Raw genomic sequence first — 133,644 nt, 5'->3', positions numbered from 1 at the left:
TTGTTGCGAAATAGGAAGCCAATTCTAGATTTAACTTTGGATTGGACATGTTTGATGTGAGTCTGGAAGGAGAGTTTACTGTCTAACCAGACAGACACCTAGGTATTTGTAGTTGTCCACATATTCTAAGTCAGAGCCATCCAGAGTAGTGATGTTGGACAGGCGGGCAGGTGCAGGCAGCTATGTACAGCATTTAAACATACTCTTTCAGTCTTCCAAGATTGGATGGTCACTTAAAAAGCTAATTTAATCCTTGTTCATTTGATCATTCCTGATAAATGTAATTTATCGCAGTGTAGAGATAACACACGACATATTTATATTGACCTGTTCATGATGGATAAGCCTAAACCAACTGGATGACAATATACATGATAGGCGCTATCTGCCGCTGAAACTGTCTGAATTGGCACAGTCCCTTTGACGTAACTACTGTACATTAGTAGCCTATAGATGGAACGATAAACTGAAAATTAGTCACTTATCACTGGCATTTTGTTGATATCATTCATTATAAGTAGCCTATGCTAGAGAAATGTGAAGTTTGAAATGAAACAGGTTTTCTAATATGGGTGATTATTAATGGGACAATTGATGGCTACAACAATCAAACTACTACTAGTAGTAGTAGTGTTGGTGGTGGTAGTAGTATTTTAAATTAAACTGTGGTGCACTTTCATGTTATAAACTTATCGTTGTATTTATCATTATCGCATCAATTCAGGCAATTTATCATGATATGGCATTTTGTCACAATGTAGCCTTTATGAACTATAGACCTGGGTCAAATACCTACAGCATGAGTCCCCAATTACATTCAGCCATGGGTCGATGGTCGGGGACGTCAAATAGTTATAAAGATTCCATGGCACTTATTGTATGAGTAGGGGTGTTACCCCGGTGTCCTGGCTAAATTCCCAATCTTGACCATCATGGCCACCTAATCATCCTCAGCTTCCACTTCGCCCATTCATCCCCCCTGTCACTCCACTGTAACTCTTCCCCAGGTCGTTGCTGTAAATGAGAATGTGTTCAGTCAACTTACCTGGTAAAATAAGGGTTAAAAAAAAATCTATTGTGCCGTCTGGTTTGCTTAATATAAGGATTTTTTAATTATTTGTACCTTTTTACTTTTGATACTTAAGTATATTTGAAATACTCAAGTAGTATTTTAGTGGGTGACTGACAGTGGAATTTCTAAATTCCTGTATGTTTTATAGCCAAATCAGATTCGCACTCGTTCTAGTTCATTAATGAGGTGTAAGTTAATTAATTATGCATGAAGTAGATTGAGACCAGTCTTAAAAGCCAAAGGTAACGGCGTTTATTTCAAGAGACTACTAAACGCATACACATATTTCCACAGGTTATAAACTGAAAATGACGTCAGCGTTTTCCAAACGTTCTATTTCACAAGTAGAGGGGCCCTCGCGCTCTCGATCCTTCGCGTTATCAGCACGAAGTCAAGGCCAGTCAGTATAAATCAACATTCTAGACAATCTGGAGATTTGTACAACTGAATGCACTAAGGAACAGACCTTCATTGTTACTAAACTCCTGACTACATTATATACAATTGGGAATGGGAGCAAGAGAGAATTCACATGTACAGTACATTATAGCATTTGGACTAGTCAGTTCTGATTGGAATGTATACATAGTCATTTCAACCATAATTTCCTCTAACAGTGACTTTCACTTGAGTCATTTTCTATGAAGGTGTTAGGAATCCCTTTGTCCCGGCAGTCTAGGGGGGTGGTATCGAGACCCGTAACATAACTCATGCAAAGCTTAGTGACAAAGTAACGGTGAGAACAAAATAACCACAGAACACTAATATAAAAAAAATATTTTTAAAAAAGGGGCTGAGCTGGACCCAAGGAAGAAACAAATATCCCAAAATACCCCTAAACTGGCCTACTTCCATAGGGCTAACTAACCAAAAATACAGTGGGTGGTCCGCCCAGTTCTAACTAGTGTTCTTAGACAAAGTAGTCCTACGGGTAGTGTATGCCCGGGGGCAACTTGTCTTGGTTCCCCCTTTTCCCACTGTCAAACACCATAACAAAAACAATACTCACAGGTGGGGAGTAAGTGATATGAGGTGCTCAATCCAGAGAGAGATATTGCAAGAGATCAAGCTACAGTGGAAACAACTGAATGGGTTTTTAAACCAAGGGAAAGGGGATGTGATTGGGTAATGTAAACAGGAGGAGGTGTGTCTTCTGATTAGCGACTGATTGATGACTGATTGGGGAATGATGATTGCCACCTGTGAGGAGGGGAGAAGGAGAGAAAATAAATACACACACACACACAGGATACACACACAGGATACCTGTATCTGTAACATAAGGTATCTTTACTTTTACTCAAGTATGACAATTGGGTACTTTTTTCTACCACTTCATGTGCGGTGGCATCACTCATAGGCAACGCTTAAGCTCTCGGGTACCCAAGGATGTTCATCACAATCCTAAATATGCAAAGCTGCAGATGCAGATGCAGAGCTCAGTCTACTTGCATTCTGTGACCACAATGTCTTTGTGTTAGTGTCACAGTGAGGCCATAGCCAGTGGTGACCTGTCATTCAGGGCAGGTCCCATGTTTTGAGCCCCACATTTTTTGCTAAAAAATACTTGTTTTCGCATTCATACGTGTCATATCCATGAGTTAATAAAACCGCACACAAACATGGTCTATTTTAATTTTTCTTGAGTAAGGCAGCTTGAAAATGCAGGTGATTCAGCCCAGTTCAGTGCTTTCTGTGGTGGTGGGGCAAGCCAGCAGAAAATATGGAGCATTGCGCTGTGATTGGCTCAGTGCTCTGTCACTCATGGGAAAACTACGTCACCGCGAAGTCTAAGGGGAGGCTTAAAAAATAAATTTGAGCCCTTTGGGTATTGACATAGAGATACATTAGAAGTGCCCATCCAAGAAGGCTCAAGGTCATTGGCCACAGATAAAATGACATCAAATCTCGTTATATCTACAGTAGCTTTGATTGGACTGATCATGTCAACATCATACTAAAATCTTAGCTAGCAGTCATCATCATGAATCAAGTCGACAATCTACTGGAAAATCCTTTTCAATCCTTGTCATATGAATATAAATAATGAAGAGAAATTATAGATAAAACGTGTCGGTGCCCATCGGCCATTGGACATTAATAACGTTACACAACAAGTTGGAAATCTCAAATTCAACAATGAGTGGTTTGGAAGGAAGATGGCACAACAAGGTGAGTCCAAAAATGTCTAATATGCTGCTGCATAAATGATGTAATATGCCAGGGAGATATGTTACTGTAGCTAAGAAAGTAATACCAAGTGTATGTTGTGTTGAATATTGAATATTGTAAGAGCTTTCATTTTCTTCTCATATCGCTCTGTTATTTATCCTACGGTTGATGGTCAATTATATGATGTGTACTGCACAGTGAGAGTTTTGATTTATACATGTTCACAATATAGCAAACCCTCTATTTAGCATGTAATAAATATTTACTAGTTACAAACCAACTGACATTTTGGTCAATACTACAGACATGACTGTTAGGTCTTTGTCAATTTACATAGAATGGTGTTTATGCCATACTAAATCAACAGCCTTTGAGACTACAGATTTGAGTTGATCAGCTATGCTAATTATGTCCCTCACTAAAAAAAACGAAATATGGAATAAGGTTTCCTTTTGTATCCATGGCCATTATCCTAACAGGAAACATCTTGATGATAATCTCAATATGTTTCATTTCAAATTGGTTACAAATTACACCATGCTTTCAAAATAAATGTGCCTTGTTTAGTGTGTATATAGATAGACATATTTTCATTATGTGTATACACACTACCGTTCAAAAGTTTGGGGTCATTTAGAAATGTCTTTGTTTTTTAAATAAATGTTTTGTCCTTTTAAAATAACATCAAATTGATCAGAAATACAGTGTAGACATTGTTAATGTTGTAAATGAATATTGTAGCTGGAGGAATTCTGCCTAGAAGGTCAGCATCCCGGAGTCGCCTCTTCACTGTTGACGTTAAGACTGGTGTTTTGCGGGTACTAATTAATAAAGCTGCCAGTTGAGGACTTGTGGAGGTGTCTATTTATCAAACTAGACACACTAATGTACTTGTCCTCTTGCTCAGTTGTGCACCGGGGCCTCCCACTCTTTCTATTCTGGTTAGTCAGTTTGCGCTGTACTGTGAAGGGAATAGTACACAGCGTTGTGCGAGATCTTCAGTTTCTTGGCAATTTCTCACATGGAATACCCTTCCTTTTTGAGAACAAGACTAGACTGACGAGTTTCAGAAGAAAGTTCTTTGTTTCTGACTATTTTGAGCCCGTCATCAAACCAACAAATGCCGATGCTCCAGATACTCAACTCGTCTAAAGAAGGACAGTTTTATTGCTTATTTGAATCAGCACAGTTTTCAGCTGTGCTAACATAATTGCAAAATGGTTTTCTAATGATCAATTAGCCTTTTAAAATGATAAATCTGGATTAGCTAACACGACGTGCCATTGGAACACAGGAGTGATGGTTGTTGATAACGGGCCTCTGTACGCCTATGTAGATATTCCATAAAAAATCTGCCTTTTCCAGCTACAATAGTCATTTACAACATTAACAATGTCTACACTGTATTTCTGATCAATTTGATGTTATTTTAAAGGACGAAAAAGTTTTTCTTTCAAAACAAGGACATTTTAAGTGACACCAAACTTTTGAACAGTACTGTACATATAATATTAGCAATTTGTAGGAACATTGTGTATTTCACAATATTTTTCTCTAAACAAGGCACATTTGTTTTGAAAGTGTGGTGTAACTTGTACCCAATTCCTTATAATGAATTAGTTGATTCTAAAGTTAACACGTGTAAATATCCATTTCGTTGCCATATTATTGTTTTAGAGTCTATAAAACAATCAAATGTCATTTTGATCTTGTCTCACATTCTTGTGCGACCTAATTCGTAGGAAAATACGCATTTGTGTGACTTCATTTATAGGGAAAATAAACTTTTTGGGAGGGGGGCAAACTTCAGAACAATCTTTTGAAAGTTATTGGAGCAATGCATTTTAGGCAAGGGTGTTCTACATTGGCTTTTTTTTGTCCCACATTTATTTACATTAAAACAATGTTAACAACCCAATATTATTAATCAACCAGGTTGTCACCGAAATACTTATAGTATTATAGTAGCCTTATTTTTTTTAAATTAATGCCAATGCTGTCTTCTATGCTTGTTTTTGCACATTTCTGCACATTTACAAACAACCTGTTTTTTAAAGTGGTGTTCTGTTGTTACGGAAGCTTGTATATCAAATAACCTGACAATGATCCGCATCATATCGGTAGACAAGTAATGTAAGTGTGTTACGCAGCAAAACACAACTATCCTTTTTTTAGGATGCAAACCAGTAACATGAATCACTGTTGATCCATCCTGTTCTGATCTAATGAGATGGATGTAAGATTTCCTAGGGCCTAGAATCAAGACCTTTCCCAGTCATGAAGGACAAAGCTAGGCCCCTCTTGGTTCTCATTGGCAAAGACTGAACTGAAGTTAGGGGTTATATGTCAGACTCTCTGATACCACTTTTCCCAACATGTTATACCCCAGAGGTTGTAAATAAACCTTTTCAAAGCTGATACAAGTTATATCATTATTATAGGGCTGTGAAACCCATACCTGAATGGCTTCAGACTGAGTATTTCTCACCATTTATTTACAGAGAGCAATTTCTGTTTTATACAGGTAGTGCCCATTTATTTACAGTAGTGTTGATTTAATTGTTGCTTTCTTCAGTGGAAATACAGGATATATATATATAAGTGCCAAATATACCAAAAGCTAAATCAGCAGACATTTCCGACTGTTTAATCATTACTGAAACTACAAATATTTAACCAGTTAAAGATAATAAATACTTGACGACAAATAATTCATACATAAGTCATGAGTACAATAAAGTGAGTGTGTGTAAGTGTATTATGGTGTGTGTTATAATGTCCCATAAAAAAATCATCATAACCATCAGAAAAATGTATCCCCCATTACCAATCCAAATACCTTCAATCTGGCAACCCTCATAAAATTCGAAGTAGCCTTGTACAAACTGCATTATGTAAGAAATTGTGTAATGCACACAAAAAAAGTGGAGCCTTGCATTAAATGCATTACGAAGAAAATTGTGTAATGTAGGCTCCATGAAATACCTTATGAAGAATATCATGTAGGCCTACTGTTGCCTACACGAAATAGGGCCTTTATGACTACAAGTGCACCAGTATCCCAAAGTATTAAGGGAAAACAAGCATAGAAATCAGTTTTGGCATTAATAAAATAAAGTCTACTATTGTATTATTTCGTGGACAACCTGGTTGATAAATAATATTGGGCTGTCAACATGTTTTATTTTTTTATATACAGTACCAGTCAACAGTTTGGACACAGCTACTCATTCAGGGGTTTTTCTTTATTTTTACTATTTTCTACATTGTATAATAATAGTGAAGACCTCAAGCTGTGAAATAACACATTCTGCAGTGATATGCCATCCCATCTGGTTTGCGCTTAGTGGGACAATCATTTGTTTTTCAACAGGACAATGACCCAACACACCTCCAGGCTGTGTAAGGGCTATTTGACCAAAAAGGAGAGTGATGGAGTGCTGCATCAGATGACCTGGCCTCCACAATCACCCAACCTCAACCCAATTGAGATGATTTGGGATGAGTTGGACCGCAGAGTGAAGGAAAAACAGCCAACAAGTGCTCAGCATATGTGGGAACTCCTTCATGACTGTTGGAAAAGCATTCCTCATGAAGCTGGTTGAGAGAATGCCAAGAATGTGCAAAAATCCTACAATGTGATTTTCTGGATTTTTTTCTCTCATTTTGTCTGTCATAGTTGAAGTGTACCTATGATGAAAATTACAGGCCTCTCTCATCTTTTTAAGTGGGAGAACTTGCACAATTGGTGGCTGACTAAATACTTTTTTGCCCCACTTTATATAGTCTTATTTTATTCAAACTAAAAAATAAATATTTAGTCAATTTTTTAACCAACGATGCAGTTCAAGAAATAGAGTTAAGAGCTTGTAAGTAACAGTTGTATTTGTCGCATGTGACATAACATTTGATTTGATGTACAATCGGCTATATTTAATTCCTTTGAATGGTCATTTCAATTAACAGTATATTTAGTGGTCTTTATCGGTACCACAGAACCACCAAGAAATGAAGAGTGACTCCACAGCTATCCTATTTAACTGCCCAGTTGTTTGACTAACTCCTATGGACTCGCAACTGGGTTTGGTTCATGTTCACCGCCCTGTGGGGTTCTGAGACTCTTCACTGTTATCATTCTCTGGTTGTCTACTGCTAACACTTGGTCCTCTAGTACTGACTGCTGGGTATGGAACAGGACTCGCTCTATCACAATGTTCCACCATGCTTGCCCCCTGCCCCATCACAGGTATAATACCTTGTGCACCTTTGACAGGAACCAATGGTAAAATGTAAATTGTTATCATCAACATCTGATATATCTTCTCTTTCATGTTCTGTAATCTCATTTGCAACATATTGTACAGAGTTCACCTTGCCTGAGAATATTCTAAAAGCAGTGGCAATTTTAGCATGTAAATCTTGGTGGGGTAAATTCCCCCCAAAATTTTGAGATACATGCCAGCAAAGCCACTACACCATACTAAACAATATATGAATTGCACTATAACTGTGACAAACGGTGCACCCATAGCTGATATGGCTAATTGCTTAAACAAATGTGGTTTCTACTGACAATTGAGATGTGCAAACTATGGCATAAGGGGACGATGAGTGGATAAGAAGCAATCCGTAATTTAGATTAAGACATTAATGAGCGAGCTAGGAAGGACGTAGTCAATGTAACTATTTGTTCAGTACTTTTGGAGTGTACAGCGACAGAATTCAGAACATGGGCCATTCTTAGTGTTCTCCCTGTACACCAAGTCAGAACTGTAGAATAAATAATGAAGGCTCTTACAATATTCGATGATGACATTTCTTTAAAACAGGTTATAGGATACATGTGCACCACCAAGTCAGAACAGTGGTCAAAATGAGAGGAAAAGATACCAAATTATTAGGGTGAGGCACATGCGCTAATAACAGCTTATTACACAGCATACACTTAGTATTATTTAGCTACAGTATACATGTCTCCCTGGCATATTACATAATTTATGCAGCAGCATACAAGACATTTGTGGAATCACCTTGTCAAATCAAATGTATTTGTCACATACACATGGTTAGCAGATGTTAAAGTGTAGCGAAAGTTCTGAGTTCCCAGTTGTCTTGTACTCACTGAAGTCTGAGATTTCCTAGTTCTGAGTTCCCAGTTGTTTTGAAATGATACAGAGGTCATGGTGGATTGACATCATGGCCAATATTGAATGGTTATCTTTTTAAGGTTGGAAAGGAGACCCTTAAACCCAGACTTGGACCACACATCCACTCCACTGAATAGCAGGCTTGGTTTGCAATGCTTGCAGTTAGCCACGGATTCCTTCCTTCCTTGAGCCTTCTTGGATGGGCACTTCTAATGTAAATCAATGACAGCACCCAAGGGGCTTGAAGTTTTGAGCTCTCTCTGTAGATTTTGTGGTGACATAGTGTTCCCAACATTGAGCCAATCATGGTGCAACTAGAGAACATTAGAAACACCTACGCTCCGTATTTTCCGCTGGCTGCTCCACCACCACAAAAAGCACTGAGCTAGGCTGAAACACCTGCTTTTTGGAACTGCCTTACTCACGAAATAAAAAAGGAGACCATGTTTAAATGCAGTTTTATTAACTCAATTATATATATGTTTCTTTACATTGTTTGCAAACTGATATGTGACATACAAAACAGTTTTTTTTTGCTAAACAGGTGGGACCCTCAACCTCAGGAGATGCCCTTCTGGAGGCATGCAGCCATAGTCATTATACCCTAATGTCAGCCTAGTTGCCAAATAAAGTGCAGAGCATATGTTAAATTCCAACATATTTTAGCATTCAAGTCATCCTTCATTCAGTTCAGTCAATATGTCATCCATTCAGTCATTTGTCTGAGTTGCAATAGAGAATAGAATAAATGAAAGAGAATAGAACAGTCTTATCCATTTGTTTATTGAAATCATGTGTGTATTCAAAATGATCTAAATGCTCAAGTTCTTTAGCCTATCACTTTAATAATTCAATGTTTAATTTAGGCCAATCCAAATACAAAATAGGCCTTCAATTTGTAGGCATTGCAATTTCGGCTATCATTTTGGGTACTGGTGTCTTGCGGACTCTAAATATATCCTCCAAATAAATGTTAAACAAAATAGTTGACGAAGCACATGCTGCGGCTGATAGGGAAACAGACCTGGCAGTAAGAATAGCCTATAGATAGTCTTGACCATTTGGGACCCCTTGGCTATTTCACTCAGGACAGGTTATAGCCATGACTTAATCAATATGTTGTGATGTCTCATATATTGATATAGCCTCTGCATGATGGGGTTGTGCAATGCAAATTGCTATAAGAGTGGAATTCACTAATACAACAGTCAAAATGAGTAATATAAGGCCTGCAGTCCGTGCTCTCAAATATTGGGAAAAAGTGTGATTCATTAGGTTACATGATGTGCAGAGTAGCCCCAAGCGGTTATAAAAATAAATTATGCGATTATAAGGCCATTAAATGATACACAACAGCATGGCATATTTGGATAGCGGAATATGCCTAGCCTAAATCAGATTTACTTTCTATTTTTCAGCTCAAGTGTTTATTCTAGACAAGGCTCTTCTGTGTCTTTGTGGTATCATTCTCACACAAGTCCTTTGCTGAAGGCCCAAGCCTATACTACGCCATCTACTGGTATAACATTGTTATTGAATGCCGTTCTGAAACAAGCTTTAGACTTTTATTTTGGAAATGAAACCGGAAGCTGCAAAACAACTCTAACGTCTGGGCTACATTTGCTTGATTGACTAGATAACTTTGGTTCATGCCCATTGCAGGTGCCACATTACTGACGAAAGTTTGTACATATGAAAAATACCTGTAACCGAGTAAAGGGAGACTAAAGTAAGAACGTAATGTGTAAATGTTCATTAATTTAACGTGTACGTTTCATGTTTCATGCATGGCTTTTCTTACGATCCTAACAATTTACATATGGATTTTCTTACGATCCTAACCTTCAACCTTTTTGGCAGCTATCTCGACCCATAAATATTTCTACAATGGGTTGGTCAAAGCAAGCATTGTGATTGGTTGAGACGCGTTCTAAGCCAAACTAAAAAGCATGTTTCGCATGGGTAAGCCTATGACTCAAAAATGGGAATCTTGTTTTCTGTTCCATCTGAGAAAACCCTGCTCATCCACTGCCCCATCAGCCCAGCCAGCCAATTCATTAACTTGATCTCCACTGTAAAAGGCATCTAGACATTATTTCCCCTTGCTTTTACCCTTCCATTTTGTTTATAACAATGGGGGTTTGTACACTGAACAAAAATATAAACACAACATGAAAAGTGTTGGTTTCATGAGCTGAAATATAAGATCCCAGAAATTCTCCAAATGCACAAAGAGCTAATTTCTCTCAAATCTTGTGCGCAAATTTGTTTACATCCCTGTTAGTGTGCATTTCTCCTTTGCCAAGATAAACAATCCACCTGACAGGTGTGGCATATCATGATCCTGATTAATCAGCATGATCATTACATCCCACACCTGGTGCTGGGGACAATAAAAGGCCACTGTTTTGAGGGAGTGTGAAATTGGCATGCTGACTGCAGGGATGTCCACCAGAGAATTTAATGTTCATTTCTCTACCACCGCCAACATAATTTTAGAGAATTTGGTCATGCATAAAACCGGCCTCACAACCCCAGGCCACGTGTATGGCATAGTGTGGGTGATCGGTTTGCTGGTGTTAACATTGTGAACGGTGTGCCCCATGGTGGGGGTTGGATTATGGTATGGGCAGGCCTAAGCTATGGATAATAAACACTAATTTTATCAATGGAAATTTTAATGCACAGAGATACCGCCATCACCTCATGTTTCTGCCTGATAATACATGGCCCCATGTCGCAAAGATCTGCACACAATACCTGGAAGCTGAAAATATCTCAGTACTTCCATGGCCTGCATGCTCTGCAGATATGTCACCCGTTGAGCATGTTTGAGATGCTCTGGATTGACGTGTATGACAGCGTGTTCCAGTTCCCGTTAATATCAAGCAATTTCGCAAAGCCATTGAAGAGGAGTGGGACAACATTCCACAGGCCACAATCAACAGGCTGATCAACTCTATGCGAAGGAGATGTGTTGCTCTGCATGAGGCAAGTGGTGGTAACTCCAGATACTGACTGGTTTTCTGATTATGCCCCTACTTTTAAAAAAAAGGTATATGTGACCAACAGATGCATATCTGTATTCTCAGCCATGAGAAATCCATAGATTAGTGCCTAATTCATTTCAATTGACTGATTTCCTTAACTGTAACTCAGTAAAATCTTTGAAATTGTTGCATGTTGCGTTTTATATTTTTGTTCAGTATACAAACGTTGCTGTCTGTTACTCGACATTTGCAACATACTTTCAATATTGAAATTCGATCTGGAAAAAACGTTTTGCCTGCGCTGCAGACGTCTATATCGGTCTGCTAATACAAGACTATTAAAGGCCCATGGCACTACTTTTGTGAATTTAACTGTGTAGTTAGCTAGCTCCTCTGAACAGTGTCCTGAAGAGAGAGCACGTTTTCTATGCCAGGCGAAATCGTGCATCATTAGCTCGTTATTGATGTTTTAAAAACAGCTTAAATGAATTCAAATGCCGCTACTTTGCCGATAATCTGGATGCACTGTAAATGAGCTGTAGTTGGCTAGCTCGAAAGCAAGGGATAAGAAAGTTGCCAGCCAGTATGACAATAGAACATTTCGAACGAACGACTGGGTCGTGTATCTGACAACCGAACGGCTTGAGTAGCAACCCTAGATTTGTGTCTGGACAATATCTCATGGAAGGATGAAATAATATGAATACATTTTAAAGAAGCTGGTAACCTGTTGTATGAAAGTGAATGCCCTCAATTGGTGTTTAGAGGATACTGTATATTGGCGCAGTTTGCTGGCCCGAGACGAACACCCATGCCAATATCCCCCTGACACTGATTTCTCAGTCATTATCATTTTATTAATAAGTTGCACTATGCGTCACTATTGTTTTTGAACATTCGTTTTAGGACTGATGCCCAACTGAGCGTTCTACTCATTGCATCCTCATTGTGCGGTGCTTTTGGTCTAAAGTGCATTACTGTGGCTTGAAAATACTATGAAATTTAGGAAAACCTTGTCATTTTGATTTTGCCACATTGACTTTAAGTACAGTATAACGTTAGCTACCTTAGCATTAGCAGTGCTAGATATTTGTTTTACCAACTTTGCAAGCTAATGCTGCGGAAATGTTGGTACCCTTCCCCAAATCTGTGCCTCGCCACAATCGACCTCGATTCCTCCGACCTCATGGCTTGTTTTTTTCTGACATGCACTGTCAACTGTGGGACCTTACATAGACCGATGTGTGCCATTCCAAATCCTGTCTAATCAATTGAATTTACCACAGGTGGACTTCAATCAAGTTGTAGAAACATCTCAAGGATGATCAATGGAAACAGGAAGCACCTGAGCTCAATTTCGAGTCTCATAGCGAGGGGTTTGAACACTTTCTGTTTTATTTTATTTTAATACATTTGCACACATTTCTAAACTTGTTTCCGCTTTGTCATTATGGGGTATTGTGTGTAGATTGCTGAGGATGTTTTAGATTTTTAAAAATCCATTTTAAAATTTTAGTTGAGTTTGAGGTAAAGTGGTGCTTTTAAAGGTTGACTTAACTTGTTTTTATATATCCACATGTGTAAACTACTGATTTTAAATGTGAATTATGTCCATAGCTTTCTCAGACAGAGATTTTACCCTCTGCTCCTTGTGTCTTTGTGTTTTCTTCATGTTGTCTGTGTGGACTGATTCCTTGTTATGTCAAAAATAAAGGTAATATACATTTCTTACAATTACAAGTCATGTGGATCGTCTTACCTAGACCATGTGCTTTTTAGGTCCAGCTTAAATAATATAATGTTAATGTAACTGTCCAGAGAAAGTCTCACGTTCTGTTAACTCATACCCAAATAATTTTGTTGACTCATCCTATACTTGTATTTGTGGCAAAGCATAAATTGCAGGGGAAAAAAACACACAAGTCTGAGGTATCTCAAACAGAACATTTAAAAAATACTTGCTATTTCCTCTTAGAGGATGATGCCATCAGCTGTATATAATAATCAGATGGTCTTGTCTTCGTCCTAACAATGGGAGTAATTGTCCCAAAGGACAATGAAAATAGTCTGGGTAGTCATTTGATTAGCTGTTCAGGAGTCTTATGGCTTGGAAGTAGAAGCCTCTTGGACCTAGACTTGGTGCTCAGGTACTGCTTGCCGTGCGTGCGGTAGCAGAGGGAGCAGTCTGACTAGGGTGGCTGGAGTCTTTGACAATTTTTAGGGCTTCCTCTGACAACGCCTGGTATTGAAGTCCTGGATGGTAGGAAGCTTGGCCCCGGTGATGTACTGGGCTGTACACACTACCCTCTGTAGTACCTTGCGGTCGAAGCCTGAGTAGTTGCCATACCAGGCAGTGATGCAACCTGTCAGGATGCTCTCGATGGTGCAGCTGTAAAACCTTTTGAGGATCTCAGGACCCATGCCAAATATTTTCAGTTTCCTGAGGGGGAATAGGTTTGTCGTGCCTTCTTCACTACTGTCTTGATGTGCTTGGACCATGTTAGTTTGTTGGTGATGTGGACGCCAAGGAACTTAAAGCTCTCAACCTGCTCCACTACAGCCCCATTGATGAGAATGGGGGCATGCTCGGTCCGGCTTTTCCCGTAGTCCACAATTATCTCCTTTGTCTTGATCACGTTGAGGGAGAGATTGTTGACTTTGCACCACACGGTCAGGTCTCTGACCTCCTCCCTAAAGGCTGTCTCATCGTTGTCAGTGATTAGGCCTACCACTGTGTCATCAGCAAACTTAATCATGGTGTTGGAGTTGAGCCTGGCCATGCAGTCATGAGTGAACAGGGAGTACAGGAGGGCACACACCCCTAAGAGGCTCCGTGTTGAGGATCAACGTGGCGGATGTGTTGTTACCTACCCTTACCACCTGGGGGGTGGCCCGTCAGGAAGTCCAGGATCCGGTTGCAGAGGGAGGTGTTTAGTCCCAGGGTCCTTAGCTTAGTGATGAGCTTTGAGGGCACTATGGTGTTGAACACTGAGCGGTAGTCAATGAAGAGCATTCTTACATATGTGTTCCTTTTGTCCAGGTGGGAAAGGGCAGTGTGGAGTGCAATAGAGATTGCATCATCTGTGGATCTGTTGGTGCGTAATGCAAATTGGAGTGGGTTTCTGGGATAATGCTGCTGATGTGAGCCATGACTTATTTTCCACCATTATTTGCAAATAAATTCATAAAAAATCCTACAATGTGATTTTCTGGATTTTTTTTTCTCATTTTGTCTGTCATAGTTGAAGTGTAACTATGATAAATTACAGGCCTCATCTTTTTAAGTGGGAGAACTTGCACAATTGGTGGCTGACTAATACTTTTTTGCCCCACTGTACACTAGGGAAGATCATGTGACAAAAACATGCAAAAGCACTTTTGTATGCATACTGCTGCAAGACATACAGCATTTCCCTTTGAATGCATGTCTTGTTTTCTGGTTTCTAGATGATTGCCGGTTCAATATCCAATTCTATAGAAACAATGACATGCCCAGAGGAAGGGCTGTTACTCTCTCTGACTGTGTCATCACCTTTTAAGCAAACTTATATGGTGTGCTGTAATAATTGGAACCAAAAAGGAGTTTCTGCCAAACCACTGGTCAGCGTATACATTTTGAAAACAGACATTTGCATTCATTTTGAAATTAACACTGCTTACATCTACGTTACATGTAATGTATGGCTTTATTGTCCAGCTGAACTTCCCATAAAGCAACAAACACACACTGAAATGTTTCTTTAGCCTTTGGGTTGACAACTGAGTTGGGTTCAGCAGTTCAAGAAAAAACATCTGTTTCCCTTATGAGACGACCATTTCACAGTTTCTCCCAATTGAACATGACCCAGGTGTGATAATTACGGTCCCTTCATACCAGCTGTTTGCACAAATACACTTCACACTGACAAGACAAAGGTAACCAAAAAACCCTTCCCTATTTTCTTCCAGCAGCAATCTTTGGCTGTTCACATGAGGCTGTGCTCTTCATGGAACTAATTCTTGGTAACTGCAGATTTCCGTCAGGTCGGGTCCATGCTACTTGAGCTTTGAGGTTGGACCAGATGCAGAGCTCATGAAGTTATAAACACTCAGTCCTCAGGGAGGTGCCTATGGATTTACAAAATCCTGGAATATGGTACTTTTGTTAAGCAACTGAACTCATCAGCAGTGCATAGAAAGTTATTTTTACAATGAGGGACCATGTGTTTAATGCTTAAATACCCATTTAATGAGTATAAACAGCTTATGATTGCTTAGTTTAACGATTACACTATCTGCAGTACTTTAAGTCGGTGTACACGTCGTTCTAATTACTAATAAGAAATGTTAATAATTCATCAGAATACTTCCACAGACAAACATGTTCTACATGTGTGTAGTTCACCATCCACTCAATACAGAAATCTGTAATCTTGTCAAATACAATCCATAATATCCACTTTATTCTGAGGTTTAAGGTGCATTCTTCCCAAAGCTAATTTTTGCGTAACAATCTGACCAAACGGATTGGTGACATGTATAAATCGAGACCTAATAAAAAGACAACAGTTGATTTTCCAAAGCCTTTTAAGCTTTCAGACATGTGTAGTAGTAGGACCAAGACCTTCATGTTTCTTTGCTGTTTAACCAGGACAACTTCTACTCGTTTCAGCGACACTCCCAACAGTACAAAATAAAACAATGCCATTTTGAACAAGTGCATGCACTCATGACTTAACTTCATATTTGATGCCAGCTGTACTTGACTTGTTGACGCTTAGCAACTGTTCATACATACAAATGATCAGATAAATGGAAAATTTAATTCCTGCCAACATAACATTTATACACTAAGCAAGAGTGATGCCAGGCACAGCTGTGTGGATATTGTCATTTGACTGACAAACAGTGTTGGTACAAGTGGAAGCGCAATGGTGTACAGATCAGTATGCCCACTTTTCTACATGCTCAACCTGGGATGTGCTCAGTGGGGTGAAATGTTTAGAACGTTGCAGTTAGAAATGTCATGAATAGAGCTGTGGTGTTGCCCAATTCTGCATGACAAACGTTCTACAAAATGCATAGCTATCTGAACATCACACCCCCTCTGAACAGACCCATAAAGTCCAGAACAGTATGGCTATGGGGTTTTAAATACTGCTAGTGGTCACACCCATTTGCTCTTGTCAATCAAATCAGACTAAATGTGTGGCACTAAGCTGACTGCAATGGTCTTCAAGGGCACTAGCTGGTATCTACAGACTGGTGACAGACACAACACATACCACAAATAAGAATGCAATGTCTACATAATCTCTTCTGGAATAAATTAATTTATTCCAGAAGAGATTTGCCATAGTAGATCTGACATTAAAGGACATATGTAACTCACTGGATACTTCCTCATAAGCATTACACAAAGTGTTTGGAATATAGCAGTTTGATAACAGGAGTAAACTCAGTGAGAGGAAGCTAGAAATGCATTGAATAAACCTGACAATTCCCTATTCTATCTACAAAATGCATTTCTATCGAAGCATTCTGTCAAATTGCACCCTCTAACAGGCCCCAGGTAGAAGTTAACCGTATAACATTTCACTCAACGGCAGCATACACTGTGTGTGCATGTTTGATTGGGGTCAGAAGGACAACTTATATTTAGTTTAGTCCACATCATAAATCAACAGGAGCAGATCATTAACAGGCCTGTTGAAGCACAACATAAACCTCAACATGAATTACAACACTTGTGAAATTATATATTTATAGAAATGTACATAATCCCTTGAATGTTTACAATCATACCAGAACAAGATGGCCGATGTCCCAGTGCCCACGCCCCCCCCATCCCAAACCTCAGTCCATTCATTTGCTCCATAATAGGGCCACCGCTTTACAAATGCCTACATCGTTGTAGTTGAAGTAGCAGAGACCGGCAAAGGTGACAGTCGACAACAGGAAGAGGCCTGCGTTGGCCATCTTGATCTTCGGTTCTCCATGAACATAGTCCGTTAAGACTTGCCCAATCCCCCTGGGGAGGGAAGACAATACAAGAAAATGTATGAGACTGCTTAGAACCACAATATTACTGAATAGCCAGTGATTTAGTGCTAAAAAAAGGCTAAGTAACACCCCCTATACAATTTTTGGTAAACAAGGGCAAAAATAAAGTGGCTAATCATTTAACCATTGTTCTCAAATGTTTTGGGGCACTGAACAAATTCCAGGTCTGACCGCAAACTTAAGTCTGTGCAACTTTCAGAACGCGTGTACTGTGAACACTGAGGCTGTACCCGCTTTAAAGTTACAGTTAAGTGGCCAAGTAGGCTACTTGATCATAATGTAGGCCTATCAGAGTTGCATAACATTGAAATATGTTCTACCATTCAGCCTACAGTAGCAGCCAATGTGTAGTTTGCAATGTGGGCTGACATTCCATGAGACTTTTGGTAAAAAAATAAAATACAAAAAAAACAGGGCTTGACATGAACCTGTTTATCCTCTTGTCCTTTTGATGAGGTGGCTTAAAATGTTGTTTGATGCAAGAAAAAAAACCTCCTAAAAACAGCTGTATTTGTTGACAGTCTCTCTCTAGTCATGGTTTTGAAGTCTCACAAGTAACAACTTTGAGATAGCTTTTTTTATTTTTAAGCCTGCTACGTTACTGCAGACGCGGTAATCTGATCCAGCCGATTGACCAGCGGTAGGGCTATAGTGCACTTGATTTGCTCTCCGAGCCAGTCGGAAAGGCAGAGTTTGTACCTTCAGACATGAAATGGTTCAAAATGGCAACATACCCTGCATGCTGGACAGCTGAATCGGGTGCACCTACCACCAACAGCCCGAGACCAAAAAAATAAAGGAACACAAGGCTTTACCGGTGCTTTTTAACAGAAATGTTTGGCAATCGAATAGGAATGCCTTGGAGATCGACCAGGCGATCACAATCAACCAGTTGGTGACCACTGCTCTACAAAGTTGAGTGAAGTTTAACCTCGTGCTTCGCTCTGGTGGAGCTGCACAGCTTAGAGGGAACATTGGCGTTAACTCTCCCACGCCACTTGTCATAGCCATCCTGACAGGACACAGTCCTGACTTCATTGGCTTCCCCAGGGTAATGTTTGGGAGAGGGAATTGGACAAATGCATCATTTGGATGGCTGAAGACCCACCAGAGAACACACCAACAGCTCAAGGCACCATCATGTGATCTTAGTTAGGTTATTGTTTGTTTAGGCTACAGGGTGGGGTGTCTGGTCCTGTTTATTTAGCCCATGTGAAATGGCTAGTTAGCAGTGCGCGCTAGTAGTGTTCAATCAATGACGTCGCTCTGAGACCTAGAAGTAGTCGTTTCCTTTGCTCTGCGGCTTTTGTGGAGCGACAGTTAACGAGGCTTTGTGGGTGACTGTTGTTGATGTGTTCGGAGGGTCCCTGGTTTGAGCTCAGGTTGGGATAAGGATAGGGACGGAAGCAATACAATTACATTGAGAACAAACAGAACTGTAAGCATTAAGGAATGGTGAAATCCTTGAATAGTGCCTAAAGAGATGTAAAAAACATTTAAAAACGAATGGCTTAGCAATGGTCTTGGAGGACAGAGCTTCGTAGGCGTGCTCAGTGTTCCTCAGTTAACTGGACAATGGTGGTATTTGATGACTCCAACTCAAATAGCAGCACACACAGCCTTAGCAAGTAAGGAGAAGTTAAATGGTACTGATCTCCTGGAACATATGTGGAGCGCGGTTTTAAAAATGGCTGCATACTTCACAAAAGTAGCACACATGACCAGCATTCTTAAGCGTCATCTTGATGTTCAAAAGAATATATATGAGCGTGCATTTCAACTCCTCAGTGACAAGTTTGACAATTAGCTGGTCTTCATTAGAGGGACATGCCTTGAGGATATCCAAGTACCCCAAACTAAAACCTAAGGGGTATTAACACCACACATGACTAGGATTTGTGCTTTAAACCTGCCACTTTCATTTAGTCAGTGGTCTAGCAATGGCATAGTGCCCCAGGGCGACATTAAGCCCACCTCTTCAAAAATCAAAAAGCTCTCGTATGAAAGCAAAATAAATGCTAAGAACAAAACAGTTTTGCATGAGCAGAAATGTAGTGGACATGGACTTGATTGGTTATCCCAACCACTTGCCTACTCTATTCAACATTGTCCTCCATAAAAGCTTCCGACTGTAGTCACAACACAAGTACATTTCAAGCTGAAAAACTATGGTCTGAGCTTATTCGGAACATGTGCAACAATTTTGTCCGGAAATGATCGCTTTAGTGGAAATATGAAAGGAAAAACATTTAACCAGAATAAGGAAGACAGCTGGTCAGTGCCCTTTAAACCAATGAACATTTTTAGAGGGGAAACTTGTCTTACCAGTGGCCATGCAGGGTGAGGGCGGCAGCCAGTGAGTAGTCAACAGCAGGTCCGGGGAAGTAGTAGGCAGCAGGCCCCAAGGCCAGCAGCAGTACGCTCACCACACGCTCTCCTGTCCAATGCAGGGAGGCAGCTTTGGACACCGAGCCGGCTGCAAAAGGACAAATAACAAAACATCCAATCATACATCCACATGCAGAACTAACCTCTTGTGGAGAGAGAGGGTCATCATTTAAACAGACTCATCATTGAGGGGCGACAGGTAGCCTAGTGGTTAGAGCATTGGGCCAGTAACCGAAAGGTTGCTGGATTGAATCCCCGAGCTGGCAACGTAAACATCTGGCTTTCTGCCGCTGAACAAGGCTGGTAAAGGCCTACTATAAATCTAACATGTTTTTAGCACATAGAAACAATTAGGTTTGTCTGTTAGCCTAAAGATGTTTTTGCATTTAACAATTGTCCCAGTCAGTTGAAGTTTATATCTTTCAGGTTCTATTATACACACCAGCGGATATTGCAGAGGGGAGGATGGCTCATAATAAATAGGCGGAACGGAGCAAATGGAATCAAACACCTGGAAACCATGTGATGTATTTGATACCATTCCGCTCCAGCCATTACCACGAGCCCGTCCTCCTCAATTAAGGTGCCACCAACCTCCTGTGACCAGCTGTTGCTTAGGTTCTCAAGCTTCACAGTTCAAACATCATGCAATGTAATGTGTTGGCTAACCTAAATAATGGATGTTATTGTACTAAAACACCATATAGTCCCCTCAAAACAGAGTGCCGTGAACAACTAACCTCTTTCACAGGTCATTGAACCTGTTAAATGTCACTGGCCTGCCACTTGGGGAACTAATTATGTACCAACTAGTGATGCACGATATAGCGGTGAACATATCGGAATCGGCCAATATTAGCTAAAAATGCCAACGTCGACATCAGCACGATGTCTCGTTTAACGCCAATGTGCAAAACTGACGTGGTACGTTACGTAATGACGCCATGGAAAGATTCTGCGCTACATAAATCAAACGTTGTCACATGCGCCGAATACAACAAGTGTAGTAGACCTTGCCATGAAATGTTTACTTACAAGCCCTTAATCAACAGTGCAGTTCAAGAAGAGTTAAGAAAATATGAACCAAATAACCTAAAGTATATAGAGGGGGTACCGGTGTCAGTGTGCGCGGGTACATGTTAGTTGTGGTAATGTGTACTAGAGGTCGACCGATTAATCATCCTACTTCGCCAAACGGGTGATGATTTAACAAAAGCGCAATCTTTGCACAAATGTACCTAACCATAAACATCAATACCTTTCTTATAAAATATATACTTCTGTATATTGATTTTAAACCTGCATATTTAGTTAAAAGAAATTCATGTTAGCAGGCAATATTAACAAGGGAATTTGTCACTTCTCTTGCTTTCAGTGCAAGCAGAGTCAGGGTATATGCAGCAAGTCTATGATTTGATATAGCAGTCTGACTGAGCAGTAGTAAGCAGGAGCAGGCTCGTAAGCATTCATTCAAACAGCACTTTACTGTGTTTGCCAGCAGCTCTTAACAATGCTTAAAGCACAGTGCTGTTTGACTTCATGTCTATCAACTCCCGAGGCTGGCAATACTAAAGTGCCTATTAGAACATCCAATAGTCAAAGGTATATGAATTATAAATGGTATAGAGAGAAAGTCGATGCCTCAATTCCTATAATAACTACAACCTAAAACTTCTTAACTGGGAATATTGAACCACCAGCTTTCATATGTTCTCATGTTCTGAGGAACTTAAACGTTTAAAAAAAAACTTCTCCAACACTGTTGTTGCATTGTTTAAACCAAATATTGAACATGTTTCACTATTTATTTGAGACTAAATAGATTTTATTTATGTATTAAATTAAAATAAGTGTTCATTCAGTAGTTATAATTGTCATTATTATAAAAAAAACGTCTGATTTATCAGCATCTGCTTTTTTTTAGTCCTCCAATAAATTGGTATCGGTGTTAAAATCATAAATCGGTCGACCTCTAATTTGTACATGTAGGTAGGGGTGAAGTGACTATGTATAGATAAACAGTGAGTAGCAGCAGTGTAGAAAACAAATGGAGGGGGGGGGGGGGTCAATGAAATAATCCGGTGGCCATTTGATCAATTGTTCAGTCTTATGGCTTGGGGGGGTAGAAGCTGTTTAAGGAGCCTTTTGGTCCTAGACTTGGCACTCCGATACTGCTTGACGTGTGGTGGCAGAGAAAGGTTTATGACTTGGGTGACTGGAGTCTGACAATTTTATGGGCTTTCCTCTGACACCGCCTATTATATAGGTCCTGGATTGCAGGAAGCTTGACCCCAGTGATGTACTGGACCGTACTCACTACCCTCTGTAGCTCCTTACGGTCAGATGCCGAGCAGCTGCCATACCAGGCGTTGATGCAACCGGTCAGGATGCTCTAGATGGTGCAGCTATATAACTTTGAGGATCTGGGAACCCATGCCAAATCTTTTCAGTCCCCTGTGGGGTAAAAAGTTTTGTCGTACCCTTTTCACAACAGTCTTGGTGTGTTTGGACCATGATAGTTCATTGGTGATGTGGACACCAAGGAACTTGAAACTCTAGACCCGCTCTACTACAGCCCCGTTGCTGTGAATGGGGGCGTGTTCGGCCCTCCTTTTCCTGTAGTCCACGATAATCTCCTTTGTCTTGCTCACGTTGAGGGAGAGGTTGTCATCCTGGCACCACACTGCCAGGTCTCTGACCTCCTCCTTATCAGCCGTCTCATCGTTGTCGATGATCAGGCCTACAACTGTTGTGTCGTCGGCAAACTTAATGATAGTGTTGGAGTCGTTTGGCAATGCAGTTGAACAGGGAGTACAGGAGGGGACTAAGTACACACCCCTGAGGGGCCCCAGTGTTGAGGATCAGTGTGGCAGATGTGTTGTTGCCTACCCTTACCACCTGGGGGAGGCCAGTCAGGAAGTCCAGGATCAAGTTGCAGAGGGAGGTGTTTAATCCCAGGGTCCTTAGCTTAGAGATGAGCTTCATGGACACTATGGTGTTGAACGCTGAGCTGTAGGCAATGAACAGCATTCTCTCACAGGTGTTCCTTTTGTTCAGGTGGGAAAGGGCAGTGTGGAGTGTGATTGAGGTTGGGGCAGAATGCAAATTGGAGTGGGCCTAGGGTATCCGGGTGGATGCGGTTGTGAGACATGACCAGCCTTTCAAAGCACTTCATGTCTACCAACGTGAGTGCTATAGGCTAGTAATCATTTAGGCAGGTTACCTTCGGCTTCCTTGAGCACAGGGACTATGGTGGTCTGCTTGAAACATGTAGGTATTAGACTCTGTCAGGGAGAGGTTGAAAATGTCAGTGAAGACACTTGCCAGTTGGTCTGCACATGCTTTGAGTACACGCCCTGATCGTACATCTGGCCCCGTGAATGTTGACCTGTTTAAAGGTCTTGCTCACATAGGCTACCGAGAGCGTTATCACCCAGTCATCCAGAACAGCCGGTGCTCCTGTGCATGCTTCCGTTGTCTCGCTGAAAGCTTTCCTAACCCACACGGTCTGCGGTGTGGACAGACCAGTCATTTGAAAGAGTAAGAACATTTCAGCGAGACAACTCAAAGGAAAAATCGATTAACGCCAAGACAACGGTATGCCCCATGAGCATGCGGAGTCTGACAGCACAGTGGGTCATCAAGGATTTCGTGCTAAGGAAAGTACTGAGAACATGTTTGAAACTTGAACACACTAGCTAGCTCCATTCGAACAACTGACTGGAGAAATAAGCTCTTCAACTGCACCTGCAGCAGACATGATACCCTCCATCATGGGATTGAAACGTCTGCTCAACAAAACTGCCCACACAGGCTGTGAACAATTGATTCCATGCTCGATGCTAGGTACAAGGACCGCTACTTCAATGCAGACAAGAAACAGGGTTTACGTGAAATGTTACATACACAGCTGGACAAGATGAAAAAAGACTGACTGTGCGCACCGAGGAAGGAGGTGCCACGGACAGAGATGAAACTTCACTGTTTGACATGCATGATGAAATCCTGGTTGAGAATGAAACGACGGAACAGAACAGTAAGTAAGTGAAAGAAATAGGTTTTGATGATGTTTTACTGGTAATGGGGACATACGTAAATGCCAACAAAATAAGTTTTTGGTCAGTGTGGTGTGTAACCTTTATTTAACTAGGCAAGTCAGTTAAGAACAAATTCTTATTTACAATGATGGCCTACCTGGCCAAACCCGGATGACGTGGGCCAATTTGTGCGCCGCCCTATGGGACTCCCAATCAAGGCCAAATGTGATACAGCCTGAATTCAAACCAGGGACTATAGTGACGCCTCTTGCACTGAGATGCAGTGCCTTAGACCACTGCATCCATGTGTTAACTATTTAACCGTACTAGAATGCTTAAAAGGCCGCTAAAATATTAAAATATCAGTATCGTTGTTTTTGGCAACTAAAATATTGGAGATCGGTCAAAAATGTCATATCGGTGCATCACTAGTACCAACCACACAAACAACATGCCAGTGGTGACATCACTAACCGGCTCCCTGACAAATGACTTAACCCCCCCTCTCTCAGGTCCTTCTTACATGACACAATTCAGTGTACAAGAGAAAGGAAGAAAATACTTGAATCCCCTTAGGTGTAGGGCTGTAGGCTCTATTCATAATATAGGCCTACCACTCAACTTACATAACATGTAGCCTAACCTGAACATTGATTACTTTAAGGAGTCATAAAAATCACAAAAACACAATGGCCACAGTGTTCTGGTAAGACTGGTATTCCTCTTCGGCAACACATATAGCCCATTATTAATCTTTGAGTGCTACATGCGAACTGTAGGCTATCAGCAAAACTCTTATCGTGGGAACAACAAACCACGGAGAGATGAGGATCCATGAATCCTAGCAGTCAACGGGTAGGACCGGTCTTGGTCCTTTTGCTGTGTGACCAAGGGTCGTGCGAGCAGAGAGCTGCGATAAAACAAAACTGTAGGGAGAAGACAAAGCAGTGTCATGAACTATGACAATATTTCAACTAAAGCACAATATTTACTGTTCAATTATAAGTAGGCTATAAAATAAGACAAAGCAACAAAAAAAACAATATGGCTTAAGCTATAATGTAATGTCAACTGTTCACACATGGCTCAGTTACAAAATGTGAATATTATTTCACAATAGGCCTTTATAAATCAGAGGATGAGTCTTCCCTCAAAGAGTATCATGAAAATAAACCATTCCATGTGTTATGTGGTTGTCATCAATCAGGGGTAGCCTATCTAGTTTATATGTTATTTAGGGTAACTTGCTTGTGTGCATCTTGTGTCTTGGTAGTTGTTTAAAGTAGTATATCTACAACTAGCAGTCACAAGGTAATGGCAACTATTCGAGGAACTGAAGCATAGGCATCCAATGACTGGATGAATTGGATTAATGCCACACTATGTGGGATTGCTAGGGATTACAATAGCCTAAAATGTATATAGAATATTTTGAAAAGTGTTAGATTATGTTAACCATAACCCTTAGTTCCTACCAAGCATGAGGCCTAAAACTGATATGAAGTGTTTAGAATCGAGGTTAGTCATTTTAGCTGATTCAGGATACTTTACGAGATCCGTAAACGGATCTGATTCAATGCAGAGTGAAGCCGGCTAGAGCGTTGTGCAAGTAACCAAAAGATCACTGGCTCGAATCCCCGAGCCACTATGAACTTGAAAAGTCGTTGCTTTGCTCATCCATCAGCTATCATTAACGTTAGCTGGCTAGCTACTAGCAAGTTACGATATGTATGTACAACGTTACTTTGGACAAAAAAAACGGTAATTATCAAGAACAACGATATGAAATACACACAATTGTGGAATTAACACAAAGACACTTACGTTTGCCACCTCTATGGCAGACTGAACTTATCCTGACGATGGACGCCATGATGAACACCCAACCAAGGTCACACAAATCTTACCCGGATGTAGTTGCTGTTTTGTCCACTGCTGACCAAGAGTTTTTAAGCACTGGGTGATAGTCGACTGCGGATGCTTCTTCGTCTTCTTTGCATATGCCACATAAACTGCATTTCAATCCAAACAATTATGCAATGTTTGCTTGATCTTGGTTTAATTGGGTTTTTCTAATAAATGTATGAGAAACATATACATTTTTAGCAAACTTTATGGACAATGTTGATCTGCAAAAAGAAAAGACTGCACATTGCAATATGTTGACCACAAGGTCTGCATCTGGTCCCAGACATTAACAACTCCTGTAGAAAGTCTGCATTCAAGTAAGATGTTAAACACTTATACTACCTGAGGATGATACTAAACATGACTCCCGATATACATTTTGAATTCTGGATTTAATAAATAAGAACTAGGCTAAATCCTGTTTTACTAGACTATATCCCCGGGCAGTACTAATAAGGAAGTAAGGTTTAAAAAAATGTGCAATGGTCAATCTTAAAGTGGCAATCATTAGTTGAAACGACAACAAAGCTAAATCCCTGCCTCTGTAAAAACCTTAGGGATGGGGCTAGAGATATTAACCACTCTCAAATTAATAGACAGAGCAAGGTTGCAAGGAGTGACCATCCATGATATCAAAGGTATAGTTCGAATTATGTTTTGAGGCTCTACAGTGTTTGATCACATTTACTTTGTTTACAAACATTGGAGTAAAACAAGTTCATATTTTGGGTTCTGATGGGGTACAACAGTTGAACTAAGCTCAACAGGCATGTATAAATTATATTATTTAAAACAAATCTATGGATATACCACCGTACATCATTAATTTATAAATCAAAAAATGGATATAGCAACTGCAGATTACCCCTTTAATCTGAATAGATAGCAGGGATTATATTAAAGGGATGGTTCACCCAAATTACACAATGACATATTGGTTTCTTTACCATTGAAACAGACTATGGATAAAGTATGACAGCAATCAATGCTTTGGTTTTGTTTACCTGGCCACTGTTTCAATAAAAAATAAAAGCATTTGTGGCACAAATCCAATGCAAGTCAATGGTACCTATTTTTGCATTTCCGTACTTCATATCAAAATCATCTATAAGTAACTTAATTGAGTTACACCAGAGGTTCCCAAACTTTTTATTGTGCCGCAACACTTCAAACATTCAACCTCCAGCTGCGTACCCCCTCCAGCACCAGGGTCAGCTGCGTACCCCCTCCAGCACCAGGGTCAGCGCACTCTCAAATGTTGTTTTTTTGCCATCATTGTAAGCCTGCCACACACACACCATACAGAATACATTTTGAGATACTTTAGGCTGGTGCGCAAAAATGCTGTGGTGTGAATACTTAAGTAAAATTACTTTAAAGTACTACTTAAGTTGTTTTTTTGGTATATCTGTACTTTACTATTTATATTTTAGAAAATGTTTACTTTTACTTCACTACATTCCTAAAGGAAATAATGTACGTTTTAATCCATACATTTTCCCTGACACCCAAAAAGTACTTAGCAGAACAGGAAAATGGTCCAATTCACGCACCTATCAAGAGAACATCCCTGGTCATCCCTGCTGCCTCCAATCTGGCGGACTCACTAAACACAAATGCTTCATTTGTAAAATGAGGTCTGAGTGTTGGAGTGTGCCCCTGGCTTTCCTTAAATAAATAGAAAATACAATACTGCCATCTGGTTTGCTTAATATATGGAATTTTATACTTAAGTATATTTAAAACCAAATACTTTTAGACTTTTACTCAAGTAGTATTTTACTGGGTAACTTTCACTTTTACTTGAGTCATTTTCTATTAAGGTATCTTTACTTTTACTCAAGTATGACAATTGGGTACTTTTTCAACCACAGTGAAAATGCTAATATACTATAGGTACCATTGACTTGCATTGGATTTGTGCCTCAAATGCCATACCTTGTCCATATACTTGCTTACAGGGTAATGAAACCAATATGTAATTTGGGAGAACTATCCCCTTAACATAATCTATCCATTAGATTGTTTTAATGGTGCAATATGCAGAAACCACTCCGCCATTTCCTAAAACAATTGAATTGTTTGCCTCATTTCAGTTTGTGACAAAACAAGCAAGTGTAACGGATGGACGGTTTAAAATTATACTGTTACACAAGTATAGTGTAGAAGTATACTATCATCTAAACCGTTGTGAAATATATTGTATTTTCAGCTATTTAAAACTGGTATACAAAAATAAAAGTAAAAGATGCCAAAACAAAACATTAGAAGGGGAAGCATAGAAATATCGCACACAGAACAGATCTGCCGGTTTCTTAGAATTGATTTCAACGAGAATGACAGATCTTTAACTCACAATTATATGTGAATTTGGTCAAGTCGCCTAAAAAGTTACATATCGCGGCTTTAAAAAAAATGGGTTGGCCTTACTTAAATAAAAGGCTGAACATTGAAATTATTGGAGAGTCATGTCACTCGTGTGTTAGTCAACTATCTTGGTAACGGAGCAAACTACAACAAATCACTGAGCAAAAAACGCACGAGCCTACAGAGGTCATTCTCCGCTCTACTGGTTGAATTAACCCGACTGTAACAAATCCCTGTTACTGCAATGGACGGCTTTGATTTAAATTCGTCAGAAAAGGCTGATGCTTCAGAGCTCCAAAGGATGATCGCAATTGAACAACAGAAAGCGCAGTTTCAGGCTCAGGTAGGTAGTTTAGCTACACACAGCAGCAGTTATGCTACGGAGTTAGCTAGCTAACGCTAGCTACATTAACTGTATTTTGAACTGTGTCCTGCATTTGTTATTTTACTACACCATCAAACGTGTTCTCAGAATGGACAAACCAAATTGCGAGTTGATTACGAAATCATATATTTCTGTTTTGAGACCTCCATACGGAAATTGACTTAACGTTAGCTGATTCATTGCTTCTTTTGAAGGTGCATAACTTCACAGATGTCTGCTGGGACAAGTGCATGGAGGGGAGCCCGAGTTCAAAACTGGATTCACGGACAGAGACTTGCCTCGTGAACTGTGTTGACCGCTTCATTGACACTACCTTGTCTATAACCAACCGGTTCACGCAGATGGTGCAGAAGGGTGCCCATTGATGGGAGCTAGACTATGGGAAATAGACTCTGTTTTGTTTTGTAAAAGAACTGTGCATTATGTTTTTCTTTATGTCTCGAACCCCTAACACCATTGCCTAATGCTGATATGCCACAGTACAATTATTAAAGAGGTAGGCCTAAATTGGACATGATATAGAATCACAAAGTTTTTGGTTACAATACGGCTTTATTAAAATAACATTTTTAAAAAGTAGGCCCAATAACTACACCATGCTGCTCATTACATCTATGCAACATATGTGTGACATCATCATTTGACATAGTTTTCTTTCCTACAATACTTTAGTTTGTGTAACAAAATTGCCAGTTTAAAACAGTACACACAAAAAGAATACAGGTTAGAAAGGGGTAAAGGTATAAACAATATGCCCTGAATTTTTACTTGTAAATAGGCCAGTAAACATGTTCAGTTCTGTTTCATTTCATCCACACTCATCTCATCATGTTGTGCCATTCATATTGAGTAAAGCAGAACACATGTATACTAGCGAATGCATCATCAGACAGTTCTAAAAAAACCTTACAAAAATGTCTTGTTTTTGGTTTGGCCATTTAATTTCATCATTTAGTTTGTCAACATTCATCCTTTAATCATGGCTTCTCAAGCTAATCAAAATACAATCGATGTCCCCAGGCCCCAGATGTCTATCATGCCAGGTTACTGATGTTCCTGGCTGCCCTTAGTGCAGATTTCATGGCAGTCTCGATCCAAGCGTGAGGTAGGGCCGTATGCTCCCCAGCAAAGTGGACTCTGCTCTCATTCCTGAACAGGTCCGAGGCGTAGTCCGTCTGCTGGTAAGGTGTGTAAATGGCAAAAGCCCCCAGGCTGAAGGGATCCAGCCCCCACTTCTTCACCAATCCTCCAGTGCAGAGAGGTCGTATAGCCTCCCCATGGATCTTTACCAGGTCATCCAGCACCAAGGCCTTCAGTTCATCCTCGCTGACCCCCTGGAACAGAGTGGAGTCATCGGAGCAGGTGTAGGATGCCAGGAGAGCCCCCCCAGCCGTGCCTGGGAAGCTGTGGCTAGGGTAGTAGATGAAACGAGAGGGGAGATCTGTGATGCTCTTCCCCCCTTTGATGCCCTCCTTTTCCCAGAATCTCTCACTGAAGCTGAGGACCACCTTGGTGGAGCTGGCGTAGTGCACGGACCGCAGGGCCTCCATCTTCTGGGGTGACAGCGGGGGTTGGAAATCCATGAAGAGGGTAGCCTTTGCTGTAGCTGTCACCAGGGCATAGTCTACTGTAAGGTTGGTCAGGGAGGATGGATTGCGCCAGTCCTGGTAGGATACGGTTACGTTGCTGCTGGTTTGACTGATGAGTCGGACCTTGGAGTTGAGAAGAATTGTACTATTGAGGGCCTGGTAAAATGCCCTTGGTAAATGGTCAAACCCATCAGTGATCTCGTAATAGCTGAAAAACAGAGAACATTCCACTACTTTAATACACTACTTAACAAACACTAGATGTAAAGCGGGGTGTCTAATTTGGTTATATGTGCATAATGCTGTTCTTACACAGTGTTGTCGTTAATATCTGACTGAATATACAGCATCTCAGTAAGTGATGCGTAGAAGAGGCTGTTCTCATTCAGGATATCTCCAATCATGCGCATGGCACCACGACTCAGGTTCCCCTCCTTCACTAGATACTCCTATCAGAAATCAACACTTATTAAAATGGCTGAATAAGTCAATTTAGCCTATAACAATAATCCTGCATCTTGTCTGATGGTTACCAATAAGCAACCAAGTGTTTTCTTACCTTGACTGAGTACGAGTCATATTTTCTCAACATGGCCTCGCAGCCAGCTGTCTTGATATCATCCCTTATCTACAACAAATAATTTGTAAAACATATTTGTTATAACTGTGTTATGTGACACACTGTACCTGTATATAAAATAACATTTAACATTACACAGTGTTCCACCACAGGAGTCTAATGCTGTGTTTGGAGCCCCCTTTGCACACACCTTCCACAGGGCCAAGTCGAAGAGCTGACCAGCCGATTTTCCCCTTTCCTTGTCAGTCAAGGGATAGTTCAGCACGTCTGGGTTCTCTTTAACCGTATATGTTTTCTGTAGCAACCCGTTCACATAGTAATATGTGTTGATGTCATCCTGGATAAATGGGTTCAGTCCAAGGCCCATTTTTAATGCAAATGATAAAAGAATTCTGTTGAATGAAAAATGCCATAGTTAACTTTGTTTTGATGGTTAAAGTAAACACCTGCTATCATTCTTATGCAAATCTATAGGACATGCACCTGTATCAGATCATGATTCATTTGAGAGGAAGCTTGACCTCTTTTCAACAATAACATATGAAGAGAGGGGTTAAAAGATCGCTACCTATTTCATGTGGTAGGACAATAGGCCTAACTCACTTGTGAAAGCTAGGGATCCTCATAGCACCCAGTTCTGCATACCATCCCTCTCTTCTATTTCTGTAGGTCTCCACCCGTCCTCCAATTCGACCACTTGCCTCTATTAAAGTCACCTTGTCCCCAAAGAAATATATCAGTTTCCCCCTTTTACACTGTAGGCGTATTATTAGTCATAACCAGATAATTACAATACTGACACTAAATTAATTTCTGAGTATGTCAATCACACGTAAATTAGCATATGTCAATGTTATTCATTGTGTTGACATTGAAACAGTAAATGTTCTGAAATATACCGTACCTTGTGCCCTGCGTCCTCCAGAAGCTTTGCTGCAGTCAGTCCAGCAATACCACCACCGACGATGGCAATACGATGAGGTGTCTTTGTGAAGGGAAGACCTCTGTTCACAATTTCATGGAGTTCGGCATAGTCTGAATCTTGCAGGCAGTCAAAAAGAGGATCTTCAATGTATCCATTGACACTGAAAACTATGACCACAACTATAGCGACAGGAACTGGAAAATAAATAAGTAATTGTTTAATAGGCCTACAGGCTTCAAATATAAGAAACATGTCAAATGTATTTTTAAAAAGGGCTACAGAGGGATATATGTTTTTAAAGTATATGCAATATACATGAATGGCATGCAGTCTGTGGGGCTATTCTTGTTTTCACCCCAAAATCACAAAACTAGATTTAGAATGACTTTTAGAATGTTCCTGAACAACATCCCCTTTTCTACTTCCCAATAAGTTGTTGGAATTCAACAAAAGGTTTTCCAAAAATAATTTATTGTATTTGAAATTCCCCATAAGCAGTGGTGTAAAGTACTTAAGTTAAGTAGAAGTAGTCAAGTACTACTTAAGTCGTTTTTTTGGTATCTGTACTATACTTTTACTATTTATATTTTTTGACAACTTTTATTTTTACTCCACTACATTCCTAAAGAAAATAATGTGCTTTCTACTCCATACATTTTCCCTGACACCCAAAAGTACTCGTTACATCTTGAATGCTTAGCAGGACAGGAAAATTGTCCAATTCACCCAAAATCTCTGGTCATCCCCACTACATCTGATCTGGCGTGACTCACTAAACACAAATGCTTTGTTTGTAAATTATGTCTGAGTGTGCCCCTGGCTATCCGTGCATTAAAAAAAAAAAAAAAAAAATAGTGCCGTCTGGTCTGATTAACACAAGTTATTTTAAATTATTTTTTACTTTTACTTTTAATAATTAAGTATATTTAAAACCAAATACTTTCAGACTTTTACTCAAGTAGTATTTTACTGGGTGACTTTCACTTTTATTTGAGTCCTTTTCTAATAAGGTATCTTTACTTTTACTCAAGTATGACAATTGAGCACTTTTTCCACCACTGACAGTAGTCCCAATGTATTTCTGGACTCCCTGACACAATGCATTTTTACAAATTCTTCAAATAAACAAAAATATAGGCTATAAACTTTGATCACAAGTCAATTTGTCATTATATAACTAAGCTAAAGTCAGATGAAGAAAAAGGAAAATACTTACAATATTTGCACAACGCCACATAGGGTATCATCTTGACTCCTAAGCCCAGAGTCCTTGCCTTCCCTTTTCTAGTGATGCTGACGCCCACCGGAGAAATAGAAACCTAAAGCAAAACGTGGAGGCGAGTACTGTAGCCTAGATAATGTGATTGACTTTGTTTTACTAAATTAAATTAATATTATGAATGTTATATAACATTGAAAGTCCCCCCTCCCCAAAACCCAGCAAAATCTAGTTACACATTTGTTTTCGTTGCGAATTAAATTAAGAACATTAATTTGCGAATCATGCATAACGACTTACATTTAAACACCTATTCATGTATGTATAACTCATTAGACCTACACCCTTAAACTGAGATACAGGTAGGCTACATTCATGGGAAACTACTCACCTTCATCAATGGTAACTTCTCAAAAGCAATATGCATGAATGAAACAAATATCTCTGAGCTATGTAGCTTAGCTATTTTCCTTCACCTAAATCTTTTCTAGGATTCTTACAAGTTGGCGTCTTACCATGAATGACTAGACTGGAAATCACACATGGTATGTGTGAAATTGCACCCAACGTATTTTAATGAGGGACCTATTTGGGCTTCTGAGGTCGGAAAGGAATATTTTCCCACACCGGCTCGAGATTCAACCACACTGAACAAATTAGATTAGGGAGGTTTACTATTCACCAGCATACCTCATTTCCCCCTTCCCACCAACATAATATACGTTTTATAGTGCATTTTAGTGTCTCCTGAAGTCCACCTTGCCTTACCTAACCTGAGATAGAGAAATTATATTTTAAGATTCGAAGATAAGATTCTATAGTGAGTTATTGGATACATACATTGAAGGTTAGGTTAAATAAATCGGAACGTCTACTCACCTTACTGTGTGATGTCAATTGATAAGCCTGTCTTCTTTTATAGTGCAGGAAGAGTGCAATCGAAAGCAAACGCGAACGTTTCAAAAGGGTTGCATCATTTTAATTCCTTTATTTACGTAAATTGAGAATTGGATACATATCAAGAAGGACTTGATAAGCCTTTTAAATGATGTGATGTAAACAGTCAGCAACACATTAACTGTGATAATGCAATGAATGTGCTCCACAATGCACCTTTCACCATGCATAATATCTTGATTGCTAGTTTTTTTTTTAAATATATTACTCTTTATAACAAAAATGGTCATGATGAACAGAAAAAAAAATCAAGATGGAAATATATCTCCCCAAATGTTTTGCACTCCCTTGACTCCATTAAGTGCGTCCCAATGGCACCCTATTCCCCACATTGCCCTATGAGTCTTGGTCAAAAGTAGTGTACTGCAAAGGGAAAAGGGTGTCATTTGGGATGCACATAAACTTTGCCATTCACATAAAACTTTGCCATTCACTTGGATTTTATTCTATTGGGTGTTGTAGACAGATTGGCATTTGAGCCTGTTTAAAGCTAGAATCCTTAATTGAAACAATAACAAAGTGGACACACTGCCTCTGTGTTAGTAAAAAGCTGAGCACTGGGCCTGGAGAACTATAACCACTCTCAAACGTATTAATATCACTTATTGGTTAATTGCACACAAGGTCCTACTGAAATTTGTCTTATGCTTTTAAAGTTTGGACACACCTACTCATTCAAATGTTTTTATTTATTTTTACTATTTTCTACATTGTAGAATAATAGTGAAGACATCACAACTATGAAATAACACATATGGAATCATGTAGTAACCAAAAAAGTGTTAAACAAATCAAAATATATTGTATATTCTTCAAAGTAGCCACCCATTGCCTTGATGGCAGCTTTGCACACTCTTGGAATTATCTCAACTAGCTTCAAGAGGAATGCTTTATCAACGGTCTTGAAGGAGTTCCCACATATGCTGAGCACTTGTTGGCTGCTTTTCCTTCACTCTGCGGTCCAACTCATCCCAAACCATCTCAATTGGGTTGAGGTCGGGTGATTGTGCAGGCCAGGTCATCTGATGCAGCACTCCATCACTTTCCTTGGTCAAATAGCCCTTACAGGGCACTAACTACTCTAGATCCACAATGAGATAGGGTGCAGGCCAGGCAGCAGGCTGTTAGCACAGTCAGTGTAGTCAGCTCAGCTATCCCCATTGAGACCATGTCTGTGCCTTGATCTAGGTTGGGCAAAACTAAACGTGGCAGTGTTTGCTCGAGCAATCTCACTGGAATAAAGACCTCCTCCATCATCGACTCAGTGGGGGGTTTTGTCCAACATGTCTCCAGACCTACTCACTGCCACCGTCATACTCTGGACCTAGTTTTGTCCCGTGGAATAAATATTGTGGATCTTCATAATCCTCATAATCCTGGACTATCGGACCACCATTTTATTATGTTTGCAATCGCAACAAATAGTCTGCTCAGACCCCAACCAAGGATCTTCAAAAGCTGTGCTATAAATTCTCGGACAACCCAAAGATTCCTAGATGTCCTTCCAGAGTCCCAGGGATGTCAGGGGACAAAAATTGGATAACTGAGGAACTAAATTTAACCTTGCATAATACCTTAGATGCAGTCGCACTACTAAAAACCAAAAACATTTGTCATAAGAAACTAGCTCCCTGGTATACAGAAAATACCTGAATACCTGAAGCAAGATTCCAGAAAATTGGAACTGAAATGTCGCTACACCTAACTGGAAGTACCGTTCAATATCGAAGAGCCCTCACTGCTGCTCGATCATCCTATTTTTCCAACTTAATTGAGGAGAATAAAACAATCCAACATTTATTTTTGATACTGTCGCAAAGCTAAGAGAGCATTCCCCAAGAGAGGATGGCTTTCACTTCAGCAGTGATAAATTCATGAACTTCTTTGACGAAAATATCATCATCATTAGAAAGCAAATTACGGACTCCTCTTTAAATCTGCATATTTCTCCAAAGCTCAGTTGTCCTGAGCCTGCACAACTCTGCCAGGACCTCGGATCAAGGGACACACTCAAGTTTTTTAATACTATATCTCTTGACACATTGATGAAAATAATAATGGCCTCTAAACCTTCAAGCTGCATTCCAACTAAACTAAACTACTGAATTATTCCAACTAAACTACTGAAAGAGCTGCTTCCTGTGCCCTCCTATGTTGAACATAATTAATGCATCGCTATCCACCGGATGTGTATCAAACTCACTAAAAGTGTGAATAGTAAAGCCTCTCTTGACAAACCCAGAAAATATTTTTAAAAACTATTTGCCTATATCGAATCTCCCATTCCTCTCAATTATTTTGGGAAAAAAGCTGTTGCATAGCAACTCATTGCCTTCCTGAAGACAAACAATGTATACAAAATGCTTCAGTCTGATTTGAGACCCCATCATAGCACTGAGATTGCACTCGTGGAGGTGGTAAATGACCTTTTAATGGCGTCAGACCAAGGCTCTGCATCTGCCCTTGTGCTCCTAGACCTTAGTGCTGCTTTTGATACCATCGATCACCACATTCTTTTGGAGAGATTGGAAACCCAAATTGGTCTACACAGACAAGTTCTGGCCTAGTTTAGATCTTATCTGTCGGAAAGGTATCAGTTTTTTTTACTGTGGATGGTTTGTCCTACACGTTACAAGACGCAGGCATCTTTATTGTTCCTAGAAGTAGAACAGCTGGAGGCAGGGCTTTCTCTTATAAGGCTCAATTTTTATGGAATGGTCTGCCTATCAATGTGAGAGATGCAGACTCGGTCTCGACCTTTAAGTCTTTATTGAAGACTCATCTCTTCAGTAGGTCCTATGATTGAGTGTAGTCTGGCCCAGGGGTGTGAAGGTGAACGGCACTGGAGCTGTCTCTGCCTGGCTGGTTCCCCTCTCCACTGAGATTTTCTGCCTCTAACTCTATTATGGGGGCTGAGTCACTGGCTTACTGGTGCTCTTCCATGCCGTCCCTAGGAGGGGTGCGACTCTTGAGTGGGTTGAGTCACTGACGTGATCTTCCTGTCCGGGTTGGCGCCCCCCTCGGGTGCTGTGGGGGAGATCTTCGTGTTCTATACTCGGCCTTGTCTCAGAGTAGTAAGTTGGTGGTTTGAAGATATCCCACTAGTGGTGTGGGGGCTGTGCTTTGGCAAAGTGGGTGGTGTTATATCCTGCCTGGTTGGCCCTGTCCGGGGGTATCGTCGGATGGGGTCATGGTGTCTCCCGACCCCTCCTGTCTCAGCCTCCAGTATTTATGCTGCAGTAGTTTATGTGTCGGGGGGCTAGGATCAGTCTGCTCTATCTGGAGTATTTCTCCTGTCTTATCCGGTGCCCTGTGTGAATTTAAGTATGCTCACACTAACTCTTTCTTTCTTTCTCTCTTTTCTCTCTTCTCTCGGAGGACCCGAGCCCTAGGACCATGCCTCAGGACTACCTGGCCTAATGACTCTTTGATGTCCCCAGTCCACCTGCTGTCCTCAGTCCACCCCAGTCCACCTGATGCTGCTCCAGTTTCAACTGTTCTGCCTGCGGCCATGGAACCCTGACCTGTTCACCGGACGTGCTACCTTGTCCCAGACCTGCTGTTTTAGACTCTCTCTCTCTCTACCGCACCTGCTGTCTCTAACACTGAATGATCGGCTATGAAAAGCCAACTGACATTTACTCCTGAGATGCTGACCTGTTGCACCCTATACAATCACTGTGATTATTATTATTTGACCCTGCTGGTCATCTATGAACGTTTGAACTTCTTGGCCATGTACTGTTATAATCTCCACCCGGCACAGCCAGAAGAGGACTGGCCACCTCTCAGAGCCTGGTTCCTCTCTCGGTTTCTCCCTAGGTTCCTGCCTTTCTAGGGAGTTTTTCCTAGCCACTGTGTTTCTACATCAGCATTGCTTGCTGTTTGGGGTTTAAGGCTGAGTCACGAACGTTGTTGTAAGAATCGGACCAAAATGCAGCATGGTTTGGGTTCATCATCTTTATTACGTGAACCGGCAATGCACGAACGTGAAGCTATGCAGTGCTCAAGGCAACTATACACAAACAAGATCCCACAACAAACATGTGGAAAAAGGCTGCCTAAGTATGATCCCCAATCAGAGTCCCCAATGATCCCCAATGCTTCACGGTGGCAACCACACATACGGAGATCATCCGTTCACCTACTGTGCATCTTACAAAGACACAGAGGTTGAAAACCTAATCTCAGACCAAAGGACAGATTTCCACCGGTCTAATGTCCATTGCTCATGTTTCTTGGCCTAAGCAAGTCTCTTCTTATTATTGGTGTCCTTTAGTAGTGGTTCCTTTGCAGCAATTTGACCATGAAAGCCTGATTCACACAGTCTCCTCTGAACAATTGATGTTGAGATGTGTCTGTTAATCAGCAAAGCATTTATTTGGCCTGCAAATCTGAGGTGCAGTTAACTCTAATGAATTTATCCTCTGCAGCAGAGGTAAATCTGGGTCTTCCTGTGGTGGTCCTCATGATAGCCAGTTTCATCATAGATGCTTGATGAAACTTGCAAAGTTCTTGAAATTTTCCGTATTGACTGACCTTCATCTCTTAAAGTAATGATGGACTGTTGTTTTGCTTTTCTTTTTTAAACTGTTCTTGCCATAATATGATCTTGGTCTTTTACCAAATAGGACTATCTTCTTTATACCACCCCTACCTTGTCACAACACAACTGATTGGCTCAAACAGATGGCTTCATTGAAATATTTTTAAAGGACCTCATTGTTGTGGGTAGCTGAAAGTTACACAACAATATTGCTCACATTCTTCACATACTGTAATAAGTCACCATGTGGTTATTTGAACAATGAGCAAAAACCTGCCTTGACTGATTCATGATTCAAACCTTGACATTTGCCTGGATGGCTTTTTACTGGCTGTGGGTATAGTCGACAGCTTAGCATTTGAGTTCATAGACATTTTCCACACTTCATTGTGCCACATTGATTTCCTGTGTGGCATATTTTCTCAGGTAATCCGTGCAGCCCCTGAACAACTGAACATTGCTAAAGGACATTAGTATAGCAATAGAATAGATAATGTCATGTAAACAATGTCATCCCAATGCTACAGGGCCCAGGCTACTTTAACAGTGTAGCCTACCATGCACACTCAATTGCCTCTCTATACCTAACCCAAACACGTGGAATATCAGTTTAATTAATTTAACTCCGTTTTTAGAATTAAAATAAAATAAATAAATACCTTATTTAAATAAGTATTACACCCTGTTTCCATTGATCATCCTTGAGATGTTTCGACAAATTGATTGGAGTCCATCTGTGGTAAATTCAATTGATTGGCACACACCTGTCAATATAAGGTCTCACAGTTGACAGTGCATGTCAGAGCAAAAACCAAGCCATGAGGTCAAAGGAATTGTCCGTAGAGCTCTGAGACAGGATTGTGTCTCGGCACAGATCTGGGGAAGGGTACCAAAAATGTCTATAGCATTTTGAATATCCCCAAGAATGCAGTGGCCTTCTTAAATGGAATGGAATGGAAGAAGTTTGGAACCACCAAGACTTCTTAGAGCTGGCCGCCCGGCCAAACAGCAATCGGGGAGAAGGTGACCAAGAACCCGATGGTCACTCTGACAGAGCTCCATTGTTCCTCTGTGGAGATGGGAACACCTTCAGAAGGACACCAATCTCTGCAGCACTCCACCAATCAGGACTTTATGATTGAGTGGCAGACGGAAGCCACTCTTCAGTAAAGGCACATGACAGGCCACTTGGAATTTGCCAAAAGGTACCTAAAGGACTCTCAGACCATGAGAAACAAGATTCTCTGGTCTGATGAAACCAAGATTGAACTGTTTGGTCTGAATGCTAAGTGTCACGTCTGGAGGAAACCTGGCACCATCCCTACGGTGAAGCATGGTGGTGGCACATTATGCTGTGTGGATGTTTTTCAGCAGCAGGGAATGGGAGACTAGTCAGGATCGAGGGAAAGATGAACGGAGCAAAGTACAGCGAGATCCTTGATGAAAACAAACTCCCCCACGACGCCAGGACAGCGGAGTCAATCACCACCTTCCGGAGACACCTGAAACCCCACCTCTTTAAGGAATACCTAGGATAGGATAAAGTAATTCTTCTCACCCCCCTTAAAAGATTTAGATGCACTATTGTAAAGTGGCTGTTCCACTGGATGTCATAAGGTGAATGCACCAATTTGTAAGTCGCTCTGGATAAGAGCGTCTGCTAAATGACTTAAATGTAAATGTAAATGTAATTATGACTGTTTCGTTGACTGTTTTTAAATAAAGTATTATTATCGAATCATCTTGGATATCTGACAAGACAATAACATTTTCATATAGTGACCTGACCAAGCAGTGACATCAATCATGTTTATTCAGATGCAGCTATGACCAGTTGTGGCAGTCGCAGATAAAATGCATTTAATTTATCATTATGACTAAAGAATTTGGTTGCGTTCCCCTGTTCAGACGCTGCATGTATCAACCAATGGCTGCGTGCCACGTCATCGACTGTCAGATTGCTTTAACATACGATGTGGTTAGCGGATCCTGGAGTCTAGGTCGAAAATATAATAATCAGGCGCCTTACCAGTAAAAGACTAGCCAATCACAATATATGACACCCTGGTTTGCGCACCTTTGAAGTTCAGATGGGAACAGCTAGGCCAAATCGTTGGAATAGTGACTGAAGTCTGGACACTGACTGTAGGCCTCACATGTAGCCTCTTCCAATATGAACTTCTACAGAATTAAGTGTTATTTGCAATAAAAGTATACACCAAATGTAAATTTTGTCTCGGGAACAGGAGTAGAGAAGTATGATTTCTTTCTTTTAGCATCCTGAGAGAATGTGAATGCACGCTCAGGGACGGTGTTGTGTAGCCTAAACATGAAAAAAAGCTGACAGTAGAAAGGTTTCCTTACAGATTTACATGCGAATATACTCAAATCTCCATACAATAATATGCGCATTTTCCCAATAGAGAGAGATGTGTTAATCAAACGGACTTTATGCGGATAAAAGGTTGTGCGTGATGGTGACGTAGTGCACATAAAATTAACTTGTCCCTAAAATTCTCATGTACCAAATGAAAAATACAAGTTAAATGGGTTTCCATCGCATTTTCAACTCTACTGATGGTTTTGTCACAAAACTGCTGCGTTGTCTTGGCACATGTGCTCTAGCCAACAGCTCTCACATACAGTGCGAGTAGACTACCTACATTATACGATTAAAAGGCAGTCAAGCATCGACCATCATGTCACCAGAATAAGACCCTCGATATTAATTGCAAAGGAGCATCAAGCTCATCACCTTGCACATTACTTGCACATTCACCACCCTGTGAAGCTCATCATAATGTATTTAATCTGTAGCCCAATAAACTGCATGTTTTCCGTTGTCATAGTGGGAGGACTACATAACGTGTGACTGACTCCACGTTTACTTCGATATGAGGGTTATTATGTCAATAGTGGCGCATAACGGTGTTTCCACCGACATTTCTTGCATAATTCATTTTACCGACACAAAAATATCACACCATGTTGTAATAACAAATAGTCTGTCAGCATTTAGAAAATTGTACCGGCATTTCATGTTTCCATCAGCCCGGACCTTTTTCATAGTGTGGGTATTGGTAAAGTGTGACACATTCTGAAAATGTGCTTTCCAGACTACAGAATCATCCCATTGTCTTAACCCCCAACATGATACCATTCTAAATAAATTAAGAACTATACTACACTCTAAACATGAGGTGTTCAACAAGGGTTCTTGTAAGATCCTCAAAGTCCTTCAAAGAACCGTAGGGTTCTTGGCACTGAAAATTGCCCTAAAAAGGTTCTTCCAAGAACCCCATAGGAGGTGGGGTTCATCGATTAACCTCCTTAGTTGGTGGGGGTTCTGGCAGGAACCTAACTGCCCAACTGAAAGATTTGGATTTGAATTTGAAGGGGGTGCAGGTCCAGGCATTTAAATGAAAAATGTAAAGATCTCCTCAATTTAAGGTAAGGGTTAACCCTTATATTATCTAAATTTATATTGTTTTGTGATAATACCATCTATCTTTTCACATTTGTGTAAATCTTTATACAATAGAAAATGGACACAATTGTATGGATATCAATCAACAAAGAGGTAAGAATATGTATGCTATAAGAATATGTTGAAGGCTAGCTGTATTGGGTGCCGATGACTGAATTGCTCACTTTTGTGTTTGTGTCTGCAGGTATACAGATGAGGAAGCATACACAGGTATATCAATTGGTATTGGTATGTTATGCAGATCACATGCCGTCCTCCTCCCTTACCTCTTCAATGAAAATCACATAGGCCTCTACATTATGGACAAGGTATGTGTATGAAAACCATTATCAAAACAGTTTTTTTCATCCCACATTTACCACAAAAACCAAGGTATGAATACTGTCGTGTGCATGTTTTGTTAAACATCTGTATAATTACTACTTTTTGGATTGACAGACTTCAGCCCCTCCCTACACCTCTGATGATATAACAGGAAACCAGTTAGAACACCATGCACTGCATAATCATTCTGGCTATGGATACGGAGAACATCAGCACATTTACATCAACACGGAAGAGGATATACCAATTGGACTTGGGGCTCTGCTGGGAGTTTACCTCATTATTTTGATTTTTTATTCTGATTTGCCACTAAAATCATGAAGAACACTGACAACTAAATTATTGTTCTATTGTTATGTGGGGGTTTAGTTAAAAAATTAACCCCAAGGTCAACAGGTTCTTCAAGGATCCCTTAAAGGGGGTCGACCTTAACCCAATTGAGATGGTTTGGGATGAGTTGGACCTCAGAGTGAAGGAAAAGCAGCCAACAAGTGCTTAGCATTTGTGGGAACTCCTTAAAGACTGTTGGAAAAGCATTCCTCATGAAGCTGGCTGAGAGAATAACAAGAGTGTGCAACGCTGTCATCAAGACAAAGGGTGGCTACTTTGAAGAATCTCAAATATGACATATATTTGGATTTGACACCTTTTTGGTTACTACATGATTCCATATGTGTTATTTCATATTGTTGATGTTTTCAATACTATTCTACAATGAAAATAGTACAAATGAAGAAAAACCCTTGAATGAGAAGGCTTGTTCAAACTTTTGACTGGTACTGTATATTTAAGCTCGGAATAATTCTTATTTGGATGGAAAACCGACCTTTGCATTTTAGCCTACGTAGTTACAAATAACGTCGCGTCGCATTCGCTCCATAGCGTTATGGAAAATGGTTTTATTGGATTAATGTGGCAACTCTCTTGCTGTTGAGAGAAAAATTTGCATCAGTTTTGAGACGTCATTGACTAGAATTTTGTAGACCTGGCAACCCTGGTCAAGACATACGGGAAGTAAACAAACTGATGGAGCTGTCAAAAAAAGAAAACAAGACGTTGCCAGCTTCTTGCAAGTGATACAGTTGCCATGACTGCTTGTATCATTTTATTTGTCGTACTTTCCGGAACATCAAGCTAGGGGTACATTTGACGAAGGTAAATTTAGCAAGGGTAATTTAGCTTGGCTAGCTAGCTAACGTTACTGTAGCAAGCTAACGAAAGGAAAGACGACCCGGCTAGCAAACTAACAGTAGCTTCCCACCCCCACCATGAATAACCAGACATCTCATCATATCAATAATATATCATCAGTTAATTGTAAAGTCAATGTGTCATTACAAAATCGTTAGATGAAGCTAGCTATGTGGATTGTCACTTTTACATGGCAACAAGCTAACGTTAGCTAGGTCCACTCCACTGGCTGCTACTAGCCAGAGCTACTCAGCTAACCAGGCAATAATACCAATTCTTCCTGTAGGTTTCAGAGAAGAAATTTAGTTTATCACAGATAATAAATTCACTAGCTATGTCTGTGTTGCCAGGTAGATAATGTAAAATGAATCTAACGTTACTTATGTTATTTATTTTTTGTAGACACTGAATATAAAAGTCATATGAAGAGCCATGTCTCACACTCAGTCCGAGACTGTTGGCCCAAATCAGTGGACCATGGCGGAGCTACTGGGTCAGAGGAGCCTACTGGGCTTTGGAGCTCTTCTGACATGGCTGATTCTCTTCCATTTACTGGTGAATGTATGGCTGCTGTGTGTCTTCACCAGCCTCCTGGTGGTCATGGGAGGCTGGCTGGGATCTCAGGCTGTCCTGGACTCCAACAGAGTTGTTCACCTAGAGCGGTTCATCACATTGGAAAGGGTCCCTCCTTTGCCTGAGAGTGAGCGGCAGCTAGACCACGAGATACAGACCACCGTGCGCAAGATAATCAGAGACTTTGTGTCCTCCTGGTACTGCATAGTGTCCTCGGAGCGGCACTTTGAGGTCGAGGTGCAAAGTGCCATGTACTCCATGGCGATGGAGCTGAAGAATCGGTCAAGAAGAGTGGACAGGAAGGTCCTGACCCAGAGGGTTTTGGACCTGTGTGGCGGACACCTTCAGAGCTACCTGAGAGCCAAAGAAGTCATGGCCGAGCTGAAGAGGCAACCGGATGGAGAGAACAGCCTCTGGAAAGCATACTCCCGGGTCTGCACACCTCACCCTGCTGTGAAGAGCTCGGCCATGGAGGTGAACTACGCCAGGGCTATTGTTGACCTGCTGCTGCATGTCCTTGTCCCACTGCCTCACCTGGAAACCCGAACGGGAAGGTTTGTGGTCGGAGAGCTCATCACGTGCAATGTCCTTCTCCCCTTCATTACGAAACTATCGGATCCAGACTGGCTGAACCTGTTAATTGTTTCCATTTTCACCAAGTCAAGTATGCAAGCCCCCAAAGCCTCAGAACCACCAAAAACACCATCACTGCCACATCTCACTGTCTTAGAGCAGGATCAGCCCCAGCAAGACGTTCAGGTCCCTTGCTCTTTACCCTTAAGGATCCTATCAGAAACACCTAACGACACAGAGGCTGCCACACCCGAGTTGGCTGCTTACGATATCATCGACTCGGCAGAATTGTACTGCCCTCAGAATAATATAGAGGAAGAAGAGCCTCGACAGGCTAGACAGTACATTGGTATCTGCCCAATGGACTACCTGAGACCAGTCAAATCCAACCCGTTCTACCAAGAGACCGACTCAGACCTGGACTCTCCTCTGACAGATTTCAAGAGGAGCTCAATGGAGTCCCTGGTTCTGATTGGTGCAGAGGAAGCGCTGTCGGACCGGTTTCGAGAGTGTGCCACGCCCACTGACATCAGCAGCGTCATGGATCTGGAAGATGACCTCCGGGTTTACCCTGGTCTAGCCGAGGTCACTTCCTCCCCCAAAGTCCTGGTCTCTGAACAACAGGATCACCCCGAAGCCTTCGCTAACGTGTTGTGCACCACGACCGAGGACGTTCCCTCGAGTTTCAGCAGCCTCCAGGACCTGGAGATGAGGGACAGCGGCACTAGCCCAGAGAGAGAGCTGCTGAGCGTAGACCTGGCGGTGGGCTGCCACTCCAACGGGCTGACGGCGTCGGTGAGTGGCCCTCTGCAGACCTCCTCCCCCATGGCTCCCCTGCCCTCCTTCAGCTTCGAGCCCCTCAGCAGCCCCGAAGGCCCCATCATCATCCAGAACCTTCGAATCCCCGGGACCATCACGGCCAAGGAGCACCGTGGCACCGGCTCGCACCCGTACACTCTCTACACGGTCAAGGTGAGTTATTATTGCAAGGTGAATTTGTTTGTTGTTTAATGTTTGGAGAACAGTATGGAGAACATTACTTGTTGGTGGTTTGAATATGATAGGTTACATATGTGTCTTCATATACGCTGCTAAAACAACTTATTCTGATCATTGATGAGGTGTGTTGGTTTTAAGGCCAGAACACAGAGTAGAGGAAAGAAAAGTAGTGGAAAGGGAAGTTTCGGGGTTATTTTTGTCTATATTAATCTAGTTTGTTTTGTGCTAAAACACATGTCTTTCAGTATGAAACAGCAATGGACTCTAATATCCCAGGGTCTATCCAGCCAGTTGCCTATCACACGGTCAACCGGCGATATAGTGAGTTTCTCAACCTACAGACCCGCTTGGAGGAGAAATCAGACTTGCGAAAACTCATCAAAAGTGAGTATTGTTATCTGAACAATGACAGGCGTTTTCAGGCGTTTTAGTTCCATGTGTCATGTGGAACTAGACTGGGTGTTTTTCTTACAGCTTCTAACTGATCTCACTAACATGGTTTAGATGTGAAAGGACCAAAGAAAATATTTCCAGACTTGCCGTTTGGTAACATGGACAGTGACAAAGTTGAGGCCAGGAAAGGGCTGCTCGAGACTTTCCTCAAGGTTGGTAACATCTTAACTCAAGCCTTGGGAATTAAAACAATATGTTTTTGTTAGTTTTGTACTTTGTAAACTGCATGTATTATACACTTTAATGTAATATTTCTCATTGCCATATACAGTTGAAGTCCGAAGTTTACATACACCTTAGCCAAATATATGTAAACTCAGTTTTTCACAATTCCTGACATTTAATCCTAGTAAAGATTCCCTGTCTTAGGTCAGTTAGGATCACCACTTTATTTTAGAATGTGAAATGTCAGAATAATAGTAGAGAGAATGATTTATTTCAGCTTTTACTTCTTTCATCACATTCCCAGTGGGTCAGAAGTTTACATACACTCAATTAGTATTTGATAGAATTGCCTTTAAATTGTTTAACTTGGGTCAAGTGTTTCGGGTAGCCTTGCACAAGCTTCCCACAATAAGTTGGATGAATTTTGGCCCATTCCTCCTGACAGAGCTGGTGTAACTGAGTCAGGTTTTTAGGCCTCCTTGCTCGCACACACTTTTTCAGTTCAGCCCACAAGTTTTCTATGGGATTGAGGTCAGGGCTTTGTGATGGCCACTCCAATACCTTGACTTTGTTGTTATTAAGCCATTTTGCCACAACTTTGAAAGTATGCTTGGGGACATTGTCCATTTGGAAGACCCATTTGCGACCAAGCTTTAACTTCCTGACTGATGTCTTGAGATGTTTCTTCAATATATCCACATAATTTTTCATCCTCACTTTTTTGTGAAGTGCACCAGTCCCTCCTGCAGCAAAGCACCCCCACAACATGATGCTGCCACCCCCGTGCTTCACGGTTGGGATGGTGTTCTTCGGCTTGCAAGCCTCCCCCTTTTTCCCCCAAACATAACGATGGTCATTATGGCCAAACAGTTCTATTTTTATTTCATCAGACCAGAGGACATTTATCCAAGAAGTACAATCTTTGTCCCCATGTTCAGTTGCAAACCGAAGTTTGGCTTTTTTATGGCGGTTTTGGAGCAGTGGCTTCTTCCTTGCTGAGCGGCCTTTCAGGTTATGTTGAAATAGGACTCGTTTTACTGTGGCTATAGATACTTTTGTACCTGTTTCCTCCCGCATCTTCACAAGGTTCTTTGCTGTTGTTCTGGGATTGATTTGCACTTTTTGCACCAAAGTACGTTCATCTCTAGGAGACAGAATGTGTCTCCTTCCTGAGCGGTATGATGGCTGCGTGGTCCCATGGTGTTTATACTTGCATACTATTGTTTGTACAGATGAACGTGTTACCTTCAGGCGTTTGGAAATTGCTCCCAATGATGAACCAGACTTGTGGAGGTACACATTTATTTTCTGAGGTCTTGGCTGATTTCTTTAGATTTCCCCAGGATGCCAAGCAAAGAGGCACTGAGTTTTAAAGTAGGCCTTGAAATACATCCACAGGTCCACCTCCAATTGACTCAAATTATGTCAATTAGCCTATTAGAAGCTTCAAAAGCCATGACATCATTTTCTGTTTAAAGGCACAGTCAACTTAGTGTATGTAAACTTCTGACCCACTGGAATTGTGATTAAGTGAATTATAAGTGATATAATCTGTCTGTAAACAGTTGTTGGAAAATTACTTGTGTCATGCACAAAGTAGATGTCCTAACCGACTTGCCAAAACTATAGATTGTTAACAAGAAATTTGCGGAGTGGTTAAAAAACAAGTTTTAATGACTCCAACCTAAGTGTATGTAAACTTCAGACTTCAACTGTAGATCTGAGTGAAATTTATTTGGACGAATTAACATAATGTTCATGACATTACAAAATCAAATACTATTTTATTAATCACGTGCTTCTTAAACAACAGGTGTAGACTAACAGAAAGCAAGCATTTCACTGTTAGTCTACCTACACCTGTTGTTTACGAAGAATGTGACAAATAAAATGTTATTTTATTGTTACTTGAAAACTAACACTAATCTCCCCTATTTTTCAGCAACTTTGTGCTATACCCGAAACTGCCAACAGTGAAGAAATGCAGGAGTTCCTTGCTCTTAATACAGATGCAAGAATTGCCTTTGTCAAGAAGCCGTTCATCGTATCACACATAGACAAGGTATGTGTTATTGATAATCACTTTAATTAACTAGGCCTGTATGCATTAGAAACAAGGAGATGCTGTACAGAAAACCTCAATGCGGAGAGTGAGGAACTTAAGAGGCATCAATATCGCACTCCCAAACATTTTACCTCCCCTGTAAATGATAATGGTGAGAAGTTAGAATATTTTTTCAATATTCACGTTCCATTCTCGATTATGCGTAATCACAGTAGCATCCACAACAGTGTAGAAGTGCTCAGAAACATCATATCATTTTATTTACAGTAAAAGTCACTCCATAATGACACAATATTACGTGATTACGCATATTATTCGACCATGCTGGTCATTTATGAACATTTGAACATCTTGGCCATGTTCTGTTATAATCTCCACCCGGCACAGCCAGAAGAGGACTGGCCACCCCACATAGCCTGGTTCCTCTCTAGGTTTCTTCCTAGGTTTTGGCCTTTCTAGGGAGTTTTTCCTAGCCACCGTGCTTCTACACCTGCATTGCTTGCTGTTTGGGGTTTTAGGCTGGGTTTCTGTACAGCACTTTGAGATATCAGCTGATGTACGAAGGGCTATATAAATCAAATTTGATTTGATTTGATTTGAATACATGATTTACCATTCATTTCTATTGGGCACAAAATATTCTGAAACATAACCAAAACAAACTAAGTCTGTGGAGTCACAAGTTTAATATAGTCATTGCGAGTTAGGTATATGGGACAAAAATACTAAATCTTTTACTCAATTTAATACACTATAATAGGGGGACTAAATACATAAAGTGTGTTCATTTCTAAACGGTTAAACACATATGTATGAAAATACCCTCAGATAAAAGGTGACATTATGCACTGTCGCTTCATATAATACATTGGATCTCAAATCCAAAATGCTGGAATATAGAGCCAAATGAAACGTTTTTGTTTCACTGTCCAAATACAGTAAATACATAGTGTCACGTAGAGTAGGCCAGAAGGCTAAACTGGATAACCTAACCTCTATCAAAATAAAAGATGGCGGAACCGCAAAAGTTCTTCTGTGCAAAGGTGTTTATTTACAAGTGAATTCGGAACAAAAAACAACAGTACTGCCATCAACGTCTTCCTTATGGGACAGCTTAAAAACAATGCTGCCCCATCCACAGCTCAATCCAAAATAACCTTTTCTGATCAATGACAGGGAACTGCCGGTGTCAATCATTGCAGTAAGACTTTTACCATTCACTTTTACAGGTACCAAGCATGACCCTTCCCGAGTCTGTCTATTCTGAACACCATCCCCTCTCTGGGTACATAACAGTAACCTGAGAGCTTGGATTTACGTAGCGGACACATTGAAGCTTTGTGCCCCTGCTGCCGGCAGTAAAAACAGGTCAGACCCCTCCCATCAGAGCGAACTGCATGATCCCTTACCTCCTCCCAGACACATAACCCTCAGAGTTACCTCCACCATCTCTGGCGTTTCTGATGTCCCTTGTGTCTCTGAGACTCCTTGGAGCGGGTGCTGCAGGTTGTGGTGGGCCCCCTTTACGTGCATTAAGATACTGCAGTGCAAGCTTGGCCGCCATAAGCCCGTCCTTGGGCTCGTGCTCTCGGACCCAGGTTCGAATGTCGTGTGGTAGAACTTGTAGAAGTTGCTCGAGGATGATGACCTCCCGATTTCGTCCTGTGTCTTCTCCCCGGTCGAACCCATCGTCGGTAGAGACCCTTGAGGCGGTGGTACGTCTCTGTCGGCGACTCACCCGATGGCGTTGATGCAGCTCTGAAGCGTTGACGGTAGGTTTCCGGTGAGATGTCAAACTTCACCAGCAGCGCTTCCTTCAAGCCCTTGTAGACATTGGACAGCCCCTCATCCATTGCTGTGTAAGCCTCTAAGGCCTTGCCCGTGAGCAATGGGACAAGCCTGCAGGCCCACTCTACCTCAGGCCACTGCCACGTCTTAGCCATGCGCTCAAACCTCAGCAGGTAGTTTTCAATGTCCTCCCCCTGCTGGTATGAGGGCATCTTTGGCTCCTTCCTCAGGAATGCTGGAAGATGGACGTTAACACTGCTGGACTGGTCTCCTGGTGCTGGCCTCATTACTGCTTGGGGTGCCTGCTGTGGAGTTGAAGTCCCTGCTGCGTCGAGCCTTTGTCGTCCTGGTGTTGGAAGACCCAATCTTGGGCTCTCACTGACGAGTTCCGCCTGGTGGGGAGCTGTGAGGATAGATTGGCGTAGGCCACGTAACTCCTGCTTGAGGTCTTCGTCCCTCCTCTCAAGGCAGGTGAAAAGTTGCTGAAAAAGGGTTACCATGGTTGGGTGTGGTTCTGGTCCCCCAACTGCTCCTTCAGTCAGCAGCTCACCCAGTTCTGGTTGTCTTTGGCCCCGCGGTCGGGCTCCTAGTTTCTCATACTTGACCTCTTCTTCACCAGACGATTCCATGGTATTCCACCCCGGTTCAACTTCAGGTACCTTTTCTGACAGTTGATGCTGTTGCTGAGAACGCAATCCTGTACGCATTCCTTTACCTCTCTTGTTGGAATTCACTGATTTGCGGTACGCCATCCCACCACTGCCACCATATGTCACGTAAGTAGGCCAGAAGGCATTTTGGATTGAGCTGTGGATGGGGCAGCATTGTTTTTAAGCTGTCCCATAAGGTAGATGTTGATGGCAGTACTGTTGTTTTTTGTTCCGGAATTCACTTGTAAATAAACACCTTTGCACAGAAGAACTTTTGCGGTTCCGCCATCTTTTTATTTTGATAGAGGTTAGGTTATCCAGTTTAGCCTTCTGGCCTACTCTACGTGACACATAGGTTGAATGTAACTGTGTGAACAAATGGCTCTGTAGATTGTGGACACCTTGAAGACGGCGTTTCCTCGCTCAGAGCTACAGAGCCCTACAGAAGACATGGACGGAGACTCTGAGGGAAAGCCTTCCTCAGATAAGAAAAACAAGTAAGTCAAATGAACTCCTCCTTCTGTAGAACAATACAATAAATGATGTCTCAATAATAGAGTCAGAGTTGGAAGTAATGGATCACATGTATTAGGTAATCACATACAAATGTTGATGTAACTGTAATCAGGCCAGATTACATTTTTTAAATGTGTAATTGGATTACAGTTACATTCTTAAAAACAGCTGATTGCACTACTTCTTTTAATATCAAGATGTGGGCTGTAAGTGTTTGTCTCAAACACACAGAAATGGCAGATCTTTGAAAGCTGTTTTGAGCCCCACTGCTTAGAAGTCACTTTTCAGTGGGAATGGAAGCTTTTCCTTTCCTTTCTGCTCTAATCTATTTTGAAATCTGCCTAGTTTCGTTTCACAGGAATGTTTTTCACCATAAAAAAAAGTCACAAAAAAAGTTTGCGTATAAAGTTCATTTTTGATGAGGCAACACCCTTTTCACTTCCCAAGAACTGGCATGACAGATATGACAAACCGCTACTTACTGCTAAATCTCAAGTTTCAGTGGAAATGAGTACACTGAAATCTACCTATATGTCTGTCTTGGAAGTCATACCAGGGGCGAAGACTTCGGCTACCGAACTTCGTCAAGCTTCAAGACAACATTTTGTGTGCTCAAACAGCCCAAAAAACATCTGCTGAACACCAAAACGTCCCAAAATGTTGTCATAATATATTCTCGAAATGTTTAGACTAGGAAGCTTACAGTAAGCTTTAGAGGGAACTGATTGTTCTGCAAGATAAACTTACGAGGCAGATGCTGATTTATCAAGGCATTAATCCAAAAGTAATCAGTTTACATTATTCAATTTGATTAATCCAATGGATTATTTTACAAATGACAGTTATTGTCATGTAATCTGTATTTACATTTTTCAAGTCCAACCCTGAATATATACACTGAGTGTACAAACCATTAAGAACACCTGCTCTTTCAATGACATAAACTGACCAGGTGAAAGCTATGATCCCTTATTGATGTCACCTGTTAAATCCACTTCAATGAGTGTAGATGAAGGGGAGACAGGTTTATGAAGGATTTTTAAGCTCTGAGACAATTGTGACAAGGATTGTGCATGTGTGCCATTTAGAGAGGGTAAAGTGTCATTCAGAGGGTGAAGTGTCATTCAGAGGGTAAAGTGTCATTCAGAGGGTGAAGTGCCTTTGAACAGGGTATGGTAGTAGGTGCCAGGCACACCGGTTTGAGTGTGTCAAGAACTCCAACGCTGCTGGGTTTGTCACGCTCAACAGTTTCCCGTGTGTATCAAGAATGATCTACCACCCAAAGGACATCCAGCCAACTTGACACAACTGTGGGAAGCATTGGAGTCAACATGGGCCAGCATTCCTGCGGAACGCTTTCAACACCTTGTAGAGATCACACCCTGAGGAATTGAGGCTGTTCTGAGGGCAAAATGGGGTGCAACTCAATATGAGGAAGTTGTTCTTAATGTTTTGTACACTCGGTGTAGGTGGGTGGGTGGATGGATAGGTGTGTGTGTGTATGTATATATATGTATACATTATGAAATGTGCATGACATTTTGTGAAATGAATTGCTATAAAGTTTGATATGTGTGTCTGTTTACAGGTCCCGGCTAAGGTTCTCCAGCAAAATCACCCCAGTCCTTAATGTGTCTGACATGAGGCCTAAAGTGCTATACTGCTTAGATGAGGGGAGCACAGTAAGTACTTCACTGTACTGTGGTCTCTCATCTACAGTGATGATTGTTGCATGACATTTTGTTCTAAGAGTTTCCAATCCTTAAACACATGAATGTTTGTCATGCTTCTCTTTTTGCAGGGGTTTAACGGCCTGTCGGTTGCTGGTCTAGAGGCCTTTATTAAGGAGCAGGAACTAGCGGTGATGTGTGACACAGAGGCTGAGAGGGAAGGCTGTCCAGGCCTCAAAGGAGAAGTTGGAGGCTGTGGGTGCACGCGGAATCATTTACCAGGCGTATCCATTCAAGACTCTGGTAAGGACAGTGCAGAGAATGTGGATATTTTAGAAGTTGTGTGTGTGTAAACTTACACAATGACACCTCTCACAATATTGTTCAATGCCCCATTAGTTCAATACAGGAACTAAGTTCATGCAAAAATCTTGGCTTGTGATAATGGATCTTTACGTTATGACCGCTTTCTGTTCATCCTGGCAGTGTCTGTTTGTACGTGCGTGAATGCATGCTTCTTACTGTGTGGACAGACAGACGGACAGAGTGGCGTGATTGTGAAGTCAGGGGAAGCACAATTCCGCCCACATCTTCCACTCCAGACTGAGCTTGACTGGCTCATTCATTGTGAAATTATGTTTTTTACTGTACATAAAAACAGGATTTGCTACTTTTCTTACTTGGTTTAAGTTCAGTTTCTGGCCCGGTCTATGAATATTCAGTGTTTTAGAATGTGGACCGAAGGTTTCGGTCCTCTAACTGATCTTGCCTCTTACTTCTATCTCCACACATGGAAGACTAGCAGTCTATTGTATTGTCACAAAATGGTGATCTCATTGACTTCATATGGACTTCATATGGAAACTATCTCCCACGACTCGACATTGGAATGAGCATGTTCCTTTTTAATTGAATCCAAATTGCTAGGGCTTCCATGTTTAACGTCTGCTCATTGTCTTGTCTGAAGGAGATGCGTTTCAGATGTGGGCCAGACTTTCATGGTGAGCCGTCTGGTTCACTTTCACTGACCAGACAGTTCTGAATCATCCAGATCACTCCTGAAACTTTCAAGGTTGAAAAGTTAACCTGTATGATGTGACCAGCATACCCATGCAGTACTATAATGTCACCACTAGAGGGAAGTATTGGCAAACATTTGTTGGGGGTATTTTTTTTGTCTATGCTGAGAAATCTGTCCAGGAGCAAGAGGTTACTGTTTGTTAATGTCAATGTTTGACATTGTGTGTATCATAGGTTTTTTCCTTTTTACAGATTTCCTCTGACAAATTTTGCCAATAATGTTGACATACAGTAGATATCCAACTCTTACGTGAGGCTTTAGTGTTTTGTGATTTTCATATTTCATAGCCAGAATGTTATTTAGTATTTTTGGTTGAAAACTGAGAAGCAGTTGCTTTCTCTAAATGATTTTACTTTGGACCATTGCTAATGCATGGTAAATAGGCTTCAAACCTATGGTGTTTATTGTGCTTGTTACAAGAATGTGGGCTACTTTGTAAAGTGTGCATATGTGTGTGTGCATGCGTGTCATTTACATGTGTGTGTGTATTTGATGTGTGTTTTGTGGCACTGTCCACAGTGGCAGAGACGGCCCTGGCTGACGTGGCCCTAGACATTATGTGTCTGCTAATGAAGGATCAGTGGAGCTGGCTGTGCACCGACAACATCCGGAAGACTATCCGGCTGCTATTTGGAACCCTCATTGACAGGTACTGTACTGATGCATGGACCATAGAAATATAATTATTACTCTACTCCATTCTATTTCTACGGCATGGACAGCCATAGAGCACATGTCCTCCAAAACTAGTTGACATCTGTCACAACTTACCAGTCAGCCACTGACCTCCCATATCTAGTACTGTATATCAGAACATATGGAAATCAGGAACCTATCATTTCGAAATGGACCTTTTCAGAAATTTGACTGTGAGTGGATTACATTTTAACTTACTGTGCACCCAAACTCTTATTAGAATGAAGCATTTAGCAAAAGGCTTATGTGGATACAGTATTGTTCCAGTATTATTTTGTCAAACAAGTAAGGTGTCTTGCATATCTCAAGGATTTTCTAAAAAGGGCCAACGTGGTTGTTGTTGTGGTTTCTGCTGAATAACTGGAAACTGTTCCTCTAATGTGCAAGAGTACAATCTCTGAGCTCGTAAAGAATTTGCACCTCAGCAATGTTGTGTACTGGGACCAGAGCATGTGTGCGAAGTTGTGCGGTCAGAAATCCCGCTCATCGCTCACTGAACTATGCTTGTGCTCCACTCCGGCGCCCCACGTCCTTTACAACGGCCCCGCTAAAAAACGCTGCTCCAGATTCGCTCCATTCATTAAAATCGCAGTTTAACCAATTTTGTGATTACCTGGACCTATCATTTAGATTTGAAGTATTGAAACCAAACCATATGATTTGAATGAAACGTATTTTAATAAACAAGAAAAGGTGACAGTGAAAAACAGTCACATTAAAGGCTACATGTCATATTAAACAGCATATAAACACTCTAAATAGGTCAGGAGCCAGACAGGGAGCCTAAGAAGCATCGTTCAGAAGGAACGAAAATGAATTATTTAGACTTTATTATTATTATTAGCTGATTATTTCAAGGTTATAGCCTCCAAATAAATAAATGGTGAAGCATTTGTGAGTGAGACACGCTAGGCTGGCATGAACATTAAGCGCTCAGCATTTAAACAACATTTCTTTGTATTCAATTATTATAGTCTATAAATTGTGCATAAAGGCTATGACTTACTTACAAGTAAATAAAATGAAGAATGTCTTAGGCCTATTCACTTTTAGAAACACAAATTTGGCCAGAGTCTGTGGCTCATGCGACGGTGCCTGGAGAGCTTGCCTTCTTACCTTCTCTGCGCTTGCAGAGCCACTAGGGATGCTAAACACCCTTTGGGCCACTTGCCAGGCTGGGCAGGGATGCAGAGTAAAAAAAAATTATATATATATAGGTAGGCCGAAAGGTTTTTAGGCAAAATAACCCAATCAAAACAGAAAGCTCCTTGAAAGAGGTTATATGTCAGGCCTATTGGGCCAAAATCAATGATATCCTATTCTATAGATAAAAGAACCAAAATCAACCAAACTTTTATGAGATCAGATTTTTTGATTATAAATACTTTGCTATAATGACACTTTGCTAGCTACCCACCTCATTCCTTTCCGTTAGCAAGTGCACATAGTAAGTACACCATCATGCTTTCGAGATGCATGTCTTTTCAGATTCCATAATGGTTCTTTAGTTGTGGACACCACATCACCGCACTCCCTCTCTTGCTCTTGGTCCTCCTGATCTGTGGAAGTCACCTTGATTTTGCACCGGAGTGTTTCACAAGTTTCTTTATGAAAATATTTAGTGAACTCCATGACAGTAGCTAAAGCAAGGGGCTGTAGCAGCACACAAGTAGACTACAGATGCATGCTGGGCTGGGCATGTCCTGAGCTCGTGAAGTGAGCGAAATTGGAGTGGGAGAGAAGTCCGCTGCTCCAACTTTTGGGGAACTCGCTCCACGCTCCAGTCAAATTGGTCACGCTCCTCTCCTCGCACATATGGGACAGGTATGTTGGCTCTTCGGAGGGTAATCGTTATTTTGGAGGTCAAGTAGCCTGTCACTTTGCATGCCTCTGTGTGTCAGAGTCATTTTTTTGAAAGGGTAGTCTCAAGCAAAGGGAGATTTTTCTCTAATTCTCCAATGACCTTTCGCCTCTCCCCACTTTCCGAGTCCGACATGCTCTCACTCAGGGCTAGACGCACAGACACACATACATTTCCGGTACCCACAAGGATAGCAATATACACACACACACGCACGCAGTTATAAACGTGTCTGTCATGGTCCCTTCAAATGGCTTCACAATAATACCATCTGTCAGGAGCTCGTATTTTAAAGGAATGTTTTTCCTTTTGCTCCGAGACAGATGTTTTCTTCACATTTCACAGAGTCCCGTTATTTATTTCACGTTGCAAGTTTACAGTGATTTGGAAGATATACAGTGGGGCAAAACAGTATTTAGTCAGCCACCAATTGTGCAAGTTCTCCCACTTAAAAAGATGAGAGAGGCCTGTAATTTTCATCATAGGTACACTTCAACAATGACAGACAAAATGAGAAAAGAAAATCCAGAAAATCACATTGTAGGATTTTTAATGAATTTATTTGCAAATTATGGTGGAAAATAAGTATTTGGTCAATAACAAAAGTTTATCTCAATACTTTGTTATATACCCTTTGTTGGCAATGACAGAGGTCAAATGTTTTCTGTAAGTCTTCACAAGGTTTTCACACACTGTTGCTGGTATTTTGGCCCATTCCTCCATGCAGATCTCCTCTAGAGCAGTGATGTTTTGGGGCTGTTGCTGGGCAACACGGACTTTCAACTCCCTCCACTGTATTAATCACTTTGAAAATCAATTATTTCCAAGTTTCCTCAACCTGCTGTTCTATAACTTTCCACAGTGCCTCTGTGGAAAGTTATGTGTTATGCAATTAGTTGCTTCTGTTTCCATTTCTTTGTGGGAAAACTGATTTTGAAGCAGTAGGTTCTTCTCTGCTATGATCAGTAGGCCTACCAAGTTATCCTAAAGCTTGATAGACCCTAATGATAGTATCTTGATAATGCATTTCATCTTAATTGACAACATTTATTTCTGGAGTCCTTGTGTATTAGAAGAAGTTTGGAGAACTCTGCCTGCATTCACAAAGCGTCTCAGCAGAGCTGATCTAGGATCAGGTCCCCCCCTCATCCATATAATCATATTCATTCTGTGGCGGCAGGGTAGCCTAGTGGTTAGAGCGTTGGACTAGTAACCGGAAGGTTGCATGTTCAAACCCCCGAGCTGACAAGGTACAAATCTGTCGTTCTGCCCGTGAACAGGCAGTTAACCCACTGTTCCTAGGCCTTCATTGAAAAAAAGAATTTGTTCTTAACTGACTTGCCTAGTTAAATAAAGGTAAAATATTCATTCTGATCAAAAAGGCTAAACTGATCCTATATCAGCACTAGTCTGAGATTAAGCATACTGGATGGTGTATAAACGCTTGACCTCGTTCCATTCAAAATAAATATCGGTGATGCTGTGATAATGCTTAGGCTAACTTGTTTTCCTAATGAGATTTTCTCCTCTGACTCTTGCCGCTCTGACGACTTTTACGAGGGTTTCCGTTTCGACAGGAGCATCGGAAAGTATCGTATCACAGGGGCCCCTGGGCCTTGATGTGTGAGCTGAGCCTCAGCCAGACTGGGATGTGATTGGCCATGTGCAAAGACCAATCCTGTTTTATGAAGTCGACGCTTCCTAGTCTTCATTCTAATTCTATGAGGAAAAACTGTTTCTCTTTAAGATTAATAGAAGGATTTTGATTAATGTAATGAATGTTGCTTTTTTGAGAAGGTAGTTTTGAGGTTGACATTTTGAATTTAGGCTCATTAAACTTATTTTCTTGAATGGAAAGAGAGGCACTTCTGGTGTCGTCAAGGTACCTCTGGTTGGCTTCCCTTCTCTGAGAATGCCTTCAGCAACAACTTCACAGATGTTCTGTCATAGACGGGTATAGCTGACCCTGTAGCAGTAAACTCAACATGCATACAATTTTCTCGGGTTTGTGTGATCCAAGTCACCTAACCCTCCCTAAAGACAGAGGGCCCTGTATTAGTGGCCCCTGTGTTGTTGGTCCGAGCTATTTAAAGCATCAGTCAGTCAGCAGAGACTGTTCTCACTAGCGACTAGTCCTCTCATCTTTTTACATGTTGCTCAGCAATGCTAGCTATACCCTAACAGACAGGCCTAAGAGCCTCTGAAGATAGCAGTAGAGGAAAACACGTTTTTAATTCTTTCACTCTTTAAATTCTCTAACAAGGGAATTCTCTAACAAGGGAAAGGTTAGTTACTAGGCATATAGCTTTGGCTACTGTTGACTGTACTGTCTATCTGTTCAGGTTTTCGAGACACTATCGAATTTGATTAAAGGTTCGCAGTACTTCTCAGTGCAGTGCATCGATGACTTCAGAGTTTTTGAGTTGTTTACTTACAGTTACAAAATTGAAACGCGAATGAAACCAGCGCTAAACCTATTTAATATGACAGAAGCTTTTAGTAAAATGCAAAGGAGATGCAGGCGATGGAAACCCGGTCCATGACTGTCACCGGTACCGCTTGCATGTCTGCTGTGCTTTAATCAAGAACCGCGAGTGGATGGAGCCGGCCTCCAACACACAACGTCTGTGTGATGAATTTGGCTGGAGACATGCTCTCGTAAATGGGGTCTAAGGCATTGGTTAGGGAGATGCATAATTTTATAGACTGGAAACTGGGACAATCTAAGATGAAAATATTCACCCTTAGACAGAAGTCTGGAAAATCCACTCGAGGCCAGATTTGTGTCTTTTTGTCTGTACATGAAGCAAGCACAATCTTCAGAGGAACGGCATCGAAGGAATGACTGACAATCTTATAGCATTGAACAATACGCCTCATATACTGTCCGGTACATTTGGTAGGAGTGTGTCGCTAGCAACACCAAGGTCATGGGTTAAGTTCCTACAGGGATCACATACACACATACTCAATTTATGCACTGTTTTGTAACTCTCTTTGGATAAAATCAACTTCTCAGTGACATTATATATATATACTGTAGCCTCACAGGGTACAGCAGCAAAATGATCTTTGTGCTTTGTGAATGACAACAATTTAATATACACAGATATGAACTTCACACAAACAGTCCTTTCACTCTGTCTGGTTTCTGATCAGTGGGTAACGTCGTAAGTGTTAAATATGCCACATTTCCCCATAAGGTGGTCCCACAGGGTGATGATATGCTTGTTTTGTTATGTGCAGTATCCTTCAGCCATCAGTGTACTTAAGGGACCATCTTAAGCCAAGGGAATCTGAGATCTGTTTTGCACGACATGGCTCTCAAATGTGTCCAGATGCATTTCCAAAGTGAGAAGAGGTGTTGAGAAATAGGTGTCTGTGTCCTTCTCCACTGTTTTGTATCACATCGCCTGTACCGTGTTCCCATTCTCTTTCATTTTCACCCTTTAGCCCCTGTCTTATTATCAGTTCAATAGAATGATATTTTCCTCTTTTTTGGTCATTTTGGATCCCACTTCTGACACCTGTAGTTTGAGACAGGGGCAGGCCTATATAGTACTGGACTGTTGTTCTAGCATCCAATGTCAGTCTTACTGGCATGACATAACGGTGGTACATGAAGTGATGATTGAAACCTCCCAGTAGTCAAGTTGAATGAAGTAGCTTAACTTCGGTGCAACCTTTTGCCTCAGCTGAGCACAGTTGATAACATATTCCAGTGTGGAACATTTTGCTCCCCAAGTCCAGAAAATACTTCATATTTGGGTAATGAATCGACAGCAAGCCAAGTATGACCCTTGACAGAATAGACAAAGTACAGGTGTTCCCTGCTGGAGTGGCACCTGAAATACCCTACGACTCCCAGTTGAGGACCAGTCTGACCACAGCTTGTACAGCCCGGCTCTCCAGCTCTGCTGTCATGTGTGGAGCAGATCCGTGCGGTGACATGTTTTGCCATGTCAAATGGGTAATTTGCACTGTAGTATACAGCAGGGCTTCCCGCCAATTCCACAGCCGACATCCATTTTCGGAGGGGAAAGATGGAATGATGGGTCCTGCCAGTATACTGGTGGACAGGCCCAAAATGTTACAGATGTGTATTACTGTTACCCAATAGTTTGCTTGAATTATTTTTATTTAGCACCTATAAAAACAGCAGCTGTTTCAAGGCAATGTTTTTCTGTTGGTGTCCTGTTATGGATTCTGCCTTTTCCCCGTATTGACTTTTTATTTCTCCCAACTTACATTTTTCATTAGCCGTCTTTTTGGGGAGGTGTCAAAGCTTATTTTTTTATTTATTGATCCAGAGTTAAGTGTGAGGCCTTGTTGTTCTTTAATGGTGAATGCTTTTCATTGACAGCCAGGGCGAGTTCAACTGTTCAGCCTAAATAATTGGCCCCAAAATAAGCATCCTTCAGAGGTGGTGGTTTCTAACAGTGGTGCTGGTTAGTTTCATTGCACAGAGGGTCTTCCTGTGCAAGGAGTCGTTCACCCAGCAGTGAACGAGGGGTGGAGGAAGACCCCATTGCAGGCGCCCAACTTTTGTTTGATTCCACTACACTGGTGGTCAGGCCATTGGTTTCCAGCAGATTTGGCAGAGCAGGAATGGAAAAGAGCCCTGTTATGTAACCTTATCACTCGTTGTTCCGTTGAGGAGGTGTGACATCCCCAACAGTCTGTTCTGACACGGCACCCTTTTCAACAGTGTGATCATGCTGTCCGAGACAAAGACAATGAGCAATATCAGTGTTGAACTTGTACCCAATGGAAAGTCCATTGATGGAGGGAAAGTTCCTCGTGACCATGTTGCAATCAGGTTTGGACCAGGCTGCATTGGTTCCATTGTTACCCACCACTACTTAACAGCGTGGCTGGCGGAAAGTGTCCGGACACCCTGTATGGGTTCTAGTGATCTGCCAGGCAAGGATCAAGTCTTGGTGAGTTTTATTCCCCCCCTGCCGACGCAAACGTTCTGAAATACATTGTTCTATGCTGTATTCCCCCTAGTTCAGTCAGCTAGCTGTGTCTGTAGGATACCTGCAATTTAAAACATGCTTATATCAGACATATTGACTTCCTGTTGGTTTTTGGTTTAAAAGTACGAAAGTTAGCGGTTTGGGACAGTGGCTAGGTCCAGGGGACCTGTATTGTTTGTTTCCTGAAAAGTGCACAACCAGCAACACGATCTGAGGCTGGGTAAAATGAGCCCTGATAAGCGCTAAACACAAGTCAGCGGTAGGCTCATTCCTCTGTTCACACTTCAGCTATCCTTTTTATTCCACCTGAGCTGCATGGGGACAACGTGCTCTGTGACGACAAACCAAAGGCATAGTTCTGCAGTGACTCGGGCTCATAAAAAAGTTGTTGGGTAATTTTAGTTCAAACGGATCAATGCTCTTTTGACCAAAAATGGTAGTCTTCAGCTGAAGCAATGCAGCCCAGTGTCAACAACATGAATAGTTGCAGGCACAACTTGACAATATTTTATGCAGATACTAGCCTGACTGGCCATCTGTTTTCTTTATTACTGATTCCTGGCTAAGCATTCAATCGATATTCTCTTAAACTAAGGAATTGAAAGTAATTAATTCAACAGTTAAAGTTATTTTGATTGGGCTCTGATTGTAATTGCCTTCACTGGTATTTCTTTGTATTGAATAATTTATTATGTGTAGCATCTGAGTTCTAAAGTCAAATTAGACTGTAGGCTAGTTAGTACGAGCAAGGTACAACCATGTGTTAGTTAAAGCTCAGTTAAAGAGAGCCATGTGTATTGAAATGTTGGATTACCCTAGTAGGTTATACCAGTGTTTCCCAAAGTTGGTCTGTGGTATTGTAGATGCAGCATACTGCATTTATAGTGGACTCTTAACTGCAGTGATACTGACACGTACTGCAGTGATACTGACACGTACTGCAGTGATACTGACACGTACTGCAGTGATACTGACACGTACTGCAGTGATACTGACACGTACTGCAGTGATACTGACACGTACTGCAGTGATACTGCACTCTGACTGCAATCCACTCTGACAGCAATATTTTTTCGTAAGGATGGGATCTTGGCGAGTACAGCTCCTCTCCATCACCCTCTCTCGGTCCGTGCTTATCTTGGGCTGGCGGTCGCTCATGGCTCCTGGTATTCTTCTCGTCGTGTGCCGCTCTGACCACAAGGAAATTCTGCTGGGTGATTTTCTTTTCAGTATGACATGTCACCTGCTGCCGTAAATTGCTCTGTCCTGGCAAGCCCCAACCCACAAGTAATTACTAACCGAGAGGAATACTGTCTGGCAGGTTCCTCCTCTCATTTCTCATGTGAGAGACGTGTATTTCACCCAGACTGACTGGTCTGCTACTACGTCTTCTATAACTGTCTCAGGCTGCATATATTCAATCACTCTCCTTTACTAATATGTATGGAAGTGAAGGGTTTGCGAATGACAACGATGAATTGAAACAAGCTATTGGCAAAGTAACTCATGCGACAGGCATGCGACAGGCATGCGACAGGCATGAGACAGGCATGCGACAGGCATGCGACAGGCATGCGACAGGCATGCGACAGGCATGCAAATACTGTTTCTGACTTCTATGAGCTGTGTTGCCTGTGTTAGGTGTCAAGCCATTACCCAAATCCTATTGGAATGTTAGGTGTATAACATTTTCCTTATACTTTCTTTGGTTTCCACGGCATTGCAGTATCCAATCTTTCTCAACTCTATCCCATTTCCTGTAATTGAGTATCTTTTAGATAGTCTGTAATGAGAGAATTATTCTGGTGGTTTTCATGGTAGCTTAAATGCCGTAGTCCTCCGGACCACAATCGTTGGTATAGACATACATTGTTACCAGAAATTGGTTCAAGGAAGTCTGCCCTATGCGCAAGTGAATCAAAGGGGGATATGATCTCCAGTCTGAGAGACTATTAGCAGGAAAAGGGCACTTTGAGATGGATGTTGGATAGACACAGCCTCTAACTGTCCCTGGCGCGATGCACTAGACTGTGAAATCAGCCTTTCTGAAAACCTGCCCCAGCCACACACGGTCGGTAACTTAAGATGTCAGTGTGTTGACCAGCCGATGAAATGCGTTGCCACGACACTCCCAATAAAAACAGCCCCTGACACACACAAGACACACGCAGATGCACACACACAGAGATATGTCTTACTATATTTGTGAGGACCAACAATTGATCCCCATTCAAAATCCTATTTACCTAACACAAATTCTGAACCTAACCACAAACCCCTAAGCCTAATTATAACCATAACCGAACCCCAAAATTGTATTTGTACAAGGGAGGACAGCCAAATTTCCTCACTTCTCTGAATTTGAGTTGGTTTACTTTTCTTGTGAGGTCTTCTGGTACTCACAAGTATAGTCAAACGTGCACACACACATACACCGACATAGCACGGATGGGGTAGATGGTGGATGTAGACGGTGATCTGATGATGCCAGACCATACCTGGTTAGGCTAGGCCAGCATGCGCCTCAGTGGAAACAGATGCATCAAATGCCTGTGGAGGCCAGAGGAGAACTAGGTAATACTTTACTATACTGTGCTGCTCCTGCTACTGCTGGCCTTTCTGGCTCACGATCCGCCTGGAGTCTGAAGGCTGCCTGGAGGCCTCAGTCTGCCAGACACCTTTTGGATGCTAATTGGCTCAACAGAGGTTTCAACGGAAGATGTTAGCACAAGACCTGGGTGTAAAAAATAGTGCTTGAAATCTTTCCAATACTTAAGCTGTGCTTGATTGAGCTCGCCTGGTGGAATGGGACCACTGAAATAGTTCTAAGAGTGCAAACCCCACCCATCTGGCACATTCCAGGCAGGCTCAAGCAAACACAAGTATTCAAAATATTTCAAATACTTTTTGAACCCGGGTCTGGTAAGCACTAGTTCTCTGATGCAGCGCTCTCCTCACTTACCCAGGCATGCCAGAATGATTAGGACACCAGACACCATACAAGGTTTTCAGAATAAAGACCACAGTGGACATGGATCTATTTGAAGAGAAATGCACCCCAGATGATCACACTCCTCCATTCTGACCAGGAAGTCGGCTGTATAGAGTGGGGCTTTTACTAACACTTCATTACAACATTGGCCAATTTGGCTGACTGCTTATTTTGTCCCATCCAAATGACTTCCCACTCTTGGAGGTGGTTACGGTAAGCACAGCTCAAGTCTGCCACGTGGTTATTTTTACCAAGCACTTTGTGCTGTAATATCAACACTGGAAGTGTATTGAATGCATTCCATGAACAATCACAGAGGAGACTGCCATTATAATGAATTTAAGAAACTTAAAGAACTCTCTGGTAACAAGATAACTATGGCATTTTAATAGCTCGAGCTATCAAGTTATAGTTAACCCTTGATAGTCTATGATTCTGTAATTAAAATATTTCGCAAAAGGCTTCTGAATCTTTGTTAACATGTTGTTCTACCATCCATTTTCTTATTCATTTAGTATTTTTACCTCTCTTGACCATTTGTGTGCAAAGAACAGAGGGAGATTGTTAAGGGATTTTGGATTGCATCTTGTGAGTTTTAATGAAATGCTCTCCATGTCTCTACTACAGATTCGGATTGAAAGCAATGTAGAAGCACAACATAGTGTGTTCTGTTGAGGTCAATAGGGGTTATTTGAGGTGTTCACCAAGCTATCAGTCTCCCTCTGCTGATCACACTGTGCTCGCAGGCCTATGTGCAACCACACGTGTTCACAGGACTTCACACACAATATCCACCCCTGGTTTTTAAGTCTCATGAGTCTCCATCCAAGGCATTGTCAGATCCAGATTTTAACATTGCCCCCTAAGCCCCTTTAGTGGGAGCTGCAGTGAGCCAAGTAGTGTGTGTCTATAGTATGCCTGCAGTGCTAAAGCTCTTCATAATGATGCTCCAGCACTGCCACTGAATAGCCCCCACTCTGCTGTGTCATTATTTGTCAGCCCCCCAACCTCTATTCCTTATGAGGTTCTGCTGGGTCTGTAATTAACATGAGTCATACAGCGGCAGACTTCCCGTAAGTCCTTTCCAATTTATGGACAGTCAAGATGTTGGGTCATAAGAAAAAAAGATGTGCTCTTCCCTGTGAGCTCTCAAGTGAAGAGGACACAGCTTTTATGGGGGGCAACATCCTGACTGTTTATAAGTTGAAAATTATGCCCCTGTCCCCCACACCCCTCATCACACAGAACTATCAGCCTTAAACCCCCCCTTTTCTGGACATATAGACAGTTGAGTTTCCTCTAGCAGACATCCAACAGGACTCGTCAGACAGAGACAGACCTCTCAAGAGCCCCTCGATGATGCGCCTTATTGCTCAGGCCATCTGCCCAATGTTCTCCTCTTTCGGAGATGTAAACTCTGGCTTGGCTTTGATTTAAGCCAGAGATCTCTCCTCTCGTACTTTACACAAACTTCTGATGTAGCACTTGGCCTTGAGGGCTGAGACTAATTGAGACCCAGAGTACACAATTTCTTGGCTTCACATCGATGTGCAGAGATGTTATCAGGGTCGAGATGCAGCCGCAGCGCCTCTGACTGAAGTAGAGGTGCTTTTACCGCTGTTGAGGAAGAAAGGCGTCACACAGATGAGATGACATCCGTCTGTCGGAAGACCTTTCTGTTCCCTTTTATCCCAACTCAAGCTCCTAAGTTATTTATTTTTGCTTATGGTTAAAGTTCCAAATAGACGTTTTGTGGATGTGATACATGGAGAATGGCAGTGTTTCAGGTGATCGGCAGTTAGCGGTGGCCTAGCCATACCAGTTTCTATTGTCTTTGGACTGAGGAGTAGCATGCATTTTGTTGTTGTACGATATGGTGGTCTCTTTGGTCAGAAATAATCCCCAGCTGTCCCCCTCTCCAGCCAGTGTTGTTGGTCTGTAGCTAAAGGCCATGTTCGTTCATTATAAGGCTAGCGAGTTTTTGCAGCACAGCCCATCTGGAGCCACTTTGGGGATGCAGCCGGCGGTTAAAGACGGCGCTCTCGTATTACCAGCCGTATTGTAAATACTTGTTTATTTGTTTGTCTTTCACTCTTTATTACGTCCGTGTGGTTGTGTTGTTTCGTTTTTTACAAACAAATGAGTCCTCCATTAAAGGGATACTTCGGGATTTTGGCACTTCCCCAGAGTCAGATGAACTCTTGTATACTATTTTTATGTCTGTGTCCAGTACAAACTAACGTTAGCACCGTGACTGGAAGTCTAAGGGTATCTACTAACATGCTAGCAGATACCCATGGACTTCCAGTCATTGAGCTAAAGCTAGTTAACAACTTCCTTCAAACTGCACGCAGACACATGAAAATGGCATCGCACAAGTTCCTCTGACTCTGGGGAAGTAGATAAAGGGCCTTGTTGCCAAAATCTTGAAGTATCCCTTTAAGACCCTTGGAATCTTTCCCTGGACCTTATATTAGGTGTTTGAAGAGTAAAATGCTCTTGTTGTGTATGACATAGGCTTTACTATTGTTGATGCAAATGATAACTGTGAGCTAAAGCAGACCCGTTGCACGGAGGAGGAACACTTTGTCTCAGTCCAGTGTGCCTCTGGGTTTGTGGAACAGTCTGTTAACATGTAATGAGTTGTTTAAAGGCTGGCTACAGACCTCCATTCCCAGTTTGATTATTCTGCTAGCTAAATAGATTGATGGAATTCAGCTCTTTGGCTGCCTTGGCATCTTGCTCTGTTTGGCAACAGCATTGTGGGAATTCAACTAGCAGTTGAATGGATGGATGGACGATGGCCTTTTTTTGTTTAATTACCCAGTGCACACACAGTACACCTGCATTCACTAACACCTGCACCCTGGACATGCTTAAAATCCATCATTCTGACTTTTTACTCAATGTAATTTTGAGTCTTGAGTGAAGTGGAAATGCATCATATTTTTCTTAGATCATCTAGCCGATTTTTAAGCGTTTTCGTAATTTAAACTCAAGTGTGATGCAGGATTTGAATGGGTTTTTTAATCCAGCGGCTATTTCTAAATTAGTACGCAATGTCTGCTAGTTCAGCTGTGCTGGAGTCCGACGTTAGAGAAAGTAGTCATTTATTTCCCCCATTTGTTTGAGCTCCATAAAAACACTTTCATGTCTTCCTCCACATCATTCTTTGAAAAAGTGTTTTTACTATTGGCTGTCGAGTCCCAAGTCCTTGTGCTATTTTCACCCAAGACTTTAGAATAACAACTACAGTTTTATGTGATTGGCACCGGATGGTTTTACACAGATCACATGGAATGAGTGTTAGTCTGAACCCAGACAGGCCTCGCGTTTTAAACTGGTTTGACAGGCTCGCATCCCACTGCCATGGCAGAATATCCCTAACAATAAAGCACAGGTTCTTCATTCTCAAGTGCTATAGGGCCTTCTTCATGATGGACTTCTCAATCCTAAAGTCCTCATTTTGATAATCGTCTACGTCACGTGTCAAACTCATTCCACGGAGGGCTCAGTGTCTGCAGGTTTTCGCTCCTCCCTTGTACTCGATCGATGAATTAAGGTCACCAATTAGTATAGAAATCCTCTCACCTGGTTGTCCATGTCTTAATTGAAAGGAAAAACCAAAAACACAGACACTAGGCCCTCCACGGAATGAGTTTGACACCCCTGGTCTGCGTTTTAAAAAAGCCAAGGAGATACTTTTCCATTCATTTTTTTCATTAACCCTGTGTGTGTCAAGGTATTAAATGAAGGTCAGAGAGTGGTCCACTACTTCTATCATATCACTTCGAACAGCTAGCGAGTTCCAACAAGGGTTCCAGTGAGGAGAAATGACATTCAACTAGCAGAGCCAATATGCTCCAAATCTGCTGATGTTAAAGGGTTCCTCCCAGCATGTGCATCAGGGTCGGTCTCTGTCTGTCACAGACGATGAATTAACTGTCTTTCTCACTCCCCTTTCCATTGCCCACCCGAAACAACACCATGTCGTGGGCTGTGTCAATTAGGCATTTCAAAATAAACATAGTTGTCACGTTGATGTTTTTGCAGTGTCAGAAGAAATCAAGGCACCTATTAGAATTTGAAACGGGATTGTTTAAACATGACTGGCTACGGGAGAGCTTCAGTAACCCCTTTTTTTCCCCATTCTTCCTGAGGTGGAAAAATGTATTCTCTGCTAATGCTGCGTGTCCCTGTCAAAGCCGCCGCCAGTCAAAATGGACTGCACTTCATAAACGGCCCGACGGGTCAGCAGTAGGAATAAAATGTACTACTGTTGATTCCGAACAACTCGCTTTTTTTAGTTCCATCTCCTTACATTAGCTGTGGTTCAACGTCAGCCCTTAAATGGTTTGTCTGGACCAGTGCAGCTTTTGTCTTCTTGTTATCCCAGAGAGGCCTGCATTCCATCCACCAACACTGATGTTGAGTGGCTGGTTAGCTATTGCACTTTGTGTTGCATCATTTTCATCAATGATACTGTAATAAGTACTGTATTGTATTATTGTATTGTATTACAAGTATGTGGTGGTGGGAATTGGGTGCCGTTCATCGATATAGCAAGATGCACAATCTTTTCCAGAGACAACATCGCCCACTGTGTAGACTTAATTATTCGGTTGGTTTCCCTGCATGGTTACTCATGGCAGGAGACCTTCACCAGGTGCACCGAGTCGGGGCGAGGTTATTTCAACGTGAACATGACTTACTCTGATGCCGACTGTGAAAGACATCACCGCTCGGAGTGTTTCCAGGGCCTCCGCTATAAATCTCCCCAGTGACTGGGTAGGAGGAGCTGGAGTGACTGCTCCTTCCCCAAGACATAAACCACGACCGCATGCATGTCAGACCAGACCAGACCAGCCCTCCCATGACATTATAGACTGGGGAGACTTGGGAGGTTCCCAATGCTTTCAGCAGGATCTGCCGCGATGTCCAAAGATTTTCCCAAATGAGGGGAAAAAATAATGTTTGGCTGAAAGAAAGTATGTTTGGCCTTGGCAGCTCGTGCCCACGTCTATGTGTTTTCGACTCGACTCCGCTGTTTTGTCGTCGTAAGCGACCATGATTTAGGCTGATGCGCTTGCCTCCGCTGTTTTGTCGTCGTAAGTTACCATGATTTAGGCTAATGCGCTTGCCTCCGCTGTTTTGTCGTCGTAAGTTACCATGATTTAGGCTGATGCGCTTGCCTCCGCTGTTTTGTCGTCGTAAGTTACCATGATTTAGGCTGATGCGCTTGCCTCCGCTGTTTTGTCGTCGTAAGTTACCATGATTTAGGCTGATGCGCTTGCCTCCGCTGTTTTGTCTTCGTAAGTTACCATGATTTAGGCTGATGCGCTTGCCTCCGCTGTTTTGTCGTCGTAAGTTACCATGATTTAGGCTGATGCGCTTGCCTCCGCTGTTTTGTCTTCGTAAGCGACCATGATTTAGGCTGATGCGCTTGCCTCCGCTGTTTTGTCGTCGTAAGTTACCATGATTTAGGCTGATGCGCTTGCCTCCGCTGTTTTGTCGTCGTAAGTTACCATGATTTAGGCTGATGCGCTTGCCTCCGCTGTTTTGTTGTCGTAAGTTACCATGATTTAGGCTGATGCGCTTGCCTCCTCTGTTTTGTCGTCATAAGTTACCATGATTTAGGCTGATGCGCTTGCCTCCTCTGTTTTGTCTTCGTAAGTTACCATGATTTAGGCTGATGCGCTTGCCTCCGCTGTTTTGTCGTCGTAAGTTACCATGATTTAGGCTGATGCGCTTGCCTCCGCTGTTTTGTCGTCGTAGTTTTACCATGATTTAGGCTGATGCGCTTGCCTCCGCTGTTTTGTCGCCGTAGCGACCATGATTTAGGCTGATGCGCTTGCCTCCGCTGTTTTGTCGTCGTAAGTTACCATGATTTAGGCTGATGCGCTTGCCTCCGCTGTTTTGTCGTCGTAAGTTACCATGATTTAGGCTGATGCGCTTGCCTCCGCTGTTTTGTCTTCGTAGTTTTTACCATGATTTAGGTTGATGCGCTTGCCTCTGCTGTTTTGTCGTCGTAAGTTACCATGATTTAGGCTGATGCGCTTGCCTCAGCTGTTTTGTCGTCGTAAGTTACCATGATTTAGGCTGATGCGCTTGCCTCCGCTGTTTTGTCGTCGTAAGTTACCATGATTTAGGCTGATGCGCTTGCCTTCGCTGTTTTGTCGTCGTAAGTTACCATGATTTAGGCTGATGCGCTTGCCTCCGCTGTTTTGTCGTCGTAGCGACCATGATTTAGGCTGATGCGCTTGCCTCCGCTGTTTTGTCGTCATAAGCAACCATGATTTAGGCTGATGCGCTTGCCTCCGCTGTTTTGTCGTCATAAGCGACCATGATTTAGGCTGATGCGCTTGCCTCCGCTGTTTTGTCGTCATAAGCGACCATGATTTAGGCTGATGCGCTTGCCTCCGCTGTTTTGTCGTCGTAAGTTACCATGATTTAGGCTGATGCGCTTGCCTCCGCTGTTTTGTCGTCGTAAGTTACCATGATTTAGGCTGATGCGCTTGCCTCCGCTGTTTTGTCGTCGTAAGTTACCATGATTTAGGCTGATGCGCTTGCCTCCGCTGTTTTGTCTTCGTAAGCGACCATGATTTAGGCTGATGCGCTTGCCTCCGCTGTTTTGTCGTCGTAAGTTACCATGATTTAGGCTGATGCGCTTGCCTCCGCTGTTTTGTCGTCGTAAGTTACCATGATTTAGGCTGATGCGCTTGCCTCCGCTGTTTTGTCGTCGTAAGTTACCATGATTTAGGCTGATGCGCTTGCCTCCGCTGTTTTGTCGTCGTAAGTTACCATGATTTAGGCTGATGCGCTTGCCTCCGCTGTTTTGTCGTCGTAAGTTACCATGATTTAGGCTGATGCGCTTGCCTCCGCTGTTTTGTCGTCGTAAGCGACCATGATTTAGGCTGATGCGCTTGCCTCCGCTGTTTTGTCGTCGTAAGTTACCATGATTTAGGCTAATGCGCTTGCCTCCGGTGTTTTGTGTTCGTAGCGACCATGATTTAGGCTGATGCGCTTGCCTCCGCTGTTTTGTCGTCGTAAGCGACCATGATTTAGGCTGATGCGCTTGCCTCCGCTGTTTTGTCGTCGTAAGTTACCATGATTTAGGCTAATGCGCTTGCTTCCGGTGTTTTGTCTTCGTAAGCAACCATGATTTAGGCTGATGCGCTTGCCTCCGCTGTTTTGTCGTCGTAAGTTACCATGATTTAGGCTGATGCGCTTGCCTCCGCTGTTTTGTCTTCGTAAGTTACCATGATTTAGGCTGATGCGCTTGCCTCCGCTGTTTTGTCGTCGTAAGCGACCATGATTTAGGCTGATGCGCTTGCCTCCCCTGTTTTGTTGTCGTAAGTTACCATGATTTAGGCTGATGCGCTTGCCTTCGCTGTTTTGTCGCCGTAAGTTACCATGATTTAGGCTGATGCGCTTGCCTCCGCTGTTTTGTCGTCGTAAGTTACCATGATTTAGGCTGATGCGCTTGCCTCCGCTGTTTTGTCTTCGTACCCATGATTTAGGCTGATGCGCTTGCCTCCGCTGTTTTGTCGTCGTAAGTTACCATGATTTAGGCTGATGCGCTTGCCTCCGCTGTTTTGTCTTAAGTTACCATGATTCAGGCTGATGCGCTTGCCTCTGCTGTTTTGTCGTCGTAAGTTACCATGATTTAGGCTGATGCGCTTGCCTCAGCTGTTTTGTCGTCGTAAGTTACCATGATTTAGGCTGATGCGCTTGCCTCCGCTGTTTTGTCGTCGTAAGTTACCATGATTTAGGCTGATGCGCTTGCCTCCGCTGTTTTGTCGTCGTAAGTTACCATGATTTAGGCTGATGCGCTTGCCTTCGCTGTTTTGTCGTCGTAAGTTACCATGATTTAGGCTGATGCGCTTGCCTCCGCTGTTTTGTCGTCGTAGTCCATGATTTAGGCTGATGCGCTTGCCTCCGCTGTTTTGTCGTCATAAGTTTACCATGATTTAGGCTGATGCGCTTGCCTCCGCTGTTTTGTCGTCATGTAAGTTACCATGATTTAGGCTGATGCGCTTGCCTCCGCTGTTTTGTCGTCATAAGTTACCATGATTTAGGCTGATGCGCTTGCCTCCGCTGTTTTGTCGTCGTAAGTTACCATGATTTAGGCTGATGCGCTTGCCTTCGCTGTTTTGTCGTCGTAAGTTACCATGATTTAGGCTGATGCGCTTGCCTCCGCTGTTTTGTCGTCGTAAGTTACCATGATTTAGGCTGATGCGCTTGCCTCCGCTGTTTTGTCGTCGTAAGTTACCATGATTTAGGCTGATGCGCTTGCCTCCGCTGTTTTGTTGTCGTAAGTTACCATGATTTAGGCTGATGCGCTTGCCTCCTCTGTTTTGTCGTCATAAGTTACCATGATTTAGGCTGATGCGCTTGCCTCCGGTCGGTACTGTATGTGGCGTTGAACAGAACACTCATCATTGTCCACCTTCCGAGGGGGCTAAAATAAAACTGCAGAGTTAACTTCAGAAGAGTAGGATATCCGTGGCAAACAAATGCCAAGGTTCACTTCCCGGAATTTATGGCTGCTCTGTGAGACATGACCGTTTCTTCAGTCAAGGAAGTATTGAGCTCAATCTGCAAGGAATCCATATTACTTGTGTTACGTAACTTGTATTTTCTCAGAACTCCTAGTCATTGTTATTTGTTAATTGAACTCAGAAGTTCTCTCATTGGAATGTATTTTTCCTATTAACTTATCTTCTCTCTCCCTCCAAAGCATACAACATATGTGCAATGATAATAGTTGCTCACATCAATCTTGCCAGAGGTTCCTAGCAGGCAATCCTTCATAGGCTTTATAGTAACAGTATCTCACAGTCCCACATCATGGTTCCACACAGATGTCAGGATGTCATCATGCATTGGTTTGGGAGGCCAGCCTAGCTGTTATGAAACATATTAACAATGAGAAGGTGTAAGGTAGTGAAAAGAAAACAAACAAAAAGGGCCGTCCATGTCCCTCAACAGTGTGTGGCAACACAGGACGAAAGATCTTGTCATGAAATAACCCAATTAAAGGAACATCAAATGTGCCATGAACGATAAATGACATTTTGCCCTTGAAGGACATATTCTGTTGAACATATTTTAGTGTCATTTTACAGTATTATGTAACATCTGCAGAGTGTTATTACATGATTTTGATCAAGTCTCTCATCCAATTGAATACAGTCTGTATATAACTACTTTTTGTGTTCTCTCTTTGCTTAAGTCCTACTCAAGAGACTACCAGCAAATGTGTGTATGACTGGAAACGCACCGATTATTTTACAGGCACGGCACGTTCTTTGGTCTGCTTTTGTTTAGTTGATTAATACCATCTACTGTATTTCTATAAGGTTATCATTGTACGGCCATTACCTTGTGCTCAAAAAACCTCTGCACGTTATGTGGATGGCGGGTTGTTGCGTTCTGTGCCTACATTATGTAAGTCAGTCTGTGTTTTAATCTCGTTGAGAGTTAAATATCCTCTCTATGTGACAGTATCGCCATACACAAAGTCTTCCTTTAGAAGTGGCCGGTTTACCTTGTCAGAAGTGGCCGGTTTACCTTGTCAGAAGTGGCCGGTTTACCTTGTCAGAAGTAAATTGATGTTTCAACGAAAGGAACTGTGATGACATCGGGATTGCACTGTGCCTTGACCCGTGCAGCCAGGTGGTATTTCACCACGTGAATGAGTTCCACAGGTACATCTTCGCTTGTCAATGCTGTAGATGCTCAGTCTGGATGAATGTCAAGGCTGCCTCACGTCTGCTTGCTGGTTTGGCACATGCTGCACGAACCAAGCAAAAAGGCAATACCGTCTCGTGTCCAAATAGCCTAGTACTTTAAATCTTCCAAATACGCTGAGCATTTGGTTGAGCCTACCTGGAATGACAGACATGGAGGGTTTGCACTCTTGGAATTATTCCATTGGAATAGCCTCTCATATCTGTTGTATAGCGTGCAGGGATGTGCTGCGTGCAGGGATGTTCCTACTTTTTTGCCGTCATCCTCTATTCATACTCAGTGACACTTTCTATGTTGTCCTGATAATTTTACTTCTCTGTCATCATCCTCTATTCATGAACATTTACCCTACTCCCACACTGACCTCCTATCTTTACAGCTCTACAGTGCTTTCAGAAAATATTCAGGCCCCTTGGCTTTTTCCACATTTTGTTACGTTACAGCCTTGTTTTTCCCCCTCAATCTACACACAATACCCCATAATGACAAAGAGAAAACAGGTTTTTCGATATTTCTGTACATAAAAATACTTATTACTTAATACTTCTGACCCTTTGCTATGGGACTCAATGTAGCTCAGGTGCATCCGGTTTCCATTGATCATCCTTGAGATGTTTCTGCAACTTGACTGGAGTCCACCTGTGGTAAATTCAATTAATTGGACATGATTTGGAAAGGCACACCTGTCTATATAAGCTCCCACAGTTGACATCGCATGTCAGAGCAAAAACCAAGCCATGAGATCGAAGGACTCGTCCGTAGAGCTCCCTGGCAGGATTGTGTTGGGGCACAGATCTGGGGAAGGGTACCAAAAAATGTCTGCAGCATTGAAGGTCCCCAAGGACACCTTGGCCTCCATCATTCTTAAGTGGAAGAAGTTTGGAAACACCAAGACTCTCCTTAGAGCTGGCCGCCTGGCCAAACTGAGCAATTGGGGGAGAAGGGCCTTGGTGAAGGAGGTGAACAAGAACCCAATGGTCACTGACAGAGCTCTAGAGTTCCTCTGTGGAGATGGGATCCCTACGGTGAAGTGTGGTGGCAGCATCATGCTGTGGGGATGTTTTACAGCGGCAGGGACTGGGAGACTAGTCAGGGTCGAGGGAAAGATGAACAGATCAGTCCTTGATGAAAACCTGCTCCAGAGCACTCAGGACCTCCGACTGGGTTCCTGAACACAGACTTAAACCCGGAAATTGCTGTGCAGCGACGCTCCCCATCCAACCTGACAGAACTTGAAGGAATCTGCGGAGAAGTATGGGAAAAACTCCCAATATATATTCTCCATACTCCAGACCGATCTGTTCATCTTTCATATATATATATATATATATATATATATATATAAACTGAGTAAAGGGTCTGAATACTTATGTAAATGTGATATTTCAGTTTAATTTTTTTTATACATTTGCGAAAATGTTTAAAAAAAAAAGTTTTTGCTTTGTTATTATGGGGTACTGTATGTAGAATGATGGAGAATTGTTTTAATCAATTTTAGAATAAGGCTGTAAAATAACAGGATGTGGAATAAGTCAACGGGTCTGAATACTTTCCGAATAGACTGTATCTTTACTGATTTACTATCTATAATATGTTGTCCTGATCACATCCCTGATGTGTGTGTTGTCTGTCCCTTGCAGGTGGCTTGACGTGAGCGTGGCTAACCTGACCTGTACCCAGTACTGGGTGATCTACCTGCGGGTGCTCCAGGAGGCTGTGTGGCCGGGGGGCAGCCTGCCAGCTCAGCCCCGCCCAGAGCGCAGCCACCAACAGAAGGAGGACACCAAGCAGCAGTCTCTGCACTGCCTCATGAGACTACTGCCAGGTAAGGGATCACTAATGAAGAGGCAGGCTCGTGTTCATTAGGCACCAAATGGAAGGAAATGGACTGAAACCGGGGGATTATGGACTTGTTCAATAAACGCTCATTTTAATTTTTCCGTTCTAATTATTATTTGTAAACATTTATTTCATGAACTTTACCAATACACATGACCCAGGAGTTTATCCTGACCTTGTGACCTGACCATGAAAAAGGAACCAGGTTATAACTTTGGTCTGGAGTCCAGTACAGCACATGATCAGGAAACTCCTGGCCCATACACACTCATTCCTATCGAGCTCTGCAAACATACAATTCATCAGTATTACACTCGTAGATATTGCTTATGATATTGCTTTAATGTAAATTCAATAATTTCAATGAACTATTGATCTTTCTAAGAAGCCATTTCAGGGACTACTGGTCTTACTATATCCAACTAGCTATGGTTTTTAGCTGATCCCCTTTGAGTCCTGTGTGGCCTCACAGTCCTATATTTGTACTCTTCTGTGTTTACAGATCTCCTCTCAGATATGCTGGGCTCAGACAAATACCAACTAAGCTGGCAGACTGCACTGGAATCTCTGCAGGACCCTTACATAAACAGGTGAACACACACACACACACACACACACACACACACACACACACACACACACACACACACACACACACACACACACACACACACACACACACACACACACACACACACACACACACACACACACACACACACACACACACACACACACACACACCAAAGTAACGTACACTACCTGTCTGTCTGTCTGGACATGATTTAAAGAGCCTGACATAATGGTCTTGCAATAGATTATGAAGGAACATGACATGAGGTGTTGATAAAGGGTGCTAAAGCCAAGTGATGAGCTGGTTTTGGATCAGTGAGCATCAGCCAAGTTTTCTAGCGTGTTTGATATTATATACCTCTTTCCAGACACGTTTCCAGTGGGTAAAGCTGATGATTTCTACATTGCCAGCCCTTTGTTCTTAACATACGTTAGTTTTGATAGCAGCATGTGTCACAATTAATCTTCTTATTGAAATGTTCAAATAAGGTGTGTGTGCGTAAGGTACAGTATAATATATTTACGACTCAACTAAGTCCCTGTAGTGTTTGAAACATGCTGTTAGAATCAAAAAAGTGTTCTCAATTGTAAGGATTTCGTTGCTGATCTAATTTGGCTCGTTGAACCTTGTAGGAGGTTTTGGTCCTCTTCAAATCAAATGTATTTATATAGCCCTTTGTACATCCGCTGATATCTCAAAGTGCTGTACAGAAACCCAGCCTAAAACCCCAAACAGCAAGCAATGCAGGCGTAGAAGCACGGTGGCTAGGAAAAACTCCCGAGAAAGGCCAAAACCTAGGAAGAAACCTAGAGAGGAACCAGGCTATGAGGGGTGGCCAGTCCTCTTCTGGCTGTGCCGGGTGGAGATTATAACAGAACATGGCCAAGATGTTAAAATGTTCATAAATGACCAGCATGGTCAAATAATAATAGTTGTCGAGGGTGCAGCAAGTCAGCACCTCAGGAGTAAATGTCAGTTGGCTTTTCATAGCCAATCATTAAGAGTATCTCTACCACTCCTGCTGTCTCTAGAGAGTTGAAAACAGCAGGTCTGGGACAGGTAGCACGTCCGGTGAATAGGTCAGGATTCCATAGCCGCAGGCAGAACAGTTGAAACTGGAGCAGCAGCACGGCCAGGTGGATTGGGGACAGCAAGGAGTCATCATGCCAGGTAGTCCTGAGGCATGGTCCTAGGGCTCAGGTCCTCCTCCGAGAGAAAGAAAGAATTAGAGAGAGCATACTTAAATTCACACAGGACACCGGATAAGACAGGAGAAGTACTCCAGATTTAACAAACTGACCCTAGCCCCCCGACACAAACTACTGCAACATAAATACTGGAGGCTGAGACAGGAGAGGTCAGGAGACACTGTGGCCCCATCCGATCATACCCCCGGACAGGGCCAATCAGGAAGGATATAACCCCACCCATTTTGCCAAAGCACAGCCCCCACACCACTAGAGGGATGTCTTCAACCACCAACTTACCATCCTGAGACAAGGCCGAGTATAGCCCACAAAGATCTCTGCCACGGCACAACCCACTCAAGTGACGCACCCCTCCTAGGGACGGCATGAAAGAGCACCAGTAAGCCAGTGACTCAGCCCCTGTAATAGGGTTAGAGGCAGAGAATCCCAGTGGAAAGAGGGGAACCGGCCAGGCAGAGACAGCAAGGGCGGTTCGTTGCTCCAGAGCCTTTCCCTGTAGTGTTTGAAACATTATTGAATTTGATTTATTTCCGTTCACCTTCATACTCCTGGGCCAGACTACACTCAATCATATGACCCACTGAAGAGATGAGTCTTCAGTAAAGACTTAAAGGTTGAGACCGAGTCTGCGTCTCTCACATGGGTAGGCAGACCATTCCATAAAAATGGAGCTCTATAGGAGAAAGCCCTGCTTCCAGCTGTTTGCTTAGAAATTCTAGGGACAGTTAGGAGGCCTGCGTCTTGTGACCGTAGTGTACGTGTAGGTATGTACAGCAGGACCAAATCAGAAAGATGGGTAGGAGCAAGCCCATGTAATGCTTTGTAGGTTAGCAGTAAAACGTTGAAAAAAACGTATCTTTGGCCGGTATATGCTCTTGGCCTGTATGCTTTCGCCTAAATCATGCTTTGATGTAAATGGGGGAAATTGCAACACAATTGCAGAAATATCAGGTGTAATTTGACCCATTGTAAGATTCGCTAGCCACAAATGAAGTTTTCAACATTTTAAACAAACTTAAAATGTCCACCTGTGAAATGAAATGAAATTATGTATAATTTTGGAGAGAGGAAATGTTGGACAGCAGATTTCTGGAAGACTCCTGACCTTTAACCTGTGACTCTTACCCTGTACAGACACCTGGTCTACTGTATCTGGGACCTTCTCCTCGAGTTCCTCGTCCCTGAAACATCTGAAGAGCACTTTCAGAAAACCCTGCTGCAAAGTCTGTCCAAAAACGCAGAGAAACTACCACCATAAAAGCCGTGGGAGAGATACTCGCACACACACACACACGTTTAATCAACTGTGTCAGTGAATAGCCCCCGATGAAAGTCCAGCCTGGCGCATCTGGATAAATGCCATTATTCATGTGTCGCCACCTTCACCGCTGAAACTTTGGATCCGAGGACATCCGGGTCTGTCTCCGATTTAGTCCATGACGTCTGTGGGTCTCAAACATCGGCCACACATCCGGAGCAGCTTTGATTACCCAACACCTGTTTTCTGTTTGATCAGAATACCTCTCTGATCTCAAAAAGCCCAACACACCAAACTTCCCAAATCCACCCTTTTCCTGCTTCCTAAAACCTCCAGCTTTGTACCAAACTAATTTCAGATGGACTTCACACCATCGTTATCCCTCGTGGTCTTTCTGTATCCTGTTGGAGCTAGAAGTTTACTAGAATCGCTAGTGGTTTTGGAGAAGTCCAATTAGATTTCTTCCCCCACTTTAGGCTTACTGTGTCGTGCTTTGTCCTTTCGGGATGACTTGCCTTTGTGTTCTCTGTTATATGCCCCTATTCCTTTTGATCCCCTTGGCTCTACACCGAGCAGCACATGTGCTGTGTTGCATTCATACTGTACTCCCCTTACTCCCGGGATCCTCCTGAGGCCTGGCTCGTACTGATATGGTCCACTGATACGTTTCTGTTAAAGTGGTCACTCGCACGTTTTGAACTTGTATGATGAAGGCCACTGCACTTTGAAGCTCTTGATGGCCGCTTTTCCCACGGGCCCCAAATGGTGGTTTTAAGTAATATACTATACAAGTACATCCAATTTTCAGGGGTCTCTGCTACTTTTTAAAGTTATGATACATTTTAAGAGCATCACAAACATAGTGAATGGGGAAAACATTTTGTGAATGTGCAATCCTACAGGAGGGTGTGATTTGGTTAATGACCTATAATGTACGGTACATTTCGATGTATATCATTGATAATTTCTTTGAAAGTAGCAGAGAGCCCTCTCTGGAAATGTGATGTGTTTTAAGAGCATGTTGTTCCAGACAATATGTCTAAGCTAAATAAAAAATGGTACTTTTGAGATATTTATAATAATGTTGTTAATGTTGAAACAATTAATGTGATTATTATTATTTTTAAATCTAGACATACTCCATATTTCAGAGCACACTATGAGGAGGATAATGGCACCAAGATGTCTGAACCACATACTGTTCACAGATCATAGGGTCTTACATGTATAGGTAGGTCTTAAAAGGGCCTAAAATGGCTTTTCTCAAAAAAAGCATGTGAAACATCCTTCCTCCCAATTAAGTTTTTATGTGAGAATTGGCAGAACAATCTGAGATGAGCCAAATATTTTTTTGGGATCATGCTGGTGTGCAATCGCCTAACTATGCGTAACTTATGTCTGTGAAACTGGCACAAAGGCTTCTCAACATTGGCATTCCGTGACACAAGATGTTCACCCTGTTTGACATTCCTCACTCTTACTGATGCTTATTATTGCCTTTATACGTGTACAGTAGGTCTGACGCCAGGTAAAGCTCATGCAGGCAGCATAGTAGCGTACGTCTGATGTCAGAGGTCCAATGTGTCCTACACAATCCGTTGCACTCTCATCTTTGTCTTAAAAGAACATAATATTGCAGTCATTCTTTCTTTATTTCTGTATTCTTGTTAATGTGATTGATTTATTTGATTGTGTCTAACTTGTTTGTTCGATTGTAATGATGCTTTCTGTGAAAATGTGTATTGCTCAAAAAGAATGACAGGGATACCAGTGGTACCGAAGAGAATTAATACCTGTAGGAAATGCTTTTAAATTGCCTTAAACATGGCTGGAAGAGGTCTCATCTGTCTTTACTATGTAGTCTGTGGACATGCCATTTGTACATCGTGTCACAAAGTAGTAGCAAACCCCAGTGACAAGGTGTGTTCTGATGTTGTGCTGAATGTTGTGTGCTGTAATGTTTATTCCCTCCTGAACACGTTCCTAGCTGTTACCTCTGTTCCTGTTGAATCCTTTGTGATGATCATTAGGGGTAGCTTGCGTTTTGCAAGACAGTTGTCCTGTCCTCAACTGTATCACGTCACATGAAATGTTCATGTTCAACACATAACTAATTTGACAAAATTGTGAGTGCCGTTTTCACATGGAACACATTGCAAATCTGTCAGTTTGTTACGTGGCTTTTTTTGCTAGTTGTTTGAGTACTGAACAAAAAAAAGTTTGTCAAATTATCTTATGTACTCTGTATGGTGCCATTATAGACACAATAATTTGTTTACCCCACGATAAAAATAAGTTATCAGTATCATTACAGAAGTGGTATTGTTAGGCATTTATTTGATTTCTCGTCAGAAGGGTTCTGCACGCAATGGCTGCTAGCTGCTATTCCATTGAAGTCTCGCCATTTCTCCCTAACTTCCCTTTTGTCAACACCTCATGTCTTTCTCAATCGTCTTTCCTCAATTCCTCTTGTCCTATCACCTTGCCTCCTTCTCAAAACACATGGGAGGAGAAGGTCAGAGGGGAGGGAATTGAGAAAATACAATTTATCACTTAATTACATGTCTGATTTGACATTACAATCCCAATTCAGTTTACACTAGTGAAGGCTTTTTGAGTGTGGAATTGTACATATTAATGCTTTGAATGTGACTCTTTGTAACTCTGTCAGTGTGTTATAACTGGACTCCATCACAAGGTTTTACATTTGCTGGTGTTGATAATTTCCAAAACCAATAAAATGACCTAAAGTGTATACCATTTGTTGTTCTATATCAAACTAGGCAAAGAAATCAATAAATTGATGTATGTGCTTTTATATCTTATAAGCCTAATTATACGTTATGTTTCTCTTTGTAGGAGATTGCCTCTGTCACAAAATGGTTGTTAATAGTTTGAATCGTTGTGAGATGATAAGCCTTTATAAGGTGCTCACGCATGTTTATGACAACTGTACAATACACTAGAACTACATAACAATGGATTCTATTTCTCAGCGTTAGTGTCATCAGCATTAACATGAACATGAATGCAAACACATTTTCTCCAAACCGTAACAGTGAGGTCATTGAGGCTAAGGCCCAGTAGTTTCTTTTGATTTGAGCGTTTTCATTGGCTAAATCGTTTATAACTCAGAGCCATATAGCCAGCATGTCCCCATTTAGGAAGGGCCAGAATGTGTTCATGAATGGAACATAGGTAATCCATCTTCTTTAAACAATGGCCCAGAGCTGCAACATCAAACACAGTCATCGCCTCTGTACCTGAGAGCTTTGTTTGGCCTTTGTCTCTCTGTGTTGATCAAACGAGAGGCTACACCATAAATTAACACAGGTGTGAAGAGAGAAAACACTCTCTGCAAGGCGTCCATCCTGATGACGCCATCTTTAGTCAAAGCCATATGGTGAGTCAAGGAGGGGAGCACCGGTTGACCGGGGAACAATGGTATTCTGTGCAGGGCCTGCTTTGCCAAAACACGTAAATGTAAAATAGCAGTGTTATCAAGGAATATTTGAATTAGGACATGCAAATCTGGTCTGTGTTCATTGGGACATGCATCTGCAACAGTTTTTAAAATGTTTTTCAACGGAAATAGAAATTTGGTGGCTTACAGGTCATTGATTTAGCAGACGCTCTTCAGTCCAGGTCGTCCCTCCCAGTTTCAGCCAACTTCACATGACCCTGGTCTTAGCATTGGTCCCTTGTTGAAGATACAAAACCAAATGCATACAACCACCAACCAATGAGAGCCAAATATTTTGGTCTAAATTTGCTGTCTCCAAAGGAGTGGTACATTCTGATGTTTATGACCTACTCTGGAGTCTAAAAGCACTAATATTATACTACATTGGGGGAGCATTGCACGAACACTGTGACTAGACCAATATGTTTACTGAATTATCCAAAGAAACTCACCCTAGGGTGTGAGTCTCGCAGCCTCATCACTCATGTTCTCAAGTGATCTCTTATAAAACGATAGCTGTAACAAACACGTGCATGCACACAGTCACACAAACACAAACCAACACAGTCACACACACAGCTTTCTGGCCCACTGTGAGAAGGAGAGTTTAAGTTTGCATATTCATTTGAAACCAAAAATCCAACTATTCAAAATTCTATTGTTATGGATCAGTGTGAAAAAAGAAAAAGAAATCTGCCGAAGCGCCTTGCCAGGTTCCCCGCTGTGCCCTGAAGACAAATGGTTCACTTTCCAATGGCAATAAGGAAAATGGATGAAATCTGTAGACCTATCATAATTAAAATCAGAACAGACCCTTGGAACCGATTGTTCTTTGCTTGCTTGTATAATACCAAACATTTTTTTACAGAATGGCATTAAATGACCATGAAGTACAATCCAATGGCGATAAAATAAGGATTTGCTCTTAAAATCTATTGTCAAACCTGATAACGAACAGGGTCATTGTCACATGGTCTTTTAGGTACCTCCTTTGAAGTGCCCAATATGACAAGTCAGACGATTATTTCATGCATGAATGATCTTTTCTCAAAGTACACATACTAAACACAATTGGCAAATCAAGTTGACTACTGCCAACTCCCCACATCTCCAGCCTCACCCAAGACCATCATCATCGTCATATCTGCGCCTGTTATCCAGCATGGAGATTAGCTAAATGTTTCCCCAACAGGCACTTACGTTCTAGGTTTGTTTATCATGAAAGTCTCCCATCCAACCAAGGGCAAATGTTTAGATATATTTTCTCTGTCAATGTTTCCATGAGGTGCCTGGGATCCACATCAACTGATCTATATCGTGTTTCCACTGTTTTCCCCTCTCCCTCTACTCTCGTGAACATTTCAGCGACAGCTTTGATTAGATTGAACGTTACGTAACAGCTGGGTGAAGTGGAGATGATAAAAGGGGAATCATTTTGTCTGACTAGGCTATACACAGTAGTTCTGGTCTGGAACTGTGGTTAAGAGGGCAGTTTTCTGAACCATTAAGGCTTGGCTTGCCCCCTTAAACATACACAGAAGATATCTAGTGGTATATCACACTCTATACATATTATACACACCAGGGGAAGTGGTATGCATAGAAATAGGATTACCAGAAGGGACAATGACCCTTAGACCACAGCAATTCGACCGGAACACTAATGGGTACACACAATATGACTGACATGGTATAATAATTATATTTCAATATGGGTACTTACATCACAAAACTCAAAGCTCCCATGTGAGGATCTGACGCAAATGGGTGGACAAGCCCCTACACAATAGTCATGGACAGACAAAGCTGGTTAGTGTAGCCTAGCTAACCTTGACCATGGCTTCACTGAAGCAGAACCCTGTGTTTAACTTTTGCAGAAAGGCAAATAACTGCATTATACAACGTAAAGTTTGAACTGCGTCATGCAAGCCAATGGGTTCTGATTGTCCAACCGACATAAAGGACCCAAAAAGAAGTTGTCCCTCATTCAAACATAATCAACGTGTGTGTGTGTGTGTGTGTGTGTGTGTGTGTGTGTGTGTGTGTGTGTGTGTGTGTGTGTGTGTGTGTGTGTGTCAGTCCAAACAAACAATGTGAACTATGTTAAGGTTTTACATGTAGTTATAAAGATGTCATATTAACATTTTCACTCTGTAAATGTTTGCTACATTATGATGAATGAGTAGACTTAACATCTCGGTATTCTCTCTATCTTATGTGAGGTAGCCGCTATTTGAATTGGATTCTGCCTTAAGAGGCCCTGTCCTATTGAATTGGCCAGCTATTCCTGGAGAGATATGCTTGTTGTGTCCCCAATGGCACCCTATTCCCTACATAGTTCACTCTACAGGCCCTGGTCAAAAGTAGAGCATTGTATAGGGAATAGGGTGCCATTTGGGATGCATCCTCTGAGTGTCCTCTTTTGTCAAACTGTGGGGGGTCTCTGTGATGTGGCGGTGAGCCAGGGAATAGTTTGACTATCTACAGTACATAGAGTACATGCCTCTGCAGGCCACACATCACAGTGACTGCACTTTTCCAACCCTCCCTCTCTTTAGAAGGAATTTGGAAAATTGTCCCTTGGTGAATCAGAAACCGAGTGCAACAAAGGAGATTGATTTTGTATTGTCTTGTGAGCACTGGTTGCAGAGAATCAGCTTTGCTTTCCAAATGACACCCTATTCCCTATTTAGTGCACTACATTTGACCATGACCCATTAGGACACAGACTCAGTGTTGGGCTGAAAGGAGACACTCATGGATCCACCATAACCTCACATTTATAGACTGTCAGGCCTGGGTCGCTGCGGCAACTAAGAAGGTTCCAGCTTTTAGCTATCAGAGGCTTCTATGTCAGTAAAATGTAGGCCCCAGGAAGCAGGCTTTCAGGCCAATCTATCTTCTCTCACATATCCAGAGCGAGGCCTGTGGTTGCTAGGATGAACTCCTCCCCATCCCCCACCGCCATACAGAAGCTTCTTCTTCACTGGAGAGTAGAACAAGTGAATCGATGAAGCTCCTTTATTGTGGCGGGACATTGAGTAGGGAAGCAAGGCTATTGAAAATGGTACGATTTTCCCTATGCAGATAGCTGGAACATTTGGGGGAGAAAATGCATGTCTGTTTTCCCAGCATGGAATAACTTCCTTGAGAGAGGGAAAAAACAAGGGAGAGGGGAGAGAATAAATCAACAATTTAGAGAGGAGAGGATATAGAATAGTATGTCTCCATTTTTACATTTAAATATATATATAAAAATGGTTCTGTCATTTCCAAAGGTGACTTTTATGTTATTTCACCCCTGACAGCTATTTCCCCAAGTGAGCAAGCAGTAAGTTGAACAATAAATAACTTTTGATCTTCCATATAGTTAGTTGCTCAGGTTTTGGGCACAACTAAGGCCATAGCATTGATGCAAGGTGTCCATGGACGGGGCTCTCCAGATGGATGGTGCCCACAGGTATTTGTTGTTGGCACACAGCATAGAGTTGTAATAGAGTAAAGAGAAGAAAGACTTGTTTAAGATCAGCGGGAACCCCACCAGTCTTCATGTCCTCAATTACATCGACAACATATGTTCTCACTGAAAGTTACGAAATCCCTAGAGCTTGAATCACCAACATTATTTGACACGCTTTGGGTTTTTGGCAGTGTTGAAAGGCACACTGTGCCTGTTTTCTTTAGTTTTCTTTTCGATCTTATGTAGACACAAGTGCCAGGCAGAAATTTCACGGGACAGAAGAGCAAGGACGTTTGAGGTATTCTTTTAAGCTCACTTCTCTTACTAGTAATACCACATTGGTGGACTCATTTGTAACCTATATGTTTTTCTGTATAATGTGTCTCACATTGCGGCTGTTATTTGAACCTCTGTCCTGTTCATTGTAATAGTGACTTTATACACCGAATCTATGAGCATGATACATGCTATAATATAAACGGGTATACATTGTTTTGCATATATATTACCTTTAAACCTACCTCTTATTCTTGGTGAAATAATCAAAAGTGATTTCCTTTTTAGATAAAATGGTTAACGCAAGACACCACTGCTGCATACAATACCACGCCTATCCTACTAAATGTTGTTGTGATGTCGATGAAACACACTATACCATTAGTTTAAAGATCCCTGACTTCAGTCATCCATGAGACCATGACTGTGTCTTTATTGAGCCACACACTCTGACTTATGTGATCCCTGGCGCGGGTGTGTGTTCATTAAGTATGTGACAGTAGGAGATGGTGAGGAGGGTCACTTTGCTGTACAACAGTGCCCTCTGGTGGTTATCTTCCTGTCAGATGGCCACGGTACAGTATGTCGATTGACAAACTCCCTGCTCTATATTGTAGTTGTAGTAGCTACACAGATAGTATCCAGTGTATCTTTTCCAGTATCAGTGCATCTTCAGATTACGCTTGGTAAATAGTTTGCATTGCAACAAGAAAATACAGAAGGGTGTGATTCTTTGTACTGTGCTGGTTTGTTAGTTATCTTGGTAAGCGATGAAACACTAGTTCTCCCCTGATATCACAAAAGTTTAAAAATATTAAACATCCTTTATGTACACCTGCACAATATTTTACTCAAAAATAAATGACTTATGCCCCTCTTTATGTTCATATCATTTTTATTGGTTGTAAGTGAGCACATTTTCCCCCAGGGGGAGCTCTGGTCAAATAGTTGGGTTTTAGTGCAATTCCACATGACTTATGTATCGGCAACAGGGAGGCTGTATCATAAAACATTGGGATCGACCTGTGACCCTATCTTCTCATCTCTTCTATCAGGCAGTCAGTTACCTTCTTTTAGAATGTTTAAATACTCATCATCCGTTCAGAAAGCAGTTTTACCCTCCTTGGGTCTACAAATCAGCTAAGCATCGCTGTACTCTGTATGTTCTACTTTATTTGATGCCGAGAGATGGGAGGAATGCAGTCGTCTCATTCAGAGGATTCAGATGTAAATATCAGTTTGACTGTGTCGCAATGCGGCCGGAAATCACAGACTGAGAAAATGCTCTCACTCACAGCTGTGGCTGCACCTGTCTTTTCGAATGGACAATATTTGTTTTGATTGCTCCAACATAATGAGAGGGCTAATGCCTGCGATATTGAATATGCCCTTAGCAATTTCAATATTCCTTCATAACAGATCATTCGATGGTAATTTAGTTTCAGTCATTAGGTTTGGCTGAACAGTGGTGGTCTGGTATGGAATCCATCACTATTGCTGCCAAATCTAACAGGTGCATAGAATGCAATGCATGTTTGAGAAAAGCCCAAACAGATCACAGAACTTTGTATTGGCCGATGATCATACAGCTCATTAGTCATACTCATTCGTCAACCTACTGCTCTCCTGAAAAGCTAAGTACCTGACTCATTTCATCCATCTTTGTATTTGCACTTTACACATGAGAGCCTTTTAAAGCCAGTGTGCAGCTGTACTCAGATTGTAAGACTTTGCTTTCTTTCACATGAAATCAACAGTTTCCTCTTTGATAAAGCTGCTTCCCACTGGGCACAGACATACATTCAATGTCTATTCCACCTTGGTTCAAAGTAATTTCATTGAAATGACATGGAAACAAAGTTGATTCAACCAGTGTGTGCCCAGTGGGTTGTTTGCTCAAGTAAATAGGAAATTCAAAATGGCAGCCAATAAAATTTCTAATAATTATGCAATAGTCAAGACAGTCCAGAAACCCACAATCAATGCTACCTTCATGTGCAGCACAACACAGTGGAAGAATACAGTGTCAGGATTCCGCGACTGCTCGTTGCAGGTCTGTGGGTCTTCATTATTGCTGTTATTTGATTTTCTGGAGGTAGTTGCCTGTGTTGGAAGAATGTGTCCTCTAACTGACAAGTTTAGTGTTCACTATTGCTAGCTAGAGATAACACAACAGAACTTTACATGTGATACAATTTCATAGATCAGATTGAATACAGCTGGAACTGACACAGTATTGCCTGATGTTTGCATATTTGTGTGACAACTTCCGTTCAGGGTATTATCCAATTGTACCTGCCTATACTAGTGTGCCTTTGTACTAACACTTAAAATCAAGGTAAGTGAATTGTTGATGTATGATACCACGTTAATCTAACTCCTCGTGATGTCTCAGCTGTTGCTCTTTAGTCAATTAAAGACAAATGCATCAGCCATGATAGGAATCTTGGGCAAATGATCATCTCAATTCAAGTTGATTTGTCTGAGAGAAGACTCATACATTTCATCTCTGGTCCATCTCTTTATTGCTCATAAGGGACCTTTTAGGATAAAAAAAAAGAGACATTAATGATCACACACGGATTCAAAATTGACATCCATTTCACAAAATGTAGTTAGTTACCTTTGCTCCACTGTGCAGCTCCTCCCCAAGCCAAGCTATCAGTGCATGGGTAGTAGAAGGCAAAGAAGGGGTTAACTCATGAATGACTGGTGCCATTACCGTGACCCCAAATGACTCTGACCCCAGAGCCAAACCAAAGAAAGAAAACAGGATTTATTTGGATAGAATTTGTTCCTATAAAAATGGCTCTTTTATTGGGAGACCTGATGGCTATCAGACTTCTTAGATGGCAACTGACTTTATGGTGCTCCTGATTGGTCAATGATCAAAGCCTGAACCTTGTTTGACCCTATCAGGCTGCAGCTTGATCTCAGGAAAGATTTACATAGGGCCATTTAAAGGGAGATTGAGCAGAGAGTTAACTGGCGACAATTGACGACAAAGAGCAGATACTGCACAGCGCTGTCATGTTAAGAGTTTATTGCACAAGTGAAATCCTATTGGCATGTCCTCAGGCAGACGCTATATCCTATGATACTGTGCTTGGTCTAGAGTTGTTATGGAAGAATAGCAAAGATGTGCTTTCTATATAAGTCAGTTGCATTTTGTACAATTGATACTTGGTTCTGAGTTGCACGATAAGGGGGAAAAACACTTTCATGTAGAAGTTAATATATTTTACTCTGTAGAAGGTAGAAATCTTCCCCCTCAGATGGAGTAAAAAAAATACATTAAATTGCATGCTGCCACTTTTTGGCAGAAGTGATGAATTGATGAAATAAAATGGGAAATATTTGTTTCTGGCAGTTCAAAAGCTCTAGCGAGGCACAGTCATGTATTGCATCTGCCTTTCCTCTGGTGACAGATGGCCTGATCAAACCTAACCTGCTGCATTGAAATCTACTCTACTTCCCATATCATCCTACAAAGTAACCCTTATCCCTTCACCCGAAGCATCAGTCATCATTTACCCCCAAAATGATACCTAGACTAGTCCCAGTTCTGTTTGTGCTGTCTTGCCATTGATCATGCCAGGAGTTGGCAAGACAGCAGAAAAATATCTGGGACCAGGCTAAATGATCTCCACTTCCAAAGGGTACATCACTGTATGGATAGAGTCGTGCCACTGACAAGACCATCTGCAAGAGTGGAGTTGCTGCTTCTCAGGAGTCTGCTATGTGTTTGTTGAATTCCCGATTAATTCCACTCTCTTGCCTCTCTGCGGCAGCGGCTGTCTTTTTCAATCATCCTTCTCTAACAGACAGGTCAGGACAGGCTCAGCTGGCCTAGGAGTTTCAATCACAGAAAATAATTGGAAGTGTTGGGTCCTTATTTAAAATGTTAAAGTTAGATTGAGTTGAGACCAATGGTTTATGTATATACTAGATGACTGTATGGGGCGGTGTGTCGAAGCCTCCATCTTGGCACTCCCCCACCATTGTAAATAAAACATTTTAGAAGCTATAGAAATGCATTTACATTTACATTTACATTTAAGTCATTTAGCAGACGCTCTTATCCAGAGCGACTTACAAATTGGTGCATTCACCTTATGACATCCAGTGGAACAGCCACTTTACAATAGTGCATCTAAATCTTTTAAGGGGGGGGTGAGAAGGATTACTTTATCCTATCCTAGGTATTCCTTAAAGAGGTGGGGTTTCAGGTGTCTCCGGAAGGTGGTGATTGACTCCGCTGTCCTGGCGTCGTGAGGGAGTTTGTTCCACCATTGGGGGGCCAGAGCAGCGAACAGTTTTGACTGGGCATTTATTCATGTCTACATTCATTTTTGAAACATGTATTCTATTACGGACACCTTAATGCATACTTTAAATTATATTATGTGAGCTAAACATACAAATGACGTTTTTAAAAATATGTTTGGTAAAAATCCTTAAAGTATAATATTTAGAGATTACTAATGTCTATTACTGTTGCCACTATAGCAAAATAATACTTAAATAAATGTAAATTTGTCCTTGAAACATTTAATTGAAATATTGTAGAATTCCATTCATTCCTATGGAGAGCTGCTTCAAAGCGTATCAATGGCCAATACATAAGATCAGCAATCTAGGGTTTATATACATCGTTGGTCGAAACAGATGAGCAACAGACCCTTAGAAAATAATTACTAGAAGGGACAAAGCCCCTCAGACTGTGTCTCGACCAATGGGTAGTCTATTTCTATGGACAAACCACCCATTCTGGGCAGTACTCCATTCTCTCCCCCCACAGTTTGGACCTCAGGTTGAATGAAGACAGTTGTCTAACGTAATATCTGTTATACATCTCTGGATCCATAACGGGGAGGGATTCATATTTCAGTTGAAATCAAACTGATTCGCCACATAACGTTTTCCAATCTCCCCCTTGGATAGTTTCCCATCCCATAACTGAAAACAAAACCTGAACAGAAACCTCATCTGTCCTTCTTTCCCTCTTTTATTTGCTGGAGAAATACGTAGCTGACAGTTACCCAAAGCAGTACTTCAGACAATATGAGCAAAGCCGTTACGAACTGTATACCTTGCCAGTGTTATTACACTCACTGCACTCCTGACGATACTTGTAGTTGTACTATCATCATGATCATAGGTGAACGTAGGAATACAGACTTCAGGAATAACACAATGTTGAACAGCTTGGAAGTTGTACCATACGTGTTTCAGCAGTCAAAAGCCAGTGCTATTCTCTATGGGGGAATATACAGTAAGAGGCGGGGCAAAGGTTTCAGTGATAACTGAATAGTGTCTTATCTTCTCTGGCACACCTACGTGGGGAAGTTTGGTCAACAAGCCATACTAGCCCTCTGATGTCATAAAGTGTAGTTGTCTCCCTGTTCTGATGGATGTCTGATGTCTGTTTCTCTTGTCCAGTTGTCTATCCATCTACTGTGGGTGTTGGTGTGTGTCCTCTTCCTCCCTTCTCTCTCTCCTTCTCTCTCCTTCTCACTCCTTCTCTCTCCTCTCTGAACACCAGGAGAGAGAATACCAGAGCAGGTTCTCTGAACACCAGGAGAGAGAATACCAGAGCAGGTTCTCTGAACACCAGGAGAGAGAATACCAGAGCAGGTTCTCTGAACACCAGGAGAGAGAATACCAGAGCAGGTTCTCTGAACATGCTTAGACCAGCGGGCAAGTGTCTTCACTGATATTTTCAAACTCTCCTCGCCCTAGTCTATAATCCCAAAAACTTTCAAACCATTGTCCCTGTTCCCAAGAGCTCCAAGGGAACCTCCCTAAATGACTATCGTCCTGTAGCATTCACATCTGTACTTATGAAGTGCTTTGAGAGGCTGGTCATGACAGACATCAACACCATCATCCCAGACACCCTAGACCCACTCCAGTTCGCATACCGCCCCAACAGATCCACAGACGACGCAATCTCAATTGCACTTCAAACTAACCTCTCCCACCCGGACAAGAGGGGAAATAACTATGTGAGAATTCTGTTCATAGACTACAGCTCAGCGTTCAACACAGTCCCCTCCAAGCTCATAACCAAGCTAGGGAACCTGGGACTGAAACCCTCCCTCTGCAACTGGATCCTGGACTTTCTGATGGGCCGGCCCCAGGTGGTGAGGGTAGGCAGCAACACTTCCGCCACGCTGACCCTCAACAAGGGGGCCCCTCATGGGTGTGTGCATAGTACCCTCCTGTACTCCCTGTTCACCCACAACTGCATGGCAGCTAACGACTCCAACACCATCATCAAGTTTGCTGATGGCATGATGTGGCAGGCAGACGGCGATGAGTCAGCGTACAGGGAGGAGGTCAGAGACTTGGCAGTGTGGTGCCAGGACAACAACCTCTCCCTCAACGTCAGCAAGACCAAGGAGCTGATCGTGGGCTATAGGAGAGCACACTCCATCCACATCAACAGGGCTGTTATGGAACAGGTCGAGAGCTTCAAGTTCCTTGGCATCCACATCACTAAGGACTTAACATGGTCCATGCACACCCGCACCGTCGTGAAGAGGGCATGACACCACCTTTCCCCCTTTCCCCTCCACCTTGATCTGGTACTGGTACTCCCTGTATATAGCTCCACATTGATCTGGTACTGGTACTCCCTGTATATAGCTCCACATTGATCTGGTACTGGTACTCCCTGTATATAGCTCCACATTGATCTGGTACTGGTACTCCCTGTATATAGCTCCACATTGATCTGGTACTAGTACTGCCTGTATATAACTCCACATTGATCTGGTACTGGTGCTCCCTGTATATAGCTCCACATTGATCTGGTACTGGTACTCCCTTTATATAGCTCCACATTGATCTAGTACTGGTACTCCCTGTATATAGCTCCACGTTGATCTGGTACTGGTACTCCCTGTATATAGCTCCACATTGATCTGGTACTGGTTCTCCCTGTATATAGCTCCACATTGATCTGGTACTGGTACTCCCTGTATATAGCTCCACCTTCATCTGGTACTGGTACTGCCTGTATATAGCTCCACATTGATCTGGTACTGGTACTCCCTGTATATAGCTCCACATTGATCTGGTACTGGTACTCCCTGTATATAGCTCCACATTGATCTGGTACTGGTACTCCCTGTATATAGCCCCACATTGATCTGGTACTGGTACCCCCTGTATATAGCTCCACATTGATCTGGTACTGGTACTCCCTGTATATAGCTCCACATTGATCTGGTACTGGTACTCCCTGTATATAGCTCCACCTTCATCTGGTACTGGTACTCCCTGTATATAGCTCCACATTGATCTGGTACTGGTGCTCCCTGTATATAGCTCCACATTGATCTGGTACTGGTACTCCCTTTATATAGCTCCACATTGATCTAGTACTGGTACTCCCTGTATATAGCTCCACATTGATCTGGTACTGGTACTCCCTGTATATAGCTCCACATTGATCTGGTACTGGTACTCCCTGTATATAGCTCCACATTGATCTGGTACTGGTACTCCCTGTATATAGCTCCACATTGATCTGGTACTGGTACTCCCTGTATATAGCTCCACATTGATCTGGTACTGGTACTCCCTGTATATAGCCCCACATTGATCTGGTGCTCCCTGTATATAGCTCCACATTGACCTGGTACTCCCTGTATATAGCTCCACATCGATATGGTACTGGTACTCCCTGTATAGAGCTCCACATTGATCTGGTACGGGTACTCCCTGTATATAGCTCCACATTGATCTGGTACTGGTACTCCCTGTATATAGCTTCACATTGATCTGGTACTGGTACTCCCTGTATATAGTTCCACATTGATCTGGTACTGGTACTGCCTGTATATAGCTCCACATAGATCTGGTTCTGGTACTCCCTGTATATAGCTCCACATAGATCTGGTTCTGGTACTCCCTGTATATAGCTCCACATTGATCTGGTACTGGTACTCCCTGTATATAGCTCCACATATATCTGGTTCTGGTACTCCCTGTATATAGCTCCACATTGATCTGGTACTGGTACTGCCTGTATATAGCTTCACATTGATCTGGTACTGGTGCTCCCTGTATATAGCTCCACATTGATCTGGTACTGGTACTCCTTTATATAGCTCCACATTGATCTAGTACTGGTACTCCTGTATATAGCTCCACATTGATCTGGTACTGGTACTCCTGTATATAGCTCCACATTGATCTGGTACTGGTACTCCCTGTATATAGCTCCACATTGATCTGGTACTGGTACTCCCTGTATATAGCTCCACCTTCATCTGGTACTGGTACTGCCTGTATATAGCTCCACGTTGATCTGGTACTCCCTGTATATAGCTCCACCTTCATCTGGTACTGGTACTCCTGTATATAGCTCCACATTGATCTGGTACTGGTGCTCCTGTATATAGCTCCACATTGATCTGGTACTGGTACTCCCTGTATATAGCTCCACATTGATCTGGTACTCCTGTATATAGCTCCACATTGATATGTTACTGGTACTGCCTGTATATAGCTCCACATTGATCTGGTACTGGTACTCCCTGTATATAGCTCCACATTGATCTAGTACTGGTACTCCCTGTATATAACTCCACATTGATCTGGTACTGGTACTCCCTGTATATAGCTCCACCTTCATCTGGTACTGGTACTGCCTGTATATAGCCCCACATTGATCTGGTACTGGTACTCCCTGTATATAGCTCCACATTGATCTGGTACTGGTACTCCCTGTATATAGCTCCACATTGATCTGGTACTGGTACTCCCTGTATATAGCTCCACATTGATCTGGTACTGGTACTCCCTGTATATAGCTCCACATTGATCTGGTACTAGTACTGCCTGTATATAACTCCACATTGATCTGGTACTGGTGCTCCCTGTATATAGCTCCACATTGATCTGGTACTGGTACTCCCTTATATAGCTCCACATTGATCTAGTACTGGTACTCCTGTATATAGCTCCACGTTGATCTGGTACTGGTACTCCTGTATATAGCTCCACATTGATCTGGTACTGGTTCTCCTGTATATAGCTCCACATTGATCTGGTACTGGTACTCCCTGTATATAGCTTCATCTGGTACTGGTACTGCCTGTATATAGCTCCACATTGATCTGGTACTGGTACTCCCTGTATATAGCTCCACATTGATCTGGTACTGGTACTCCCTGTATATAGCTCCACATTGATCTGGTACTGGTACTCCCTGTATATAGCCCCACATTGATCTGGTACTGGTACCCCTGTATATAGCTCCACATTGATCTGGTACTGGTACTCCCTGTATATAGCTCCACATTGATCTGGTACTGGTACTCCTGTATATAGCTCCACCTTCATCTGGTACTGGTACTCCTGTATATAGCTCCACATTGATCTGGTACTGGTGCTCCTGTATATAGCTCCACATTGATCTGGTACTGGTACTCCCTTTATATAGCTCCACATTGATCTAGTACTGGTACTCCCTGTATATAGCTCCACATTGATCTGGTACTGGTACTCCCTGTATATAGCTCCACATTGATCTGGTACTGGTACTCCCTGTATATAGCTCCACATTGATCTGGTACTGGTACTCCCTGTATATAGCTCCACATTGATCTGGTACTGGTACTCCCTGTATATAGCTCCACATTGATCTGGTACTGGTACTCCCTGTATATAGCCCCACATTGATCTGGTGCTCCCTGTATATAGCTCCACATTGACCTGGTACTCCCTGTATATAGCTCCACATCATATGGTACTGGTACTCCCTGTATAGAGCTCCACATTGATCTGGTACGGGTACTCCCTGTATATAGCTCCACATTGATCTGGTACTGGTACTCCCTGTATATAGCTTCACATTGATCTGGTACTGGTACTCCCTGTATATAGTTCCACATTGATCTGGTACTGGTACTGCCTGTATATAGCTCCACATAGATCTGGTTCTGGTACTCCCTGTATATAGCTCCACATAGATCTGGTTCTGGTACTCCCTGTATATAGCTCCACATTGATCTGGTACTGGTACTCCCTGTATATAGCTCCACATATATCTGGTTCTGGTACTCCCTGTATATAGCTCCACATTGATCTGGTACTGGTACTGCCTGTATATAGCTTCACATTGATCTGGTACTGGTGCTCCCTGTATATAGCTCCACATTGATCTGGTACTGGTACTCCCTTTATATAGCTCCACATTGATCTAGTACTGGTACTCCCTGTATATAGCTCCACATTGATCTGGTACTGGTACTCCCTGTATATAGCTCCACATTGATCTGGTACTGGTACTCCCTGTATATAGCTCCACATTGATCTGGTACTGGTACTCCCTGTATATAGCTCCACCTTCATCTGGTACTGGTACTGCCTGTATATAGCTCCACGTTGATCTGGTACTCCCTGTATATAGCTCCACCTTCATCTGGTACTGGTACTCCCTGTATATAGCTCCACATTGATCTGGTACTGGTGCTCCCTGTATATAGCTCCACATTGATCTGGTACTGGTACTCCCTGTATATAGCTCCACATTGATCTGGTACTCCCTGTATATAGCTCCACATTGATATGTTACTGGTACTGCCTGTATATAGCTCCACATTGATCTGGTACTGGTACTCCCTGTATATAGCTCCACATTGATCTAGTACTGGTACTCCCTGTATATAACTCCACATTGATCTGGTACTGGTACTCCCTGTATATAGCTCCACCTTCATCTGGTACTGGTACTGCCTGTATATAGCCCCACATTGATCTGGTACTGGTACTCCCTGTATATAGCTCCACATTGATCTGGTACTGGTACTCCCTGTATATAGCTCCACATTGATCTGGTACTGGTACTCCCTGTATATAGCTCCACATTGATCTGGTACTGGTACTCCCTGTATATAGCTCCACATTGATCTGGTACTCCCTGTATATAGCTCCACATTGATCTGGTACTGGTACTCCCTGTATATAGCTCCACCTTCATCTGGTACTGGTACTCCCTGTATATAGCTGCACATTGATCTGGCACTGGTACTCCCTGTATATAGCTCCACATAGATCTGGTACTGGTACTCCCTGTATATAGCTCCACATTGATCTGGTACTGGTGCTCCCTGTATATAGCTCCACATTGATCTGGTACTGGTACTCCCTGTATATTGCTCCACATTGATCTGGTGCTCCCTGTATATAGCTCCACATTGATCTGGTACTGGTACTCCCTGTATATAGCTCCACATTGATCTGGTACTGGTACTCCCTGTATATAGCTCCACATTGATCTGGTACTGGTACTGGTACTGCCTGTATATAGCTCCACATTGATCTGGTACTGGTGCTCCCTGTATATAGCTCCACATTGATCTGGTACTCCCTGTATATAGCTCCACATTGATATGGTACTGGTACTCCTGTATATAGCTCCACATTGATCTGGTACTCCCTGTATATAGCTCCACATTGATCTGGTACTGGTGCTCCCTGTATATAGCTCCACATTGATCTGGTACTGGTGCTCCCTGTATATAGCTCCACATTGATCTGGTACTGGTACTCCCTGTATATAGCTCCACATTGATCTGGTACTCCCTGTATATAGCTCCACATTGATCTGGTACTGGTACTCCCTGTATATAGCTCCACATTGATGTGGTACTGGTGCTCCCTGTATATAGCTCCACATTGATCTGGTACTGGTACTCCCTGTATATAGCTCCACATTGATCTGGTACTCCCTGTATATAGCTCCACATTGATCTGGTACTGGTACTGCCTGTATATAGCTCCACATTGATCTGGTACTGGTACTCCCTGTATATAGCTCCACATTGATCTGGTACTAGTACTCCCTGTATATAGCTCCACATTGATCTGGTACTGGTACTCCTGTATATAGCTCCACATTGATCTGGTACTGGTACTCCTGTATATAGCTCCACATTGATCTGGTACTGGTACTCCCTGTATATAGCTCCACATTGATCTGGTACTGGTGCTCCCTGTATATAGCTCCACATTGATCTGGTACTGGTACTCCCTGTATATAGCTCCACATTGATCTGGTACTGGTACTCCCTGTATATAGCTCCACATTGATCTGGTACTGGTGCTCCCTGTATATAGCTCCACATTGATCTGGTACTGGTACTCCCTGTATATAGCTCCACATTGATCTGGTACTCCCTGTATATAGCTCCACATTGATCTGGTACTGGTACTCCCTGTATATAGCTCCACATTGATCTGGTACTGGTAGTCCCTCTATATAGCTCCACATTGATCTGGTACTGGTACTCCCTGTATATAGCTCCACCTTCATCTGGTACTGGTACTCCCTGTATATAGCTCCACATTGATCTGGTACTGGTGCTCCCTGTATATAGCTCCACATTGATCTGGTGCTCCCTGTATATAGCTCCACATTGATATGGTACTGGTACTCCCTGTATATAGCTCCACATTGATCTGGTACGGGTACTCCCTGTATATAGCTCCACATTGATCTGGTACTGGTGCTCCCTGTATATAGCTCCACATTGATCTGGTACTGGTACTCCCTGTATATAGCTCCACATTGATCTGGTACTCCCTGTATATAGCTCCACATTGATCTGGTACTGGTACTCCCTGTATATAGCTCCACATTGATCTGGTACTGGTACTCCCTGTATATAGCTCCACATTGATCTGGTACTGGTACTCCCTGTATATAGCTCCACATTGATCTGGTACTGGTACTCCCTGTATATAGCTCCACATTGATCTGGTACTGGTACTCCTGTATATAGCTCCACATTGATCTGGTACTGGTACTCCCTGTATATAGCTCCACATTGATCTGGTACTGGTGCTCCCTGTATATAGCTCCACATTGATCTGGTACTGGTACTCCCTGTATATAGCTCCACATTGATCTGGTACTGGTACTCCTGTATATAGCTCCACATTGATCTGGTACTGGTACTCCTGTATATAGCTCCACATTGATCTGGTACTGGTACTCCTGTATATAGCTCCACATTGATCTGGTACTGGTACTCCTGTATATAGCTCCACATTGATCTGGTACTGGTACTCCCTGTATATAGCTCCACATTGATCTGGTACTAGTACTCCCTGTATATAGCTCCACATTGATCTGGTACTGGTACTCCCTGTATATAGCTCCACATTGATCTGGTACTGGTACTCCCTGTATATAGCTCCACATTGATCTGGTACTGGTACTCCCTGTATATAGCTCCACATTGATCTGGTACTGGTGCTCCCTGTATATAGCTCCACATTGATCTGGTACTGGTACTCCCTGTATATAGCTCCACATTGATCTGGTACTGGTACTCCCTGTATATAGCTCCACATTGATCTGGTACTGGTGCTCCCTGTATATAGCTCCACATTGATCTGGTACTGGTACTCCCTGTATATAGCTCCACATTGATCTGGTACTCCCTGTATATAGCTCCACATTGATCTGGTACTGGTACTCCCTGTATATAGCTCCACATTGATCTGGTACTTCCTCTATATAGCTCCACATTGATCTGGTACTGGTACTCCCTGTATATAGCTCCACATTGATCTGGTACTGGTACTCCCTGTATATAGCTCCACATTGATCTGGTACTGGTGCTCCCTGTATATAGCTCCACATTGATCTGGTGCTCCTGTATATAGCTCCACATTGATCTGGTACTGGTACTCCCTGTATATAGCTCCACATTGATCTGGTACTGGTACTCCTGTATATAGCTCCACATTGATCTGGTACTGGTACTCCCTGTATATAGCTCCACATTGATCTGGTACTGGTACTCCCTGTATATAGCTCCACATTGATCTGGTACTCCCTGTATATAGCTCCACATTGATCTGGTACTGGTACTCCCTGTATATAGCTCCACATTGATCTGGTACTGGTACTCCTGTATATAGCTCCACATTGATCTGGTACTGGTACTCCCTGTATATAGCTCCACATTGATCTGGTACTGGTACTCCTGTATATAGCTCCACATTGATCTGGTACTGGTACTCCTGTATATAGCTCCACATTGATCTGGTACTGGTACTGCCTGTATATAGCTCCACATTGATCTGGTACTGGTGCTCCCTGTATATAGCTCCACATTGATCTGGTACTGGTACTCCCTGTATATAGCTCCACATTGATCTGGTACTGGTACTCCCTGTATATAGCTCCACATTGATCTGGTACTGGTACTCCCTGTATATAGCTCCACATTGATCTGGTACTGGTACTCCCTGTATATAGCTCCACATTGATCTGGTACTCCCTGTATATAGCTCCACATTGATCTGGTACTGGTACTCCCTGTATATAGCTCCACATTGATCTGGTACTGGTGCTCCCTGTATATAGCTCCACATTGATCTGGTACTGGTACTCCCTGTATATAGCTCCACATTGATCTGGTACTCCCTGTATATAGCTCCACATTGATATGTTACTGGTACTGCCTGTATATAGCTCCACATTGATCTGGTACTGGTACTCCCTGTATATAGCTCCACATTGATCTGTATTGGTACTCCTGTATATAGCTCCACATTGATCTGGTACTGGTACTGCCTGTATATAGCTCCACATTGATCTGGTACTGGTACTCCCTGTATATAGCTCCACATTGATCTGGTACTGGTACTCCCTGTATATAGCTCCACATTGATCTGGTACTGGTACTCCTGTATATAGCTCCACATTGATCTGGTACTGGTACTCCCTGTATATAGCTCCACATTGATCTGGTACTCCTGTATATAGCTCCACATTGATCTGGTACTGGTACTCCCTGTATATAGCTCCACCTTCATCTGGTACTGGTACTCCCTGTATATAGCTGCACATTGATCTGGCACTGGTACTCCTGTATATAGCTCCACATAGATCTGGTACTGGTACTCCTGTATATAGCTCCACATTGATCTGGTACTGGTGCTCCCTGTATATAGCTCCACATTGATCTGGTACTGGTACTCCCTGTATATTGCTCCACATTGATCTGGTGCTCCCTGTATATAGCTCCACATTGATCTGGTACTGGTACTCCCTGTATATAGCTCCACATTGATCTGGTACTGGTACTCCCTGTATATAGCTCCACATTGATCTGGTACTGGTACTGGTACTGCCTGTATATAGCTCCACATTGATCTGGTACTGGTGCTCCCTGTATATAGCTCCACATTGATCTGGTACTCCCTGTATATAGCTCCACATTGATATGGTACTGGTACTCCCTGTATATAGCTCCACATTGATCTGGTACTCCCTGTATATAGCTCCACATTGATCTGGTACTGGTGCTCCCTGTATATAGCTCCACATTGATCTGGTACTGGTGCTCCCTGTATATAGCTCCACATTGATCTGGTACTGGTACTCCCTGTATATAGCTCCACATTGATCTGGTACTCCCTGTATATAGCTCCACATTGATCTGGTACTGGTACTCCCTGTATATAGCTCCACATTGATGTGGTACTGGTGCTCCCTGTATATAGCTCCACATTGATCTGGTACTGGTACTCCCTGTATATAGCTCCACATTGATCTGGTACTCCTGTATATAGCTCCACATTGATCTGGTACTGGTACTCCTGTATATAGCTCCACATTGATCTGGTACTGGTACTCCCTGTATATAGCTCCACATTGATCTGGTACTAGTACTCCTGTATATAGCTCCACATTGATCTGGTACTGGTACTCCCTGTATATAGCTCCACATTGATCTGGTACTGGTACTCCTGTATATAGCTCCACATTGATCTGGTACTGGTACTCCCTGTATATAGCTCCACATTGATCTGGTACTGGTGCTCCCTGTATATAGCTCCACATTGATCTGGTACTGGTACTCCCTGTATATAGCTCCACATTGATCTGGTACTGGTACTCCTGTATATAGCTCCACATTGATCTGGTACTGGTGCTCCCTGTATATAGCTCCACATTGATCTGGTACTGGTACTCCTGTATATAGCTCCACATTGATCTGGTACTGGTATATAGCTCCACATTGATCTGGTACTGGTACTCCTGTATATAGCTCCACATTGATCTGGTACTGGTAGTCCCTGTATATAGCTCCACATTGATCTGGTACTGGTACTCCCTGTATATAGCTCCACCTTCATCTGGTACTGGTACTCCTGTATATAGCTCCACATTGATCTGGTACTGGTGCTCCTGTATATAGCTCCACATTGATCTGGTGCTCCCTGTATATAGCTCCACATTGATATGGTACTGGTACTCCCTCTATATAGCTCCACATTGATCTGGTACTGGTACTCCTGTATATAGCTCCACATTGATCTGGTACTGGTGCTCCTGTATATAGCTCCACATTGATCTGGTACTGGTACTCCCTGTATATAGCTCCACATTGATCTGGTACTGGTACTCCTGTATATAGCTCCACATTGATCTGGTACTAGTACTCCCTGTATATAGCTCCACATTGATCTGGTACTGGTACTCCCTGTATATAGCTCCACATTGATCTGGTACTGGTACTCCCTGTATATAGCTCCACATTGATCTGGTACTGGTACTCCCTGTATATAGCTCCACATTGATCTGGTACTGGTACTCCCTGTATATAGCTCCACCTTCATCTGGTACTGGTACTCCCTGTATATAGCTGCACATTGATCTGGTACGGGTACTCCCTGTATATAGCTCCACATTGATCTGGTACTGGTGCTCCCTGTATATAGCTCCACATTGATCTGGTACTGGTGCTCCCTGTATATAGCTCCACATTGATCTGGTACTGGTACTCCCTGTATATTGCTCCACATTGATCTGGTACTGGTGCTCCCTGTATATAGCTCCACATTGATCTGGTACTGGTACTCCCTGTATATAGCTCCACATTGATCTGGTACTAGTACTCCCTGTATATAGCTCCACATTGATCTGGTACTGGTACTCCCTGTATATAGCTCCACATTGATCTGGTACTGGTACTCCTGTATATAGCTCCACATTGATCTGGTACTGGTACTCCTGTATATAGCTCCACATTGATCTGGTACTGGTACTCCCTGTATATAGCTCCACATTGATCTGGTACTGGTACTCCCTGTATATAGCTCCACATTGATCTGGTACTGGTACTCCCTGTATATAGCTCCACATTGATCTGGTACTCCCTGTATATAGCTCCACATTGATCTGGTACTGGTACTCCCTGTATATAGCTCCACATTGATCTGGTACTCCCTGTATATAGCTCCACATTGATCTGGTACTCCCTGTATATAGCTCCACATTGATCTGGTACTGGTACTCCCTCTATATAGCTCCACATTGATCTGGTACTGGTACTCCCTGTATATAGCTCCACCTTCATCTGGTACTGGTACTCCCTGTATATAGCTCCACATTGATCTGGTACTGGTGCTCCCTGTATATAGCTCCACATTGATCTGGTGCTCCCTGTATATAGCTCCACATTGATATGGTACTGGTACTCCTGTATATAGCTCCACATTGATCTGGTACTGGTACTCCTGTATATAGCTCCACATTGATCTGGTACTGGTGCTCCTGTATATAGCTCCACATTGATCTGGTACTGGTACTCCCTGTATATAGCTCCACATTGATCTGGTACTCCCTGTATATAGCTCCACATTGATCTGGTACTGGTACTCCCTGTATATAGCTCCACATTGATCTGGTACTGGTACTCCCTGTATATAGCTCCACATTGATCTGGTACTGGTACTCCCTGTATATAGCTCCACATTGATCTGGTACTGGTACTCCCTGTATATAGCTCCACATTGATCTGGTACTGGTACTCCCTGTATATAGCTCCACCTTCATCTGGTACTGGTACTCCCTGTATATAGCTGCACATTGATCTGGCACGGGTACTCCCTGTATATAGCTCCACATTGATCTGGTACTGGTGCTCCCTGTATATAGCTCCACATTGATCTGGTACTGGTGCTCCCTGTATATAGCTCCACATTGATCTGGTACTGGTACTCCTGTATATAGCTCCACATTGATCTGGTACTGGTGCTCCTGTATATAGCTCCACATTGATCTGGTACTGGTACTCCTGTATATAGCTCCACATTGATCTGGTACTGGTACTCCCTGTATATAGTTCCACATTGATCTGGTACTGGTACTGGTACTGCCTGTATATAGCTCCACATTGATCTGGTACTGGTGCTCCCTGTATATAGCTCCACATTGATCTGGTGCTCCTGTATATAGCTCCACATTGATCTGGTACTCCTGTATATAGCTCCACATTGATATGGTACTGGTACTCCCTGTATGTAGCTCCACATTGATCTGGTACTCCCTGTATATAGCTCCACATTGATCTGGTACTGGTGCTCCCTGTATATAGCTCCACATTGATCTGGTACTGGTACTCCCTGTATATAGCTCCACATTGATCTGGTACTCCCTGTATATAGCTCCACATTGATCTGGTACTGGTACTGCCTGTATATAGCTCCACATTGATCTGGTACTGGTACTCCCTGTATATAGCTCCACATTTATCTGGTACTAGTACTCCCTGTATATAGCTCCACATTGATCTGGTACTGGTACTCCCTGTATATAGCTCCACATTGATCAGGTACTGGTACTCCCTGTATATAGCTCCACATTGATCTGGTACTGGTACTCCCTGTATATAGCTCCACATTGATCTGGTACTGGTGCTCCCTGTATATAGCTCCACATTGATCTGGTACTGGTACTCCCTGTATATAGCTCCACATTGATCTGGTACTCCCTGTATATAGCTCCACATTGATCTGGTACTGGTACTCCCTGTATATAGCTCCACATTGATCTGGTACTGGTGCTCCCTGTATATAGCTCCACATTGATCTGGTACTGGTACTCCCTGTATATAGCTCCACATTGATCTGTTACTGGTACTGCCTGTATATAGCTCTACATTGATCTGGTACTGGTACTCCCTGTATATAGCTCCACATTGATCTGGTACGAGTACTCCCTGTATATAGTTCCACATTGATCTGGTACTGGTACTCCCTGTATATAGCTCCACATTAATCTGGTAATGGTACTCCCTGTATATAGCTCCACATTGATCTGGTACTGGTACTCCCTGTATATAGCTCCACATTGATCTGGTACTGGTACTCCCTGTATATAGCTCCACATTGATCTGGTACTGGTAATCCCTGTATATAGCTCCACCTTCATCTGGTACTGGTACTCCTGTATATAGCTGCACATTGATCTCCACATTGGGTACTGGTACTCCTGTATATAGCTCCACATTGATCTGGTACTGGTACTCCCTGTATATAGCTCCACATTGATCTGGTACTCCCTGTATATAGCTCCACATTGATCTGGTACTGGTACTCCTTGTATATAGCTCCACATTGATCTGGTACTGGTACTCCCTGTATATAGCTCCACATTGATATGGTACTGGTACTCCCTGTATATAGCTCCACATTGATCTGGTACTGGTACTCCCTGTATATAGCTCCACATTGATCTGGTACTGGTGCTCCCTGTATATAGCTCCACATTGATCTGGTACTGGTACTCCCTGTATATAGCTCCACATTGATCTGGTACTCCCTGTATATAGCTCCACATTGATCTGGTACGAGTACTCCCTGTATATAGCTCCACATTGATCTGGTACTGGTACTCCCTGTATATAGCTCCACATTGATCTGGTACTGGTACTCCCTGTATATAGCTCCACATTGATCTGGTACTGGTACTCCCTGTATATAGCTCCACATTGATCTGGTACTGGTACTCCTGTATATAGCTCCACCTTCATCTGGTACTGGTACTCCTGTATATAGCTGCACATTGATCTGGTACTGGTACTCCCTGTATATAGCTCCACATTGATCTGGTACTGGTGCTCCCTGTATATAGCTCCACATTGATCTGGTACTGGTGCTCCCTGTATATAGCTCCACATTGATCTGGTACTGGTACTCCCTGTACATTGCTCCACATTGATCTGGTACTGGTGCTCCCTGTATATAGCTCCACATTGATCTGGTACTGGTACTCCCTGTATATAGCTCCACATTGATCTGGTACTGGTACTCCCTGTATATAGTTCCACATTGATCTGGTACTGGTACTGGTACTGCCTGTATATAGCTCCACATTGATCTGGTACTGGTGCTCCCTGTATATAGCTCCACATTGATCTGGTGCTCCCTGTATATAGCTCCACATTGATCTGGTACTCCCTGTATATAGCTCCACATTGATATGGTACTGGTACTCCCTGTATGTAGCTCCACATTGATCTGGTACTCCCTGTATATAGCTCCACATTGATCTGGTACTGGTGCTCCCTGTATATAGCTCCACATTGATCTGGTACTGGTACTCCTGTATATAGCTCCACATTGATCTGGTACTCCTGTATATAGCTCCACATTGATCTGGTACTGGTACTGCCTGTATATAGCTCCACATTGATCTGGTACTGGTACTCCCTGTATATAGCTCCACATTTATCTGGTACTAGTACTCCCTGTATATAGCTCCACATTGATCTGGTACTGGTACTCCTGTATATAGCTCCACATTGATCAGGTACTGGTACTCCTGTATATAGCTCCACATTGATCTGGTACTGGTACTCCCTGTATATAGCTCCACATTGATCTGGTACTGGTGCTCCCTGTATATAGCTCCACATTGATCTGGTACTGGTACTCCCTGTATATAGCTCCACATTGATCTGGTACTCCCTGTATATAGCTCCACATTGATCTGGTACTGGTACTCCCTGTATATAGCTCCACATTGATCTGGTACTGGTGCTCCCTGTATATAGCTCCACATTGATCTGGTACTGGTACTCCCTGTATATAGCTCCACATTGATCTGTTACTGGTACTGCCTGTATATAGCTCCACATTGATCTGGTACTGGTACTCCCTGTATATAGTTCCACATTGATCTGGTACTGGTACTCCCTGTATATAGCTCCACATTAATCTGGTAATGGTACTCCCTGTATATAGCTCCACATTGATCTGGTACTGGTACTCCCTGTATATAGCTCCACATTGATCTGGTACTGGTACTCCCTGTATATAGCTCCACATTGATCTGGTACTGGTAATCCCTGTATATAGCTCCACCTTCATCTGGTACTGGTACTCCCTGTATATAGCTCCACATTGATCTGGTACTGGTACTGGTACTGCCTGTATATAGCTCCACATTGATCTGGTACTGGTGCTCCCTGTATATAGCTCCACATTGATCTGGTGCTCCCTGTATATAGCTCCACATTGATCTGGTTGGTACTCCCTGTATATAGCTCCACATTGATATGGTACTGGTACTCCCTGTATATAGCTCCACATTGATCTGGTACTCCCTGTATATAGCTCCACATTGATCTGGTACTCCCTGTATATAGCTCCACATTGATCTGGTACTGGTACTCCCTGTATATAGCTCCACATTGATCTGGTACTGGTGCTCTCTGTATATAGCTCCACATTGATCTGGTACTGGTACTCCCTGTATATAGCTCCACATTGATCTGGTACTCCCTGTATATAGCTCCACATTGATCTGGTACTGCCTGTATATAGCTCCACATTGATCTGGTACTGGTACTCCCTGTATATAGCTCCACATTGATCTGGTACTAGTACTCCCTGTATATAGCTCCACATTGATCTGGTACTGGTACTCCCTGTATATAGCTCCACATTGATCTGGTACTGGTACTCCCTGTATATAGCTCCACATTGATCTGGTACTGGTACTCCCTGTATATAGCTCCACATTGATCTGGTACTCCCTGCTTATAGCTCCACATTGATCTGGTACTGGTACTGCCTGTATATAGCTCCACATTGATCTGGTACTGGTACTCCCTGTATATAGCTCCACATTGATCTGGTACTGGTACTCCCTGTATATAGCTCCACATTGATCTGGTACTGGTACTCCCTGTATATAGCTCCACATTGATCTGGTACTGGTACTGGTACTGCCTGTATATAGCTCCACATTGATCTGGTACTGGTGCTCCCTGTATATAGCTCCACATTGATCTGTGGTATATAGCTCCACATTGATCTGGTACTCCCTGTATATAGCTCCACATTGATCTGGTACTCCCTGTATGTAGCTCCACATTGATCTGGTACTCCTGTATATAGCTCCACATTGATCTGGTACTGGTGATCCCTGTATATAGCTCCACATTGATCTGGTACTGGTACTCCCTGTATATAGCTCCACATTGATCTGGTACTCCCTGTATATAGCTCCACATTGATCTGGTACTGGTACTGCCTGTATATAGCTCCACATTGATCTGGTACTGGTACTCCTGTATATAGCTCCACATTGATCTGGTACTAGTACTCCCTGTATATAGCTCCACATTGATCTGGTACTGGTACCCTGTATATAGCTCCACATTGATCAGGTACTGGTACTCCCTGTATATAGCTCCACATTGATCTGGTACTGGTACTCCCTGTATATAGCTCCACATTGATCTGGTACTGGTGCTCCCTGTATATAGCTCCACATTGATCTGGTACTGGTACTCCTGTATATAGCTCCACATTGATCTGGTACTCCCTGTATATAGCTCCACATTGATCTGGTACTGGTACTCCTGTATATAGCTCCACATTGATCTGGTACTGGTGCTCCTGTATATAGCTCCACATTGATCTGGTACTGGTACTCCCTGTATATAGCTCCACATTGATCTGTTACTGGTACTGCCTGTATATAGCTCCACATTGATCTGGTACTGGTACTCCTGTATATAGTTCCACATTGATCTGGTACTGGTACTCCCTGTATATAGCTCCACATTAATCTGGTAATGGTACTCCCTGTATATAGCTCCACATTGATCTGGTACTGGTACTCCTGTATATAGCTCCACATTGATCTGGTACTGGTACTCCCTGTATATAGCTCCACATTGATCTGGTACTGGTAATCCCTGTATATAGCTCCACCTTCATCTGGTACTGGTACTCCCTGTATATAGCTCCACATTGATCTGGTACTGGTACTGGTACCTGTATATAGCTCCACATTGATCTGGTACTGGTGCTCCCTGTATATAGCTCCACATTGATCTGGTGCTCCTGTATATAGCTCCACATTGATCTGGTTGGTACTCCCTGTATATAGCTCCACATTGATATGGTACTGGTACTCCCTGTATATAGCTCCACATTGATCTGGTACTCCTGTATATAGCTCCACATTGATCTGGTACTCCCTGTATATAGCTCCACATTGATCTGGTACTGGTACTCCTGTATATAGCTCCACATTGATCTGGTACTGGTGCTCTCTGTATATAGCTCCACATTGATCTGGTACTGGTACTCCCTGTATATAGCTCCACATTGATCTGGTACTCCCTGTATATAGCTCCACATTGATCTGGTACTGCCTGTATATAGCTCCACATTGATCTGGTACTGGTACTCCTGTATATAGCTCCACATTGATCTGGTACTGTACTCCCTGTATATAGCTCCACATTGATCTGGTACTGGTACTCCCTGTATATAGCTCCACATTGATCTGGTACTGGTACTCCCTGTATATAGCTCCACATTGATCTGGTACTGGTACTCCTGTATATAGCTCCACATTGATCTGGTACTCCCTGCTTATAGCTCCACATTGATCTGGTACTGGTACTGCCTGTATATAGCTCCACATTGATCTGGTACTGGTACTCCCTGTATATAGCTCCACCTTCATCTGGTACTGGTACTCCTGTATATAGCTCCACATTGATCTGGTACTGGTACTCCCTGTATATAGCTCCACATTGATCTGGTACTGGTACTCCCTGTATATAGTTCCACATTGATCTGGTACTGGTGCTCCCTGTATATAGCTCCACATTGATGTGGTACTGGTACTCCCTGTATATTGCTCCACATTGATCTGGTACTGGTGCTCCCTGTATATAGCTCCACATTGATCTGGTACTGGTGATCCCTGTATATCGCTCCACATTGATCTGGTACTGGTACTCCCTGTATATAGCTCCACATTGATCTGGTACTCCCTGCTTATAGCTCCACATTGATCTGGTACTGGTACTGCCTGTATATAGCTCCACATTGATCTGGTACTGGTGCTCCCTGTATATAGCTCCACATTGATCTGGTGCTCCCTGTATATAGCTCCACATTGATCTGGTACTCCCTGTATATAGCTCCACATTGATCTGGTACTGGTACTGCCTGTATATAGCTCCACATTGATCTGGTACTGGTGCTCCCTGTATATAGCTCCACATTGATCTGGTGCTCCCTGTATATAGCTCCACATTGATCTGGTACTCCCTGTATATAGCTCCACATTGATCTGGTACGGGTACTCCCTGTATATAGCTCCACATTGATCTGGTACGGGTACTCCCTGTATATAGCTCCACATTGATCTGGTACTGGTACTCCCTGTATATAGCTCCACATTGATCTGGTACTCCCTGTATATAGCTCCACATTGATCTGGTACTCTCCTGTATATAGCTCCACATTGATCTGGTACTGGTACTCCTGTATATAGCTCCACATTGATCTGGTACTGGTACTCCCTGTATATAGCTCCACATTGATCTGGTACTGGTACTCCCTGTATATAGCTCCACATTGATCTGGTACTGGTACTCCCTGTATATAGCTCCACCTTCATCTGGTACTGGTACTCCCTGTATATAGCTGCACATTGATCTGGCACGGGTACTCCCTGTATATAGCTCCACATTGATCTGGTACTGGTGCTCCCTGTATATAGCTCCACATTGATCTGGTACTGGTGCTCCCTGTATATAGCTCCACATTGATCTGGTACTGGTACTCCCTGTACATTGCTCCACATTGATCTGGTACTGGTGCTCCCTGTATATAGCTCCACATTGATCTGGTACTGGTACTCCCTGTATATAGCTCCACATTGATCTGGTACTGGTACTCCCTGTATATAGTTCCACATTGATCTGGTACTGGTACTGGTACTGCCTGTATATAGCTCCACATTGATCTGGTACTGGTGCTCCCTGTATATAGCTCCACATTGATCTGGTGCTCCCTGTATATAGCTCCACATTGATCTGGTACTCCCTGTATATAGCTCCACATTGATATGGTACTGGTACTCCCTGTATGTAGCTCCACATTGATCTGGTACTCCCTGTATATAGCTCCACATTGATCTGGTACTGGTGCTCCCTGTATATAGCTCCACATTGATCTGGTACTGGTACTCCCTGTATATAGCTCCACATTGATCTGGTACTCCCTGTATATAGCTCCACATTGATCTGGTACTGGTACTGCCTGTATATAGCTCCACATTGATCTGGTACTGGTACTCCCTGTATATAGCTCCACATTTATCTGGTACTAGTACTCCCTGTATATAGCTCCACATTGATCTGGTACTGGTACTCCCTGTATATAGCTCCACATTGATCAGGTACTGGTACTCCCTGTATATAGCTCCACATTGATCTGGTACTGGTACTCCTGTATATAGCTCCACATTGATCTGGTACTGGTGCTCCCTGTATATAGCTCCACATTGATCTGGTACTGGTACTCCCTGTATATAGCTCCACATTGATCTGGTACTCCTGTATATAGCTCCACATTGATCTGGTACTGGTACTCCTGTATATAGCTCCACATTGATCTGGTACTGGTGCTCCTGTATATAGCTCCACATTGATCTGGTACTGGTACTCCTGTATATAGCTCCACATTGATCTGTTACTGGTACTGCCTGTATATAGCTCCACATTGATCTGGTACTGGTACTCCTGTATATAGCTCCACATTGATCTGGTACTGGTACTGGTACCCTGTATATAGCTCCACATTGATCTGGTACTGGTACTCCCTGTATATAGCTCCACATTAATCTGGTACTGGTACTCCCTGTATATAGCTCCACATTGATCTGGTACTGGTACTCCCTGTATATAGCTCCACATTGATCTGGTACTGGTACTCCCTGTATATAGCTCCACATTGATCTGGTACTGGTAATCCCTGTATATAGCTCCACCTTCATCTGGTACTGGTACTCCCTGTATATAGCTCCACATTGATCTGGTACTGGTACTGCCTGTATATAGCTCCACATTGATCTGGTACTGGTGCTCCCTGTATATAGCTCCACATTGATCTGGTGCTCCCTGTATATAGCTCCACATTGATCTGGTTGGTACTCCCTGTATATAGCTCCACATTGATATGGTACTGGTACTCCCTGTATATAGCTCCACATTGATCTGGTACTCCCTGTATATAGCTCCACATTGATCTGGTACTCCCTGTATATAGCTCCACATTGATCTGGTACTGGTACTCCCTGTATATAGCTCCACATTGATCTGGTACTGGTGCTCTCTGTATATAGCTCCACATTGATCTGGTACTGGTACTCCCTGTATATAGCTCCACATTGATCTGGTACTCCCTGTATATAGCTCCACATTGATCTGGTACTGCCTGTATATAGCTCCACATTGATCTGGTACTGGTACTCCCTGTATATAGCTCCACATTGATCTGGTACTAGTACTCCCTGTATATAGCTCCACATTGATCTGGTACTGGTACTCCCTGTATATAGCTCCACATTGATCTGGTACTGGTACTCCCTGTATATAGCTCCACATTGATCTGGTACTGGTACTCCCTGTATATAGCTCCACATTGATCTGGTACTCCCTGCTTATAGCTCCACATTGATCTGGTACTGGTACTGCCTGTATATAGCTCCACATTGATCTGGTACTGGTACTCCCTGTATATAGCTCCACCTTCATCTGGTACTGGTACTCCCTGTATATAGCTCCACATTGATCTGGTACTGGTACTCCCTGTATATAGCTCCACATTGATCTGGTACTGGTACTCCCTGTATATAGTTCCACATTGATCTGGTACTGGTGCTCCCTGTATATAGCTCCACATTGATGTGGTACTGGTACTCCCTGTATATTGCTCCACATTGATCTGGTACTGGTGCTCCCTGTATATAGCTCCACATTGATCTGGTACTGGTGATCCCTGTATATCGCTCCACATTGATCTGGTACTGGTACTCCCTGTATATAGCTCCACATTGATCTGGTACTCCCTGCTTATAGCTCCACATTGATCTGGTACTGGTACTGCCTGTATATAGCTCCACATTGATCTGGTACTGGTGCTCCCTGTATATAGCTCCACATTGATCTGGTGCTCCCTGTATATAGCTCCACATTGATCTGGTACTCCCTGTATATAGCTCCACATTGATCTGGTACTGGTACTGCCTGTATATAGCTCCACATTGATCTGGTACTGGTGCTCCCTGTATATAGCTCCACATTGATCTGGTGCTCCCTGTATATAGCTCCACATTGATCTGGTACTCCCTGTATATAGCTCCACATTGATCTGGTACGGGTACTCCTGTATATAGCTCCACATTGATCTGGTACTGGTACTCCTGTATATAGCTCCACATTGATCTGGTACTGGTACTCCTGTATATAGCTCCACATTGATCTGGTACTGGTACTCCTGTATATAGCTCCACATTGATCTGGTACTCCCTGTATATAGCTCCACATTGATCTGGTACTCCCTGTATATAGCTCCACATTGATCTGGTACTGGTACCCTGTATATAGCTCCACATTGATCTGGTACTGGTACTCCCTGTATATAGCTCCACATTGATCTGGTACTGGTACTCCTGTATATAGCTCCACATTGATCTGGTACTGGTACTCCCTGTATATAGCTCCACATTGATCTGGTACTGGTACCTGTATATAGCTCCACATTGATCTGGTACTGGTGCTCCCTGTATATAGCTCCACATTGATCTGGTACTGGTACTCCTGTATATAGCTCCACATTGATCTGGTACTGGTGCTCCCTGTATATAGCTCCACATTGATCTGGTACTGGTGATCCCTGTATATAGCTCCACATTGATCTGGTACTGGTACTCCTGTATATAGCTCCACATTGATCTGGTAATCCCTGCTTATAGCTCCACATTGATCTGGTACTGGTACTGCCTGTATATAGCTCCACATTGATCTGGTACTGGTACTCCCTGTATATAGCTCCACATTGATCTGGTACTGGTACTCCCTGTATATAGCTCCACATTGATCTGGTACTGGTACTCCTGTATATAGCTCCACATTGATCTGGTACTGGTACTCCTGTATATAGCTCCACATTGATCTGGTACTGGTGCTCCTGTATATAGCTCCACATTGATCTGGTACTGGTACTCCCTGTATATAGCTCCACATTGATCTGGTACTGGTGCTCCCTGTATATAGCTCCACATTGATCTGGTACTGGTGATCCCTGTATATCGCTCCACATTGATCTGGTACTGGTACTCCCTGTATATAGCTCCACATTGATCTGGTACTGGTACTCCCTGTATATAGCTCCACATTGATCTGGTACTGGTACTGCCTGTATATAGCTCCACATTGATCTGGTACTGGTACTCCCTGTATATAGCTCCACATTGATCTGGTACTGGTACTCCCTGTACATAGCTCCACCTTCATCTGGTACTGGTACTCCCTGTATATAGCTCCACATTGATCTTCCACTGGTACTCCCTGTATATAGCTCCACATAGATCTGGTACTGGTGCTCCCTGTATATAGCTCCACATTGATCTGGTACTGGTACTCCCTGTATATAGCTCCACATTGATCTGGTACTGGTGCTCCCTGTATATAGCTCCACATTGATCTGGTACTGGTACTCCTGTATATAGCTCCACATTGATCTGGTACTGGTACTGCCTGTATATAGCTCCACATTGATCTGGTACTGGTGCTCCTGTATATAGCTCCACATGATCTGGTACTCCCTGTATATAGCTCCACATTGATCTGGTACTGGTACTCCTGTATATAGCTCCACATTGATCTGGTACTGGTACTGCCTGTATATAGCTCCACATTGATCTGGTACTGGTACTCCTGTATATAGCTCCACCTTCATCTGGTACTGGTACTCCCTGTATATAGCTGCACATTGATCTGGTACTGGTACTCCCTGTATATAGCTCCACATTGATCTGGTACTGGTACTCCTGTATATAGCTCCACATTGATCTGGTACTGGTGCTCCCTGTATATAGCTCCACATTGATCTGGTACTGGTGCTCCTGTATATAGCTCCACATTGATCTGGTACTGGTACTCCCTGTATATAGCTCCACATTGATCTGGTACTGGTACTCCCTGTATATAGCTCCACATTGATCTGGTACTGGTACTCCTGTATATAGCTCCACATTGATCTGGTACTGCCTGTATATAGCTCTACATTGATCTGGTACTGGTGCTCCCTGTATATAGCTCCACATTGATCTGGTGCTCCCTGTATATAGCTCCACATTGATCTGGTACTCCCTGTATATAGCTCCACATTGATCTGGTACTCCCTGTTTATAGCTCCACATTGATCTGGTACTGGTACTCCCTGTATATAGCTCCACATTGATCTGGTACTGGTACTCCCTGTATATAGCTCCACATTGATCTGGTACTGGTACTCCCTGTATATAGCTCCACATTGATCTGGTACTGGTACTCCCTGTATATAGCTCCACATTGATCTGGTACTGGTGCTCCCTGTATATAGCTCCACATTGATCTGGTACTGGTGCTCCCTGTATATAGCTCCACATTGATCTGGTACTGGTACTCCCTGTATATAGCTCCACATTGATCTGGTACTGGTGCTCCCTGTATATAGCTCCACATTGATCTGGTACTGGTACTCCCTGTATATAGCTCCACATTGATCTGGTACTGGTACTCCTGTATATAGCTCCACATTGATCTGGTACTCCCTGTATATAGCTCCACATTGATCTGGTACTCCTGTATATAGCTCCACATTGATCTGGTACTGGTACTCCCTGTATATAGCTCCACATTGATCTGGTACTGGTACTCCTGTATATAGCTCCACATTGATCTGGTACTGGTACTCCTGTATATAGCTCCACATTGATCTGGTACTGGTGCTCCTGTATATAGCTCCACATTGATCTGGTACTCCCTGTATATAGCTCCACATTGATCTGGTGCTCCCTGTATATAGCTCCACATTGATCTGGTACTCCCTGTATATAGCTCCACATTGATCTGGTACTGGTACTCCTGTATATAGCTCCACATTGATCTGGTACTGGTACTCCCTGTATATAGCTCCACATTGATCTGGTACTGGTGCTCCCTGTATATAGCTCCACATTGATCTGGTACTGGTACTCCTGTATATAGCTCCACATTGATCTGGTACTGGTGCTCCCTGTATATAGCTCCACATTGATCTGGTACTGGTACTCCCTGTATATAGCTCCACATTGATCTGGTACTGGTACTGCCTGTATATAGCTCCACATTGATCTGGTACTGGTGCTCCCTGTATATAGCTCTACATTGATCTGGTACTCCCTGTATATAGCTCCACATTGATCTGGTACTGGTACTCCCTGTATATAGCTCCACATAGATCTGGTACTGGTACTGCCTGTATATAGCTCCACATTGATCTGGTACTGGTACTCCCTGTATATAGCTCCACATTGATCTGGTACTGGTACTCCCTGTATATAGCTCCACATTGATCTGGTACTGGTGCTCCCTGTATATAGCTCCACATTGATCTGGTACTGGTACTCCCTGTATATAGCTCCACATTGATCTGGTACTGGTGCTCCCTGTATATAGCTCCACATTGATCTGGTGCTCCCTGTATATAGCTCCACATTGATCTGGTACTCCCTGTATATAGCTCCACATTGATATGGTACTGGTACTCCCTGTATATAGCTCCACATTGATCTGGTACTGGTACTCCCTGTATATAGCTCCACATTGATCTGGTACTGGTGCTCCCTGTATATAGCTCCACATTGATCTGGTACTGGTGCTCCCTGTATATAGCTCCACATTGATCTGGTGCTCCCTGTATATAGCTCCACATTGATCTGGTACTCCCTGTATATAGCTCCACATTGATCTGGTACTGGTACTCCCTGTATATAGCTCCACATTGATCTGGTACTGGTGCTCCCTGTATATAGCTCCACATTGATCTGGTACTGGTACTCCCTGTATATAGCTCCACATTGATCTGGTACTCCCTGTATATAGCTCCACATTGATCTGGTACTGGTACTGCCTGTATATAGCTCCACATTGATCTGGTACTGGTACTTCCTGTATATAGCTCCACATTGATCTGGTACTGGTACTCCCTGTATATAGCTCCACATTGATCTGGTACTGGTACTCCCTGTATATAGCTCCACATTGATCTGGTACTGGTACTCCCTGTATATAGCTCCACATTGATCTGGTACTGGTACTCCCTGTATATAGCTCCACATTGATCTGGCACTGGTACTCCCTGTATATAGCTCCACGTTCATCTGGTACTGGTACTCCCTGTATATAGCTCCACATTGATCTGGTACTGGTACTCCCTGTATATAGCTCCACATTGATCTGGTACTGGTACTCCCTGTATATAGTTCCACATTGATCTGGTACTGGTGCTCCCTGTATATAGCTCCACATTGATCTGGTACTGGTACTCCCTGTATATTGCTCCACATTGATCTGGTACTGGTGCTCCCTGTATATAGCTCCACATTGATCTGGTACTGGTGATCCCTGTATATCGCTCCACATTGATCTGGTACTGGTACTCCCTGTATATAGCTCCACATTGATCTGGTACTGGTACTCCCTGTATATAGCTCCACATTGATCTGGTACTGGTACTGCCTGTATATAGCTCCACATTGATCTGGTACTGGTACTCCCTGTATATAGCTCCACATTGATCTGGTACTGGTACTCCCTGTACATAGCTCCACCTTCATCTGGTACTGGTACTCCCTGTATATAGCTCCACATTGATCTTCCACTGGTACTCCCTGTATATAGCTCCACATAGATCTGGTACTGGTGCTCCCTGTATATAGCTCCACATTGATCTGGTACTGGTACTCCCTGTATATAGCTCCACATTGATCTGGTACTGGTGCTCCCTGTATATAGCTCCACATTGATCTGGTACTGGTACTCCCTGTATATAGCTCCACATTGATCTGGTACTGGTACTGCCTGTATATAGCTCCACATTGATCTGGTACTGGTGCTCCCTGTATATAGCTCCACATTGATCTGGTACTCCCTGTATATAGCTCCACATTGATCTGGTACTGGTACTCCCTGTATATAGCTCCACATAGATCTGGTACTGGTACTGCCTGTATATAGCTCCACATTGATCTGGTACTGGTACTCCCTGTATATAGCTCCACCTTCATCTGGTACTGGTACTCCCTGTATATAGCTGCACATTGATCTGGCACTGGTACTCCCTGTATATAGCTGCACATTGATCCGGCACTGGTACTCCCTGTATATAGCTCCACATAGATCTGGTACTGGTGCTCCCTGTATATAGCTCCACATTGATCTGGTACTGGTGCTCCCTGTATATAGCTCCACATTGATCTGGTACTGGTACTCCCTGTATATTGCTCCACATTGATCTGGTACTGGTACTCCCTGTATATAGCTCCACATTGATCTGGTACTGGTACTCCCTGTATATAGCTCCACATTGATCTGGTACTGCCTGTATATAGCTCTACATTGATCTGGTACTGGTGCTCCCTGTATATAGCTCCACATTGATCTGGTGCTCCCTGTATATAGCTCCACATTGATCTGGTACTCCCTGTATATAGCTCCACATTGATCTGGTACTCCCTGTTTATAGCTCCACATTGATCTGGTACTGGTACTGCCTGTATATAGCTCCACATTGATCTGGTACTGGTACTCCCTGTATATAGCTCCACCTTCATCTGGTACTGGTACTCCCTGTATATAGCTGCACATTGATTTGGCACTGGTACTCCCTGTATATAGCTCCACATAGATCTGGTACTGGTGCTCCCTGTATATAGCTCCACATTGATCTGGTACTGGTGCTCCCTGTATATAGCTCCACATTGATCTGGTACTGGTACTCCCTGTATATTGCTCCACATTGATCTGGTACTGGTGCTCCCTGTATATAGCTCCACATTGATCTGGTACTGGTACTCCCTCTATATAGCTCCACATTGATCTGGTACTGGTACTCCCTGTATATAGCTCCACATTGATCTGGTGCTCCCTGTATATAGTTCCACATTGATCTGGTACTCCCTGTATATAGCTCCACATTGATATGGTACTGGTACTCCCTGTATATAGTTCCACATTGATCTGGTACGGGTACTCCCTGTATATAGCTCCACATTGATCTGGTACTGGTACTCCGTGTATATAGCTCCACATTGATCTGGTACTGGTGCTCCCTGTATATAGCTCCACATTGATCTGGTACTCCCTGTATATAGCTCCACATTGATCTGGTGCTCCCTGTATATAGCTCCACATTGATCTGGTACTCCCTGTATATAGCTCCACATTGATCTGGTACTGGTACTCCCTGTATATAGCTCCACATTGATCTGGCACTGGTACTCCCTGTACATAGCTCCACATAGATCTGGTACTGGTGCTCCCTGTATATAGCTCCACATTGATCTGGTACTGGTACTCCCTGTATATAGCTCCACATTGATCTGGTACTGGTGCTCCCTGTATATAGCTCCACATTGATCTGGTACTGGTACTCCCTGTATATAGCTCCACATTGATCTGGTACTGGTACTGCCTGTATATAGCTCCACATTGATCTGGTACTGGTGCTCCCTGTATATAGCTCTACATTGATCTGGTACTCCCTGTATATAGCTCCACATTGATCTGGTACTGGTACTCCCTGTATATAGCTCCACATAGATCTGGTACTGGTACTGCCTGTATATAGCTCCACATTGATCTGGTACTGGTACTCCCTGTATATAGCTCCACCTTCATCTGGTACTGGTACTCCCTGTATATAGCTCCACATTGATCTGGTACTGGTGCTCCCTGTATATAGCTCCACATTGATCTGGTACTGGTACTCCCTGTATATAGCTCCACATTGATCTGGTACTGGTGCTCCCTGTATATAGCTCCACATTGATCTGGTGCTCCCTGTATATAGCTCCACATTGATCTGGTACTCCCTGTATATAGCTCCACATTGATATGGTACTGGTACTCCCTGTATATAGCTCCACATTGATCTGGTACGGGTACTCCCTGTATATAGCTCCACATTGATCTGGTACTGGTACTCCGTGTATATAGCTCCACATTGATCTGGTACTGGTGCTCCCTGTATATAGCTCCACATTGATCTGGTGCTCCCTGTATATAGCTCCACATTGATCTGGTACTCCCTGTATATAGCTCCACATTGATCTGGTACTGGTACTCCCTGTATATAACTCCACATTGATCTGGTACCGGTGCTCCCTGTATATAGCTCCACATTGATCTGGTACTGTTACTCCCTGTATATAGCTCCACATTGATCTGGTACTCCCTGTATATAGCTCCACATTGATCTGGTACTGGTACTGCCTGTATATAGCTCCACATTGATCTGGTACTTGTACTCCCTGTATATAGCTCCACATTGATCTGGTACTAGTACTCCCTGTATATAGCTCCACATTGATCTGGTACTGGTACTCCCTGTATATAGCTCCACCTTCATCTGGTACTGGTACTCCCTGTATATAGCTCCACATTGATCTGGCACTGGTACTCCCTGTATATAGCTCCACATTGATCTGGCACTGGTACTCCCTGTATATAGCTCCACGTTCATCTGGTACTGGTACTCCCTGTATATAGCTCCACATTGATCTGGCACTGGTACTCCCTGTATATAGCTCCACATTGATCTGGTACTGCCTGTATATAGCTCCACATTGATCTGGTACTGGTGCTCCCTGTATATAGCTCCACATTGATCTGGTACTCCCTGTATATAGCTCCACATTGATCTGGTTCTGGTACTCCCTGTATATAGCTCCACATTGATCTGGTACTGGTCCTCCCTGTATATAGCTCCACATTGATCTGGTACTGGTACTCCCTGTATATAGCTCCACATTGATCTGGTACTGGTACTCCCTGTATATAGCTCCACATTGATCTGGTACTGGTACTCCCCGTATATAGCTCCACATTGATCTGGTACTGGTACTCCCTGTATATAGCTCCACATTGATCTGGTACTGGTACTCCTTGTATATAGCTCCATCTTCATCTGGTACTGGTACTCCCTGTATATAGCTCCACATTGATCTGGCACTGGTACTCCCTGTATATAGCTCCACATAGATCTGGTGCTCCCTGTATATAGCTCCACATTGATCTGGTACTGGTGCTCCCTGTATATAGCTCCACATTGATCTGGTACTGGTACTCCCTGTATATAGCTCCACATTGATCTGGTACTGGTACTCCCTGTATATAGCTCCACATTGATCTGGTACTGGTACTGCCTGTATATAGCTCTACATTGATCTGGTACTGGTGCTCCCTGTATATAGCTCCACATTGATCTGGTACTCCCTGTATATAGCTCCACATTGTATGGTAGCTCCATATAGCTCCACATTGATCTGGTACTACCCTGTATATAGCTCCACATTGATCTGGTACTGGTACTCCCTGTATATAGCTCCACATTGATCTGGTACTGGTACTCCCTGTATATAGCTCCACATTGATCTGGTACTGGTGCTCCCTGTATATAGCTTCACATTGATCTGGTACTGGTACTCCCTGTATATAGCTCCACATTGATCTGGTACTGGTACTCCCTGTATATAGTTCCACATTGATCTGGTACTGGTACTCCCTGTATATAGCTCCACCTTCATCTGGTACTGGTACTCCCTGTATATAGCTCCACATTGATCTGGTACTGGTACTCCCTGTATATAGCTCCACCTTCATCTGGTACTGGTACTCCCTGTATATAGCTCCACATTGATCTGGTACTGGTGCTCCCTGTATATAGCTCCACATTGATCTGGTACTGGTACTCCCTGTATATAGCTCCACATTGATCTGGTACTGGTACTCCCTGTATATAGCTCCACATTGATCTGGTACTGGTACTCCCTGTATATAGCTCCACCTTCATCTGGTACTGGTACTCCCTGTATGTAGCTCCACCTTCATCTGGTACTGGTACTCCCTGTATATAGCTCCACCTTCATCTGGTACTGGTAATCCCTGTATATAGCTCCACCTTCATCTGGTACTGGTACTCCCTGTATATAGCTGCACATTGATCTGGCACTGGTACTCCCTGTATATAGCTCCACATAGATCTGGTACTGGTACTCCCTGTATATAGCTCCACATTGATCTGGTACTGGTACTCCCTGTATATAGCTCCACCTTCATCTGGTACTGGTACTCCTGTATATAGCTGCACATTGATCTGGCACTGGTACTCCCTGTATATAGCTCCACATAGATCTGGTACTGGTACTCCTGTATATAGCTCCACATTGATCTGGTACTCCCTGTATATAGCTCCACATTGATCTGGTACTGGTACTCCTTGTATATAGCTCCACATTGATCTGGTACTGGTACTCCCTGTAGATAGCTCCACCTTCATCTGGTACTGGTACTCCTGTATATAGCTCCACATTGATCTGGTACTGGTACTCCCTGTATATAGTTCCACATTGATCTGGTACTGGTACTCCCTGTATATAGCTCCACCTTCATCTGGTACTGGTACTCCCTGTATATAGCTCCACATTGATCTGGTACTGGTACTCCCTGTATATAGCTCCACCTTCATCTGGTACTGGTACTCCCTGTATATAGCTCCACATTGATCTGGTACTGGTGCTCCCTGTATATAGCTCCACATTGATCTGGTACTGGTACTCCCTGTATATAGCTCCACATTGATCTGGTACTGGTACTCCTGTATATAGCTCCACATTGATCTGGTACTGGTACTCCTGTATATAGCTCCACATTGATCTGGTACTGGTACTCCTGTATATAGCTCCACCTTCATCTGGTACTGGTACTCCCTGTATATAGCTCCACCTTCATCTGGTACTGGTAATCCCTGTATATAGCTCCACCTTCATCTGGTACTGGTACTCCCTGTATATAGCTGCACATTGATCTGGTACTGGTACTCCCTGTATATAGCTCCACATTGATCTGGTACTGGTACTCCCTGTATATAGCTCCACATTGATCTGGTACTGGTACTCCCTGTATATAGCTCCACCTTCATCTGGTACTGGTACTCCCTGTATATAGCTGCACATTGATCTGGCACTGGTACTCCCTGTATATAGCTCCACATTGATCTGGTACTGGTACTCCCTGTATATAGCTCCACATTGATCTGGTACTCCCTTGTATATGGTTCAACTTGATCTTGGTCCTGGTACTCCTGTATATAGCTCCACATTGATCTGGTACTGGTACTCCCTGTATATAGCTCCACATTGATCTGGTACTGGTGCTCCCTGTATATAGCTCCACATTGATCTGGTGCTCCCTGTATATAGCTCCACATTGATCTGGTACTCCCTGTATATAGCTCCACATTGATCTGGTACTGGTACTCCCTGTATATAGCTCCACATTGATCTGGTACTGGTACTCCCTGTATATAGCTCCACATTGATCTGGTACTGGTACTCCCTGTATATAGCTCCACATTGATCTGGTACTGGTACTCCCTGTATATAGCTCCACATTGATCTGGTACTGGTGCTCCCTGTATATAGCTTCACATTGATCTGGTACTGGTACTCCCTGTATATAGCTCCACATTGATCTGGTACTGGTACTCCCTGTATATAGTTCCACATTGATCTGGTACTGGTACTCCCTGTATATAGCTCCACCTTCATCTGGTACTGGTACTCCCTGTATATAGCTCCACATTGATCTGGTACTGGTACTCCTGTATATAGCTCCACATTGATCTGGTACTGGTACTCCTGTATATAGCTCCACATTGATCTGGTACTGGTGCTCCCTGTATATAGCTCCACATTGATCTGGTACTGGTACTCCTGTATATAGCTCCACATTGATCTGGTACTGGTACTCCTGTATATAGCTCCACATTGATCTGGTACTGGTACTCCCTGTATATAGCTCCACCTTCATCTGGTACTGGTACTCCCTGTATATAGCTCCACCTTCATCTGGTACTGGTACTCCTGTATATAGCTCCACCTTCATCTGGTACTGGTAATCCCTGTATATAGCTCCACCTTCATCTGGTACTGGTACTCCTGTATATAGCTGCACATTGATCTGGTACTGGTACTCCTGTATATAGCTCCACATTGATCTGGTACTGGTACTCCCTGTATATAGCTCCACATTGATCTGGTACTGGTACTCCTGTATATAGCTCCACCTTCATCTGGTACTGGTACTCCTGTATATAGCTGCACATTGATCTGGCACTGGTACTCCCTGTATATAGCTCCACATAGATCTGGTACTGGTACTCCCTGTATATAGCTCCACATTGATCTGGTACTCCCTGTATATAGCTCCACATTGATCTGGTACTGGTACTCCTGTATATAGCTCCACATTGATCTGGTACTGGTACTCCCTGTATATAGCTCCACATTGATCTGGTACTGGTACTCCTGTATATAGCTCCACATTGATCTGGTACTGGTACTCCTGTATATAGTTCCACATTGATCTGGTACTGGTACTCCTGTATATAGCTCCACCTTCATCTGGTACTGGTACTCCCTGTATATAGCTCCACATTGATCTGGTACTGGTACTCCCTGTATATAGCTCCACCTTCATCTGGTACTGGTACTCCCTGTATATAGCTCCACATTGATCTGGTACTGGTGCTCCCTGTATATAGCTCCACATTGATCTGGTACTGGTACTCCCTGTATATAGCTCCACATTGATCTGGTACTGGTACTCCTGTATATAGCTCCACATTGATCTGGTACTGGTACTCCTGTATATAGCTCCACCTTCATCTGGTACTGGTACTCCCTGTATATAGCTCCACATTCATCTGGTACTGGTACTCCTGTATATAGCTCCACCTTCATCTGGTACTGGTAATCCCTGTATATAGCTCCACCTTCATCTGGTACTGGTACTCCCTGTATATAGCTGCACATTGATCTGGCACTGGTACTCCTGTATATAGCTCCACATAGATCTGGTACTGGTACTCCTGTATATAGCTCCACATTGATCTGGTACTGGTACTCCCTGTATATAGCTCCACCTTCATCTGGTACTGGTACTCCCTGTATATAGCTGCACATTGATCTGGCACTGGTACTCCCTGTATATAGCTCCACATAGATCTGGTACTGGTACTCCCTGTATATAGCTCCACATTGATCTGGTACTCCCTGTATATAGCTCCACATTGATCTGGTACTGGTACTCCTGTATATAGCTCCACATTGATCTGGTACTGGTACTCCCTGTATATAGCTCCACATTGATCTGGTACTGGTACTCCCTGTATATAGCTCCACATTGATCTGGTACTGGTACTGCCTGTATATAGCTCCACATTGATCTGGTACTGGTGCTCCCTGTATATAGCTCCACATTGATCTGGTGCTCCCTGTATATAGCTCCACATTGATCTGGTACTCCCTGTATATAGCTCCACATTGATATGGTACTGGTACTCCCTGTATATAGCTCCTCATTGATCTGGTACGGGTACTCCCTGTATATAGCTCCACATTGATCTGGTACTGGTACTCCCTGTATATAGCTCCACATTGATCTGGTACTGGTACTCCCTGTATATAGCTCCACATTGATCTGGTACTGGTGCTCCCTGTATATAGCTTCACATTGATCTGGTACTGGTACTCCCTGTATATAGCTCCACATTGATCTGGTACTGGTACTCCCTGTATATAGTTCCACATTGATCTGGTACTGGTACTCCCTGTATATAGCTCCACCTTCATCTGGTACTGGTACTCCCTGTATATAGCTCCACATTGATCTGGTACTGGTACTCCCTGTATATAGCTCCACCTTCATCTGGTACTGGTACTCCCTGTATATAGCTCCACATTGATCTGGTACTGGTGCTCCCTGTATATAGCTCCACATTGATCTGGTACTGGTACTCCCTGTATATAGCTCCACATTGATCTGGTACTGGTACTCCCTGTATATAGCTCCACATTGATCTGGTACTGGTACTCCCTGTATATAGCTCCACCTTCATCTGGTACTGGTACTCCCTGTATGTAGCTCCACCTTCATCTGGTACTGGTACTCCCTGTATATAGCTCCACCTTCATCTGGTACTGGTAATCCCTGTATATAGCTCCACCTTCATCTGGTACTGGTACTCCCTGTATATAGCTGCACATTGATCTGGCACTGGTACTCCCTGTATATAGCTCCACATAGATCTGGTACTGGTACTCCCTGTATATAGCTCCACATTGATCTGGTACTGGTACTCCCTGTATATAGCTCCACCTTCATCTGGTACTGGTACTCCCTGTATATAGCTGCACATTGATCTGGCACTGGTACTCCCTGTATATAGCTCCACATAGATCTGGTACTGGTACTCCCTGTATATAGCTCCACATTGATCTGGTACTCCCTGTATATAGCTCCACATTGATCTGGTACTGGTACTCCTTGTATATAGCTCCACATTGATCTGGTACTGGTACTCCCTGTAGATAGCTCCACCTTCATCTGGTACTGGTACTCCCTGTATATAGCTCCACATTGATCTGGTACTGGTACTCCCTGTATATAGTTCCACATTGATCTGGTACTGGTACTCCCTGTATATAGCTCCACCTTCATCTGGTACTGGTACTCCCTGTATATAGCTCCACATTGATCTGGTACTGGTACTCCCTGTATATAGCTCCACCTTCATCTGGTACTGGTACTCCCTGTATATAGCTCCACATTGATCTGGTACTGGTGCTCCCTGTATATAGCTCCACATTGATCTGGTACTGGTACTCCCTGTATATAGCTCCACATTGATCTGGTACTGGTACTCCCTGTATATAGCTCCACATTGATCTGGTACTGGTACTCCCTGTATATAGCTCCACCTTCATCTGGTACTGGTACTCCCTGTATATAGCTCCACCTTCATCTGGTACTGGTACTCCCTGTATATAGCTCCACCTTCATCTGGTACTGGTAATCCCTGTATATAGCTCCACCTTCATCTGGTACTGGTACTCCCTGTATATAGCTGCACATTGATCTGGCACTGGTACTCCCTGTATATAGCTCCACATAGATCTGGTACTGGTACTCCCTGTATATAGCTCCACATTGATCTGGTACTGGTACTCCCTGTATATAGCTCCACCTTCATCTGGTACTGGTACTCCCTGTATATAGCTGCACATTGATCTGGCACTGGTACTCCCTGTATATAGCTCCACATAGATCTGGTACTGGTACTCCCTGTATATAGCTCCACATTGATCTGGTACTCCCTGTATATAGCTCCACATTGATCTGGTACTGGTACTCCTTGTATATAGCTCCACATTGATCTGGTACTGGTACTCCCTGTATATAGCTCCACATTGATCTGGTACTGGTACTCCCTGTATATAGCTCCACCTTCATCTGGTACTGGTACTCCCTGTATATAGCTCCACATTGATCTGGTACTGGTACTCCCTGTATATAGCTCCACATTGATCTGGTACTGGTACTCCCTGTATATAGCTCCACCTTCATCTGGTACTGGTACTCCCTGTATATAGCTCCACATTGATCTGGTACTGCCTGTATATAGCTCCACATTGATCTGGTACTGGTACTCCCTGTATATAGCTCCACATTGATCTGGTACTGGTACTCCCTGTATATAGCTCCACATTGATCTGGTACTGGTACTCCCTGTATATAGCTCCACATAGATCTGGTACTGGTACTCCCTGTATATAGTTTCATTCTTGTGTATTTTATTCCTTTTGTGCTACTATTTTATTTTGTCAGATTTTTTAAACCTCTGCGTCGTTGGGAAGGGCTCGTAAGTAAGCATTTCACGGTAAAGTCTACACCTGTTGTATTCGGCCCATGTGACAAGTACAATTAGATTTCTCCCCCTCCTACTAATCCTGAGTGGCCTAAACAGATGCTGCTCCATCACAGCTCCTGCATATCACATTGTTGGCCAGTGAGGCAATGAGTCACAGAGAGACAGTTTTCGCTGGGAAAGTGAACCGATCTGTTCACAGGCACATTAGACACATCAACAGTGGCAGTCATGTGAACGCTTCTGCTCATTTTGAGACGTGTGTGGGGGGGAGAAAAGGAGCAAAAAATAAAACGACAGCAAAAGTCATCAACATCATCGATGGTCTGATTTGAGGTGCTTGTTTGAGTTGGAGGAGAGCTGAAAAGCTGTTGAATGACCACTAATCATGTACAGTTTACAGTAGATAAAGTACATGTGCTTGAGAGATTGTAATGGTGACAGCTCCTAGTGTCATAAACAGTACAGCTGATCCATTTACTGTGTTAACAGTGTTGTCATGTTTTGCTGTTATGTTGTTGTCTCAGGTCTCTCTTCATGTAGTGTTGTGTCTCTCTTGTTGTGATGTGTATTTTGTCCTGTATTTATATTGTATTTATTTATTTTTTTAAATCCCAGGCCCCCGTCCCCCCTTTTGGTAGGCCGTCATTGTAAATAAGAATTTGTTCTTAAACTGACTTGCCTAGTTAAATAAAGGTTAAATAAATAAAAATAATGGGCCCAGTAATGCAGGGAATGAGGTAAGTATTTAGAGAAAGAGTTAAACTCTTGTTACACTTGATGAATGACAGGGTAGCAGACTGATTAGACAGTTATTTGCAAGGTCACAGATGCTGTTTTTCTTGTCACTCCCGTAGAATAAGACGTTAAAAGAATCATTCAAAATCCTCTATATTCATCAGACAATATGGCAAAAGCTTTTTTTGGAGTCTTAGTGATCGCAAAGAAACGTCAATGTGAAACGGAATGAAATACTATTGGAATATTCACTCAATAGGTCAATTAGGGTGTCCTTGTATGACTGACTGGGGTTCGATCCATGGTCTCTTTTAGCCCTCAAAGCCAACGCCTAGTTATTAGCTTGGAGGAGCTAATAAAGACTCTTCAAAATGCTTGAACCCTGTATTTCCAGCATGTGTCCAGCATTTCTTCCTGCATCTGTCCATTGTGTGCTGATTTACTCCAATATCCATGACATGTAACTCTGTTGTGTCATCCAGCCCATATTTGCAGTGTTTTTCCTTAGCAGTTGAGTTGTGACTATACAGGGCCAAGACAAACTGGATCCTTTGGCTTCCCAATCTGATGAGGTGATGCTCTGACTTTTCCACCAAGTCAGTTGACCTAATGCTACAAGGCTCCAGCAAGCTACTTCACCATCCACATCACATACTGTAGCTGCCGGAGCTTTAGGAAGCATACACCCCCCCCCCAAACTCTTTCCTACATAATAAGGAGAGGATATTGAGTCAAAAGTCATATCATGGACTTTTCCTTCATCAGGATGACTGCTGCTGTATTACCACTGGTGGACGGAATAGGACATGAAGAGGCTACTTACAACATGTATACGCATTCATAACTAAACTATGGTCTGACAGGGGTCAGAGACATCAGTAGGCATCAGCTAAAATGCAGCTGTGACAGCTGGGCAATAGACTGTAGATATGGCAATGCTCAACATAGACAAAACGTACATTATCCTAATTCCATTTGCCATAAACGGGTCAATAATAACATTATACGTTCATATTGATACTCATGCCAAATTGCTCACCGTAAAGCCTCAATCAGCAGTTGAAACCATAACAAAGCGTCTCTCCGCCCCGGTTTCGGTAAAAAAGATGAGGGATGGCGCTGGAGAAATGTAACCACATAAACAGAGTTATGGATGTAAGCACTGACCATCCATGATATCAAAATGATAGTTTTAACCATTACATTTACTTTGTTTACAAACATCCGAGTTAAACAAGTTTCTATTTTGGGTTCTGATGGGTACCACAGTTGAACTAAGCTCGTGAGGCATTTCTAAGGCATTTTATAAGTTATCAAGAATCAGTGGGTACATGTCATTCATTTAAGTTCATTGTGTATATATCCGGTCTGACCACCTACGTAGTCTAGTGAGTGTGTGTATATAGTCTACGGAGTGTGTGTATATGGTGTGTGTATATATATATATATAGTCTAGTGAGTGTGTGTATATAGTCTACGGAGTGTGTGTATATGGTGTGTATTCATTAAAAAAAAATATGAATCAATTGCCCCTTTAATCATTGTATGTGTCATGCCATTTTGTGTTTACGAGAGTGTAATGCATGTTCTCAATATTTAGCAATGCTCTCTTACACAGGCTCTGGGACGTGGCGCTGAGCTACATCCCCTTTTATCAGTCTTTTCTTACAGCAACTATCAGCATTTCATTTGAGTGGCAATGGCCATCTCCAGAGATCTAGAGAGATCTTTAAAACCAAAGATTGTTTTAAAAACAGACCACAGAGATAAGCAGCCTAGACCACCCTCTTAACCAAGACATTTAGGGTCCACGTGCAGTGTTTATACCGTTCTTTCGTTGAGGATTTGTTGAGTACCTCAGAATTCAACCAATTCCACATACGCGTTTGTTCATAATGAAAGGCTAAATCATTTTCAACAACATCTTAGCACATACAGTACACTTCTCCAATGGGATTCTAGATCTGACCATTAGGCTACATGACACATGGCATGAGTGTACACTCCATAGCTCTGTTTCAATTGAAATATGTAGTGTGCTCAACATTTCTCATTGACATTACACTTGTCATGGTATGATAAAGTCCTCAGGTAAAGCTTGTCTAATTCAGTTAGCTGATAGCTCTTCAGCTTGTGATGGAAAGTATAGTTTCCTCTTTGGTTGAGCCAGGAGGTTAGATGACTGATAGGGTCCAACCCAGCTGAGCTGAGCTCTCTATTCCTCCTGGATTCAAACCAAATGGACGAAAAGCAAATGTTCTCAGTGGGAAAGGAGTTTTTCCCTCTCATAACTATCCTTAAGAGAGTAGGATTTGTTAATCAGCTGCACCTGCTGAGGGCCCCCAGCTGCATGGTGGGAAAATGCTGGTATATTTGGTCAGTGTCCCTGGAGGACTTAAGGGTTAAGGACTTAAGGTCAGGTCAGGTATTATCATATTGATTTCCAATCAGAAGAGAGGTACACAAAGCAGGACATGTGAAGAATGGATCATTTCACTGTATGAGGGAATATCACAGTGGACACGTATGGGACACACACATTGCTTAGACGTGTTTTCATTGTATGGTTTTCAATAGTACTAGTTCAGTATACTGTAGTTCAATAGTAGTTCAACAATTCTCTCTCTCTCTCCCCTTTGAACACGGCACATTCTGTATCTGGCCCAGGGGCTTATGATATTAAAGTAAACAAATAAATAGGTCCCTCTCTCTCTCTCTATAGTCTACGGAGTGTGTGTATATGGTGTGTATATATATATATATAGTCTAGTGAGTGTGTATATGGTGTGTGTATATAGTCTACGGAGTGTGTGTATATAGTCTATGGAGTGTGTGTATATGGTGTGTGTATATAGTCTACAGAGTGTGTGTATATGGTGTGTGTATATAGTCTAGAGAGTGTGTGTATATGGTGTGTGTATATAGTCTTCAGAGTGTGTGTATATGGTGTGTGTATATAGTCTAGTGAGTGTGTATATGGTGTGTGTATATAGTCTACGGAGTGTGTGTATATAGTGTGTGTATATAGTCTACGGAGTGTGTGTGTATGGTGTGTATATATAGTCTACAGAGTGTGTGTATATGGTGTGTGTATATAGTCTAGAGAGTGTGTGTATATGGTGCGTATATATAGTCTACAGAGTGTGTGTATATAGTGTGTGTATATGGTGTGTGTATATAGTCTAGAGAGTGTGTGTATATGGTGTGTGTATATAGTCTACGGAGTGTGTGTATATGGTGAGTGTATATAGTCTACGGAGTGTGTGTATATGGTGTGTGTATATAGTCTACAGAGTGTGTGTATATGGTGAGTGTATATAGTCTAGAGAGTGTGTGTATATGGTGTGTATATATAGTCTAGAGAGTGTGTGTATATGGTGCGTATATATAGTCTACAGAGTGTGTGTATATAGTGTGTGTATATGGTGTGTGTATATGGTCTAGAGAGTGTGTGTATATGGTGAGTGTATATAGTCTAGAGAGTGTGTGTATATGGTGTGTATATATAGTCTAGAGAGTGTGTGTATATGGTGTGTATATATAGTCTACAGAGTGTGTGTATATGGTGTGTATATATAGTCTACGGAGTGTGTGTATATGGTGTGTATATATAGTCTACGGAGTGTGTGTATATGGTGTGTGTATATAGTCTACAGATTGTGTGTATATGGTGTGTGTATATAGTCTACGGAGTGTGTGTATATGGTGTGTGTATATAGTCTACAGAGTGTGTGTATATAGTCTACAGAGTGTGTGTATATGGTGTGTGTATGTAGTCTACAGAGTGTGTGTATATGGTGAGTGTATATAGTCTACGGAGTGTGTGTATATGGTGTGTATATATAGTCTAGTGAGTGTGTATATGGTGTGTGTATATAGTCTACAGAGTGTGTGTATATGGTGTGTGTATATAGTCTACAGAGTGTGTGTATATGGTGTGTGTATATAGTCTACGGAGTGTGTGTATATGGTGTGTGTATATAGTCTACAGAGTGTGTGTATATGGTGTGTGTATATATAGTTTAGTGAGTGTGTATATGGTGTGTGTATATAGTCTACAGAGTGTGTGTATATGGTGTGTGTATATATAGTTTAGTGAGTGTGTATATGGTGTGTGTATATAGTCTACGGAGTGTGTGTATAGTTTGGGGACCATAAATGTACTATTTAGCAGTCCTGCTATTTAAACTTATGGCTTGGAGGTAGAAGCTGTTGGTCCGAGAGCCGAAGCTCCGGTGCCGTTTGACGATCGGTAACAAAGTGAACAGTCTATGATTTGGTTGGCTTTATTCTTTTGCAATTTTTCAGGTCTTCCTCTGATACTGCCTGATATTGAGGTCCTGGATGGCATGTAAACTTCCGACTTCAACTGTAAGAACCAAAACATGACTTGATGTCGTCATGAAAAAAGAAGTGATCTAGCTATAATGTCTTATTTACCAGTTTACAAACACAATGATGTATTTTTGATGTCACGTTCAACCGGGAACATCTGAGGATAAATAATGGAATGGTAATAATGACACCGCTTTGTG

The 133,644-nt window shown here is 42.6% G+C and overlaps 4 protein-coding genes across 4 annotated transcripts; 2 read left to right on the top strand and 2 right to left on the bottom strand.

The window, feature by feature from the left end:
- Positions 1-15,801: 15,801 nt before the first annotated feature.
- LOC118373670 (succinate dehydrogenase [ubiquinone] cytochrome b small subunit B, mitochondrial-like) lies at positions 15,802-25,833 on the bottom strand. Its single transcript, XM_035759870.2, has 4 exons — positions 25,673-25,833; positions 24,664-24,774; positions 19,749-19,899; positions 15,802-17,391 (listed from the first exon to the last, which is right to left on the bottom strand). The coding sequence occupies exons 1-4, from the start codon at positions 25,719-25,721 to the stop codon at positions 17,226-17,228; spliced, it is 477 nt and encodes a 158-aa protein (XP_035615763.1). The 5' UTR covers positions 25,722-25,833; the 3' UTR covers positions 15,802-17,225.
- A 2,405-nt stretch (positions 25,834-28,238) lies between these two features.
- On the top strand, positions 28,239-29,020 carry LOC118373663 (mitochondrial import inner membrane translocase subunit Tim8 A-like). Its single transcript, XM_035759865.2, has 2 exons — positions 28,239-28,466; positions 28,703-29,020. The coding sequence occupies exons 1-2, from the start codon at positions 28,368-28,370 to the stop codon at positions 28,871-28,873; spliced, it is 270 nt and encodes an 89-aa protein (XP_035615758.1). The 5' UTR covers positions 28,239-28,367; the 3' UTR covers positions 28,874-29,020.
- Positions 29,021-29,202: 182 nt separating this feature from the next.
- Positions 29,203-34,100, bottom strand: LOC118373662 (L-amino-acid oxidase-like). Its single transcript, XM_035759864.2, has 7 exons — positions 32,819-34,100; positions 31,582-31,796; positions 31,281-31,393; positions 30,868-31,069; positions 30,657-30,725; positions 30,410-30,546; positions 29,203-30,305 (listed from the first exon to the last, which is right to left on the bottom strand). Exons 1-7 carry the CDS (start codon positions 32,847-32,849, stop codon positions 29,543-29,545), a joined length of 1,530 nt encoding a protein of 509 aa, XP_035615757.1. The 5' UTR covers positions 32,850-34,100; the 3' UTR covers positions 29,203-29,542.
- Positions 34,101-43,072: 8,972 nt separating this feature from the next.
- On the top strand, positions 43,073-81,774 carry snx19b (sorting nexin 19b). The gene is made up of 12 exons (XM_035759868.1): positions 43,073-43,290; positions 43,729-45,444; positions 45,717-45,855; positions 45,976-46,076; positions 48,032-48,151; positions 50,983-51,089; positions 52,697-52,790; positions 52,910-53,081; positions 54,379-54,508; positions 75,781-75,965; positions 76,482-76,569; positions 78,896-81,774. The coding sequence occupies exons 2-12, from the start codon at positions 43,759-43,761 to the stop codon at positions 79,017-79,019; spliced, it is 2,946 nt and encodes a 981-aa protein (XP_035615761.1). The 5' UTR covers positions 43,073-43,290; positions 43,729-43,758; the 3' UTR covers positions 79,020-81,774.
- The last annotated feature ends 51,870 nt before the right edge of the window (positions 81,775-133,644 follow it).

This window comes from Oncorhynchus keta, chromosome 1 (assembly GCF_023373465.1).
Source record: "Oncorhynchus keta strain PuntledgeMale-10-30-2019 chromosome 1, Oket_V2, whole genome shotgun sequence".
Taxonomy (NCBI): domain Eukaryota; kingdom Metazoa; phylum Chordata; class Actinopteri; order Salmoniformes; family Salmonidae; genus Oncorhynchus; species Oncorhynchus keta.
The sequence above is the reverse complement of the archived record's forward strand: the minus strand, read 5'-3'. Positions and strand labels throughout refer to the sequence as shown.

Excerpts from the sequence above, each read along its gene's own strand:
- LOC118373662 (XM_035759864.2), bottom strand. The coding sequence starts at position 32,849 with ATGATACCCTATGTGGCGTTGTGCAAATATT. Across the intron at positions 31,070-31,280 it reads AGGATCCCTAGCTTTCACAA|AATTCTTTTATCATTTGCAT; the intron begins GTGAGTTAGGCC and ends TTCATTCAACAG. Across the intron at positions 30,306-30,409 it reads GATATTAACGACAACACTGT|CTATTACGAGATCACTGATG; the intron begins GTAAGAACAGCA and ends TCTGTTTTTCAG.
- LOC118373670 (XM_035759870.2), bottom strand. The coding sequence starts at position 25,721 with ATGGCGTCCATCGTCAGGATAAGTTCAGTCTGCCATAGAGGTGGCAAA. Across the intron at positions 24,775-25,672 it reads CTGCCATAGAGGTGGCAAAC|TTTTGTTTTATCGCAGCTCT; the intron begins GTAAGTGTCTTT and ends TTCTCCCTACAG. Across the intron at positions 17,392-19,748 it reads CTCACCCTGCATGGCCACTG|GGGGATTGGGCAAGTCTTAA; the intron begins GTAAGACAAGTT and ends TTCCCTCCCCAG.
- LOC118373663 (XM_035759865.2), top strand. The coding sequence starts at position 28,368 with ATGGACGGCTTTGATTTAAATTCGTCAGAAAAGGCTGATGCTTCAGAG. Across the intron at positions 28,467-28,702 it reads AAGCGCAGTTTCAGGCTCAG|GTGCATAACTTCACAGATGT; the intron begins GTAGGTAGTTTA and ends CTTCTTTTGAAG.
- snx19b (XM_035759868.1), top strand. The coding sequence starts at position 43,759 with ATGTCTCACACTCAGTCCGAGACTGTTGGCCCAAATCAGTGGACCATG. Across the intron at positions 53,082-54,378 it reads CGTATCCATTCAAGACTCTG|TGGCAGAGACGGCCCTGGCT; the intron begins GTAAGGACAGTG and ends CACTGTCCACAG. Across the intron at positions 75,966-76,481 it reads CCTCATGAGACTACTGCCAG|ATCTCCTCTCAGATATGCTG; the intron begins GTAAGGGATCAC and ends CTGTGTTTACAG.